General features: G+C 53.5%; 1 non-coding gene across 1 annotated transcript; it reads left to right on the top strand.

Moving 5' to 3' along the window:
• The first annotated feature begins 49,315 nt into the window (after positions 1–49,315).
• LOC127490034 (glia maturation factor beta) lies at positions 49,316–135,643 on the top strand. The gene is made up of 13 exons (XR_011383062.1): positions 49,316–51,605; positions 52,832–55,596; positions 62,531–62,639; positions 65,396–65,533; positions 66,376–74,327; positions 75,045–75,155; positions 75,837–75,941; positions 77,008–86,159; positions 98,890–102,487; positions 108,713–112,449; positions 112,664–112,801; positions 115,606–115,785; positions 118,684–135,643. It is a non-coding gene; the product is annotated as a glia maturation factor beta (transcript).
• The last annotated feature ends 5,407 nt before the right edge of the window (positions 135,644–141,050 follow it).

The raw sequence follows: 141,050 nt of genomic DNA, 5'->3' as shown, positions 1-141,050 counted from the left end.
AGTAGAACATCTGAGGCATTCGATCAGAAAATCTTCAGGGTGTGATCTGTTGGAGAAAGTCATAGCGTTCCTGACCCCTGTGCTCCCTGCTGTGCTGCCCTCTTGCTGGCCCACAGGCCCATAGGGTCCCAGAGTCAGGGCTCCCGTGGGGAGGGGATTCCTCTTCTGGGATCGGCACAGCCCTGACCTGGGCGGGGCCTCCCTCTCAGGGGGTTCCTCATCTGCCAATGGGAGTGAAGCCAGTGTCACCCCATGGCTGAGACAAGGTGCCTGGTGGACGTGGCCAGGGACCCGGAAATCCCAGGAGCTCGGGGAAGGAGCAGCCCCCGTCCTTGGGGACATGCTCTGTGTCTCCATCTTCCCAGCCGAGACCCACCCATGTGGCCTGCACAGCGGGCAGTCTGGGTCACGTGGGGTCCTGGACAAGGCACCCCTGTCTCCTGTGCAGTGAGCACATCCCTGCTGTGATCTGTCTGTCAGTGACCCGTTGTTGAGCACAGGGCCAGAGCCTGTGACAGGTGTTGTTTGTGTGTGTCCCTGGACGGATTGTGTTCCCTCCGTGGAAGCCCCCAACCCACTCCCTGTGCACCCCTCATCCTGGAAGCTGGGGGCTCCCATTGTGTGCAGGGAGGTGCAGAGCATCGCATTCCCTGATGCGGTGATGGCTGTGGCAGGGCTGCCTTCCCATTGCACAGATGAGGACACTGAGGCTGCGGTGACAGCACCCCCGGCAGGTGCGTTCTGTGACCTCAGAGTCTGCGTCCCTGAGCATGAGGAGGCGCTGCCCCAGCCATGCCAGCGTCTCCCTGTTCCTTGCTTCCCTTGGCCTTCCCAGCATGTGGTGCTCTTTGTCCAAACGGGGAACGTTGGCTCTGCCCCTGGGGAGGTGCCCGTGTCCTCTGCAGAGGATGCAGGTCCCGGGCATTGGAGCCATGGTGCAGGGAGAGTGGGGTGGGGAGGGCACGGCCTGGGGAGCTGGCACGGTGCAAATTGTACATTCCACAGTGGGTAACAACTTACATTTTATTGAGGTTCAGGGACAATAAGGTGGAGAAAAGGAAGAGAGTGGGGAGGAGTAAAGAGAAATACAGGACGACGGGGGCGGGGAAGGCCAGGTGTGGCACTGGGGCTGCAGCAGAAGGGACTTGCGGAGCTGGGGCTGAGGCCGGGGCCAGTGCTGCGTCTGGTGCCCCTGCAGCGTCCTCGGCTTCAGCTGCTGCGTACGGTCCTGGCTCCAGACCCTCCATCCCCAGAGCCTCTTCTCTCAGGGCCTCCCCTGAGCCCTGCTCGGCCCCCGGGGACACAGCTGTCCCCCGCGCATCCTTGTGGTGGCGCTGATCGATGGAGGACCAGCACTGCTCCAGCGGGGGTGTTGTTGTGAGATCAGGGCTCTGTGCCGCCCCAGCCGTGAGGTCAGGTGCCAGGCCCGGCCCTGACCCTGGGTCACGACTGACACAGGCGAAGTCAACGGGCCCTACTTCCTCCGCTGTGAGATGGGCATTTGCGGAGCCCCTGGGCTCTATCTGGGCTCTGACCAACAGTGTGTGACTGAGGGGGACGTCCAGTGGTTTCTGTGTGCCGGGGAACGCCCGGTACGGGGGCTTCGGAGCTGTGGGCTCGTTTGACCACTCCCCCACCACACACAGGTCATCAGTGAAAGGGGCCTGACACACGTCCTGCCTGCTGGCGATCCGCAGCCTTCTGTGCATTGCCAGGCGCGAGGCTGACCTGTCCTGGCCCTGGGAGACAAGAGCAGAGAATGGCAGGTAAGAGGCAGTCCCTGGATCCCTCCGCGGCCAGGAGCTCTGGGCCTCAGGCTGCCTCCACCTAGGACTTCCAGCCTCCCTCCTCTGAGAGGGAAGTGGCCCCTTGCCCCCCACACCCACACCCACACCCAGCCCCAGGGGCCTATGGGCTTCGGGTGGGTTCCCAGTGGTGTCCTGGCCCGCAGAGACCTGTCCTGCTTCCAGACTCACCATGGCCGTTTTCTGTTGGAAGCACCAGGAGCGTCGGGGGTGAGGGCTGGCCCAGCGTCCCCACCACTGGGCGAGGCACCCACCGCAGGGTTTCTTGGGGGCTGGGCTTGGGCATCGCGGGATACAACTCAGGAACATCTTCCTGCGAGACTCTATCCAGGTGAGCTGGTTCAGACTCAACTCTGGAATGTTGGGGTTGTTGCCGGGCCCCCCAGGTCTCCAGGTGAGGTCACTTCCTGTGGCTCCTCAACTGAGCCCCCTCCTCTCACACAAGATGGCTGCCGAGTCCCAGCGGGCGCTGCCTGCTGCACTTCTAAGCCATGCCCTGTGCACACTGTCCCCCGTCGCACCAACAGGGGGAAGCCTCCGCCTGCCACAGCAGGTGTGGGTCCAGCCTTTGTCACAGCTGGGCTAGACCTGTTCCCCCCTGCTTGAGGGCTTCTCACCCTGCATGGTCATTGTCCCTGTCAAGACGCCCCAGCCTCCCGTGTGGTCCCTGGGGATCGTGTCCCAGTGAAGCTGGTGCCCTCAGCTGCCCAGCTGTGGACCCTGAGGAGCAAGAGCTCCCATCACACCCTGAGACCGACCGGGAGCCGCTCCCTGTGCATTGGGAGCCCTGTCCCAGCCCCTGAAGTGTGGCTCCTCCCAGCCACAGGCACCTGGAGGGTGGTTCTTCTCTCTCAAAGCCCAAAACGAGGCTGCGACCACCCAGACTCAGTTGCCCCGTGTGCACCTGGGGCTGTCTGCTCTAGGGAGCTGATGGTCAGTGGAGAACTGAGTGCTCCTAGCTCTGGCCTGCACCCCGGAGGAGTCGTGGGGTGGTCCTTTGGGTCCTGCAGGATCTGGGGCTTTAGCAGTGCACAGTGGTTCTTGAAGCTCATTCAGACTCCCAGGGGCGTTGGTTGGGCTCAGGGCCGGCTCTCTGAGGACCAGGGTGATGACTACCGTGGCCCTGCACTTGCTGATTGTTCCCCAGGGCTGGTAGGGATCGTGGCAGCCATCTCTGGGGTCTGGGCCTGCCATGAGCCTGAGGGAGGTCAGTGTGAGGAGCCAGACGGGATAGGTGGCATGTGTGAGAGAGTGTTTCCATCCAGCGTCCTGAGGAGACCCTAGACACCGGGGCTGTTCCGTGTTGGGTTTGGACAGGGGCGTGGGGAGAGATCAGGAGTGGTGTTGGGCGTGGTTCAGTGAGGAATGTCTGGGGAGTAGATGGCCGTGGTGGGGACACATAGTGTGCGTGTCCTTCCTGTTAGCTAATGGCTAGTTCCCTGTTGTGGGAATGTCCTTCCCTGAAAGATGAGGGACAGGCTCATGTGCCGGGGTTGGTGCTGACGGTGGCAGCACTGGCGATGTCGAGTGGTTTAGATGGCAGTGGCCCGTGGCCCTTCCCTGTGGGGAGCTCTCCTGTCCCCCAACCAGAGCCTGAAAAGATGCTATTTGGGTGTACTCTCGATAGTAAAGACCTCCTGTGAAAAGTTTCTGGGAGGAGTTAAGCTGCTGCTGTGCTTTGAATACTCTTTTCCTTCTTTCTCTGAGAAGTAGAGTGAGACACAGAGAGGGAGAGACAGAGAGGTCTTCCATGTGCTGGTTCAATCCGCTACTGGCCACAGTGTCCTCAAATGGGCTAATCGGAGGCCAGGAGCTGAGAGCGTCTACAGGTCTCCGGCGGCATGGGTGCAGGGGTCCAAGGACTTGGGCCATCTTCATTGCTTTCGCAGGCCATCACCAGGGAGCTGGGTGGAAGTGGAGCAGCCAGCACACAAGCCAGTGCCCATATGGGATGCTGGCGCCGCAGGTGGAGGCTTAACCTACTGCTCTACACTGCCGACCCAGGAGTGCAGCCACTTTCATCTAAGTTTGGGCTCAGGGTTTTTTGTTGTTGTTGTTAAGATTGATTTATTTACTTCACTGGCAGAGTGACAGGAGAGAAAGAGGCAAGAGAGACAGAGAGAGAGGAGGGAGAGAGAGAGGGAGAAAGAGAGACAGAGAGGTCTTTGATCCAATGGGTCACTCCCCAAAGGGCCACAACAGCCGGTGCTGAGCTGATCCAAAGCCAGGAGCCAGGAGCTTCTTCTGGTCTACCACGTGGATAAGGGGGCCAAGTCCATGGCCCATGTTCCACTGCCTTCTCGTGTCTTAGCAGAGAGCTGCATTGGAAGTGGAGCAGCTGGGACTCCAACCGGTGCCCATATGGTATCTCGATGTCATAGGCAGATGTTCAACCTACTATGCCACAGCGCCGCCCCAGGATGTCGTCTTGTCCCTTCCCTTCCCTTCCCTTCCCTTCCCTTCCCTTCCCTTCCCTTCCCTTCCCTTCCCTTCCCTTCCCTTCCCTTCCCTTCCCTTCCCTTCCCTTCCCCTCCCCTCCCCTCCCCTCCCCTTCCCCTCCCCTCCCCTCCCCTCCCCTCTCTCTTCTCTTCTCTTCTCTTCTCTTCTCTTCTCTTCTCTTCTCTTCTCTTCTCTTCTCTTCTCTTCTCTCTCTTCTCTTCTCTTCTCTTCTCTTCTCTTCTCTTCTCTTCTCTTCTTCTTTTCAGTTGTTGACTTGAAAGGCAGAGTTGGAGGAAGGGACAGGGAGAGAGATCCAGAAGGATGACTCTGAATTGCTGATTTAATCTCCCAGAAGCCCATGCTGGCTGAGGCTGAGTGAGGCTGAAGCCAGGAGCCTGGAAGACCTTCTGGGCCTGGCACACAGGTGGCAGGGCCGGGGGCACTTGGGTCAACTTGTGCTGCTCTGCCAGGTGTGTGAGCAGGGAGCTGGAATGAAAGCAGGGCTCCAGGAGCAGAACCGGGGTTCTGATGTGGGATGCCAGCCCTGCAGGTGGGGCTTTAGCCTGTGGGCCACAGCGCCAGCCCCATGGGCCTAGGTGGCGGAAAACCTTCCAGGGGTTCCTGTGAAAGGATGTTCTGCCTCTCAGGACCCCTGAATCAGAGAAGGGGGAATCCACGTTGTAACAGGTGCCCGAGTCTACCTTCCCGACCTCCATCAGAGCTCAGGATCCCTGTTGGAGGTGGCTTTTTCATGCTGTAGGTGGAATTGAGCTGTCCTGAGGGCACGTGCAGGTAGGGAGGTGACACTCAGAAGGAGAGGATGTGCAGGACTCGGGCGATGGGGAAAAGCAGGCAGAAACAAGGAATGATGGGAACGAGCCAGGCTGGTACTGGAGAAGCCTGTCCTGTGTCATGGTTGGCATGTGACACTGGGAAGGTCTTGCGGGCATTTAGAAGTGCGGGGGCGGGTGAATACAGCAGAACATGAAGCCTGAGAGTGCAGATGACCCGGAGGGAGGGGCCTGAGCGGGTCTCCTAGTCAGCATGTGGGGCAGTAGGTGGGCACAGGGCAAGAATGCTCAGGATGAGAGATGACTCTGAACTTTCGGAAAGCACTTTTTGCATGCTGACCCAGGAGCACATGAATGTACCTGGGAAAAGCGACGCTGTCAACCTAGGCTTAGCACACCCAGGACGTACAGAGTGGGACGGGAAGCTAGCCGTGTGCTGTCACGTCCTGTGTGGCAGGTCGTTGGCAGGAAGAGCCTCCTGCATTCCCGAAAGCCCCAAGGGTGGTCGTGATCTGGCCTTGGGCTGTGGGCCTGCAAGGAGCCTGACCTCATGTCCTCTGCTGGTTCTGAATGTTGATGTCTCAGCTCAGCGCCCTGCCATGGGCCCCCTCCCTGCGGCAGGCCAGTGTGGGGAGCACAGATCTCTGGTCTTCTCCATGCCAGAGCTGTGCAATGGAACGCCCAGGGACGCTGCTGTCACGTGCACCTAAGACCATCACTAACTGCAGGTGGACTGCGCCTGGGTTGCACTGGACAGGTGTGCAGGGCGGAGCATGGTGGTGATCCTTGACATGTTGCAGAAGGACTGTGGGGGGACAGTGATGTCACTGGGTGTGATGCAGGCCATTCCCAGGAACACACACAGGTCAGCCCCCCAGGGCCCCGGCTTCCTCCTCCACAGGCACCCCTCAGCCCTAGTAGAACATCTGAGGCATTCGATCAGAAAATCTTCAGGGTGTGATCTGTTGGAGAAAGTCATAGCGTTCCTGACCCCTGAGCTCCCTGCTGTGCTGCCCTCTTGCTGGCCCCCACGCCCATAGGGTCCCAGAGTCCGGGCTCCCGTGGGGAGGGGAGTCCTCTTCTGGGATCGGCACAGCCCTGACCTGGGCGGGGCCTCCCTCTCAGGGGTTCCTCATCTGCCAATGGGAGTGAAGCCAGTGTCACCCCATGGCTGAGACAAGGTGCCTGGTGGATGTGGCCAGGGACCCGGAAATCCCAGGAGCTCGGGGAAGGAGCAGCCCCCGTCCTTGGGGACATGCTCTGTGTCTCCATCTTCCCAGCCGAGAACCCACCCATGTGGCCTGCACAGCGGGCAGTCTGGGTCACGTGGGGTCCTGGACAAGGCCCCCCTGTCTCCTGTGCAGGAGCACATCCCTGCTGTGATCCGTCTGTCAGTGACCCGTTGTTGAGCACAGGGCCAGAGCCTGTGACAGGTGTTGTTTGTGTGTGTCCCTGGACGGATTGTGTTCCCTCCGTGGAAGCCCCCAACCCACTCCCTGTGCACCCCTCATCCTGGAAGCTGGGGGCTCCCATTGTGTGCAGGGAGGTGCAGAGCATCGCATTCCCTGATGCGGTGATGGCTGTGGCAGGGCTGCCTTCCCATTGCACAGATGAGGACACTGAGGCTGCGGGGACAGCACCCCCGGCAGGTGCGTTCTGTGACCTCAGAGTCTGCGTCCCTGAGCATGAGGAGGCGCTGCCCCAGCCATGCCAGCGTCTCCCTGTTCCTTGCTTCCCTTGGCCTTCCCAGCATGTGGTGCTCTTTGTCCAAACGGGGAACGTTGGCTCTGCCCCTGGGGAGGTGCCCGTGTCCTCTGCAGAGGATGCAGGTCCCGGGCATTGGAGCCATGGTGCAGGGAGAGTGGGGTGGGGAGGGCACGGCCTGGGGAGCTGGCACGGTGCAAATTGTACATTCCACAGTGGGTAACAACTTACTTTTTATTGAGGTTCAGGGACAATAAGGTGGAGAAAAGGAAGAGAGTGGGGAGGAGTAAAGAGAAATACAGGACGACGGGGGCGGGGAAGGCCAGGTGTGGCACTGGGGCTGCAGCAGAAGGGACTTGCGGAGCTGGGGCTGAGGCCGGGGCCAGTGCTGCGTCTGGTGCCCCTGCAGCGTCCTCGGCTTCAGCTGCTGCGTACGGTCCTGGCTCCAGACCCTCCATCCCCAGAGCCTCTTCTCTCAGGGCCTCCCCTGAGCCCTGCTCGGCCCCCGGGGACACAGCTGTCCCCCGCGCATCCTTGTGGTGGCGCTGATCGATGGAGGACCAGCACTGCTCCAGCGGGGGTGTTGTTGGGAGATCAGGGCTCTGTGCCGCCCCAGCCGTGAGGTCAGGTGCCAGGCCCGGCCCTGACCCTGGGTCACGACTGACACAGGCGAAGTCAACGGGCCCTACTTCCTCCGCTGTGAGATGGGCATTTGCGGAGCCCCTGGGCTCTATCTGGGCTCTGACCAACAGTGTGTGACTGAGGGGGACGTCCAGTGGTTTCTGTGTGCCAGGGAACGCCCGGTACGGGGGCTTCGGAGCTGTGGGCTCGTTTGACCACTCCCCCACCACACACAGGTCATCAGTGAAAGGGGCCTGACACACGTCCTGCCTGCTGGCGATCCGCAGCCTTCTGTGCATTGCCAGGCGCGAGGCTGACCTGTCCTGGCCCTGGGAGACAAGAGCAGAGAATGGCAGGTAAGAGGCAGTCCCTGGATCCCTCCGCGGCCAGGAGCTCTGGGCCTCAGGCTGCCTCCACCTAGGACTTCCAGCCTCCCTCCTCTGAGAGGGAAGTGGCCCCTTGCCCCCCACACCCACACCCACACCCACACCCAGCCCCAGGGGCCTATGGGCTTCGGGTGGGTTCCCAGTGGTGTCCTGGCCCGCAGAGACCTGTCCTGCTTCCAGACTCACCATGGCCGTTTTCTGTTGGAAGCACCAGGAGCGTCGGGGGTGAGGGCTGGCCCAGCGTCCCCACCACTGGGCGAGGCACCCACCGCAGGGTTTCTTGGGGGCTGGGCTTGGGCATCGCGGGATACAACTCAGGAACATCTTCCTGCGAGACTCTATCCAGGTGAGCTGGTTCAGACTCAACTCTGGAATGTTGGGGTTGTTGCCGGGCCCCCCAGGTCTCCAGGTGAGGTCACTTCCTGTGGCTCCTCAACTGAGCCCCCTCCTCTCACACAAGATGGCTGCCGAGTCCCAGCGGGCGCTGCCTGCTGCACTTCTAAGCCATGCCCTGTGCACACTGTCCCCCGTCGCACCAACAGGGGGAAGCCTCCGCCTGCCACAGCAGGTGTGGGTCCAGCCTTTGTCACAGCTGGGCTAGACCTGTTCCCCCCTGCTTGAGGGCTTCTCACCCTGCATGGTCATTGTCCCTGTCAAGACGCCCCAGCCTCCCGTGTGGTCCCTGGGGATCGTGTCCCAGTGAAGCTGGCGCCCTCAGCTGCCCAGCTGTGGACCCTGAGGAGCAAGAGCTCCCATCACACCCTGAGACCGACCGGGAGCCGCTCCCTGTGCATTGGGAGCCCTGTCCCAGCCCCTGAAGTGTGGCTCCTCCCAGCCACAGGCACCTGGAGGGTGGTTCTTCTCTCTCAAAGCCCAAAACGAGGCTGCGACCACCCAGACTCAGTTGCCCCGTGTGCACCTGGGGCTGTCTGCTCTAGGGAGCTGATGGTCAGTGGAGAACTGAGTGCTCCTAGCTCTGGCCTGCACCCCGGAGGAGTCGTGGGGTGGTCCTTTGGGTCCTGCAGGATCTGGGGCTTTAGCAGTGCACGGTGGTTCTTGAAGCTCATTCAGACTCCCAGGGGAGTTGGTTGGGCTCAGGGCCGGCTCTCTGAGGACCAGGGTGATGACTACCGTGGCCCTGCACTTGCTGATTGTTCCCCAGGGCTGGTAGGGATCGTGCCAGGCATCTCTGGGGTCTGGGCCTGCCATGAGCCTGAGGGAGGTCAGTGTGAGGAGCCAGATGGGATAGGTGGCATGTGTGAGAGAGTGTTTCCATCCAGCGTCCTGAGGAGACCCTAGACACCGGGGCTGTTCCGTGTTGGGTTTGGACAGGGGCGTGGGGAGAGATCAGGAGTGGTGTTGGGCGTGGTTCAGTGAGGAATGTCTGGGGAGTAGATGGCCGTGGTGGGGACACACAGTGTGCGTGTCCTTCCTGTTAGCTAATGGCTAGTTCCCTGTTGTGGGAATGTCCTTCCCTGAAAGATGAGGGACAGGCTCATGTGCCGGGGTTGGTGCTGACGGTGGCAGCACTGGCGATGTCGAGTGGTTTAGATGGCAGTGGCCCGTGGCCCTTCCCTGTGGGGAGCTCTCCTGTCCCCCAACCAGAGCCTGAAAAGATGCTATTTGGGTGTACTCTCGATAGTAAAGACCTCCTGTGAAAAGTTTCTGGGAGGAGTTAAGCTGCTGCTGTGCTTTGAATACTCTTTTCCTTCTTTCTCTGAGAAGTAGAGTGAGACACAGAGAGGGAGAGACAGAGAGGTCTTCCATGTGCTGGTTCAATCCGCTACTGGCCACAGTGTCCTCAAATGGGCTAATCGGAGGCCAGGAGCTGAGAGCGTCTACAGGTCTCCGGCGGCATGGGTGCAGGGGTCCAAGGACTTGGGCCATCTTCATTGCTTTCGCAGGCCATCACCAGGGAGCTGGGTGGAAGTGGAGCAGCCAGCACACAAGCCAGTGCCCATATGGGATGCTGGCGCCGCAGGTGGAGGCTTAACCTACTGCTCTACACTGCCGACCCAGGAGTGCAGCCACTTTCATCTAAGTTTGGGCTCAGGGTTTTTTGTTGTTGTTGTTAAGATTGATTTATTTACTTCACTGGCAGAGTGACAGGAGAGAAAGAGGCAAGAGAGACAGAGAGAGAGAGGGAGAGAGAGAGGGAGAAAGAGAGACAGAGAGGTCTTTGATCCAATGGGTCACTCCCCAAAGGGCCACAACAGCCGGTGCTGAGCTGATCCAAAGCCAGGAGCCAGGAGCTTCTTCTGGGTCTACCACGTGGATAAGGGGGCCAAGTCCATGGCCCATGTTCCACTGCCTTCTCGTGTCTTAGCAGAGAGCTGCATTGGAAGTGGAGCAGCTGGGACTCCAACCGGTGCCCATATGGTATCTCGATGTCATAGGCAGATGTTCAACCTACTATGCCACAGCGCCGCCCCAGGATGTCGTCTTGTCCCTTCCCTTCCCTTCCCTTCCCTTCCCTTCCCTTCCCTTCCCTTCCCTTCCCTTCCCTTCCCTTCCCTTCCCTTCCCTTCCCTTCCCTTCCCTTCCCTTCCCTTCCCTTCCCTTCCCCTACCCTCCCCTCTCTTTTCTCTTCTCTTCTCTTCTCTTCTCTTCTCTTCTCTTCTCTTCTCTTCTCTTCTCTTCTCTTCTCTTCTCTTCTCTTCTCTTCTCTTCTCTTCTCTTCTCTTCTCTTCTCTTCTCTTCTCTTCTCTTCTTTTCTCTTCTTCTTTTCAGTTGTTGACTTGAAAGGCAGAGTTGGAGGAAGGGACAGGGAGAGAGATCCAGAAGGATGACTCTGAATTGCTGATTTAATCTCCCAGAAGCCCATGCTGGCTGAGGCTGAGTGAGGCTGAAGCCAGGAGCCTGGAAGACCTTCTGGGCCTGGCACACAGGTGGCAGGGCCGGGGGCACTTGGGTCAACTTGTGCTGCTCTGCCAGGTGTGTGAGCAGGGAGCTGGAATGAAAGCAGGGCTCCAGGAGCAGAACCGGGGTTCTGATGTGGGATGCCAGCCCTGCAGGTGGGGCTTTAGCCTGTGGGCCACAGCGCCAGCCCCATGGGCCTAGGTGGCGGAAAACCTTCCAGGGGTTCCTGTGAAAGGATGTTCTGCCTCTCAGGACCCCTGAATCAGAGAAGGGGGAATCCACGTTGTAACAGGTGCCCGAGTCTACCTTCCCGACCTCCATCAGAGCTCAGGATCCCTGTTGGAGGTGGCTTTTTCATGCTGTAGGTGGAATTGAGCTGTCCTGAGGGCACGAGCAGGTAGGGAGGTGACACTCAGAAGGAGAGGATGTGCAGGACTCGGGCGATGGGGAAAAGCAGGCAGAAACAAGGAATGATGGGAACGAGCCAGGCTGGTACTGGAGAAGCCTGTCCTGTGTCATGGTTGGCATGTGACACTGGGAAGGTCTTGCGGGCATTTAGAAGTGCGGGGCGGGTGAATACAGCAGAACATGAAGCCTGAGAGTGCAGATGACCCGGAGGGGAGGGGCCTGAGCGGGTCTCCTAGTCAGCATGTGGGGCAGTAGGTGGGCACAGGGCAAGAATGCTCAGGATGAGAGATGACTCTGAACTTTCGGAAAGCACTTTTGCATGCTGACCCAGGAGCACATGAATGTACCTGGGAAAAGCGACGCTGTCAACCTAGGCTTAGCACACCCAGGACGTACAGAGTGGGACGGGAAGCTAGCCGTGTGCTGTCACGTCCTGTGTGGCAGGTCGTTGGCAGGAAGAGCCTCCTGCATTCCCGAAAGCCCCAAGGGTGGTCGTGATCTGGCCTTGGGCTGTGGGCCTGCAAGGAGCCTGACCTCATGTCCTCTGCTGGTTCTGAATGTTGATGTCTCAGCTCAGCGCCCTGCCATGGGCCCCCTCCCTGCGGCAGGCCAGTGTGGGGAGCACAGATCTCTGGTCTTCTCCATGCCAGAGCTGTGCAATGGAACGCCCAGGGACGCTGCTGTCACGTGCACCTAAGACCATCACTAACTGCAGGTGGACTGCGCCTGGGTTCCACTGGACAGGTGTGCAGGGCGGAGCATGGTGGTGATCCTTGACATGTTGCAGAAGGACTGTGGGGGGACAGTGATGTCACTGGGTGTGATGCAGGCCATTCCCAGGAACACACACAGGTCAGCCCCCCAGGGCCCCGGCTTCCTCCTCCACAGGCACCCCTCAGCCCTAGTAGAACATCTGAGGCATTCGATCAGAAAATCTTCAGGGTGTGATCTGTTGGAGAAAGTCATAGCGTTCCTGACCCCTGTGCTCCCTGCTGTGCTGCCCTCTTGCTGGCCCCCACGCCCATAGGGTCCCAGAGTCCGGGCTCACGTGGGGAGGGGAGTCCTCTTCTGGGATCGGCACAGCCCTGACCTGGGCGGGGCCTCCCTCTCAGGGGGTTCCTCATCTGCCAATGGGAGTGAAGCCAGTGTCACCCCATGGCTGAGACAAGGTGCCTGGTGGACGTGGCCAGGGACCCGGAAATCCCAGGAGCTCGGGGAAGGAGCAGCCCCCGTCCTTGGGGACATGCTCTGTGTCTCCATCTTCCCAGCCGAGACCCACCCATGTGGCCTGCACAGCGGGCAGTCTGGGTCACGTGGGGTCCTGGACAAGGCCCCCCTGTCTCCTGTGCAGTGAGCACATCCCTGCTGTGATCCGTCTGTCAGTGACCCGTTGTTGAGCACAGGGCCAGAGCCTGTGACAGGTGTTGTTTGTGTGTGTCCCTGGACGGATTGTGTTCCCTCCGTGGAAGCCCCCAACCCACTCCCTGTGCACCCCTCATCCTGGAAGCTGGGGGCTCCCATTGTGTGCAGGGAGGTGCAGAGCATCGCATTCCCTGATGCGGTGATGGCTGTGGCAGGGCTGCCTTCCCATTGCACAGATGAGGACACTGAGGCTGCGGGGACAGCACCCCCGGCAGGTGCGTTCTGTGACCTCAGAGTCTGCGTCCCTGAGCATGAGGAGGCGCTGCCCCAGCCATGCCAGCGTCTCCCTGTTCCTTGCTTCCCTTGGCCTTCCCAGCATGTGGTGCTCTTTGTCCAAACGGGGAACGTTGGCTCTGCCCCTGGGGAGGTGCCCGTGTCCTCTGCAGAGGATGCAGGTCCCGGGCATTGGAGCCATGGTGCAGGGAGAGTGGGGTGGGGAGGGCACGGCCTGGGGAGCTGGCACGGTGCAAATTGTACATTCCACAGTGGGTAACAACTTACATTTTATTGAGGTTCAGGGACAATAAGGTGGAGAAAAGGAAGAGAGTGGGGAGGAGTAAAGAGAAATACAGGACGACGGGGGCGGGGAAGGCCAGGTGTGGCACTGGGGCTGCAGCAGAAGGGACTTGCGGAGCTGGGGCTGAGGCCGGGGCCAGTGCTGCGTCTGGTGCCCCTGCAGCGTCCTCGGCTTCAGCTGCTGCGTACAGTCCTGGCTCCAGGCCCTCCATCCCCAGAGCCTCTTCTCTCAGGGCCTCCCCTGAGCCCTGCTCGGCCCCCGGGGACACAGCTGTCCCCCGCGCATCCTTGTGGTGGCGCTGATCGATGGAGGACCAGCACTGCTCCAGCGGGGGTGTTGTTGGGAGATCAGGGCTCTGTGCCGCCCCAGCCGTGAGGTCAGGTGCCAGGCCCGGCCCTGACCCTGGGTCACGACTGACACAGGCGAAGTCAACGGGCCCTACTTCCTCCGCTGTGAGATGGGCATTTGCGGAGCCCCTGGGCTCTATCTGGGCTCTGACCAACAGTGTGTGACTGAGGGGGACGTCCAGTGGTTTCTGTGTGCCGGGGAACGCCCGGTACGGGGGCTTCGGAGCTGTGGGCTCGTTTGACCACTCCCCCACCACACACAGGTCATCAGTGAAAGGGGCCTGACACACGTCCTGCCTGCTGGTGATCCGCAGGCTTCTGTGCATTGCCAGGCGTGAGGCTGACCTGTCCTGGCCCTGGGAGACAAGAGCAGAGAATGGCAGGTAAGAGGCAGTCCCTGGATCCCTCCGCGGCCAGGAGCTCTGGGCCTCAGGCTGCCTCCACCTAGGACTTCCAGCCTCCCTCCTCTGAGAGGGAAGTGGCCCCTTGCCCCCCACACCCACACCCACACCCAGCCCCAGGGGCCTATGGGCTTCGGGTGGGTTCCCAGTGGTGTCCTGGCCCGCAGAGACCTGTCCTGCTTCCAGACTCACCATGGCCGTTTTCTGTTGGAAGCACCAGGAGCGTCGGGGGTGAGGGCTGGCCCAGCGTCCCCACCACTGGGCGAGGCACCCACCGCAGGGTTTCTTGGGGGCTGGGCTTGGGCATCGCGGGATACAACTCAGGAACATCTTCCTGCGAGACTCTATCCAGGTGAGCTGGTTCAGACTCAACTCTGGAATGTTGGGGTTGTTGCCGGGCCCCCCAGGTCTCCAGGTGAGGTCACTTCCTGTGGCTCCTCAACTGAGCCCCCTCCTCTCACACAAGATGGCTGCCGAGTCCCAGCGGGCGCTGCCTGCTGCACTTCTAAGCCATGCCCTGTGCACACTGTCCCCCGTCGCACCAACAGGGGGAAGCCTCCGCCTGCCACAGCAGGTGTGGGTCCAGCCTTTGTCACAGCTGGGCTAGACCTGTTCCCCCCTGCTTGAGGGCTTCTCACCCTGCATGGTCATTGTCCCTGTCAAGACGCCCCAGCCTCCCGTGTGGTCCCTGGGGATCGTGTCCCAGTGAAGCTGGCGCCCTCAGCTGCCCAGCTGTGGACCCTGAGGAGCAAGAGCTCCCATCACACCCTGAGACCGACCGGGAGCCGCTCCCTGTGCATTGGGAGCCCTGTCCTAGCCCCTGAAGTGTGGCTCCTCCCAGCCATAGGCACCTGGAGGGTGGATCTTCTCTCTCAAAGCCCAAAACGAGGCTGCGAGCACCCAGACTCAGTTGCCCCGTGTGCACCTGGGGCTGTCTGCTCTAGGGAGCTGATGGTCAGTGGAGAACTGAGTGCTCCTAGCTCTGGCCTGCACCCCGGAGGAGTCGTGGGGTGGTCCTTTGGGTCCTGCAGGATCTGGGGCTTTAGCAGTGCACGGTGGTTCTTGAAGCTCATTCAGACTCCCAGGGGAGTTGGTTGGGCTCAGGGCCGGCTCTCTGAGGACCAGGGTGATGACTACCGTGGCCCTGCACTTGCTGATTGTTCCCCAGGGCTGGTAGGGATCGTGCCAGGCATCTCTGGGGTCTGGGCCTGCCATGAGCCTGAGGGAGGTCAGTGTGAGGAGCCAGATGGGATAGGTGGCATGTGTGAGAGAGTGTTTCCATCCAGCGTCCTGAGGAGACCCTAGACACCGGGGCTGTTCCGTGTTGGGTTTGGACAGGGGCGTGGGGAGAGATCAGGAGTGGTGTTGGGCGTGGTTCAGTGAGGAATGTCTGGGGAGTAGATGGCCGTGGTGGGGACACACAGTGTGCGTGTCCTTCCTGTTAGCTAATGGCTAGTTCCCTGTTGTGGGAATGTCCTTCCCTGAAAGATGAGGGACAGGCTCATGTGCCGGGGTTGGTGCTGACGGTGGCAGCACTGGCGATGTCGAGTGGTTTAGATGGCAGTGGCCCGTGGCCCTTCCCTGTGGGGAGCTCTCCTGTCCCCCAACCAGAGCCTGAAAAGATGCTATTTGGGTGTACTCTCGATAGTAAAGACCTCCTGTGAAAAGTTTCTGGGAGGAGTTAAGCTGCTGCTGTGCTTTGAATACTCTTTTCCTTCTTTCTCTGAGAAGTAGAGTGAGACACAGAGAGGGAGAGACAGAGAGGTCTTCCATGTGCTGGTTCAATCCGCTACTGGCCACAGTGTCCTCAAATGGGCTAATCGGAGGCCAGGAGCTGAGAGCGTCTACAGGTCTCCGGCGGCATGGGTGCAGGGGTCCAAGGACTTGGGCCATCTTCATTGCTTTCGCAGGCCATCACCAGGGAGCTGGGTGGAAGTGGAGCAGCCAGCACACAAGCCAGTGCCCATATGGGATGCTGGCGCCGCAGGTGGAGGCTTAACCTACTGCTCTACACTGCCGACCCAGGAGTGCAGCCACTTTCATCTAAGTTTGGGCTCAGGGTTTTTTGTTGTTGTTGTTAAGATTGATTTATTTACTTCACTGGCAGAGTGACAGGAGAGAAAGAGGCAAGAGAGACAGAGAGAGAGAGGGAGAGAGAGAGGGAGAAAGAGAGACAGAGAGGTCTTTGATCCAATGGGTCACTCCCCAAAGGGCCACAACAGCCGGTGCTGAGCTGATCCAAAGCCAGGAGCCAGGAGCTTCTTCTGGGTCTACCACGTGGATAAGGGGGCCAAGTCCATGGCCCATGTTCCACTGCCTTCTCGTGTCTTAGCAGAGAGCTGCATTGGAAGTGGAGCAGCTGGGACTCCAACCGGTGCCCATATGGTATCTCGATGTCATAGGCAGATGTTCAACCTACTATGCCACAGCGCCGCCCCAGGATGTCGTCTTGTCCCTTCCCTTCCCTTCCCTTCCCTTCCCTTCCCTCCCCTTCCCTCCCCTTCCCTTCCCTTCCCTTCCCTTCCCTTCCCTTCCCTTCCCTTCCCCTACCCTCCCCTCTCTTTTCTCTTCTCTTCTCTTCTCTTCTCTTCTCTTCTCTTCTCTTCTCTTCTCTTCTCTTCTCTTCTCTTCTCTTCTCTTCTCTTCTCTTCTTTTCTTTTGTCTTCTTCTTTTCAGTTGTTGACTTGAAAGGCAGAGTTGGAGGAAGGGACAGGGAGAGAGATCCAGAAGGATGACTCTGAATTGCTGATTTAATCTCCCAGAAGCCCATGCTGGCTGAGGCTGAGTGAGGCTGAAGCCAGGAGCCTGGAAGACCTTCTGGGCCTGGCACACAGGTGGCAGGGCCGGGGGCACTTGGGTCAACTTGTGCTGCTCTGCCAGGTGTGTGAGCAGGGAGCTGGAATGAAAGCAGGGCTCCAGGAGCAGAACCGGGGTTCTGATGTGGGATGCCAGCCCTGCAGGTGGGGCTTTAGCCTGTGGGCCACAGCGCCAGCCCCATGGGCCTAGGTGGCGGAAAACCTTCCAGGGGTTCCTGTGAAAGGATGTTCTGCCTCTCAGGACCCCTGAATCAGAGAAGGGGGAATCCACGTTGTAACAGGTGCCCGAGTCTACCTTCCCGACCTCCATCAGAGCTCAGGATCCCTGTTGGAGGTGGCTTTTTCATGCTGTAGGTGGAATTGAGCTGTCCTGAGGGCACGAGCAGGTAGGGAGGTGACACTCAGAAGGAGAGGATGTGCAGGACTCGGGCGATGGGGAAAAGCAGGCAGAAACAAGGAATGATGGGAACGAGCCAGGCTGGTACTGGAGAAGCCTGTCCTGTGTCATGGTTGGCATGTGACACTGGGAAGGTCTTGCGGGCATTTAGAAGTGCGGGGCGGGTGAATACAGCAGAACATGAAGCCTGAGAGTGCAGATGACCCGGAGGGGAGGGGCCTGAGCGGGTCTCCTAGTCAGCATGTGGGGCAGTAGGTGGGCACAGGGCAAGAATGCTCAGGATGAGAGATGACTCTGAACTTTCGGAAAGCACTTTTGCATGCTGACCCAGGAGCACATGAATGTACCTGGGAAAAGTGACGCTGTCAACCTAGGCTTAGCACACCCAGGACGTACAGAGTGGGACGGGAAGCTAGCCGTGTGCTGTCACGTCCTGTGTGGCAGGTCGTTGGCAGGAAGAGCCTCCTGCATTCCCGAAAGCCCCAAGGGTGGTCGTGATCTGGCCTTGGGCTGTGGGCCTGCAAGGAGCCTGACCTCATGTCCTCTGCTGGTTCTGAATGTTGATGTCTCAGCTCAGCGCCCTGCCATGGGCCCCCTCCCTGCGGCAGGCCAGTGTGGGGAGCACAGATCTCTGGTCTTCTCCATGCCAGAGCTGTGCAATGGAACGCCCAGGGACGCTGCTGTCACGTGCACCTAAGACCATCACTAACTGCAGGTGGACTGCGCCTGGGTTCCACTGGACAGGTGTGCAGGGCGGAGCATGGTGGTGATCCTTGACATGTTGCAGAAGGACTGTGGGGGGACAGTGATGTCACTGGGTGTGATGCAGGCCATTCCCAGGAACACACACAGGTCAGCCCCCCAGGGCCCCGGCTTCCTCCTCCACAGGCACCCCTCAGCCCTAGTAGAACATCTGAGGCATTCGATCAGAAAATCTTCAGGGTGTGATCTGTTGGAGAAAGTCATAGCGTTCCTGACCCCTGTGCTCCCTGCTGTGCTGCCCTCTTGCTGGCCCCCACGCCCATAGGGTCCCAGAGTCCGGGCTCCCGTGGGGAGGGGAGTCCTCTTCTGGGATCGGCACAGCCCTGACCTGGGCGGGGCCTCCCTCTCAGGGGGTTCCTCATCTGCCAATGGGAGTGAAGCCAGTGTCACCCCATGGCTGAGACAAGGTGCCTGGTGGACGTGGCCAGGGACCCGGAAATCCCAGGAGCTCGGGGAAGGAGCAGCCCCCGTCCTTGGGGACATGCTCTGTGTCTCCATCTTCCCAGCCGAGACCCACCCATGTGGCCTGCACAGCGGGCAGTCTGGGTCACGTGGGGTCCTGGACAAGGCCCCCCTGTCTCCTGTGCAGTGAGCACATCCCTGCTGTGATCCGTCTGTCAGTGACCCGTTGTTGAGCACAGGGCCAGAGCCTGTGACAGGTGTTGTTTGTGTGTGTCCCTGGACGGATTGTGTTCCCTCCGTGGAAGCCCCCAACCCACTCCCTGTGCACCCCTCATCCTGGAAGCTGGGGGCTCCCATTGTGTGCAGGGAGGTGCAGAGCATCGCATTCCCTGATGCGGTGATGGCTGTGGCAGGGCTGCCTTCCCATTGCACAGATGAGGACACTGAGGCTGCGGGGACAGCACAACCAGCAGGTCCGTTCTGTGACCTCAGAGTCTGCGTCCCTGAGCATGAGGAGGCGCTGCCCCAGCCATGCCAGCGTCTCCCTGTTCCTTGCTTCCCTTGGCCTTCCCAGCATGTGGTGCTCTTTGTCCAAACGGGGAACGTTGGCTCTGCCCCTGGGGAGGTGCCCGTGTCCTCTGCAGAGGATGCAGGTCCTGGGCATTGGAGCCATGGTGCAGGGAGAGTGGGGTGGGGAGGGCACGGCCTGGGGAGCTGGCAGGGTGCAAATTGTACATTCCACAGTGGGTAACAACTTACATTTTATTGAGGTTCAGGGACAATAAGGTGGAGAAAAGGAAGAGAGTGGGGAGGAGTAAAGAGAAATACACGACGACGGGGGCGGGGAAGGCCAGGTGTGGCACTGGGGCTGCAGCAGAAGGGACTTGCGGAGCTGGGGCTGAGGCCGGGGCCAGTGCTGCGTCTGGTGCCCCTGCAGCGTCCTCGGCTTCAGCTGCTGCGTACAGTCCTGGCTCCAGACCCTCCATCCCCAGAGCCTCTTCTCTCAGGGCCTCCCCTGAGCCCTGCTCGGCCCCCGGGGACACAGCTGTCCCCCGCGCATCCTTGTGGTGGCGCTGATCGATGGAGGACCAGCACTGCTCCAGCGGGGGTGTTGTTGGGAGATCAGGGCTCTGTGCCGCCCCAGCCGTGAGGTCAGGTGCCAGGCCCGGCCCTGACCCTGGGTCACGACTGACACAGGCGAAGTCAACGGGCCCTACTTCCTCCGCTGTGAGATGGGCATTTGCGGAGCCCCTGGGCTCTATCTGGGCTCTGACCAACAGTGTGTGACTGAGGGGGACGTCCAGTGGTTTCTGTGTGCCGGGGAACGCCCGGTACGGGGGCTTCGGAGCTGTGGGCTCGTTTGACCACTCCCCCACCACACACAGGTCATCAGTGAAAGGGGCCTGACACACGTCCTGCCTGCTGGCGATCCGCAGCCTTCTGTGCATTGCCAGGCGCGAGGCTGACCTGTCCTGGCCCTGGGAGACAAGAGCAGAGAATGGCAGGTAAGAGGCAGTCCCTGGATCCCTCCGCGGCCAGGAGCTCTGGGCCTCAGGCTGCCTCCACCTAGGACTTCCAGCCTCCCTCCTCTGAGAGGGAAGTGGCCCCTTGCCCCCCACACCCACACCCACACCCAGCCCCAGGGGCCTATGGGCTTCGGGTGGGTTCCCAGTGGTGTCCTGGCCCGCAGAGACCTGTCCTGCTTCCAGACTCACCATGGCCGTTTTCTGTTGGAAGCACCAGGAGCGTCGGGGGTGAGGGCTGGCCCAGCGTCCCCACCACTGGGCGAGGCACCCACCGCAGGGTTTCTTGGGGGCTGGGCTTGGGCATCGCGGGATACAACTCAGGAACATCTTCCTGCGAGACTCTATCCAGGTGAGCTGGTTCAGACTCAACTCTGGAATGTTGGGGTTGTTGCCGGGCCCCCCAGGTCTCCAGGTGAGGTCACTTCCTGTGGCTCCTCAACTGAGCCCCCTCCTCTCACACAAGATGGCTGCCGAGTCCCAGCGGGCGCTGCCTGCTGCACTTCTAAGCCATGCCCTGTGCACACTGTCCCCCGTCGCACCAACAGGGGGAAGCCTCCGCCTGCCACAGCAGGTGTGGGTCCAGCCTTTGTCACAGCTGGGCTAGACCTGTTCCCCCCTGCTTGAGGGCTTCTCACCCTGCATGGTCATTGTCCCTGTCAAGACGCCCCAGCCTCCCGTGTGGTCCCTGGGGATCGTGTGCCAGTGAAGCTGGCGCCCTCAGCTGCCCAGCTGTGGACCCTGAGGAGCAAGAGCTCCCATCACACCCTGAGACCGACCGGGAGCCACTCCCTGTGCATTGGGAGCCCTGTCCCAGCCCCTGAAGTGTGGCTCCTCCCAGCCACAGGCACCTGGAGGGTGGTTCTTCTCTCTCAAAGCCCAAAACGAGGCTGCGACCACCCAGACTCAGTTGCCCCGTGTGCACCTGGGGCTGTCTGCTCTAGGGAGCTGATGGTCAGTGGAGAACTGAGTGCTCCTAGCTCTGGCCTGCACCCCGGAGGAGTCGTGGGGTGGTCCTTTGGGTCCTGCAGGATCTGGGGCTTTAGCAGTGCACAGTGGTTCTTGAAGCTCATTCAGACTCCCAGGGGAGTTGGTTGGGCTCAGGGCCGGCTCTCTGAGGACCAGGGTGATGACTACCGTGGCCCTGCACTTGCTGATTGTTCCCCAGGGCTGGTAGGGATCGTGCCAGGCATCTCTGGGGTCTGGGCCTGCCATGAGCCTGAGGGAGGTCAGTGTGAGGAGCCAGATGGGATAGGTGGCATGTGTGAGAGAGTGTTTCCATCCAGCGTCCTGAGGAGACCCTAGACACCGGGGCTGTTCCATGTTGGGTTTGGACAGGGACATGGGGAGAGATCAGGAGTGGTGTTGGGCGTGGTTCAGTGAGGAATGTCTGGGGAGTAGATGGCCGTGGTGGGGACACATAGTGTGCGTGTCCTTCCTGTTAGCTGATGGCTAGTTCCCTGTTGTGGGAATGTCCTTCCCTGAAAGATGAGGGACAGGCTCATGTGCCGGGGTTGGTGCTGACGGTGGCAGCACTGGCGATGTCGAGTGGTTTAGATGGCAGTGGCCCGTGGCCCTTCCCTGTGGGGAGCTCTCCTGTCCCCCAACCAGAGCCTGAAAAGATGCTATTTGGGTGTACTCTCGATAGTAAAGACCTCCTGTGAAAAGTTTCTGGGAGGAGTTAAGCTGCTGCTGTGCTTTGAATACTCTTTTCCTTCTTTCTCTGAGAAGTAGAGTGAGACACAGAGAGGGAGAGACAGAGAGGTCTTCCATGTGCTGGTTCAATCCGCTACTGGCCACAGTGTCCTCAAATGGGCTAATCGGAGGCCAGGAGCTGAGAGCGTCTACAGGTCTCCGGCAGCATGGGTGCAGGGTTCCAAGGACTTGGGCCATCTTCATTGCTTTCGCAGGCCATCACCAGGGAGCTGGATGGAAGTGGAGCAGCCAGCACACAAGCCAGTGCCCATATGGGATGCTGGTGCCGCAGGTGGAGGCTTAACCTACTGCTCTACACTGCCGACCCAGGAGTGCAGCCACTTTCATCTAAGTTTGGGCTCAGGGTTTTTTGCTGTTGTTGTTAAGATTGATTTATTTACTTCACTGGCAGAGTGACAGGAGAGAAAGAGGCAAGAGAGACAGAGAGAGAGAGGGAGAGAGAGAGGGAGAAAGAGAGACAGAGAGGTCTTTGATCCAATGGGTCACTCCCCAAAGGGCCACAACAGCCGGTGCTGAGCTGATCCAAAGCCAGGAGCCAGGAGCTTCTTCTGGGTCTACCACGTGGATAAGGGGGCCAAGTCCATGGCCCATGTTCCACTGCCTTCTCGTGTCTTAGCAGAGAGCTGCATTGGAAGTGGAGCAGCTGGGACTCCAACCGGTGCCCATATGGTATCTCGATGTCATAGGCAGATGTTCAACCTACTATGCCACAGCGCTGCCCCAGGATGTCGTCTTGTCCCTTCCCTTCCCTTCCCTTCCCTTCCCTTCCCTTCCCTTCCCTTCCCTTCCCTTCCCTTCCCTTCCCTTCCCTTCCCTTCCCTTCCCTTCCCCTACCCTCCCCTCTCTTTTCTCTTCTCTTCTCTTCTCTTCTCTTCTCTTCTCTTCTCTTCTCTTCTCTTCTCTTCTCTTCTCTTCTCTTCTCTTCTCTTCTCTTCTTTTCTTTTGTCTTCTTCTTTTCAGTTGTTGACTTGAAAGGCAGAGTTGGAGGAAGGGACAGGGAGAGAGATCCAGAAGGATGACTCTGAATTGCTGATTTAATCTCCCAGAAGCCCATGCTGGCTGAGGCTGAGTGAGGCTGAAGCCAGGAGCCTGGAAGACCTTCTGGGCCTGGCACACAGGTGGCAGGGCCGGGGGCACTTGGGTCAACTTGTGCTGCTCTGCCAGGTGTGTGAGCAGGGAGCTGGAATGAAAGCAGGGCTCCAGGAGCAGAACCGGGGTTCTGATGTGGGATGCCAGCCCTGCAGGTGGGGCTTTAGCCTGTGGGCCACAGCGCCAGCCCCATGGGCCTAGGTGGCGGAAAACCTTCCAGGGGTTCCTGTGAAAGGATGTTCTGCCTCTCAGGACCCCTGAATCAGAGAAGGGGGAATCCACGTTGTAACAGGTGCCCGAGTCTACCTTCCCGACCTCCATCAGAGCTCAGGATCCCTGTTGGAGGTGGCTTTTTCATGCTGTAGGTGGAATTGAGCTGTCCTGAGGGCACGTGCAGGTAGGGAGGTGACACTCAGAAGGAGAGGATGTGCAGGACTCGGGCGATGGGGAAAAGCAGGCAGAAACAAGGAATGATGGGAACGAGCCAGGCTGGTACTGGAGAAGCCTGTCCTGTGTCATGGTTGGCATGTGACACTGGGAAGGTCTTGCGGGCATTTAGAAGTGCGGGGCGGGTGAATACAGCAGAACATGAAGCCTGAGAGTGCAGATGACCCGGAGGGGAGGGGCCTGAGCGGGTCTCCTAGTCAGCATGTGGGGCAGTAGGTGGGCACAGGGCAAGAATGCTCAGGATGAGAGATGACTCTGAACTTTCGGAAAGCACTTTTGCATGCTGACCCAGGAGCACATGAATGTACCTGGGAAAAGCGACGCTGTCAACCTAGGCTTAGCACACCCAGGACGTACAGAGTGGGACGGGAAGCTAGCCGTGTGCTGTCACGTCCTGTGTGGCAGGTCGTTGGCAGGAAGAGCCTCCTGCATTCCCGAAAGCCCCAAGGGTGGTCGTGATCTGGCCTTGGGCTGTGGGCCTGCAAGGAGCCTGACCTCATGTCCTCTGCTGGTTCTGAATGTTGATGTCTCAGCTCAGCGCCCTGCCATGGGCCCCCTCCCTGCGGCAGGCCAGTGTGGGGAGCACAGATCTCTGGTCTTCTCCATGCCAGAGCTGTGCAATGGAACGCCCAGGGACGCTGCTGTCACGTGCACCTAAGACCATCACTAACTGCTGGTGGACTGCGCCTGGGTTGCACTGGACAGGTGTGCAGGGCGGAGCATGGTGGTGATCCTTGACATGTTGCAGAAGGACTGTGGGGGGACAGTGATGTCACTGGGTGTGATGCAGGCCATTCCCAGGAACACACACAGGTCAGCCCCCCAGGGCCCCGGCTTCCTCCTCCACAGGCACCCCTCAGCCCTAGTAGAACATCTGAGGCATTCGATCAGAAAATCTTCAGGGTGTGATCTGTTGGAGAAAGTCATAGCGTTCCTGACCCCTGTGCTCCCTGCTGTGCTGCCCTCTTGCTGGCCCCCACGCCCATAGGGTCCCAGAGTCCGGGCTCCCGTGGGGAGGGGAGTCCTCTTCTGGGATCGGCACAGCCCTGACCTGGGCGGGGCCTCCCTCTCAGGGGGTTCCTCATCTGCCAATGGGAGTGAAGCCAGTGTCACCCCATGGCTGAGACAAGGTGCCTGGTGGACGTGGCCAGGGACCCGGAAATCCCAGGAGCTCGGGGAAGGAGCAGCCCCCGTCCTTGGGGACATGCTCTGTGTCTCCATCTTCCCAGCCGAGACCCACCCATGTGGCCTGCACAGCGGGCAGTCTGGGTCACGTGGGGTCCTGGACAAGGCCCCCCTGTCTCCTGTGCAGTGAGCACATCCCTGCTGTGATCCGTCTGTCAGTGACCCGTTGTTGAGCACAGGGCCAGAGCCTGTGACAGGTGTTGTTTGTGTGTGTCCCTGGACGGATTGTGTTCCCTCCGTGGAAGCCCCCAACCCACTCCCTGTGCACCCCTCATCCTGGAAGCTGGGGGCTCCCATTGTGTGCAGGGAGGTGCAGAGCATCGCATTCCCTGATGCGGTGATGGCTGTGGCAGGGCTGCCTTCCCATTGCACAGATGAGGACACTGAGGCTGCGGGGACAGCACCCCCGGCAGGTGCGTTCTGTGACCTCAGAGTCTGCGTCCCTGAGCATGAGGAGGCGCTGCCCCAGCCATGCCAGCGTCTCCCTGTTCCTTGCTTCCCTTGGCCTTCCCAGCATGTGGTGCTCTTTGTCCAAACGGGGAACGTTGGCTCTGCCCCTGGGGAGGTGCCCGTGTCCTCTGCAGAGGATGCAGGTCCCGGGCATTGGAGCCATGGTGCAGGGAGAGTGGGGTGGGGAGGGCACGGCCTGGGGAGCTGGCAGGGTGCAAATTGTACATTCCACAGTGGGTAACAACTTACATTTTATTGAGGTTCAGGGACAATAAGGTGGAGAAAAGGAAGAGAGTGGGGAGGAGTAAAGAGAAATACAGGACGACGGGGGCGGGGAAGGCCAGGTGTGGCACTGGGGCTGCAGCAGAAGGGACTTGCGGAGCTGGGGCTGAGGCCGGGGCCAGTGCTGCGTCTGGTGCCCCTGCAGCGTCCTCGGCTTCAGCTGCTGCGTACAGTCCTGGCTCCAGGCCCTCCATCCCCAGAGCCTCTTCTCTCAGGGCCTCCCCTGAGCCCTGCTCGGCCCCCGGGGACACAGCTGTCCCCCGCGCATCCTTGTGGTGGCGCTGAACGATGGAGGACCAGCACTGCTCCAGCGGGGGTGTTGTTGGGAGATCAGGGCTCTGTGCCGCCCCAGCCGTGAGGTCAGGTGCCAGGCCCGGCCCTGACCCTGGGTCACGACTGACACAGGCGAAGTCAACGGGCCCTACTTCCTCCGCTGTGAGGTGGGCATTTGCGGAGCCCCTGGGCTCTATCTGGGCTCTGACCAACAGTGTGTGACTGAGGGGGACGTCCAGTGGTTTCTGTGTGCCGGGGAACGCCCGGTACGGGGGCTTCGGAGCTGTGGGCTCGTTTGACCACTCCCCCACCACACACAGGTCATCAGTGAAAGGGGCCTGACACACGTCCTGCCTGCTGGCGATCCGCAGCCTTCTGTGCATTGCCAGGCGCGAGGCTGACCTGTCCTGGCCCTGGGAGACAAGAGCAGAGAATGGCAGGTAAGAGGCAGTCCCTGGATCCCTCCGCGGCCAGGAGCTCTGGGCCTCAGGCTGCCTCCACCTAGGACTTCCAGCCTCCCTCCTCTGAGAGGGAAGTGGCCCCTTGCCCCCCACACCCACACCCACACCCACCCCCAGGGGCCTATGGGCTTCGGGTGGGTTCCCAGTGGTGTCCTGGCCCGCAGAGACCTGTCCTGCTTCCAGACTCACCATGGCCGTTTTCTTTTTTTTTTTTTTTTTTTTTTTTTTTTTTTTTTTTTTTTGGCAGGCAGAGTGGACAGTGAGAGAGAGAGACAGAGAGAGAAAGGTCTTCCTTTGCCGCTGGTTCACCCTCCAATGGCCGCCGCTGCAGCCGGCGCACCGAGCTGATCCTGGCAGGAGCCAGGAGCCAGGTGCTTTTCCTGGTCTCCCATGGGGTGCAGGGCCCAAGCACCTGGGCCATCCTCCACTGCACTCCCTGGCCATAGCAGAGAGCTGGCCTGGAAGAGGGGCAACCGGGACAGAATCCGGCGCCCCAACCGGGACTAGAACCCGGTGTGCCGGCGCCGCAAGGTGGAGGATTAGCCTATTGAGCCACGGCGCCGGCTCATCCATGGCCGTTTTCTGTTGGAAGCACCAGGAGCGTCGGGGGTGAGGGCTGGCCCAGCGTCCCCACCACTGGGCGAGGCACCCACCGCAGGGTTTCTTGGGGGCTGGGCTTGGGCATCGCGGGATACAACTCAGGAACATCTTCCTGCGAGACTCTATCCAGGTGAGCTGGTTCAGACTCAACTCTGGAATGTTGGGGTTGTTGCCGGGCCCCCCAGGTCTCCAGGTGAGGTCACTTCCTGTGGCTCCTCAACTGAGCCCCCTCCTCTCACACAAGATGGCTGCCGAGTCCCAGCGGGCGCTGCCTGCTGCACTTCTAAGCCATGCCCTGTGCACACTGTCCCCCGTCGTACCAACAGGGGGAAGCCTCCGCCTGCCACAGCAGGTGTGGGTCCAGCCTTTGTCACAGCTGGGCTAGACCTGTTCCCCCCTGCTTGAGGGCTTCTCACCCTGCATGGTCATTGTCCCTGTCAAGACGCCCCAGCCTCCCGTGTGGTCCCTGGGGATCGTGTCCCAGTGAAGCTGGCGCCCTCAGCTGCCCAGCTGTGGACCCTGAGGAGCAAGAGCTCCCATCACACCCTGAGACCGACCGGGAGCCGCTCCCTGTGCATTGGGAGCCCTGTCCCAGCCCCTGAAGTGTGGCTCCTCCCAGCCACAGGCACCTGGAGGGTGGTTCTTCTCTCTCAAAGCCCAAAACGAGGCTGCGACCACCCAGACTCAGTTGCCCCGTGTGCACCTGGGGCTGTCTGCTCTAGGGAGCTGATGGTCAGTGGAGAACTGAGTGCTCCTAGCTCTGGCCTGCACCCCGGAGGAGTCGTGGGGTGGTCCTTTGGGTCCTGCAGGATCTGGGGCTTTAGCAGTGCACAGTGGTTCTTGAAGCTCATTCAGACTCCCAGGGGAGTTGGTTGGGCTCAGGGCCGGCTCTCTGAGGACCAGGGTGATGACTACCGTGGCCCTGCACTTGCTGATTGTTCCCCAGGGCTGGTAGGGATCGTGCCAGGCATCTCTGGGGTCTGGGCCTGCCATGAGCCTGAGGGAGGTCAGTGTGAGGAGCCAGACGGGATAGGTGGCATGTGTGAGAGAGTGTTTCCATCCAGCGTCCTGAGGAGACCCTAGACACCGGGGCTGTTCCGTGTTGGGTTTGGACAGGGGCGTGGGGAGAGATCAGGAGTGGTGTTGGGCGTGGTTCAGTGAGGAATGTCTGGGGAGTAGATGGCCGTGGTGGGGACACATAGTGTGCGTGTCCTTCCTGTTAGCTAATGGCTAGTTCCCTGTTGTGGGAATGTCCTTCCCTGAAAGATGAGGGACAGGCTCATGTGCCGGGGTTGGTGCTGACGGTGGCAGCACTGGCGATGTCGAGTGGTTTAGATGGCAGTGGCCCGTGGCCCTTCCCTGTGGGGAGCTCTCCTGTCCCCCAACCAGAGCCTGAAAAGATGCTATTTGGGTGTACTCTCGATAGTAAAGACCTCCTGTGAAAAGTTTCTGGGAGGAGTTAAGCTGCTGCTGTGCTTTGAATACTCTTTTCCTTCTTTCTCTGAGAAGTAGAGTGAGACACAGAGAGGGAGAGACAGAGAGGTCTTCCATGTGCTGGTTCAATCCGCTACTGGCCACAGTGTCCTCAAATGGGCTAATCGGAGGCCAGGAGCTGAGAGCGTCTACAGGTCTCCGGCAGCATGGGTGCAGGGTTCCAAGGACTTGGGCCATCTTCATTGCTTTCGCAGGCCATCACCAGGGAGCTGGATGGAAGTGGAGCAGCCAGCACACAAGCCAGTGCCCATATGGGATGCTGGTGCCGCAGGTGGAGGCTTAACCTACTGCTCTACACTGCCGACCCAGGAGTGCAGCCACTTTCATCTAAGTTTGGGCTCAGGGTTTTTTGCTGTTGTTGTTAAGATTGATTTATTTACTTCACTGGCAGAGTGACAGGAGAGAAAGAGGCAAGAGAGACAGAGAGAGAGAGGGAGAGAGAGAGGGAGAAAGAGAGACAGAGAGGTCTTTGATCCAATGGGTCACTCCCCAAAGGGCCACAACAGCCGGTGCTGAGCTGATCCAAAGCCAGGAGCCAGGAGCTTCTTCTGGGTCTACCACGTGGATAAGGGGGCCAAGTCCATGGCCCATGTTCCACTGCCTTCTCGTGTCTTAGCAGAGAGCTGCATTGGAAGTGGAGCAGCTGGGACTCCAACCGGTGCCCATATGGTATCTCGATGTCATAGGCAGATGTTCAACCTACTATGCCACAGCGCTGCCCCAGGATGTCGTCTTGTCCCTTCCCTTCCCTTCCCTTCCCTTCCCTTCCCTTCCCTTCCCTTCCCTTCCCTTCCCTTCCCTTCCCTTCCCTTCCCTTCCCTTCCCTTCCCTTCCCTTCCCTTCTCCTACCCTCCCCTCTCTTTTCTCTTCTCTTCTCTTCTCTTCTCTTCTCTTCTCTTCTCTTCTCTTCTCTTCTCTTCTCTTCTCTTCTCTTCTCTTCTCTTCTTTTCTTTTGTCTTCTTCTTTTCAGTTGTTGACTTGAAAGGCAGAGTTGGAGGAAGGGACAGGGAGAGAGATCCAGAAGGATGACTCTGAATTGCTGATTTAATCTCCCAGAAGCCCATGCTGGCTGAGGCTGAGTGAGGCTGAAGCCAGGAGCCTGGAAGACCTTCTGGGCCTGGCACACAGGTGGCAGGGCCGGGGGCACTTGGGTCAACTTGTGCTGCTCTGCCAGGTGTGTGAGCAGGGAGCTGGAATGAAAGCAGGGCTCCAGGAGCAGAACCGGGGTTCTGATGTGGGATGCCAGCCCTGCAGGTGGGGCTTTAGCCTGTGGGCCACAGCGCCAGCCCCATGGGCCTAGGTGGCGGAAAACCTTCCAGGGGTTCCTGTGAAAGGATGTTCTGCCTCTCAGGACCCCTGAATCAGAGAAGGGGGAATCCACGTTGTAACAGGTGCCCGAGTCTACCTTCCCGACCTCCATCAGAGCTCAGGATCCCTGTTGGAGGTGGCTTTTTCATGCTGTAGGTGGAATTGAGCTGTCCTGAGGGCACGTGCAGGTAGGGAGGTGACACTCAGAAGGAGAGGATGTGCAGGACTCGGGCGATGGGGAAAAGCAGGCAGAAACAAGGAATGATGGGAACGAGCCAGGCTGGTACTGGAGAAGCCTGTCCTGTGTCATGGTTGGCATGTGACACTGGGAAGGTCTTGCGGGCATTTAGAAGTGCGGGGCGGGTGAATACAGCAGAACATGAAGCCTGAGAGTGCAGATGACCCGGAGGGGAGAGGCCTGAGCGGGTCTCCTAGTCAGCATGTGGGGCAGTAGGTGGGCACAGGGCAAGAATGCTCAGGATGAGAGATGACTCTGAACTTTCGGAAAGCACTTTTGCATGCTGACCCAGGAGCACATGAATGTACCTGGGAAAAGCGACGCTGTCAACCTAGGCTTAGCACACCCAGGACGTACAGAGTGGGACGGGAAGCTAGCCGTGTGCTGTCACGTCCTGTGTGGCAGGTCGTTGGCAGGAAGAGCCTCCTGCATTCCCGAAAGCCCCAAGGGTGGTCGTGATCTGGCCTTGGGCTGTGGGCCTGCAAGGAGCCTGACCTCATGTCCTCTGCTGGTTCTGAATGTTGATGTCTCAGCTCAGCGCCCTGCCATGGGCCCCCTCCCTGCGGCAGGCCAGTGTGGGGAGCACAGATCTCTGGTCTTCTCCATGCCAGAGCTGTGCAATGGAACGCCCAGGGACGCTGCTGTCACGTGCACCTAAGACCATCACTAACTGCTGGTGGACTGCGCCTGGGTTCCACTGGACAGGTGTGCAGGGCGGAGCATGGTGGTGATCCTTGACATGTTGCAGAAGGACTGTGGGGGGACAGTGATGTCACTGGGTGTGATGCAGGCCATTCCCAGGAACACACACAGGTCAGCCCCCCAGGGCCCCGGCTTCCTCCTCCACAGGCACCCCTCAGCCCTAGTAGAACATCTGAGGCATTCGATCAGAAAATCTTCAGGGTGTGATCTGTTGGAGAAAGTCATAGCGTTCCTGACCCCTGTGCTCCCTGCTGTGCTGCCCTCTTGCTGGCCCCCACGCCCATAGGGTCCCAGAGTCCGGGCTCCCGTGGGGAGGGGAGTCCTCTTCTGGGATCGGCACAGCCCTGACCTGGGCGGGGCCTCCCTCTCAGGGGGTTCCTCATCTGCCAATGGGAGTGAAGCCAGTGTCACCCCATGGCTGAGACAAGGTGCCTGGTGGACGTGGCCAGGGACCCGGAAATCCCAGGAGCTCGGGGAAGGAGCAGCCCCCGTCCTTGGGGACATGCTCTGTGTCTCCATCTTCCCAGCCGAGACCCACCCATGTGGCCTGCACAGCGGGCAGTCTGGGTCACGTGGGGTCCTGGACAAGGCCCCCCTGTCTCCTGTGCAGTGAGCACATCCCTGCTGTGATCCGTCTGTCAGTGACCCGTTGTTGAGCACAGGGCCAGAGCCTGTGACAGGTGTTGTTTGTGTGTGTCCCTGGACGGATTGTGTTCCCTCCGTGGAAGCCCCCAACCCACTCCCTGTGCACCCCTCATCCTGGAAGCTGGGGGCTCCCATTGTGTGCAGGGAGGTGCAGAGCATCGCATTCCCTGATGCGGTGATGGCTGTGGCAGGGCTGCCTTCCCATTGCACAGATGAGGACACTGAGGCTGCGGGGACAGCACCCCCGGCAGGTGCGTTCTGTGACCTCAGAGTCTGCGTCCCTGAGCATGAGGAGGCGCTGCCCCAGCCATGCCAGCGTCTCCCTGTTCCTTGCTTCCCTTGGCCTTCCCAGCATGTGGTGCTCTTTGTCCAAACGGGGAACGTTGGCTCTGCCCCTGGGGAGGTGCCCGTGTCCTCTGCAGAGGATGCAGGTCCCGGGCATTGGAGCCATGGTGCAGGGAGAGTGGGGTGGGGAGGGCACGGCCTGGGGAGCTGGCACGGTGCAAATTGTACATTCCACAGTGGGTAACAACTTACATTTTATTGAGGTTCAGGGACAATAAGGTGGAGAAAAGGAAGAGAGTGGGGAGGAGTAAAGAGAAATACAGGACGACGGGGGCGGGGAAGGCCAGGTGTGGCACTGGGGCTGCAGCAGAAGGGACTTGCGGAGCTGGGGCTGAGGCCGGGGCCAGTGCTGCGTCTGGTGCCCCTGCAGCGTCCTCGGCTTCAGCTGCTGCGTACAGTCCTGGCTCCAGGCCCTCCATCCCCAGAGCCTCTTCTCTCAGGGCCTCCCCTGAGCCCTGCTCGGCCCCCGGGGACACAGCTGTCCCCCGCGCATCCTTGTGGTGGCGCTGAACGATGGAGGACCAGCACTGCTCCAGCGGGGGTGTTGTTGGGAGATCAGGGCTCTGTGCCGCCCCAGCCGTGAGGTCAGGTGCCAGGCCCGGCCCTGACCCTGGGTCACGACTGACACAGGCGAAGTCAACGGGCCCTACTTCCTCCGCTGTGAGGTGGGCATTTGCGGAGCCCCTGGGCTCTATCTGGGCTCTGACCAACAGTGTGTGACTGAGGGGGACGTCCAGTGGTTTCTGTGTGCCGGGGAACGCCCGGTACGGGGGCTTCGGAGCTGTGGGCTCGTTTGACCACTCCCCCACCACACACAGGTCATCAGTGAAAGGGGCCTGACACACGTCCTGCCTGCTGGCGATCCGCAGCCTTCTGTGCATTGCCAGGCGCGAGGCTGACCTGTCCTGGCCCTGGGAGACAAGAGCAGAGAATGGCAGGTAAGAGGCAGTCCCTGGATCCCTCCGCGGCCAGGAGCTCTGGGCCTCAGGCTGCCTCCACCTAGGACTTCCAGCCTCCCTCCTCTGAGAGGGAAGTGGCCCCTTGCCCCCCACACCCACACCCACACCCACCCCCAGGGGCCTATGGGCTTCGGGTGGGTTCCCAGTGGTGTCCTGGCCCGCAGAGACCTGTCCTGCTTCCAGACTCACCATGGCCGTTTCCTTTTTTTTTTTTTTTTTTTTTTTTTTTTTTTTTTTTTTTTGACAGGCAGAGTGGACAGTGAGAGAGAGAGACAGAGAGAGAAAGGTCTTCCTTTGCCGCTGGTTCACCCTCCAATGGCCGCCGCTGCAGCCGGCGCACCGAGCTGATCCTGGCAGGAGCCAGGAGCCAGGTGCTTTTCCTGGTCTCCCATGGGGTGCAGGGCCCAAGCACCTGGGCCATCCTCCACTGCACTCCCTGGCCATAGCAGAGAGCTGGCCTGGAAGAGGGGCAACCGGGACAGAATCCGGCGCCCCAACCGGGACTAGAACCCGGTGTGCCGGCGCCGCAAGGTGGAGGATTAGCCTATTGAGCCACGGCGCCGGCTCATCCATGGCCGTTTTCTGTTGGAAGCACCAGGAGCGTCGGGGGTGAGGGCTGGCCCAGCGTCCCCACCACTGGGCGAGGCACCCACCGCAGGGTTTCTTGGGGGCTGGGCTTGGGCATCGCGGGATACAACTCAGGAACATCTTCCTGCGAGACTCTATCCAGGTGAGCTGGTTCAGACTCAACTCTGGAATGTTGGGGTTGTTGCCGGGCCCCCCAGGTCTCCAGGTGAGGTCACTTCCTGTGGCTCCTCAACTGAGCCCCCTCCTCTCACACAAGATGGCTGCCGAGTCCCAGCGGGCGCTGCCTGCTGCACTTCTAAGCCATGCCCTGTGCACACTGTCCCCCGTCGCACCAACAGGGGGAAGCCTCCGCCTGCCACAGCAGGTGTGGGTCCAGCCTTTGTCACAGCTGGGCTAGACCTGTTCCCCCCTGCTTGAGGGCTTCTCACCCTGCATGGTCATTGTCCCTGTCAAGACGCCCCAGCCTCCCGTGTGGTCCCTGGGGATCGTGTCCCAGTGAAGCTGGCGCCCTCAGCTGCCCAGCTGTGGACCCTGAGGAGCAAGAGCTCCCATCACACCCTGAGACCGACCGGGAGCCGCTCCCTGTGCATTGGGAGCCCTGTCCCAGCCCCTGAAGTGTGGCTCCTCCCAGCCACAGGCACCTGGAGGGTGGTTCTTCTCTCTCAAAGCCCAAAACGAGGCTGCGACCACCCAGACTCAGTTGCCCCGTGTGCACCTGGGGCTGTCTGCTCTAGGGAGCTGATGGTCAGTGGAGAACTGAGTGCTCCTAGCTCTGGCCTGCACCCCGGAGGAGTCGTGGGGTGGTCCTTTGGGTCCTGCAGGATCTGGGGCTTTAGCAGTGCACAGTGGTTCTTGAAGCTCATTCAGACTCCCAGGGGAGTTGGTTGGGCTCAGGGCCGGCTCTCTGAGGACCAGGGTGATGACTACCGTGGCCCTGCACTTGCTGATTGTTCCCCAGGGCTGGTAGGGATCGTGCCAGGCATCTCTGGGGTCTGGGCCTGCCATGAGCCTGAGGGAGGTCAGTGTGAGGAGCCAGACGGGATAGGTGGCATGTGTGAGAGAGTGTTTCCATCCAGCGTCCTGAGGAGACCCTAGACACCGGGGCTGTTCCGTATTGGGTTTGGACAGGGGCGTGGGGAGAGATCAGGAGTGGTGTTGGGCGTGGTTCAGTGAGGAATGTCTGGGGAGTAGATGGCCTTGGTGGGGACACATAGTGTGCGTGTCCTTCCTGTTAGCTAATGGCTAGTTCCCTGTTGTGGGAATGTCCTTCCCTGAAAGATGAGGGACAGGCTCATGTGCCGGGGTTGGTGCTGACGGTGGCAGCACTGGCGATGTCGAGTGGTTTAGATGGCAGTGGCCCGTGGCCCTTCCCTGTGGGGAGCTCTCCTGTCCCCCAACCAGAGCCTGAAAAGATGCTATTTGGGTGTACTCTCGATAGTAAAGACCTCCTGTGAAAAGTTTCTGGGAGGAGTTAAGCTGCTGCTGTGCTTTGAATACTCTTTTCCTTCTTTCTCTGAGAAGTAGAGTGAGACACAGAGAGGGAGAGACAGAGAGGTCTTCCATGTGCTGGTTCAATCCGCTACTGGCCACAGTGTCCTCAAATGGGCTAATCGGAGGCCAGGAGCTGAGAGCGTCTACAGGTCTCCGGCGGCATGGGTGCAGGGGTCCAAGGACTTGGGCCATCTTCATTGCTTTCGCAGGCCATCACCAGGGAGCTGGATGGAAGTGGAGCAGCCAGCACACAAGCCAGTGCCCATATGGGATGCTGGCGCCGCAGGTGGAGGCTTAACCTACTGCTCTACACTGCCGACCCAGGAGTGCAGCCACTTTCATCTAAGTTTGGGCTCAGGGTTTTTTGTTGTTGTTGTTAAGATTGATTTATTTACTTCACTGGCAGAGTGACAGGAGAGAAAGAGGCAAGAGAGACAGAGAGAGAGAGGGAGAGAGAGAGGGAGAAAGAGAGACAGAGAGGTCTTTGATCCAATGGGTCACTCCCCAAAGGGCCACAACAGCCGGTGCTGAGCTGATCCAAAGCCAGGAGCCAGGAGCTTCTTCTGGGTCTACCACGTGGATAAGGGGGCCAAGTCCATGGCCCATGTTCCACTGCCTTCTCGTGTCTTAGCAGAGAGCTGCATTGGAAGTGGAGCAGCTGGGACTCCAACCGGTGCCCATATGGTATCTCGATGTCATAGGCAGATGTTCAACCTACTATGCCACAGCGCCGCCCCAGGATGTCGTCTTGTCCCTTCCCTTCCCTTCCCTTCCCTTCCCTTCCCTTCCCTTCCCTTCCCTTCCCTTCCCTTCCCTTCCCTTCCCTTCCCTTCCCTTCCCTTCCCTTCCCTCTCTTTTCTCTTCTCTTCTCTTCTCTTCTCTTCTCTTCTCTTCTCTTCTCTTCTCTTCTCTTCTCTTCTCTTCTCTTCTCTTCTCTTCTCTTCTCTTCTCTTCTCTTCTCTTCTCTTCTCTTCTCTTCTTTTCTCTTCTTTTCTCTTCTTCTTTTCAGTTGTTGACTTGAAAGGCAGAGTTGGAGGAAGGGACAGGGAGAGAGATCCAGAAGGATGACTCTGAATTGCTGATTTAATCTCCCAGAAGCCCATGCTGGCTGAGGCTGAGTGAGGCTGAAGCCAGGAGCCTGGAAGACCTTCTGGGCCTGGCACACAGGTGGCAGGGCCGGGGGCACTTGGGTCAACTTGTGCTGCTCTGCCAGGTGTGTGAGCAGGGAGCTGGAATGAAAGCAGGGCTCCAGGAGCAGAACCGGGGTTCTGATGTGGGATGCCAGCCCTGCAGGTGGGGCTTTAGCCTGTGGGCCACAGCGCCAGCCCCATGGGCCTAGGTGGTGGAAAACCTTCCAGGGGTTCCTGTGAAAGGATGTTCTGCCTCTCAGGACCCCTGAATCAGAGAAGGGGAATCCACGTTGTAATAGGTGCCCAAGTCTACCTTCCCGACCTCCATCAGAGCTCAGGATCCCTGTTGGAGGTGGCTTTTTCATGCTGTAGGTGGAATTGAGCTGTCCTGAGGGCACGTGCAGGTAGGGAGGTGACACTCAGAAGGAGAGGATGTGCAGGACTCGGGCGATGGGGAAAAGCAGGCAGAAACAAGGAATGATGGGAACGAGCCAGGCTGGTACTGGAGAAGCCTGTCCTGTGTCATGGTTGGCATGTGACACTGGGAAGGTCTTGCGGGCATTTAGAAGTGCGGGGCGGGTGAATACAGCAGAACATGAAGCCTGAGAGTGCAGATGACCCGGAGGGGAGGGGCCTGAGCGGGTCCCCTAGTCAGCATGTGGGGCAGTAGCTGGGCACAGGGCAAGAATGCTCAGGATGAGAGATGACTCTGAACTTTCGGAAAGCACTTTTGCATGCTGACCCAGGAGCACATGAATGTACCTGGGAAAAGCGACGCTGTCAACCTAGGCTTAGCACACCCAGGACGTACAGAGTGGGACGGGAAGCTAGCTGTGTGCTGTCACGTCCTGTGTGGCAGGTCGTTGGCAGGAAGAGCCTCCTGCATTCCCGAAAGCCCCAAGGGTGGTCGTGATCTGGCCTTGGGCTGTGGGCCTGCAAGGAGCCTGACCTCATGTCCTCTGCTGGTTCTGAATGTTGATGTCTCAGCTCAGCGCCCTGCCATGGGCCCCCTCCCTGCGGCAGGCCAGTGTGGGGAGCACAGATCTCTGGTCTTCTCCATGCCAGAGCTGTGCAATGGAACGCCCAGGGACGCTGCTGTCACGTGCACCTAAGACCATCACTAACTGCAGGTGGACTGCGCCTGGGTTGCACTGGACAGGTGTGCAGGGCGGAGCATGGTGGTGATCCTTGACATGTTGCAGAAGGACTGTGGGGGGACAGTGATGTCACTGGGTGTGATGCAGGCCATTCCCAGGAACACACACAGGTCAGCCCCCCAGGGCCCCGGCTTCCTCCTCCACAGGCACCCCTCAGCCCTAGTAGAACATCTGAGGCATTCGATCAGAAAATCTTCAGGGTGTGATCTGTTGGAGAAAGTCATAGCGTTCCTGACCCCTGTGCTCCCTGCTGTGCTGCCCTCTTGCTGGCCCCCACGCCCATAGGGTCCCAGAGTCCGGGCTCCCGTGGGGAGGGGAGTCCTCTTCTGGGATCGGCACAGCCCTGACCTGGGCGGGGCCTCCCTCTCAGGGGGTTCCTCATCTGCCAATGGGAGTGAAGCCAGTGTCACCCCATGGCTGAGACAAGGTGCCTGGTGGACGTGGCCAGGGACCCGGAAATCCCAGGAGCTCGGGGAAGGAGCAGCCCCCGTCCTTGGGGACATGCTCTGTGTCTCCATCTTCCCAGCCGAGACCCACCCATGTGGCCTGCACAGCGGGCAGTCTGGGTCACGTGGGGTCCTGGACAAGGCCCCCCTGTCTCCTGTGCAGTGAGCACATCCCTGCTGTGATCCGTCTGTCAGTGACCCGTTGTTGAGCACAGGGCCAGAGCCTGTGACAGGTGTTGTTTGTGTGTGTCCCTGGACGGATTGTGTTCCCTCCGTGGAAGCCCCCAACCCACTCCCTGTGCACCCCTCATCCTGGAAGCTGGGGGCTCCCATTGTGTGCAGGGAGGTGCAGAGCATCGCATTCCCTGATGCGGTGATGGCTGTGGCAGGGCTGCCTTCCCATTGCACAGATGAGGACACTGAGGCTGCGGGGACAGCACCCCCGGCAGGTCCGTTCTGTGACCTCAGAGTCTGCGTCCCTGAGCATGAGGAGGCGCTGCCCCAGCCATGCCAGCGTCTCCCTGTTCCTTGCTTCCCTTGGCCTTCCCAGCGTGTGGTGCTCTTTGTCCAAACGGGGAACGTTGGCTCTGCCCCTGGGGAGGTGCCCGTGTCCTCTGCAGAGGATGCAGGTCCCGGGCATTGGAGCCATGGTGCAGGGAGAGTGGGGTGGGGAGGGCACGGCCTGGGGAGCTGGCACGGTGCAAATTGTACATTCCACAGTGGGTAACAACTTACATTTTATTGAGGTTCAGGGACAATAAGGTGGAGAAAAGGAAGAGAGTGGGGAGGAGTAAAGAGAAATACAGGACGACGGGGGCGGGGAAGGCCAGGTGTGGCACTGGGGCTGCAGCAGAAGGGACTTGCGGAGCTGGGGCTGAGGCCGGGGCCAGTGCTGCGTCTGGTGCCCCTGCAGCGTCCTCGGCTTCAGCTGCTGCGTACAGTCCTGGCTCCAGACCCTCCATCCCCAGAGCCTCTTCTCTCAGGGCCTCCCCTGAGCCCTGCTCGGCCCCCGGGGACACAGCTGTCCCCCGCGCATCCTTGTGGTGGCGCTGATCGATGGAGGACCAGCACTGCTCCAGCGGGGGTGTTGTTGGGAGATCAGGGCTCTGTGCCGCCCCAGCCGTGAGGTCAGGTGCCAGGCCCGGCCCTGACCCTGGGTCACGACTGACACAGGCGAAGTCAACGGGCCCTACTTCCTCCGCTGTGAGATGGGCATTTGCGGAGCCCCTGGGCTCTATCTGGGCTCTGACCAACAGTGTGTGACTGAGGGGGACGTCCAGTGGTTTCTGTGTGCCGGGGAACGCCCGGTACGGGGGCTTCGGAGCTGTGGGCTCATTTGACCACTCCCCCACCACACACAGGTCATCAGTGAAAGGGGCCTGACACACGTCCTGCCTGCTGGCGATCCGCAGCCTTCTGTGCATTGCCAGGCGCGAGGCTGACCTGTCCTGGCCCTGGGAGACAAGAGCAGAGAATGGCAGGTAAGAGGCAGTCCCTGGATCCCTCCGCAGCCAGGAGCTCTGGGCCTCAGGCTGCCTCCACCTAGGACTTCCAGCCTCCCTCCTCTGAGAGGGAAGTGGCCCCTTGCCCCCCACACCCACACCCACACCCACCCCCAGGGGCCTATGGGCTTCGGGTGGGTTCCCAGTGGTGTCCTGGCCCGCAGAGACCTGTCCTGCTTCCAGACTCACCATGGCCGTTTTCTGTTGGAAGCACCAGGAGCGTCGGGGGTGAGGGCTGGCCCAGCGTCCCCACCACTGGGCGAGGCACCCACCGCAGGGTTTCTTGGGGGCTGGGCTTGGGCATCGCGGGATACAACTCAGGAACATCTTCCTGCGAGACTCTATCCAGGTGAGCTGGTTCAGACTCAACTCTGGAATGTTGGGGTTGTTGCCGGGCCCCCCAGGTCTCCAGGTGAGGTCACTTCCTGTGGCTCCTCAACTGAGCCCCCTCCTCTCACACAAGATGGCTGCCGAGTCCCAGCGGGCGCTGCCTGCTGCACTTCTAAGCCATGCCCTGTGCACACTGTCCCCCGTCGCACCAACAGGGGGAAGCCTCCGCCTGCCACAGCAGGTGTGGGTCCAGCCTTTGTCACAGCTGGGCTAGACCTGTTCCCCCCTGCTTGAGGGCTTCTCACCCTGCATGGTCATTGTCCCTGTCAAGACGCCCCAGCCTCCCGTGTGGTCCCTGGGGATCGTGTCCCAGTGAAGCTGGCGCCCTCAGCTGCCCAGCTGTGGACCCTGAGGAGCAAGAGCTCCCATCACACCCTGAGACCGACCGGGAGCCGCTCCCTGTGCATTGGGAGCCCTGTCCCAGCCCCTGAAGTGTGGCTCCTCCCAGCCACAGGCACCTGGAGGGTGGTTCTTCTCTCTCAAAGCCCAAAACGAGGCTGCGACCACCCAGACTCAGTTGCCCCGTGTGCACCTGGGGCTGTCTGCTCTAGGGAGCTGATGGTCAGTGGAGAACTGAGTGCTCCTAGCTCTGGCCTGCACCCCGGAGGAGTCGTGGGGTGGTCCTTTGGGTCCTGCAGGATCTGGGGCTTTAGCAGTGCACAGTGGTTCTTGAAGCTCATTCAGACTCCCAGGGGAGTTGGTTGGGCTCAGGGCCGGCTCTCTGAGGACCAGGGTGATGACTACCGTGGCCCTGCACTTGCTGATTGTTCCCCAGGGCTGGTAGGGATCGTGCCAGGCATCTCTGGGGTCTGGGCCTGCCATGAGCCTGAGGGAGGTCAGTGTGAGGAGCCAGACGGGATAGGTGGCATGTGTGAGAGAGTGTTTCCATCCAGCGTCCTGAGGAGACCCTAGACACCGGGGCTGTTCCGTGTTGGGTTTGGACAGGGGCGTGGGGAGAGATCAGGAGTGGTGTTGGGCGTGGTTCAGTGAGGAATATCTGGGGAGTAGATGGCCATGGTGGGGACACATAGTGTGCGTGTCCTTCCTGTTAGCTAATGGCTAGTTCCCTGTTGTGGGAATGTCCTTCCCTGAAAGATGAGGGACAGGCTCATGTGCCGGGGTTGGTGCTGACGGTGGCAGCACTGGCGATGTCGAGTGGTTTAGATGGCAGTGGCCCGTGGCCCTTCCCTGTGGGGAGCTCTCCTGTCCCCCAACCAGAGCCTGAAAAGATGCTATTTGGGTGTACTCTCGGTAGTAAAGACCTCCTGTGAAAAGTTTCTGGGAGGAGTTAAGCTGCTGCTGTGCTTTGAATACTCTTTTCCTTCTTTCTCTGAGAAGTAGAGTGAGACACAGAGAGGGAGAGACAGAGAGGTCTTCCATGTGCTGGTTCAATCCGCTACTGGCCACAGTGTCCTCAAATGGGCTAATCGGAGGCCAGGAGCTGAGAGCGTCTACAGGTCTCCGGCGGCATGGGTGCAGGGGTCCAAGGACTTGGGCCATCTTCATTGCTTTCGCAGGCCATCACCAGGGAGCTGGATGGAAGTGGAGCAGCCAGCACACAAGCCAGTGCCCATATGGGATGCTGGCGCCGCAGGTGGAGGCTTAACCTACTGCTCTACACTGCCGACCCAGGAGTGCAGCCACTTTCATCTAAGTTTGGGCTCAGGGTTTTTTGTTGTTGTTGTTAAGATTGATTTATTTACTTCACTGGCAGAGTGACAGGAGAGAAAGAGGCAAGAGAGACAGAGAGAGAGAGGGAGAGAGAGAGGGAGAAAGAGAGACAGAGAGGTCTTTGATCCAATGGGTCACTCCCCAAAGGGCCACAACAGCCGGTGCTGAGCTGATCCAAAGCCAGGAGCCAGGAGCTTCTTCTGGGTCTACCACGTGGATAAGGGGGCCAAGTCCATGGCCCATGTTCCACTGCCTTCTCGTGTCTTAGCAGAGAGCTGCATTGGAAGTGGAGCAGCTGGGACTCCAACCGGTGCCCATATGGTATCTCGATGTCATAGGCAGATGTTCAACCTACTATGCCACAGCGCCGTCCCAGGATGTCGTCTTGTCCCTTCCCTTCCCTTCCCTTCCCTTCCCTTCCCTTCCCTTCCCTTCCCTTCCCTCTCTTTTCTCTTCTCTTCTCTTCTCTTCTCTTCTCTTCTCTTCTCTTCTCTTCTCTTCTCTTCTCTTCTCTTCTCTTCTCTTCTCTTCTCTTCTTTTCTTTTCTCTTCTTCTTTTCAGTTGTTGACTTGAAAGGCAGAGTTGGAGGAAGGGACAGGGAGAGAGATCCAGAAGGATGACTCTGAATTGCTGATTTAATCTCCCAGAAGCCCATGCTGGCTGAGGCTGAGTGAGGCTGAAGCCAGGAGCCTGGAAGACCTTCTGGGCCTGGCACACAGGTGGCAGGGCCGGGGGCACTTGGGTCAACTTGTGCTGCTCTGCCAGGTGTGTGAGCAGGGAGCTGGAATGAAAGCAGGGCTCCAGGAGCAGAACCGGGGTTCTGATGTGGGATGCCAGCCCTGCAGGTGGGGCTTTAGCCTGTGGGCCACAGCGCCAGTCCCATGGGCCTAGGTGGCGGAAAACCTTCCAGGGGTTCCTGTGAAAGGATGTTCTGCCTCTCAGGACCCCTGAATCAGAGAAGGGGGAATCCACGTTGTAACAGGTGCCCGAGTCTACCTTCCCGACCTCCATCAGAGCTCAGGATCCCTGTTGGAGGTGGCTTTTTCATGCTGTAGGTGGAATTGAGCTGTCCTGAGGGCACGTGCAGGTAGGGAGGTGACACTCAGAAGGAGAGGATGTGCAGGACTCGGGCGATGGGGAAAAGCAGGCAGAAACAAGGAATGATGGGAACGAGCCAGGCTGGTACTGGAGAAGCCTGTCCTGTGTCATGGTTGGCATGTGACACTGGGAAGGTCTTGCGGGCATTTAGAAGTGCGGGGCGGGTGAATACAGCAGAACATGAAGCCTGAGAGTGCAGATGACCCGGAGGGGAGGGGCCTGAGCGGGTCCCCTAGTCAGCATGTGGGGCAGTAGCTGGGCACAGGGCAAGAATGCTCAGGATGAGAGATGACTCTGAACTTTCGGAAAGCACTTTTGCATGCTGACCCAGGAGCACATGAATGTACCTGGGAAAAGCGACGCTGTCAACCTAGGCTTAGCACACCCAGGACGTACAGAGTGGGACGGGAAGCTAGCCGTGTGCTGTCACGTCCTGTGTGGCAGGTCGTTGGCAGGAAGAGCCTCCTGCATTCCCGAAAGCCCCAAGGGTGGTCGTGATCTGGCCTTGGGCTGTGGGCCTGCAAGGAGCCTGACCTCATGTCCTCTGCTGGTTCTGAATGTTGATGTCTCAGCTCAGCGCCCTGCCATGGGCCCCCTCCCTGCGGCAGGCCAGTGTGGGGAGCACAGATCTCTGGTCTTCTCCATGCCAGAGCTGTGCAATGGAACGCCCAGGGACGCTGCTGTCACGTGCACCTAAGACCATCACTAACTGCAGGTGGACTGCGCCTGGGTTCCACTGGACAGGTGTGCAGGGCGGAGCATGGTGGTGATCCTTGACATGTTGCAGAAGGACTGTGGGGGGACAGTGATGTCACTGGGTGTGATGCAGGCCATTCCCAGGAACACACACAGGTCAGCCCCCCAGGGCCCCGGCTTCCTCCTCCACAGGCACCCCTCAGCCCTAGTAGAACATCTGAGGCATTCGATCAGAAAATCTTCAGGGTGTGATCTGTTGGAGAAAGTCATAGCGTCCCTGACCCCTGTGCTCCCTGCTGTGCTGCCCTCTTGCTGGCCCCCACGCCCATAGGGTCCCAGAGTCCGGGCTCCCGTGGGGAGGGGAGTCCTCTTCTGGGATCGGCACAGCCCTGACCTGGGCGGGGCCTCCCTCTCAGGGGGTTCCTCATCTGCCAATGGGAGTGAAGCCAGTGTCACCCCATGGCTGAGACAAGGTGCCTGGTGGACGTGGCCAGGGACCCGGAAATCCCAGGAGCGCGGGGAAGGAGCAGCCCCCGTCCTTGCGGACATGCTCTGTGTCTCCATCTTCCCAGCCGAGACCCACCCATGTGGCCTGCACAGCGGGCAGTCTGGGTCACGTGGGGTCCTGGACAAGGCCCCCCTGTCTCCTGTGCAGTGAGCACATCCCTGCTGTGATCCGTCTGTCAGTGACCCGTTGTTGAGCACAGGGCCAGAGCCTGTGACAGGTGTTGTTTGTGTGTGTCCCTGGACGGATTGTGTTCCCTCCGTGGAAGCCCCCAACCCACTCCCTGTGCACCCCTCATCCCGGAAGCTGGGGGCTCCCATTGTGTGCAGGGAGGTGCAGAGCATCGCATTCCCTGATGCGGTGATGGCTGTGGCAGGGCTGCCTTCCCATTGCACAGATGAGGACACTGAGGCTGCGGGGACAGCACCCCCAGCAGGTGCGTTCTGTGACCTCAGAGTCTGCGTCCCTGAGCATGAGGAGGCGCTGCCCCAGCCATGCCAGTGTCTCCCTGTTCCTTGCTTCCCTTGGCCTTCCCAGCATGTGGTGCTCTTTGTCCAAACGGGGAACGTTGGTTCTGCCCCTGGGGAGGTGCCCGTGTCCTCTGCAGAGGATGCAGGTCCCGGGCATTGGAGCCATGGTGCAGGGAGAGTGGGGTGGGGAGGGCACGGCCTGGGGAGCTGGCACGGTGCAAATTGTACATTCCACAGTGGGTAACAACTTACATTTTATTGAGGTTCAGGGACAATAAGGTGGAGAAAAGGAAGAGAGTGGGGAGGAGTAAAGAGAAATACAGGACGACGGGGGCGGGGAAGGCCAGGTGTGGCACTGGGGCTGCAGCAGAAGGGACTTGCGGAGCTGGGGCTGAGGCCGGGGCCAGTGCTGCGTCTGGTGCCCCTGCAGCGTCCTCGGCTTCAGCTGCTGCGTACAGTCCTGGCTCCAGACCCTCCATCCCCAGAGCCTCTTCTCTCAGGGCCTCCCCTGAGCCCTGCTCGGCCCCCGGGGACACAGCTGTCCCCCGCGCATCCTTGTGGTGGCGCTGATCGATGGAGGACCAGCACTGCTCCAGCGGGGGTGTTGTTGGGAGATCAGGGCTCTGTGCCGCCCCAGCCGTGAGGTCAGGTGCCAGGCCCGGCCCTGACCCTGGGTCACGACTGACACAGGCGAAGTCAACGGGCCCTACTTCCTCCGCTGTGAGGTGGGCATTTGCGGAGCCCCTGGGCTCTATCTGGGCTCTGACCAACAGTGTGTGACTGAGGGGGACGTCCAGTGGTTTCTGTGTGCCGGGGAACGCCCGGTACGGGGGCTTCGGAGCTGTGGGCTCGTTTGACCACTCCCCCACCACACACAGGTCATCAGTGAAAGGGGCCTGACACACGTCCTGCCTGCTGGCGATCCGCAGCCTTCTGTGCATTGCCAGGCGCGAGGCTGACCTGTCCTGGCCCTGGGAGACAAGAGCAGAGAATGGCAGGTAAGAGGCAGTCCCTGGATCCCTCCGCGGCCAGGAGCTCTGGGCCTCAGGCTGCCTCCACCTAGGACTTCCAGCCTCCCTCCTCTGAGAGGGAAGTGGCCCCTTGCCCCCCACACCCACACCCACACCCACCCCCAGGGGCCTATGGGCTTCGGGTGGGTTCCCAGTGGTGTCCTGGCCCGCAGAGACCTGTCCTGCTTCCAGACTCACCATGGCCGTTTTCTGTTGGAAGCACCAGGAGCGTCGGGGGTGAGGGCTGGCCCAGCGTCCCCACCACTGGGCGAGGCACCCACCGCAGGGTTTCTTGGGGTCTGGGCTTGGGCATCGCGGGATACAACTCAGGAACATCTTCCTGCGAGACTCTATCCAGGTGAGCTGGTTCAGACTCAACTCTGGAATGTTGGGGTTGTTGCCGGGCCCCCCAGGTCTCCAGGTGAGGTCACTTCCTGTGGCTCCTCAACTGAGCCCCCTCCTCTCACACAAGATGGCTGCCGAGTCCCAGCGGGCGCTGCCTGCTGCACTTCTAAGCCATGCCCTGTGCACACTGTCCCCCGTCGCACCAACAGGGGGAAGCCTCCGCCTGCCACAGCAGGTGTGGGTCCAGCCTTTGTCACAGCTGGGCTAGACCTGTTCCCCCCTGCTTGAGGGCTTCTCACCCTGCATGGTCATTGTCCCTGTCAAGACGCCCCAGCCTCCCGTGTGGTCCCTGGGGATCGTGTCCCAGTGAAGCTGGCGCCCTCAGCTGCCCAGCTGTGGACCCTGAGGAGCAAGAGCTCCCATCACACCCTGAGACCGACCGGGAGCCGCTCCCTGTGCATTGGGAGCCCTGTCCCAGCCCCTGAAGTGTGGCTCCTCCCAGCCACAGGCACCTGGAGGGTGGTTCTTCTCTCTCAAAGCCCAAAACGAGGCTGCGACCACCCAGACTCAGTTGCCCCGTGTGCACCTGGGGCTGTCTGCTCTAGGGAGCTGATGGTCAGTGGAGAACTGAGTGCTCCTAGCTCTGGCCTGTACCCCGGAGGAGTCGTGGGGTGGTCCTTTGGGTCCTGCAGGATCTGGGGCTTTAGCAGTGCACAGTGGTTCTTGAAGCTCATTCAGACTCCCAGGGGAGTTGGTTGGGCTCAGGGCCGGCTCTCTGAGGACCAGGGTGATAACTGCCGTAGCCCTGCACTTGCTGATTGTTCCCCAGGGCTGGTAGGGATCGTGCCAGCCATCTCTGGGGTCTGGGCCTGCCATGAGCCTGAGGGAGGTCAGTGTGAGGAGCCAGACGGGATAGGTGGCATGTGTGAGAGAGTGTTTCCATCCAGCGTCCTGAGGAGACCCTAGACACCGGGGCTGTTCCGTGTTGGGTTTGGACAGGGGCGTGGGGAGAGATCAGGAGTGGTGTTGGGCGTGGTTCAGTGAGGAATGTCTGGGGAGTAGATGGCCTTGGTGGGGACACATAGTGTGCGTGTCCTTCCTGTTAGCTAATGGCTAGTTCCCTGTTGTGGGAATGTCCTTCCCTGAAAGATGAGGGACAGGCTCATGTGCCGGGGTTGGTGCTGACGGTGGCAGCACTGGCGATGTCGAGTGGTTTAGATGGCAGTGGCCCGTGGCCCTTCCCTGTGGGGAGCTCTCCTGTCCCCCAACCAGAGCCTGAAAAGATGCTATTTGGGTGTACTCTCGATAGTAAAGACCTCCTGTGAAAAGTTTCTGGGAGGAGTTAAGCTGCTGCTGTGCTTTGAATACTCTTTTCCTTCTTTCTCTGAGAAGTAGAGTGAGACACAGAGAGGGAGAGACAGAGAGGTCTTCCATGTGCTGGTTCAATCCGCTACTGGCCACAGTGTCCTCAAATGGGCTAATCGGAGGCCAGGAGCTGAGAGCGTCTACAGGTCTCCGGCGGCATGGGTGCAGGGGTCCAAGGACTTGGGCCATCTTCATTGCTTTCGCAGGCCATCACCAGGGAGCTGGGTGGAAGTGGAGCAGCCAGCACACAAGCCAGTGCCCATATGGGATGCTGGCGCCGCAGGTGGAGGCTTAACCTACTGCTCTACACTGCCGACCCAGGAGTGCAGCCACTTTCATCTAAGTTTGGGCTCAGGGTTTTTTGTTGTTGTTGTTAAGATTGATTTATTTACTTCACTGGCAGAGTGACAGGAGAGAAAGAGGCAAGAGAGACAGAGAGAGAGAGGGAGAGAGAGAGGGAGAAAGAGAGACAGAGAGGTCTTTGATCCAATGGGTCACTCCCCAAAGGGCCACAACAGCCGGTGCTGAGCTGATCCAAAGCCAGGAGCCAGGAGCTTCTTCTGGGTCTACCACGTGGATAAGGGGGCCAAGTCCATGGCCCATGTTCCACTGCCTTCTCGTGTCTTAGCAGAGAGCTGCATTGGAAGTGGAGCAGCTGGGACTCCAACCGGTGCCCATATGGTATCTCGATGTCATAGGCAGATGTTCAACCTACTATGCCACAGCGCCGCCCCAGGATGTCGTCTTGTCCCTTCCCTTCCCTTCCCTTCCCTTCCCTTCCCTTCCCTTCCCTTCCCTTCCCTTCCCTTCCCTTCCCTTCCCTTCCCTTCCCCTCCCCTCCCCTCCCCTCCCCTCTCTTTTCTCTTCTCTTCTCTTCTCTTCTCTTCTCTTCTCTTCTCTTCTCTTCTCTTCTCTTCTCTTCTCTTCTCTTCTCTTCTCTTCTTTTCTCTTCTTCTTTTCAATTGTTGACTTGAAAGGCAGAGTTGGAGGAAGGGACAGGGAGAGAGATCCAGAAGGATGACTCTGAATTGCTGATTTAATCTCCCAGAAGCCCATGCTGGCTGAGGCTGAGTGAGGCTGAAGCCAGGAGCCTGGAAGACCTTCTGGGCCTGGCACACAGGTGGCAGGGCCGGGGGCACTTGGGTCAACTTGTGCTGCTCTGCCAGGTGTGTGAGCAGGGAGCTGGAATGAAAGCAGGGCTCCAGGAGCAGAACCGGGGTTCTGATGTGGGATGCTAGCCCTGCAGGTGGGGCTTTAGCCTGTGGGCCCCAGCACCAGCCCCATGGGCCTAGGTGGCGGAAAACCTTCCAGGGGTTCCTGTGAAAGGATGTTCTGCCTCTCAGGACCCCTGAATCAGAGAAGGGGGAATCCACGTTGTAACAGGTACCCGAGTCTACCTTCCCGACCTCCATCAGAGCTCAGGATCCCTGTTGGAGGTGGCTTTTTCATGCTGTAGGTGGAATTGAGCTGTCCTGAGGGCACGTGCAGGTAGGGAGGTGACACTCAGAAGGAGAGGATGTGCAGGACTCGGGCGATGGGGAAAAGCAGGCAGAAACAAGGAATGATGGGAACGAGCCAGGCTGGTACTGGAGAAGCCTGTCCTGTGTCATGGTTGGCATGTGACACTGGGAAGGTCTTGCGGGCATTTAGAAGTGCGGGGCAGGTGAATACAGCAGAACATGAACCCTGAGATCGCAGATGACCCGGAGGGGAGGGGCCTGAGTGGGTCCCCTAGTCAGCATGTGGGGCAGTAGCTGGGCACAGGGCAAGAATGCTCAGGATGAGAGATGACTCTGAACTTTCGGAAAGCACTTTTGCATGCTGACCCAGGAGCACATGAATGTACCTGGGAAAAGCGACGCTGTCAACCTAGGCTTAGCACACCCAGGACGTACAGAGTGGGACGGGAAGCTAGCCGTGTGCTGTCATGTCCTGTGTGGCAGGTCGTTGGCAGGAAGAGCCTCCTGCATTCCCGAAAGCCCCAAGGGTGGTCGTGATCTGGCCTTGGGCTGTGGGCCTGCAAGGAGCCTGACCTCATGTCCTCTGCTGGTTCTGAATGTTGATGTCTCAGCTCAGCGCCCTGCCATGGGCCCCCTCCCTGCGGCAGGCCAGTGTGGGGAGCACAGATCTCTGGTCTTCTCCATGCCAGAGCTGTGCAATGGAACGCCCAGGGACGCTCCTGTCACGTGCACCTAAGACCATCACTAACTGCAGGTGGACTGCGCCTGGGTTCCACTGGACAGGTGTGCAGGGCGGAGCATGGTGGTGATCCTTGACATGTTGCAGAAGGACTGTGGGGGGACAGTGATGTCACTGGGTGTGATGCAGGCCATTCCCAGGAACACACACAGGTCAGCCCCCCAGGGCCCCAGCTTCCTCCTCCACAGGCACCCCTCAGCCCTAGTAGAACATCTGAGGCATTCGATCAGAAAATCTTCAGGGTGTGATCTGTTGGAGAAAGTCATAGCGTTCCTGACCCCTGTGCTCCCTGCTGTGCTGCCCTCTTGCTGGCCCCCACGCCCATAGGGTCCCAGAGTCCGGGCTCCCGTGGGGAGGGGAGTCCTCTTCTGGGATCGGCACAGCCCTGACCTGGGCGGGGCCTCCCTCTCAGGGGGTTCCTCATCTGCCAATGGGAGTGAAGCCAGTGTCACCCCATGGCTGAGACAAGGTGCCTGGTGGACGTGGCCAGGGACCCGGAAATCCCAGGAGCTCGGGGAAGGAGCAGCCCCCGTCCTTGGGGACATGCTCTGTGTCTCCATCTTCCCAGCCGAGACCCACCCATGTGGCCTGCACAGCGGGCAGTCTGGGTCACGTGGGGTCCTGGACAAGGCCCCCCTGTCTCCTGTGCAGTGAGCACATCCCTGCTGTGATCCGTCTGTCAGTGACCCGTTGTTGAGCACAGGGCCAGAGCCTGTGACAGGTGTTGTTTGTGTGTGTCCCTGGACGGATTGTGTTCCCTCCGTGGAAGCCCCCAACCCACTCCCTGTGCACCCCTCATCCTGGAAGCTGGGGGCTCCCATTGTGTGCAGGGAGGTGCAGAGCATCGCATTCCCTGATGCGGTGATGGCTGTGGCAGGGCTGCCTTCCCATTGCACAGATGAGGACACTGAGGCTGCGGGGACAGCACCCCCGGCAGGTCCGTTCTGTGACCTCAGAGTCTGCGTCCCTGAGCATGAGGAGGCGCTGCCCCAGCCATGCCAGCGTCTCCCTGTTCCTTGCTTCCCTTGGCCTTCCCAGCGTGTGGTGCTCTTTGTCCAAACGGGGAACGTTGGCTCTGCCCCTGGGGAGGTGCCCGTGTCCTCTGCAGAGGATGCAGGTCCCGGGCATTGGAGCCATGGTGCAGGGAGAGTGGGGTGGGGAGGGCACGGCCTGGGGAGCTGGCACGGTGCAAATTGTACATTCCACAGTGGGTAACAACTTACATTTTATTGAGGTTCAGGGACAATAAGGTGGAGAAAAGGAAGAGAGTGGGGAGGAGTAAAGAGAAATACAGGACGACGGGGGCGGGGAAGGCCAGGTGTGGCACTGGGGCTGCAGCAGAAGGGACTTGCGGAGCTGGGGCTGAGGCCGGGGCCAGTGCTGCGTCTGGTGCCCCTGCAGCGTCCTCGGCTTCAGCTGCTGCGTACAGTCCTGGCTCCAGACCCTCCATCCCCAGAGCCTCTTCTCTCAGGGCCTCCCCTGAGCCCTGCTCGGCCCCCGGGGACACAGCTGTCCCCCGCGCATCCTTGTGGTGGCGCTGATCGATGGAGGACCAGCACTGCTCCAGCGGGGGTGTTGTTGGGAGATCAGGGCTCTGTGCCGCCCCAGCCGTGAGGTCAGGTTCCATAGTCAGAGTTTGGGGTCAGCTTTGAATTTCGGGCGAAGGGGTTGGTATCCTTGGTTGAAGTGGTAGAGTAGCATCATGTTCTTAAAATGGTCTTGAGTGATGGCTTTGATGTGATTCTGTAAAAAAATTTGGAACCAATTAAATAGGGATGGGTCTCAATAGCAGGGCCATAAGAATGACTGTGACTGGCCAGAGAAAAGGAGCTAACCATGACCCTGTCTCAGTGCAGTCCAGCCCTTGTTTCATTGGTTTCAGCCCTCTGCTGGAGGCAGTAGCCTGTTGTTGATTTTATCTAGGGAGTTGGTTACCACTTTGGATTGATTAGCGTAATAACCGCGCTCTTCTCCCAGGAAAAGACAGGTTCTGACCTATTGTGCTGTCAGGAGATCTAGTGCTTTGGTGTTTTGCAGGACTAGGATGCCAGGGAGTTTGTTCTTGTAAGGTGGATGCAGCCTGGTGGAGGCTTCCAAGTCAGTGTCTGTTAGGCCAGTTGGTTTAGGGAGTGTGGAGATGGAACCTAGGGCTGCACTTCCCACCCCCAACAGGGCTAGGAGAGTGAGGACAACAGCAGGGGCCTTCCTGAAGCTGAAACTGGAGTTGAGTTTATTTGGGATCTAAGTGCTGTTTCCTGGGTGTAGATAAAAATAGGAATGAGTATTACTGGGCACAGGGAGGATGGGCAGGGGTGATGGTTTTTAGAAGACTGTTGTGGCACACGAAATGGGTGCTATTGGAATGTCTGGTGCTGGGGCAGGAAGGGAGGCGGCCGCCGTGCCATTCTTAAAGGGACCTAGAGAAGGCTATGGGCTGCTGATGGCTGGAAGGAAAGTGAGTGAGTCTTTGGTGGTTTGTGATGTGGCTGAAGATTTACTGGAAAAGCTGAGGAAGTTTCATTTTCACAAAGAAACAATTGATGCTGCCATTATAATGAAGATTGAGAAAGATAAACACTTGGTGGTACTGGATGAGGAACTTGAGGGCATTTCTCCGGATGAACTTAAGGATGAGCTACCTGAGCGACAGCCTCGCTTCATTGTGTATAGTTCCAAATATCAACATGATGATGAAGAGTGTCGCATCCTCCGTGCTTTATTTTCTCCGGTCTTGTTGGATGTAAGCCTGAGCAGCAGGTGATGTATGCTGGAAGTAGGAATAAGCTAGTGCAGACAGCTGAGCTGCCCAAGGTATTTGAAATAAGAAATACTGAAGACCTACCTGAAGAGTGGTTACGTGGAATTTTTCCGCTAATGTGAACTTCTGTGTTTCCAAAGTATTTATATATTAACCTGACCATACTGGAACCAGACATAAATACTTATTTATGCCTAAAAATGCATTGTTACTTACAGTATGTTTCCTGCAGTAAAGAAAACGTCTTCATGTGTGCGAAGTTTGAACAACAAAGAGGAAATCATCTTCATCGTAATGAAACTTCCTAAAGCAGTTCCTTAACAATTTGTAATTGTTAGGTGGACTACTTTCCTCCAGGGGCTTTTTACACTCTTGTGATTAATTTCTATAACTTATGGTTTAGGATTTGTTACTATTTACAGAGAGCATTGGAAAGTAGGTTCTTGGACTGTGATAGACAACAGTTGCCTCCTTTTGACAAATCCTGGAAATGAGCAGTTTATAAGTGAAAATAGCATATTATCACTTGTTAAATCATTTCCGTGAATTTGGAGTGAAAGCTTTGAGAGACCCAAATTTTGAGCCATGAATAATAATTTCCTGTAGCATAATCTGTGTTACAAGGACACTTTTTTCTCAATTCCATACCTCCTTTGGTTTCCTGCTTGTTTTCACTCAGCTCTGGAAACTCTGTTCATCAGTCATTCCTTTGTTGTTTTAGATTTATTTATTTATTTGAAAGTCAAAGTTACAGAGAGAGAGAAGAGGCAGATATATATGAGCCAGGAGCTTCTTCCAGGTCTCCCACATGAATGCAGGGGCCCAAGGACTTGGGCCATCTTCTACTGCTTTCCCAGGCCCTAGCAGAGAGCTGGATGGGAAGAGGAGCAGCTGGGGCTCGAACCGGTGCCCATATGGGATGCCGATGCTTTAGGCGAGGACGTCAACCTGCTGCACCACAGTGGCAGCCCCTCATCAGTCATTCTTAAGGTTTGGAAGTTAGATTTTATGATAGAATTACATGAGTATTGGGTTTTCTTGTATAAAATAGATCTTAGTTTTAGCAACTGGTGGGTTGTACTAATCAAGGGCTCCATTCCTGACTATGTTACTTCTAGAGAGTTTCAAACCTAGGTTCGTAGCACTTTATTTATAAGCGTCTCCTAATGTCCTGTGAACACCAGTGATTTTAAGTGTGTTAATACTGTGCCTTTGATTTGTTAGCTTTGAAGTTAGTTTAAGACTTCTACACTGCCATTATTCCAAATTTGCTGAAATTAATACGTTTTTAAAGGGTCCAAGTAAAACAATGTTCTAATATGTGTATCTAAAATTTGTAGTAACATCAACTTCATATTTTTAAAATTCCAACTATCTGCTTGCATTAGTGAGTATATAGTTGTTGAGAGTTACGATTTGGGGTATATTTGTGAATAGTTTTGTGCCATAAGAAAAGAATACTTATAAAATTTTGGCTGTAGTGAGTAAAGTTATTAACGTATCAGTAGAAAACACTTCTTATATCCTGAATGTCAGAAGATAATCTAAACTGGATGCATGAGTAGTTAACTAACCAGTCTTGTTAGATGATGGTATCCTTGGCATAAATCAAGGATGCTAATGTATAGCACACTTTATTTTTTATTTTTATTTTTATTTTTGACAGGTAGAGTGGACAGTAAGAGACAGAGACAGAGGGAAATGTCTTCCTTTTCCATTGGTTCACCCCCCACTGGCTGCTGTGGCCGGTGCACCGCGCTGATCGGAAACCAGGAGCCAGGTGCTTCCTCCTGGTCTCCCATGTGGGTGCAGGGCCCAAGGACTTGGGCCATCCTCCACTGCACTCCTGGGCCATAGCAGAGAGCTGGACTGGAAGAGGAGCAACCGGGACAGAATCTGGCACCCTGACCGGGACTAGAACCCGGGGTGCCGGTGTAGCCTGTATAGCACACTTTAAAAACAAACCTATAAGCAATTGTTTAATGCTAACTTAATACAAGATCTGGAGAGCTAGAGACCAACCATATTTGGTGAGTGAATTCTTATATTAAGACTATCTTAGTCATTTCAGAACTAGCCAAGGCATTCTTATGTTGTCATATTTCCCACTTACATATTCTTTGCATTTCATTTTTGAGGTTTCTGCACAAACTTTAATAAAATGGTAACGATAGTAGAGAATTTGCCGATACTGAATAGAACATCTTCTCTTCCAGACAGGCTGGCTTCCCTAATCTGGGATTCAGGAAGCAATCCAGGTCAGTTGGAGATGAGGAAGTGCTAGAGTAGGTATTTGGTTAATGAATGGAAAGGATTCTTCATTCCAATTTTGAGAGAGAAAAATCTTCACCCAGGAAGTTGAGGAATTCTTGAAAGAGGTATTTTGATGTTGGAGAATAACTTGTTTATCATTCTGCAGAAATGCAAATGTAACCAATTGAGCTGAGAGTATTTGTTTTTGAAGGAAGGAAATGAGACTTTGTTTCATTTGGTTCACATCAATAAGACAAACTAATGCTGCAAGAATATATTTTTAAAATGAGGTTCCTTCATTGGTCTTGTGTTAAGGTTTTTAATTTGGTTTTTCCAATTTGGAAGCCCTCCTTGATGTCAGATGACACTGACCGCCACACACACAACTCTTGGTTTCTGTTGTCCAACAGGAGCAGAGAGCTGTGTGAAATCCGCCCCCCCTTTTTTTTGCCTTGTTTGACTTCTCATCAATGACATGTATTCTGCAACACGTCACATTGAGGTTAGGGGATCGGTATAGCTTTTTATTCCATCTGTCCTATGGCAAGAGTTTATAAATCCTGTGCTCTAAAATATCCTCATTTATGTAAACTTTCTTCTATCTAAGTATATTTTACATTATCCTTTTCAAGTTAATTTGCTATTTAGTATTTTTTCCCTTGAATCAGGAGTAACTTCGTATTGCTTTTTTTTTTTTTTCTGGAAGGAATTTTTTTTAACTTTAATTTAGTAAATATAATTTTCCAAAGTACAGTTTATGGATTACAATGCCCCCCCCATAACTTCCCTCCCATCCACACCCCTCCCATCTCCCGCTCCCTCTCCCATTCCATTCACATCAAGATTCATTTTCAATTATCTTTATATACAGAAGATCGATTTAGTATATATTAAGTAAAGATTTCATCAGTTTGTACCCACACAGAACATAAAGTGTAAAATTCCTTCCACATTGGACAACACATTAAGGACAGAGAGGAACTTCAGATTTCATAATTCCAGTTTTTACATTCCATATTTTCTGGCACAACCATTGCCATTCAGCCCTAAATCCTAATCGTTCCTTTTGCGCAGCAGCTTTTTCCCTGGGCACCTCCTTCATGGTCTTTGAAGTCAGTGTTAGTATTGAGATTGTTGGTCTTGAAGTTCTGTGTAGCATCTAATGTCAAAATAGAGCCAATCAGTAATCCCAGTATGCATTTAGTGTGGTTTTTGTGGCAACATAAATGACATATGAAGAAAACTGTTCTCAGGTCACTATGCTGAAATCCCAAAATGTCTGAGTTTTGAATAGTAATCACTTTGCTCTGGTACTGAAGCAATTATGTTAGGAAAAAAGTTGGTTGACTGACTTTTGATTGCTTATCTTCTAAAGTAAAGGTTTGAATTCTCTTTCTGAAAAGATGGCTAGATGCCTAGTGCAGTTATACATACTGCACTAGGTGTTCCTAAAATTTGTATGGTCATCATCCAATAGGAGGGTGTTCCTAAAATTTGTATTGCCATCATCAAATAATCTGTGTGGCAAAAACATCAGCACTTTCACCTCGCTTTAGCTCCTATTTTTAGGAGTCAGTTGTAGCCATAAACTGTACCATGGTCTGACACTTTGAAAAGTTCATGGTTAGAGGAGTTTATTGCCAAATTAAATTTGGCTGTTTTCCCCCCACCCATTATAGATATTAAGGAAGGTGTACTTTAAAAATGGTTGGACTGCTTTTAAACTCCAAGTAATGTCATTAATCCGTATGTGGACTAGTGATGAATAATATTTTCATCAGCATTTAAATGCTGATATTTGGGAGTAGAGGGTAACTTGTATTCTACCAAGTGAAGCATTCTTAGAGTGGTTGCTTTCCCTGTTTGTTCAATAGACTGATAATGCTGGAATCTACAGAGTTTGAGCCTTTACAGTTTATGTGAAAAAGTGTTTCAAACACTTCAGGTCAAATATTATTTTGTATTTGTGGAAATATGTAAATAATCTTCTAAGCCACTTTAAAACCCATGGTTCCAAGTTGGAAATTGGTGAGAAATTTGTTTTCCTCTTACACCATTTGACATTTCAAATCAGTGATCGTGTTCCTGCCATGTTTCAAACAACTCCATTAAGCTTGTGATATAAACTGTGTTTTCCCACTCTTTGGAATAAGATTCATACACATGCGCTTACTTGAGTATTGTTTAAGGTCACTGACATGGCAGGCCAGTTCCTCTCGATATATATGGTCCAATATCATCTCATCCAGGAGGCTTGAAACTAGAATGGTTTAGTCTTATGGATTTTAACAGTTCTCTGTCATTGTTTAAGAAAACCAACAACTGGCACAACTTGTTAAGCTGTGGCTCCAGTCTCTGCTAGTTCATATTGCATGTTTATTTTGGACAGTCTTTTGTTAAGCATGGTGCCTGTACTGGTTTAAATAAAGTGTTAACATAAAAGAAAAAAAAATGGGTGCTGTGGGGAGCTCTTATGGCTTTTGTGGTTCGGTTGATAGTGATGGTGTTATTACAGTCCTAGGGTAAGGCTGCTTAGGCAGTGTTGAAGGTTATACAGGTGGTGGGCCCTATAACATGGGATGCAGTGTAGTCATAGGGTACAGAACTGGTGTCTGTGCTGTGTGGTGTGGCAATGTGGCCCAGTGCAGAAAATTCCCATTCTCTCATTGGCAGGCAGAGTGGGCAGTCCTGGCCCAAGGATGATCCCAAGGATTGGAGGAAGGCCTGGGTAAGACTTGCTAGTTGTAGAGCATGGAGTCGGGGTAAAAGAATGATGGAGTTTGCTTGGGCTAATCCTGTTTGGCCAGGGATTGAATTGGGGCAGAGTCCTGACTTGCCTGCAGGGGTTGTGGTTTTCTACAAGGATTTGTATTATGTGAATTATGCCCCCAGGATCCTTTGGCATCGATATGAATACTGGCCCTCTGTCCTCGAACCCACTTAGGATCTTTGGGACTGGTAATGGTGTATATTACTGAGTTGGGTTCCCCAGGACTGCAAGGAGGTGAAGCAGGGACCACTTTTAAGTTTTAAATCCTGACCTCAGCTTTTAGGGGAACATTAGAGGGTAAGGGTCATCCATGCATATCCATGAAGGGCAATAGTACTGGGGAGGAGGGGGAGAGTCTGGGGTTGGGCAGCCCCATTTCTGTCTATCCTTGGCTAGATTGCCTTCTTGGAAACACATGTGTTTGTATTCCTGGGTATAAGACCATTCCCAGCCTATTCCCCTGCATTGTATTTGTCCTTTGTTTGCATCCTCACAAATATTGAACCGAATAATAGCTGGGGAGGGACCTGGTTTTGTGATGTTGTAGACCTCTAGGATTATACCATATTTGTCCCTTACCTGAAACTGTCAGAAATGAGTCTGGTATCAATGTCATTGGCTAATGAACTGGACTTGAAGATACAGAGTCCCAGCCAGGGTACTCACATCATCAGGGCCGTGAGTAATTTTGTTGTCATGGTTGACACAGGTATGAGCATTGTTGTGCGCACCTTCCAGGAGACAGATGAACATATGATGAAGTCTCTGAGCACCCAAATCTCCAGGCTGATACGTCCAGTTTGGCTGTGTGCCCGGGAGAGTGTGTACGCCACCTGATAGTGTGAGGGGTCTTGTTGATGCAGGTAGTCTGTATGAGTCCAGGCTGAGTGCCAGATGCGCTCATTTTCATCAGCAGGGAGCCTGGAGGTTAGGTATTTTAGACATCTCACCAGGGTAAAAGTGAGGCAGAGGAACTCCGTTTTGTATTTAGATGGGCTTTCTGAAAGGGAGCCTAATTTTTCCTCAGGCTGTCTCATATCAGACAATGAGAAGGGGACATGACCCAAAGGGACAAATACCATATGTTCTCTCTATCTGTGATAACTAATAGAGCACCTAAAAGGAAATCTGTAGAGGTGAAATTGAGAAGCAATGGAAAGTGCTTGTCTAGACTGTTGAGGAGCAGTTTTTTTTTTTTTTTTCCCCTTAATGGAGAATGTGACTGAGAATGGAGATGGAGGAGGAGGTGGGTGGGAAGGCGGGTATGGTGGGCAGAATCACTATATTCCTAAAGTTGTACTTATGAAATTTGTACTCGTTAAATAAAAGGTAATTTGTGGGGGAAAAAAAGAGAGAGAAGGGAACATGAACACAGTGGGACACTCTGGGCTTGCCACCTCCATTGTGGGCAACATGTTTCTCTGTGCTCTGAGATTGAGTTGGGGGATGGGTTCTAGTGATGCAGCTGCGTGGGGGAAGGAGCCAATCAATGTGGTTGGTATGGGGAGGCATGAGAAGAAAGGGAGGAGATGGATGAGTCTGCCTGACCTGAGGGGTTGCTGCGGGGATCCTGTGGGATCTCTATGATTGTGGAAGTGTTAGAGTTTTTGAGGGAGTTTCCAAGAGGGGCTGGGAGGTCAAGGCTGGGGCTGGGTTGTTATGGGGGGAGTTGAGTGGTTTGGGCAGAGCAGAGGGTAGGGGTCAGTAAGGAGGGGCTCATTAGCTGGATTGAAAATAGGTGGATCGAAGGGTGAGGCCTCAGCTGCAGATTCTGTGGTGGGCTTGGGAGGGAAAGAGGGGAAGAGAGAAGGACGTCATAGGAGGAACAGTCCTTACACACAGACTGTTGGTTGTGAAGAGTTCTTGCAAGTAGGTACTTCAGACCACTTGCCATTTCATTTGAGGAAGTTGTATAGGTCCACAAGGACGTTCTGATCAAAGGTGCCAAATTCTGGCCAGTGGTTGTGGTTGACTGATTCATATTGAGACCAAACTTGCAGACAAAAGTGCTTCTTTGTAGGGTTTGAATGTCTGTTCTCTCACTTCTGGGTGCAGGGCACGAGGAAGCCCCTTCATCTCTCTGCATCAGTTGACTACATGCTGCAGTGAGGAGTCTCACAAGGGGCCCCCAAAGGGCTGCTGTGGGCAGTTCAGGAGTTCCCGTGTGCAGTGCTTGGCCATGTCCAGGCCGTGCTAAGGGCTGTGCTGGGGTTTGCTGTGGATGGTTTGGCTAAGTGAGACAGCAAGCCCGGTGTTGGGGAGAGGAAGAGGAGGGGTCTCTATTGAAGGTGGGAGCACTCATGGGGGAAGCAGTCAGGCTGGGTAGGAATACTGGGCTGGAGAGTGGTGGTCTTGGGAGCTGGCTGAGGGTCCACCCAGCATGCTGGGAGTCTGAGCAGGGGTCAGCTGGCAGTGAGACCAGTAGGACACTGGTCAGGTGTGTGTGAGTGGGGAGCAGGGCTTCACTTGGGATCTTTGGCTCAGAATCTTCCTCCTTCAGAACTCAGACTCTTTCCAGTCTCACCAGGACAGTCACTCCCCAGTCTCCACTGTGGTGTGTGTCTGCAGCCCACAGCAGGAGATTTGGGGGTCACCACCGAATAACTTGTGGGCCCTGGGTCACCAGGCTCAGTTCCTGTAGAGAGCAAGCCCCCAGCAGATCAGGAGCTGCGTCTCAAGTGCACAATTGTCCTGTGGGCCATTTGGCATCTGTAGCCTGGGCGTGGAGACACAGGAATGACCTGAATGTGCAGGGTTTGTGGAGAGTTGATTGGAGGAACAGACTCCAGTTTTTGCTCTTTGTCCACCTGCTGCGTTATTCAGGGAAGGACAGGTGTTGATGTTAACCAAAGGACAGGGTGCACTTGGAGGAGCTAGGCCACGGAGGCAGCTGGCTGAGGAGGCAGGGCTGGGCATGTAGGAGGGGCAGGGGTGAGTGCCCGGTGTGTATCCTGTTGGCGATGCATGACTTCCTCCTGTAGGGTCTCCCTGAATGGGACAAGAACATGGCTGCGCTGCCCCTGCGCTCTGTGATTCTTCCATATCCTTTTGTTGTGCTGAGAACCCCGCATGGGAGATCTGCTCTCAGGCTTCTCTGTGTCTCTAGAATTTCTAATTCTTTAAAAAAAGATTTATTTATTCTTTTTGAAAGTCACAGTTACAAAAAGAGGGAGAGAAACAGAGATATCTTCCATCTATTGGTTCACTCCCCAGATGGTGGCAGTGGCCTCCCTGGGCCAGACCTACGCCAGCAGCTTCTACCCAGTAACTTGTGGGTTGCAGCAGCCCAAGGGACTTGGGCACTCTTTCTCTACTTTTTTTCAGATCATTTGCAAGTAGCTGGACTGGAATTGGAGTAGCCAGGACAGGAACCAGTGCCCACATGGGATGTGAGGGTTTGCAGGCTGTGGCTTTATTCTCTAGAACTTCTTCATCTCCCAGCCTCCTGCTTTTACTGGATCCTGGAAGGAAGTCTTTGTTATGCAAGACAACTGCATCAGTCACCTGAGCACTGGTGTTGGTTGAGTGTCCCCAGTGTGCTTTCCGTGGTTGTTCTGACAGCACGAGAGGACGGATTGCATTTTTGATTCACTGGGAAGATTATCCAGGGTGATCTCATACCTGTTCATAAAACCGTTTATAAAGGGGACATGTATTTTTATATAAATAATATCAATAGATTTGAAGGTGCCCAAGTTAAGCATTGTGTATTTGTATGCAATTAATATTTACAATATATCTGTTGCAACTTATGTGGTTAAGATTATCCATAGATGAGGCCAGCACAATGGTGCAGAGGGTTAAATCCCCAGCCTGCAGCGCCTGCATCCCATATGAGTGCTCCACTTCGAGTCCAGCTCCCTGCTAACGTGCCTGGGACAGGCAGCAGAGGATGGCAGAAGTCTTTGGTCCCCTGCACCCATGTGGGAAACCTGGAAGGAGCTCCTGGCTTCTGGCTTCATGTTGGCTCAGCTCTGGCTTTTGCAGGCATTTACAGAGTGACCCAGTGGGAAGACCGCTCTATCTTGGCCTCTGCCTCTCTTTGTAACTCTTTCAAATAAAGAAATCTTTAAAATAATATTACCCATAGGAAAATAGAAAAGTGGAAGCTCATTTCACCAGTGCCCTAGTAGTTTTGCATTCTTGGTCAGCCTACAAAGTAAATTGGAGAGTCTCAAGGTACAGAGGGTTAAGCCTCCCCTTGGGGCAACCCCATTTCTTATCTGGGTGCCAGGTGAAGACCTGGCTGCCCTGCTTCTGATCCAGCTCCCCTTGGATGCACTGAGAGGAAGCATTCAGTGACCTGAGTCCCTGGGCCTCTGATACCCACATGGGAGATGCAGATGGAGTTTCTGGCTCCTGGCTTCACCTGGTCCTGTCTTGGTGGTTGTGTGCATTTGGGAAGTGCACCAGTTAATGGGAGACTTCTCTCTGTGTGTGTCTCTCTCTACCTTTCAAGTAGGTGAAATTAAGTAGACATTTCTTTGACTGTATTTTATCTTATTATTTGGAGGTTTGCAGTATTATTAAGAAAAAGAAGGAGGCAAGCTAAACAGAAAGGCTGCTTCTCCATTCCAGTGGTGCCTGAGTGTACTGGACATCCTAAATGGCATGTAGGGTTGCGAGTGGGCTCCGTGCTGTCCTGCCGGCAGATGAGCACCCTGACGCCCAGGCCCAGCTGCCTGTTTCCTCCCTCAGCTGTACGGCTCATTGGGATCGGGGGAGCAGACAGCGGGCTGAGTAGTGCACAGGCCAAGGAAGGCGGGCTGGGACCCTGACTTGAGACAGGATGAAGAGGGTTGTCCAGCCATGGGAATGTTCTAAATGTAGCTGAGGTGTGTGCTCCAAATTTCCATGTTTTGTGGACTTTGCTCACTTAAAGGAAGCCAGCAGGTGCTGTACCAGGCCTGGCCCACAGGTGCTAGGATAGTGACATTTGGGGCTGTCTCAGCACCTGCCATAAGCCTGGCAAGCATCAGGGAGACTCCTGGCCAGGTCCTGGGCCTTGCGGATCCTTTGCCACTGTCACTTCTGCTCCAGCCTTGTTTCTCTGCCCCCGAAGCCTTGCTGTCTCACGTTGTGGTTCCCTGACCGGAGGGCACAGCTTTGAATCTTCCTGGTGACAGCCTGCGAGGGGCTGAGCTGTCTTGCATCCTGGGAGACGTCTCCGTCCAGGCTCCCTGCTCCCTGGCTGCACTATCTGCCTGCCTGGGTGCTCACTGCTGCTGCTCCCTGGACAGCCTGCTCTGCCCTTTGTTTGGCTCTCACTGCCTATCTTCCAACCCCAGGATGTCTGCCCATGCCCCACAGGTGCCACCTGCTCCTGGGTCTCACCCCACGTTGTTGTTCTCCTGTGGTGCCCCATCTTGGGACAGACTCTGCAGCTGTGGTGGAGGGCCCTGAATCAGCCACTGCATCAGTGTAAAGAGAGATGATGTGGGTGGCACTGCGTGAGTCAGCCAATATCTGAGGGGACCCGAGAGTCCTCCTGGACCTGACCGAGAACCTGACCATACATCAGCTCAGCCCACACGAGCATCCGAGCTAACCACCCAGGCCAGGCAGAAAATGGGGATGCAGCCCTACAGCCACAAGGAACTGAGATGGCAGGGTACCAGATGGCCCCATGTAACCTCAGGAGAGACCTTGAGCCTGCAGCTCCTGGGCTCCTGACCTGCAGATGTGGCGAGATGATACATCTGTGTCATAGAACCAGCTGTGCAGGGCAGGCACCTTCAGGATGGAGAGTCGCGCCTCATGCAGCGTGGAGTGGGACGAGCAAGCGTCACCTCTTCCTGCGCTGCCGGGCACCCAGATTTCCCAGCTCTCTATTCTTGGCAATTCTGATGTCCACACAACTGGGACTTTTTTTTTTTTTTTTTTTTTGGCCATCTTTGGAAAAACAAACAATCAAAGAGGCTGCTGAGTATCTGAACTCCTGGGGAGCCGCATCAAGTACTGTGTAACCCTTCCATTCTCTGTGTGATGATGTGGAGTGAGCCCATTTGATAAGTGAGGAAATGGCGGCTCAGAGCGGGGCAGGGTGTGCTTGCTCCGCGGTGCCTGCCCAACGAGTGGAAGGGCCAGGGCTCTAACCCAAGATGGTTAGAACTGAAGCCAGGCTCTTAGCAGCAGACATGGGCACAGCAGCTCTCGTTCCCACCCCTCCTTAAAAGCACATGGCAGACTGTGACAGGAGCTCCAGGGGACTTGATGATAGAGGACTGGAGCTGATGTGGGGGGGGGTTTGGGAGCTTGTGCCTCTGGGAGTTCTCTGGGAGTAACATTGCGGGCATAGGGGGAACAGGTGCCTGGCAGCTTTGGGGCAACCTGGAGCTCCAGGCCTTATTCAGAGGGAGTGGTTCTGGGTTTTAACCTGGAGCCAGGGAGAGCCAGTGTGGGTCTCTGCAAACATTTTTTCTCCCCAGGAGAGAGGGAGAGGAGATACAGAGGGAAATCTTCCATTTAATGGTTCACTGCCCAGATGGCATGAATGGCTGGGGCTGGGCTAGGCTGAAGTGAGAAGCTGGGACATCCAAGTACTTGGGCCATTTTCTGCTGCCTACAGACACATATGCAAGGAGCCAGCTCAGAAATGGAGCATTAGGGACCTGAACTTTTGCACATTTAGGATGCTTGCCTGGCAGGTGGTGGCTTGACCAGCCATGTCACAACATTGGTTCCTTGATTTTTCTTTTTTAAGTGAATGTGTTAGGTGTTTTTTTTTAAGTTTTTTTTAAGATTTATTTATTTATTTGAAAGGCAGAGTTACAGAGAGGCAGAGGCAGAGAGGTCTTCCATCCTCTTGTTCAGTCCTCAGATAGCTCCAAGAGCTGGAGCTGGGTCATTTTGAAGCCAGGAACCAGGAGCTTCCTCTGTGTCTCCCATGCAGGTGCAGGGGCACAAAGACTTGAGCCATCTTCTGCTTTCCCAGAGAGCTGGATCAGAAGTGGAGCAGCCAGGACTTCAACCGGTGCCCATAAGGGATGGTGGCACTGCAGGTAATGGTGCCAGCCGCTGGATTTGTTTTTAAAAGCTTTGTTGCAGGAGGGGTTTGTGGCCCAGGAGGTCAAATTGCCAGCTTGGATGCCTGTATCCCCCATGAGGGTGCTGGGTTTGGCTGCCAGTATTCTGCTTCCAATCCAGCTTCCCACTGACGTGTCTCTGGGGGGGCACAGGCAGTGGCTCGAGCACTTGGGTCCCTGCCACCAATGAGAGCTCCGCCTGTCTTTCTGCTTTTCAAGTCAAATGAAAATTGATGAAAAAATTTAAAAAACAGTTTCTTTGTCCACTGAGTAAAGATTGTCCATGGGGTCCTGGTTCCTAGCTGTGGAGATTGTGACTCCTTAAGGGACACTGTGGTTGGTACTTCTGGGAGGTGCTCCTGGCTTGGGTCAGGTGGTTGCCAGAGATGCTGCCCCACACCCTACAGTGCCCAGGGTGCCCCGGGCCAATATCGATCTGATCTCTATCCGGTGTCCACGGTGCCTAGAGGAGAGCTTCTGGGGCTGGGGTACAGGAGTGGAACCAGGAGATTGATGAGGAGCTGGAGAGACAGGGCATGATCTGGACTCTGCTGTGAGAAGTGACGTGGCTTTATGTGGATTCCCTGTCCCGTGCCTCAATTTCCCTGCTACAAAATGGGCATAGTAGTCCCCTCCTCGAGTTTTCAGGATTGCAGAAGGCGTTCCTTGTCAAGCCCTGAAACCCGAGCCTTTGCACCTGCACCCTTACAGCTGCGGCGGCCGCCATTGCTGTGTGTCACTGTGTGAGGAGAGGGTACTGGGGCGGGATCTGCCTTCCCAGCATCCCTGGAACTTCACCCAGATCATCTTACCCAGGTTCTTGGTTTGTAGGGCTTAGGATTGCATGAGTTCAGACCTGAGTGTAACCTGAGCTTGTGGGGAATTACAGGGTCAGGACTGCGTGCGTCCATGGTTTGATCGCCATGGACTTTCACCTTCGTAGGTTGACCTGCAGGAAGTGAGCAGAAGGGTGGAAAGCCCTTGCTCCCCACCTCCTCCTCCTCTGTCCCCCGAGTTCACTGGGCTTGTTCCTGTGGGGAAGCAAACGCCACACTGCAGGGCTGTATCTGCATTCCTAGGGAGATACACAGGGCATCAGCCTTGTCCTCTCCTCCCCAGTCCCATCCTGTGCAGCAGAAGCACCGAGACTCCTGCTCCGTCAGCTGTGACTCACACTAGTCTGTCCCTGCCCACTGCCCTTGTCCCTGCCTCCCGGCCTCTGACAACTGCCGTTGTGCCCTGAGCCCTCAGGATATCACCACTTTGCAGATTCCACATGTGAGTGAGGTCATGTGGTGTTTGTCTTTCTGTGCTTGGTTGATTTCACTTAACCCAGTGATTTCCAGATCCTCCCATGGTACCACAAATGACAAGATTTCAACCTTTTTTATAGCCGAGTAGTATTCCTATGTGTACATGTACCCCTTTTTTTCTTTTTCCATCCATGGTGGATGGATGTGTAGGTTGTTTGCATTCCTTAGCTACTGGGAACAGGATTGCAGTAAAATTGGGGGCACAGATCTTTCTTCCACAGACTTAACTTCCTTTCCCTTCGATGTACACCAGGTAGTGGGATTGCTGGACTGGATGGTGGCTGTAGTTTCTGTTTATTGAGCAACTTCCTTGCTGCTTTGCTAGATCTTCATTCCCACCCACAGAGTGCCAAGTGTTCCCTCCCCTCCACAGACATCCTCACTTGTTATCTTTCATCTCTTGGTATCCCATTGTGGTCTTGCTTTGTATCTCTCTGAGTTTAGTGATCAGCACTTTTGTCCAGTATTTCACAGTATCTGTAGTTCCTCCCTGTGCTGTGAAATAGAACCACTGACATGTCTTCCTTTACCAAATGTCTATTTCTATCTATGGCCATTTTTAATCTGACTTACTTATTGTTGGTTTTTTGCTTTTGCTGTTAGTTGTGTTTTATATTGACTTTACTAACTGCTATGTCAGATGTTGGCTGGCACATATTGTTTCCTTTGGTGTGCAGAAGCTCACCTAATTTGGTGAAATCCCATTTGTCCACTAGTTGGCTTGGTATGCTGTGCTCTTGGGATCTGATCTAAGAAATCCTTGCCCGTAGCACTGTCCGGAAGCAGTTCCCCTGTGTTTTCTTCTAATTGTTTCAAAGGCTCAGGTCTTAGATTTCAGTCTTTCTTCTGTTTTGATTTCTTTTTTAATACCAATATGAATCACCCACAGCATTGATGAGTATGTTGTGTGCTCGTTATGACCAGGTTTTCTTCCATGTTCTTTTCATTTAATCAATTTGTTCTTCCCAAAAGTGATAGAGTTAGGTTCTGTGGTTAAGCACTGTCTTGCAGTTGAGGATCCAGAGGCAGCGTTCCACAAATGATGAGTCCGTTTGGTTTGTAGCACTTCGTAAGTCTAGTGCTTCTAGACTGCCTAGATAACCTGATGGTGAAGTCCCCAGCACCTATTGTTGTGGGGTCTCTACCTCCCTTTAGAACCAATATTGTTTACATTACATGCTTAGGTGGTGTCGTTTTCAGGTCATGTATGTATTGACAGTTGTTATATCCTCTTTCTGACAGATTCTTTTATCATGATGTAATGTGTGTCTGAAATGGGTTTCTTCCAGGCAGTATCTTGAGTGTTGGTCTTTATCCACTCAGCCAATCGGTATCCTTTAGTGGAGAATTCAACCCATTTACATCCTAGGTTCTTATTAACAGATACCAACTTATGTCTACCTGGGTACTTTTTTCTAGGTACAAGTATTTTCAGTCATCTTGAGTATGAGCTAGGAATGGAGTAGCTGAGTCCGACAGCAACTCTTCATATCTCCATTTGGACAACTGCTTGAACACTACAGTGGCTGCACCATTTCACACTCTCACCATCAATGGGTGAGGTCTGTTTGTCCATATCCTTTATAACTCTGGTTCCTCCCCATTGTTTAAACTCCTGCCACTCAAGTAGGGGAGAGTTGGTTCACACTGTGGCTTTCCTTTGCTTTTCCCTGGGTCCAGATGATGTTGAGCAACTTTTTCTGGGCTTATCTTAGAAGAGATGCACATTTGAATATTTGACTCCTGGTTGGTTGAGTTGTTCATTTTCCTATTATTCTGTTGTAAGTGTACCTTATATTTTGTGGACAGATGCATGATTTTAAAATATTTTGTCTGAATCTGTGTGATGTTTTTTCACATTGAAAATGTGTTTTGGCCAATGCTGCAGCTTAATAGGCTAATCCTCCATCTGCTGCGTCGGCTCCCCGGGTTCTAGTCCCGGTCGGGGTGCCGGATTCTGTCCCAGTTGCCCCTCTTCCAGTCCAGTTCTCTGCTGTGGCCCGGGAGTGCAGTGGAGGATGGCCAAAGTGCTTGGGCCCTGCACCCCATGGGAGACCAGGAGAAGGACCTGGCTCCTGGCTTTGGATCAGCACGTTACGCCGGCTGCAGCGCTGGCAGCAGCGGCCATTGGAGAGTGAACAAATGGTAAAGGAAGACCTTTCTCTCTGTCTCTCTCTCTCTCACTGTCCAGTCTGCATGTCAGAAAAAAAAGAAAATGTGTTTTTTGAATCACAAATGTTTGAAATTTGGAGAAATTACCTTATATCTTTTTATTATCTATCATAGTTGTGATGCACTCATAATCTGCGAGTCACTCCAAGTTAGAAACATTTTGTAAATTGTCTTCCACGTGATTTATATTTTGACTCAACATTTATGTTTTTGATGCTTTATTTTAGGTTTCAGTTTAGAATTCATGAGGTGCAATACTAAATGAGAGGCGTGGAGGCTTATTTTCTGCCATGGCCATTGGATGTTTAGAGCATCATTTGCTGTGTTTGTCGTCTGCCCAGGATGTTCCCACCACCAGGGAAATACAGAAGACTTTCCAGGTCCGGATGTCTGTCTGCCTGTCCTGCTATGTGAACTTGAGGGTAGCACACTGGGGAGGGCGCAATCCTGGGTGGCAGAGCACTTTCTGGTGCACACATGTCTGTTGGGCCTACTTAAGTTTACCTGTAGGCAGGGCAGCTGGTCCCCAGAGGCATCTGGGTGCAGCCTCATTTTCAAGGGAGTCCCAGGGTTTCTGGCTTCTCCTTGTGTTAAACCTGGCTCTGCTGTTGAGTAGACTGCAGAGAGCAGGGCCTCTAGCCTCAGTGGGGATCTCATACTCCCATGTCACTGAGTGGTCAGGACACAGTGAGAGACCCACGCAAAGACAGAGGCCTGCAGGGGCTCACCCCTCAGCTGTTCATACTCACCTCTCCCCACAACAGCCCAGGGCTTGCATCTCTTTCCTCTGCCCTCTCTGTCCCCTGTGCTGGGGCAGCCTGCCTCTCTAGGACCCTACAGTTCATCAGGGCATCAGGCTGCACCACTAGACATGGTGAGAATACCCTCAGCTCAGCTTCCTGGGGGTGGGCTCTAGCCATTAGACCCCAGGACCTGGAACTAGACATGACCATGAGCTCATGACCTTGAGATGGGGACATCGGCTGTCCTGAGTGGTGGACACTCCACTCTGTGCCCTCCCAGTGCTGGGGAGCACAGAATCCCTGGGGCCCTCCCTGCCAAGGCAGCCAAACTGAGCTGCCTGGCATTCTGCAGGACAGGTGCACCCAGTGCCACCCATTCCCTCCAGTTGGCCTGACCTGGGCCCCAGGCTGGCAGGTGTGCAGGGTGCACAGGCAGCAGGTGATCTGGGACAATATCCAGAGGGACAGTCATGGGGCCAGTGCTGTCAGTGGGTGTGATCCAGGCCATTCCCAGGAACACACACAGGTCAGCATTCCAGTGCCCCAGCTTCCTCCTCCACAGGCATCCCTCAGCCCCAGTGGATCAGCTGAGAAGCCCGTTGTCGCTCCCCGTCTTTGTGGAGGAACGACACAGGACCCTGCGCTGTTCTTTCGTCTGCTCGGCCCTCCCCGGGTTTGCTGCTGGTTCTTCCCGGGTTGGCTACCGACCCTTCCACCTCCGTGGAAGGGCGGTTCCCCCTGCCACATTCCCCACTTACGCGGGGGAGTGGCACACCGCCGGCCAGCTCTCTCGGGGGCTGCACAGGTGTTCCTTCAGATAGATGTTCCCCTTAGATGTTCCTGGTGCATGTTGTCTCTCTCCTCCTTTATAGTCCTCTTCCACCAATCCCAACTCTGCTACCCACACGCTGAGTACGCTGCTCTCCTCCAATCAGGAGTAGGTCCTACAGTTTATTGGTCGAACTGGAGGCAGCTGTGTAGAAGCTGTTTCTCCCTTCTCAGCGCAATATTGTGGGAGAGCAGATGCATAGAATACGTCTTAATTCCAGTAACTTATTCTAGTCCAAGTTGCTCCCCACACCCGTTAAGTAAATCCCTGTGACTATGATCTCTTGGAGATAGTCCTACCCTTCCCACTCCTTCCTGGCCTGCTGTGCTGCCCTCTTGTTTGCCCACAGGGTCCTCGGGCCCCGACAGTCTGGGCTTACAGTGGGGAGGGGAGTCCTCATGTGGGATCAGCACAGCCGTGACCTGGGTGGGGCCCCCCCAAGGGGTTCCTCATCTGCAAATGGGGAGTGATAGCAGTGCCTCCCCATGGCTGAGACATGGTCACCCGTGTGCCTGGCCAGGGGCTGGGAAATCCCAGGAGCTCGGGGAAAGAGCAGTCACTGTGCTTGGGGATATCCTCTGTGTCTCCATGTTCCCAGCCAAGACCCACCCATGTCACCTGCACACCAGGCAGTCTGGGGCACATGGGGTCCCAGACAAGGCCCCCCTGTCTCCTGAGCAGTGAGCAAAACCCTGCTCGGATCCTTCTGCCAGTGACCCATTGTTGAGTGCAGGGACAGAGACTGTGACAGCTTCTGTGTGTATGTGTGGCCCCAGGACCCAAACTGTGCCTTCAGTGTAAGAACCCTTTCCCTTTCTTGTGTACTCCTCATACTGGAAGCAGGGGGCCCAATGTGTGCAGGGAGGTGTAGAGCATCGCATTCCCTGTGCCGGTGATAGCTGTGGGCAGGGCTGCCTTCCCATCTCACAGATGAGGACACTGAGGCTGCAGGGAGAACACCCACTGCAGGTCAGATCTGTGACCTCAGAGTCCGCGTCCCTGACCATGAGGAGGCGCCGCCACAGCCCTGCAAGCATCTCCCTGTTCTTTGCTTTCCTTGGCCATCCCAGCACTTGGTGCTCTTTGTCCAAATGGGGAACCCTGGCTCTGCCCCTGGGGAAGTGCCAGTGTCCTCTGCAGGGGATCCAGGTCCCTGGCATTGGGGCCATGGTGCAGGGAGAGTGGGGTGGGGAGGGCACAGTATGGGGAGTTTGCATGGTGTGAATTGCACACTTCGCAGTGGGTAATCAATTAAATTTTATTTTGGTAAAGCAACAATAAGGTGGAGACAAGGAACACAATGGGGAGGATTAAAGAGAAATACAGGAACACCGGGGTGGGGAAGGGCAGGTGTGGCACTGGGGCTGAAGCAAAAGGGACTTGCAGAGCTGGGGCTGAGGCCTGGGCCAGTGCTGTCTCTGGTGCTCCTGCAGCTTTCTTGGCTGCAGCTGGGGACACAGCTGTCCCCCACTCATCTTTGGAGGGCCATGACTGCTCCAGTGGGGGTGTTGCTTGAAGGTCATGGCTCTGCTTCGCCCCAGCTGTCAGGTCAGGTTCCAAGCCCAGCCCTGAGCTTGCTTCCCATCTGGAACTGGTGAAGCCGTCGTGCCCCAGTGCCTCCACTGTGAAATGGGCATTTGCGGACCCCCTGGGCTCTATCTGGGCCTTTACCAAGATTAAGTGACTGAGGGGGGCCTCAGGTGGCTTGTGTGCCCGGTGGAACGCCCGATACATGAGCGTTGGAGTTGTGGGTGAGTTTGACCACTCCCCCACTACACACAGCTCATCAGTTTTAGTTGGCCTACGGTTGTCTGGGCTGCTTGCGATCCCCAGCCCGCTGTGTTGTGCCAGGCGCGAGGGTGCCCTGTCCTGGACCTGGGAGACAAGAGCAGAGAATGGCAGGTAAGAGGCAGTCCCTGGATCCCTCCGCAGCCAGCAGCTCTGGGCTGCCCTGCCTCTGAACTCCAGCCTCCCTCCTCCAAGAGTGAAGTAGACCATGTCCCCCCCACAGAGGCCTATGGGCTCCCATGGGGTCTCAGTGGTGTCCTGGTCAGCAGAGAGCTGCCCTGGCTGCCAGACTCACCTTGGCCTTTTTCTGCTTGAAGCTCCAGGAGCATCGGGGGTGAGGGCTGGCCCAGCGTCCCCACCACTGGGCGAGGCGCCCACAGCAGGGTTTCTTGGGGCCTGGGCTTGGGCATCGCGGGATACAACTCAGGAACATCTTCCTGCGAGACTCTATCCAGGTGAGCTGGCTTAGACTCAACTCTGGAATGTTGGGGTGGTTGCTGGGGCACCCAGTTCTCTAGGTCATCACCAACGTAGTGAGGTCACTTCCTGTGGCTCCTCAACTGAGCCCCCTCCTCACACAAGATATCCTCAGATTCTACTTGGACTCTTCCTATTCTACTTCTACCCCTATGCCATGTGCCCGCTGTCCACAGTTGCAACAACCCAGGCAGCACCTGCCATAGGGCTGGCTTGGGCCCAGACAGTGCCACAGCTGGGCTCGGACCTGCTCTCACATCCTTGTACAAGTGTGAGCCTGCACAGTTCATCGTCCCTCTCTGGACATTCTCAGTCTCTCTTGTGGTTTCTGGGGATCATTCTAGCATGTGCTTGCAAGGGATGCCATCAGTTGTGTAGTGCCAAGGAACCCCTAGGCCTGGCATCACCTGTACTGATGCACAAACACTCTAGATGTGAGATGGTTCCTAACCTGGGGTAGGGGTTTCTGGGAACTGGGAGTTAAGCAGTTGGCAGTATCAGATTGAAGAGTGCCAGGCAGCTTGTGGGTAACACTTGCTGCATCCTGGGTCAAGTTGTCCATCACCAAGATCTGAGCAATGGTGGCAGCAGCACATCTAGGAGCACTTAGTCTTGGGGACACTTACTCCACCTTATGGCACTCAGGTGTGGCTTGGGACCTGGCCATGCTGAGCTGCTGATGCAGAGAGCTGAGAGGTACACGGTCACCTGCACTCCTGTTTGTCCAGCATCTCACAGGATTCAGGGCTGAGTCATTTAGGCAGTTTGATAAGTGTCTTAATTAACGTAGACAGGATTGCCAGGACCGGAAGTTCAGCATCAGTTCAGAATTGTGGAGGAGAAAGGCACAGCCTTTACCAGGACGCCAGAATGCTGGGGTGAGGCTCTCCCCTGGGAGACAGAGGAGTGCAAAGGGAGAGGTCTGAGAAACCCCGAGCCTGGTCTCTGGGTTGCTGGGTCTGACCTTCCCTGCTTCACAGCATGGGGCCACTTTATTCAGGGTTAGAGACCTCTGCCTTCTATAGGTAGAAATGGAGAGGGAATTTCATGCTTCTCAATGGATGACTGTGATGTTGGCTTTGCCTTCCCAGCACTTGAGGTACATCTGGGATTTTATTCTTTTTGCTCCCCCATCCCTAGTGACTTTCATGTTTCACCAATTTTGTGCACCTGTCCATAGGGGGAGGGGGTGGCAGACTCTTTTCCAAGCTGGAATCTGGACTTAAACCATCCCCCAACTGACTCTTGTAACTCGACATTCCCAAAGAGGATAGGATAGAAAGCAGGCTTCCTGGGACCCTAATGCCCAGAGAAGTCGGGTGGGTCTAACAGGTGCTGCCTATCTCAGAGTGTCCAGAAAACCTAAACACCATCAGTGCTAAGGCTATTCCTCTTTATTGGTGGACACTGGCTACTGTGTTTCTTGAGCCATAATATGGAGAACATCAGCATGGGAACTGAAAGATGTGGAGGCAGGCTGCTGGCTTGCTGCCGGATCTCCTGTCTATTCCAGGGACCCCAATAGGATGAGGGACACTGACATGGGGGTGAGCCTGAAACCACAAAGCGCCCATCCATGTCAGTGGTTAAGTTAGAGCCTCGCCCATGTGCCTACAGCAAGCAGGAAGGACACTGGTGAGGAGTGGCCCAGGTGTCCCCAGATGGGAAGGGCTCAGCTCCCCTCAACAGAAGAAGTCCAATGGGTTACTGGCTCTGCAGATGGCCTCTGGATAAAATCCAAATCCCATGTGAAGCCCTTGGTTACCCTAGAGATAGGAGAAGCTGGAGAGATAGAGGATGGACACTGGAGTCACAAAATGAGCTGTTAAAGGAGTTTCCGTGAGAGCAGACAGAGAGAGGAGTGGAACCTCTGCCCTGTGGCCTGGTTTAAAAGTTCTGACTCCCACATTTCCTGAGCTCTGCATCCCACCTGGGAAGAGACTGGCTATGAAATCAGACGTTTCTGTGTCTAAGTCAGGATGGAGCAGCAGTGCATGTCTAAGGCATTGAAAGCTTCTCAGGGTGGGATTTGAAGCAGGAGGTTGGACACTGTGGGGTTACACACATCCCACATGGTGATGCTAAGGTTCCAGGCCTACCTCCACTCTGAGTCTAGCTTCTTGTGTATGTAGTCCTGGGGAGGCAGCACATGCTGTCTCAACTGGTTGGGTCCCTGCCACCCATGTGTCAGACCTCAATTGAGTGCCCAGCCCCAGTAGTGGCATTTCAGGGGTGAATCAGCACATGTGTGATATCTGTGTCTATTTCCCAGAAATAATATTGTATAAAAGTCTGTAGAGGGAAATTGGAGATGTGGGCTGCTTATCATTGACAAAGTGGTAATGGATAGGTTTTGGTTTCCAAGATGGCTGGAGTCCCTAGGTTGTAGGCATAAGATACAAATGACTTGGTGCCTGGAGACCCCAATTGTCTGGAAACCATCCAGTGAGACCCTACATATGAATCAGTTAGCCTTTGCCAAGAAATTCATGAGAAGTGCTTAAAGGTCTGTTCCAAGTGCCTTAGCCTGTGTTAGAGCAGCCACAAAAAGGAATTAGGATTCAGCCCCTTTGAATTATCTATGGAAGGCTCTTTCCCAATTGGGCTGGCCCCTTGACCTGCCAAAGGTTGGAAATGAGAACAAGACAATACAATGAGGGCAGGTAGTGGCTGCTCTCATCTGATGTGCACCTCAGACCTATTCTCACCTACACAGGTAGGCAGCCCACCCCCTTGATTGTAAACTGAGCTCTCTTCAGGAGCAGTTTAAACCCTTCTGGGCAGGACCACACTTGGCGCTGTTTACCACTGATTGTTCTCCTAAGCTTCTCCATGGGACTCCTTGCAGTCACCACAGCTGAGAGCAGGGAAGTTCCTTGTCTCTCCTGAACCCCGGATGGCTCCTTGGAGAGCCCCTGTCAGACCTCAGACTGCTGCTCTACAGGGCGACACATTGAATGTCAGGTGAGGATGCCTCTAGATGCCTGCCCTGTTGCCCACAGCCTGTAGGGGCTACAACCAGTGTCTGAAGTCCTTTGTTGATGTTGAGTAGGAGAGTGTCTCTCCACCAGCCTGGGCCATGTCCAGGATCAACAAGAAGTAGTTACAAAAGCATGACTTCGTGCTTTACCCCCCAGAGTGGGAGTGAAATGTCTCAGGGGGCACCTTGTAGCCTAATGTGTAGGATTTGGGCGAAGTGGGGAGGGGAGATGTGGAAAAGGGGCAGGGATTGTAAACTGCCTAGAGCTTGTTTTCCTGATGTGCCCGGGGAGCAGAATTTTTTACACTGAACTCAGAGTGGCTGGACTGCCACAAACCACCACCGAAGCAGCAAGAAGCCAGTTTGAGTCAGATCATGCAGACCTGAGCTAGGCTTTCCTCACAGCGCGGTGCAGTTCTCCGCCAGGGGAGTAGACGGCCGCCATTTGCTGAACTGAGGAAGTATGAAGATTGGCCGGGCGGAAGCAGGAGGGGCCCTCTGGTCTGTGGCTGGCCTTGGCCATGCCCTTCCCCCTGCTGCAGAAGCCCAGGCAGATGATGGGGGTAGTTTCTTTGGGGGAACCCTTCTTCCCATGGCCTACTTTTCACTAGGTTATGTGGGGACGCCTGAAGCCAGTGGACCCTGACTGTGGACACCCGGATGTGCGGCCTCCCAGCGTCCCTGGCGAGTCCCGAATGGGCCACAGCAGCGGGTAACGGAAAGAGGAGGCCGCCATGACGATGGCGTCCTTTCCTCCCTCCAGGACGCCATTTTGGAAACATTTTCTTTATCAGGCGTCCTTGGAGGTATCCGAAGCTTTCCCCCTAAATACTTTATTAGAAGTTTCTAACAGAGTAGTCGGCATTTACAGCCCACACGCAGGCCCCCAAGCTGGGGCACTCCCCGCACCCCTCCCCGAATGGCGCTCGCAGATGAGGGGCTGGGATGCCAGCTCCAGGTGGCTTCCTGGGCCGAGTCCCGCGGCTGCTGCTTGCATTGCTTTACCCTCAGCACCGCGGTCGATGGGGGACTTTACACCCCAACCCGGCTTTGGGGACTGAGGTCAGGGTTCTGGATTCCTGAAACCTCTGCTGCCTTGCGGGGTCCCTGTAAATGTCAGTTGCCAGTGGCCTGCACTGATGCTGAAGCAGACGCCCCCTGGCGGTCGAAAGCTGGTGGCGGACTCTGGGCTCAGGACCTTTATGTTGTGTGCCCAGGGAGCATGGAGTTGCTCTCTCCTGTGCTCCTGGGCGCTGGAAGCCTCTTTTGGCATCCCAGACGCCGAAACTGCCATAGCGCCTTTGTGTCTGCAGTGCCCACGCCTGGCACCTGTCCCCGGCCTGTGCCGCCCCCGGACCACTGGTAAGTGCTGGCCGACCTGCTGGGCTCTTCCTGCACAGTTGCGGTGGGGCAGAGCAGGCAGCCACTTCCCTTCAGGGATTGCAGGACCTTCCTCTCTGCAGGCAGGTGTAGACCTCTGCTCACTGGGAGAGAGGTGGGGTTTTCAGGTGCTGACTGGAGGCCTGTCTCTCCGTGGCCAGGTGTGCAGGGAGGATTAAATGCCAGGCTGGCTGTCTGAGGAGGGGGCTGGGTCTAGAATGAGGCCCTGGGAGAGGGTGGGGCAAGGGCTCAGCCTGGATTCCAGAAAAGCTCTGGTGCCTCTCAGCAGTAAGTGGGATTGGGTGGGCGTTGTCTACTTTAAGGGAGGATCTGCTCTTCCCAGAGATGTGGGGACATGCAAGCAAAATGGCCACAGACATTTAGAGTGGCAAGGAGGCCAATGCGTAGTCTCCATCAGACCTTAATATTACAGAGGGTAAAGCAAGGCTGTGGGATGGAGGTGCTCTGTATGGGTGAGAGCAGAAAGAGGCCTGCACCTGGTGGGCATCTGGATAAACACCCCCCCCCCCCCCAGCAGAGCCTGGTTGGAAGGCCTCACTCCCCTCCTCTCTGGGCAGTGAGCTCTTCTTGGGAAGGGGCTGAATTAGAGCCTCTGAGGCCCACGTGCTCTGGGGCTGCTCCCTGGGAGGGTGGGGACGAGGGGAGGGGACTGCAGTTGGCTCTTTGTTTTTCTTAAAGCAATGGTAGACTGGACATTGAGTGCTGGGCCTATTTTGAATGAAGAGACACAATGAAGTGTATTTCCCTGTAGACATGGGACACTATGAAATTGGTGATGAGCACTAACAGGTGAGCTGACCGCCCTGATCTGCGGTCAGGCAATTTCATTTCTTGGTGGCTCCTGACTCCCAGGGGAGGTCATGGTGTTGATGGTGGGCTTGGTGGAGGCCCTGGCTGCCCCTCAAGGGTGCGTGTCTGGATCACAGCTACCTCTTCCACAGCGCCTTAGATTGAGCCCTCCACCTCCCCATTATGGTACTAAGGGAGGGCCTCCTCAGTTTGGATCCTACATACAAAAAGGAACCCTCTTTTTTTTTTTTTTCCAAGTAGCCTGGAGCAGTTTAGGGGACAGTGTGCCACAGCACAGCAAGTGGACTTGATTTTGGAGCCCCCTTGCTGATCATTTCTCAGCCCTGGCATTGCCCTACTTTCACTTTAGGGGTCCCCTTTCCTTTATAAGCCATGGAAGAGGGGGAGCAGGAAGCATCTTTATTGTCTGTGTCAGGGCTGTGGTTGAACAGCTTGTGACAGGCAGAGGACTGGTTGCCAACAGGGCCCAGCCCTTACAAGCTTTCATTTCTAAGTGAGGCCCTTTTGGTCTTATGGCTGAGGTCACGGTGGACTCAGTAGAGAATCCCAAAGTTTGTGTTGCTAGCAGCAGACATCTTTCTCTTTGTCATCTGGTAGGTGTGAATTGGTTCTTAGGTTCTCCAAGGCCTGTTCAAACACGAGGGTGTTTTCCTCCTATAGGTTCCCAGTTACAACTTGCGGTTTCAGTCTCATCTGAGTTGAAGTCTTGGCCCAGACGTGTGCTGGCTGAGGTGTTGTTGGCAGGACATTTTAGTATCCGTCCAGGTGAGTGGTGTTTTATTTGGGAATAAAAGTGGGGTGTGAGCATTGTGTTTTGTGGTTGGGACATCAGAGTATCAGAGTGCCTGGGTTTCATGTGCATCACCTTCCTGCTAAAGAGATCCTGGGGGGTTAAGGCTCAAATGCTTGGGTTACTGCCACCTGTCAGGGAGATCTGGGGTGACTTCCTGGTCTTAGCTAGCCCCTGGTGCCATTGCATGTGTGTGGGGAGTGGATCAGTGGATGAATAAGCAACTGAACTCAAACACACGGAATGTTCCTTTACTGGGAATCCATCTAATGGTTTCCCCTGACCGAGGACTGAATGCTGGTGTTGTCTGGTTTGCTCATTTCCCTGATGGTGTGTTTTAGACAATATGCACAAGACACAGGGAAGACAGACTACAAACTACGAACTCAGTAGCTAGAGCCTGTTTATTCAGAGACAGACCTGAGGGCCCACTACTAGCGAGGGTTGGGACACGTTCTGGTAGAGACTGGGGCTTATCTAGCCTGGGTACTTTTGGTTCAGGCTGGGCAGGGATTAGACAGAGCTGAGCTGTTTTGCCTTGGCTTTTTCAACCTTCCAGAGGGCTGGGGCTAATGGTTGAACTCTAGAGGCAGTGATGTGGCTGTAACACGGCATCTCTTCTGCCCATGATGTTGCTCAAGGTCCTGTATTCCTACTCCCAGGACAGAGAGAGATGGGTGCTGGTGTCCTATTGGCCACTTCCTGCTGATGCAGGGCTGTAGTCCAGAGTGACTGGAGAAGAAGAGCAGTCTTGTGATGTTCCTGCGGGATGTCTTGGTATTTAGCAATCACTGGTTCCTGTGAGCACTTTTGAAATGTGTAATTATATATCATAAGAATAAAGCACTGTGATTATGAGGGAAAAAGAAAGCAGTAGAAAAGTTACCCAGAGTGGCAAAGATGGCTAAAATGTGGCAAGGGTATTGTAATGCATTCTTACATTTTATTAGCATGCTTTTCAATGTGCTCAATAGCATCTCTCACAGCACCTGACTGACTGGTGTACAAGCCACACTCTTTTTTTTTTTTTTTTTTTGACAGGCACAGTGGACAGAGAGAGAAAGAGAGAAAGGTCTTCGTTTTCTGTTGGTTCACCCCCCAATGGCCGCTGTGGCTGGCACACCACGCTGATCTGAAACCCGGAGCCAGGTGGTTCCTCCTGGTCTCCCATGTGGGTGCAGGGCCAAAGCACTAGAGCCATCCTCCACTGCACTTCTGGGCCACAGCAGAGAGCTGGAATGAAGGGGAGCAACTGGGACAGAATCCGGCGCCCCAACCGGGACCAGAACCTGGTGTGCCGGCGAGCAGGTGGAGGATTATCCTATTGAGCTATGGTGGCACTGACCACAAGCCACACTCTTTACCCAGAGGCAAAGTCCTCCTTTTATGGAGCTGAGGACGTCTAAATCCTCAGTGATTTTGCAGGACCACTGCTGACAGGAATCTACCTGTTCTTGGAAGTGAGACAGGTGTGGTGCTGGGTCATTTATGTTTTCTTTGAGAGTGAGACATAATTCTTTGTATTTCTTTGTCTTGTCTCCTGAAATTGCCAGTCTGGCTGCTCCTGGCCCAATCCCTGGCAACAAACACCCAACGAGAAAGAAGGGTTGCTAAGTCCAAGTCACTCTTGACACAGGGTGTTCGAGGTATGGGACATCAAGTCTGGTTGAGAGTATAGGAGAAAGGGTGAAATAGGAACCTAAGAGGACACGTGCCTCTCCAGTTCATGGGAAGACAGTTGTACACCTGGATGCCACAGAGCAAGAATGCTTCTATTTATGGTCCCCCGCATGCTCACCAATGCATCCTTGGGCTGGGTCCTGACAGTGATGGTTCAGGTAGAGTGGGAGTATTTGCCTTTGTGGCTAATTTTTCTAACCTGTGGGAGTAGGGGAAGGAAATGGAGGAAACAGGGAAGGCTGGGAGAGTAATCGTCCAATTAAAGAGTTTGTGGGACAGTGATCCTACTTCATGGAAAAAGGGAAGGGAGCACGTAGGATGCATTTAAGGGCTTGACCTGTCAGCAAAGCACAGAACATGCCTTTGATAGGTAAATAAGGTTGGTTGAATTCTTCCTGTTTTGGGGAAAGTACAGGGTATCCCTTCAGTCCTGTGGCCTTTGTCCAGATTGGCTGGGAAGTGGGAAGAGTGTGTACAGATCCCGCATGAAGCGATAGTGGGGTTATGTTCAGAGAAGAGATGAGAGGAAGCATTGATGAGAGCTGTGTAGAGGCTTTGGGAGGATGTGAGAGATATATAGATTTGGGGACCACAAAAAGGGCAGCAGGTTAGAAGCAGCAGACCGTAGTAAAGCATGCAACCCAGAAGAGATAAGAGAGTGCCGAGAGAAGTCTTCTGCTATGGGTCCATTCGGTTTGGCTGGTTTCTGACAAAGTCTAGGGCTAATATCACAACAAAAGATAGCAACGGGGTACAGTGCTTTAAAGTGAGAGATGTGAACAGAGGATAAAAAAGGGTATCTGAGTAGGGTGAATTCCTAGAGATTGCCCTGGAGCTGAGGGTCCAGGAGTTGGAAGAGTGGTCTGGCAGAGTTGGATAGCACTGCCTTACTTTTAGAGTTACTTGGAGGAATCTGTAGAAGTGGCAGTGGCTTGTGGAGATGGTTTTTGCAGTAGTGGGGGAGCCGTGTCCACCTGAGAGTTGTGGGACCTGTGGGGTAGGGTGTGCTGTAGAGGTGTTACTAATTGTAATGGAGTGAATGTACAGTGTGGGTGTCTCCCGAGTTTAGCAGTGGTGGTGGTACGTTGTGAGTGTTTGCTGTCACGCATTTCGACAGGGCTCAAGGGTGCATTGTCGGAGCATAGGGAAGAAGGAACACACGGAGACGACACTGTCTTCCCAATGAAAGGCTTTTTATTGCTCACTCCAATTCACACTAGGGCTTTCCCACTGCAAACCAATCTCTGTAGTTATGTTCATTACTCCACACATCATAACACACACCTGGCATCAAAGCAATCTCAAAGGCAGTCCAACTGTAATAATGTAAGTACAGCGAAGCAGAAGACATTCTTAATCATAGGGTCGAGGCACATTCCTTCCTATTACATATGGCTAATATCATTATAAATGCTGCGTTCTTAAGGTTCCTATCACATTCCCAAAAAGTGAAAGTTCAAAGTCCAGAGTCCAGAGTCTCATTACCACTCGGAGAGATGGATCTCAGAACAGTCACTTACAGGCATGCAGTAGTGGGATGGCTGTCACTCTGAGCAGAAGCCCGGAGTTCCCAGGGGAATGACAAGGTAAGGAGTTGGAGAGGTCCCCTGCTGAGAGGTCTGGTCCAGCTGTGTGGTCAGGCCAGGCAACAGGCTGATAAGGGGTCCAGGTGAGGGAGTGGCTCCACTGGAGTTTGGTCCTGTAGTCACCGTGTGTTGCTTAGCAAGGGGGCTAGTGAGCTGCCTCTTAAGCTCCATGTGTAAGGAGATCCAGAGGTTCACCAGCACTGGGCCCTTGATCGGTTGTCATCTTGTGCCATTACAGATCCATGTGTAACAGGCTGCCTCTTCAGCTCTGAATGTGTGAAGATCCAGAGGTTCACAGACACCGGGACCATGATCCTTTTATCCTTGTCATTTTGAAGGGAGAGTCTCCAGGAGCGGTAGGGTGTCACCAATCAGTTGTGCTCCCTCTGGGAGTTTCCCGGGGTGCCACCAATCTGTTGTTTAGGACAGGGTGTATCTGCAGTATTCCTGGGGTGCAGCCAATCCCTGTGCGAGTAGGAAGGTAACTTGAGTTTGTCGTCTGTAGCATACATGTTATCAGACTGCCCAGGGATGTCTGTTCAGTCTGATGAGGAGCATCTTTCTGGCAAGCGCTGAGCTTGACATAAGTGATGTCATCAGCTTCTGGCTTAGCATAAGTGACTCCATTTTTATTTCCTATTTTTGCTTGTTTGTGGGCAGCAGTGAGCTATAACTCTCTATTGGGGCTACCAGTGGCTTTCTCCACAGTCCAGAGCCTTTTAATCATTGGGTGGGCAGTGATCTGTGACTCATTTTTGGGAGTCCTGTGGGATTCTCCTCAGTGGTATCCATAGCACTTCATTAGAGTCTGTTGCATTTCTGGGTGAGTGCTTGCCTCAGGGCCAGGCCATGCTAAGGGCTGTGCTGGTGTTTGCTGTGGGTGTTTTGCCCGAGTGAGGCAGAGGAGGTGGCAGGGCCTCTGGGGACAGCAAGCCCGGTGTTGGGGAGAGGAAGAGGAGGGATCTCTGCTGAAGGGTGGGAGCACTCATGGGGGAAGCAGTCAGGCTGGGTAGGAACACTGGGCCAGAGAGTGGTGGTCTTGGGAGCTGAGCTGAAGGGAGTCCACCCAGCATGCTGGGAGTCTGAGCAGGGGTCAGCTGGCTGTGAGTGCATTAGGACGCTGGTCAGGTGTGTGTGAGTGGGGAGCAGGGCTTCACTTGGGAGCCTTGGCTCAGAATCTTCCTCCTTCAGACCTCAGACTCTTTCCAGTCTCACCAGGACAGTCACTCCCCAGTCTCCACTGCGGTCTGTGTCTGCAGCCCACGGCAGGAGATTTGGGGGTCACCACCGAATAACTTGTGGGCCCTGGGCCACCAGGCTCAGTTCCTGTAGAGAGCAAGCCCCCAGCGGATCAGGAGCTGTGTCTCATGTGTGGACACTCAGGGCTGCTGCCTCCTGAGTCTCTTGCTGTTGTCCTGTGGGCCATTTGGCATCTGTAGTCTGGACATGGAGGCATGAGAATGACCTGAATGTGCAGAGTTTGTGGAGAGAATGACGGGAGGAACAGACTCAAGTTTTTGGTCTTCGTCCACCTGCTGTATTACTTAGGGAAGGACAAGTGTCGATATTAACCAAAGTACAGGGTACACTTGGAGGAGCTAGGCCATGGAGGGAGCTGGCTGAGGAGCAGGGCTGGGTGTGTAGGAGGGACAGGGGGTGAGTGCCGGGTGTGCATCCTGTTGGCGATGCGTGACTTCCTCTCATAGGGTTCTCCCTGAAGGGCTGACAAGAACATGGCTGCGCTGCCCTTGCGCTCTGTGATTCTTCCATATGCTTTTGTTGTGTTGAGAACCCTGCATGGGAAATCTGCCATCTGAGGCTTATCTGCTTCTCTAGAATTTCTAAATCTTTAAAATAACAAGATTTATTTATGATTTTGAAAGTCGCAGTTCCAGAAAAGACAGAGACAGAGAGAATATCTTCCATCTGTTGGTTCACTCCCAAGATGGTGGCAGTGGCTTCCCTGGTCCAAGCTGAAGCCAGATACTTCTGCCCAGTACCCTGTGTGTGTTGCAGGGGCACAGGTACTTGGGCCATCTTCCTCTGCTTTTTGCAGACCACTTGCAGGGATCTGGATTGGAATTGGAGTAGCCAGGACAGGAACCGGTGCCCACATGGGATGTGAGGGTTTGCAGGCTGTGGCTTTATCCAGTGCACCACAACACGGGCCCCGTTTCCAGAACTTCTTCATCTCCCCGCCTCCTGCTTTTACTGGATCCTGGATGGAAGTCTTTCTTTGTTGTCCAAGACGACTGCCTCAGTCACGTGAGCACTGGTGTTGGTTGAGTGTCCCCAGTGTGCTTTCCACGGTTGTTCTGATAGCACGAGAGGACAGATTGCATTTTTGATTCCCTGGGAAGATTATCCAGGGTGATCTCATACCTGTGAAGGAGGGCAGTGAACCAAGGGTTAAGTCAGCAGGCATGTAGTGAATCCTCTTTTGTCCTGTGGACATCTTTAGAACATTTTTGGGGAAAAAAAATGACCTGATCCTCAGCAGTATTCTTAAACTGCTTACATATATAGAAATGAAGTGAGTTTTCATCTCTGTAATGGGGAACCTGTTTATAAAGGGGGCATGTATTTTTATAGAAATAGATTTGAAAGTGCCCAAGTTAAGCATTGTGTATTTGTATGCAGTTAATATTTAGAATCTATGTTGCAACTTATATGGTTAACATTCTCATAGATGGGGCCTGCACTGTGGCTCAAAGGGTTAAATCCCTGGGCTGCAGTGCCTGCATCCCATATGGGTGCTGCACTTCGAGTCCAGCTCCCTGCTAATGTGCCTGTGACAGGCAGCCGAGGATGGCAGAAGTCGTTGGGCCCCTGCACCCATGAGGGAAATCTGGAAGCAGCTCCTGGATCCTGGCTTCATGTTGGCTCAGCTCTGGCTTTTGCAGTCATTTAGGGAGCGACCTAGTGGGATGACCTCTCTCTCTTGGCCTCTGCATCTCTTCATAACTCTATGAAATAAACCAAATAAATCTTTAAAAGAAATAGTACCCATAGGAAAAAAGTAAAGTGGAAGCTCATTTGACCAGTGCACCTAATAGTTTCTAATTCTTGGTCAGAATACGAACTAAATTGGAGGCTGTCAAGGAACAGAGGGTTAAGCCTCCCCTTGGGGCAACCCCATTTCTTATCTGGGTGCCAGGTGAAGACCTGGCTGCCCTGCTTCTGATCCAGCTCCTCTTGGATGCACTGAGAGGGAGCATTCGGTGACTTGAGTCCCTGGGCCTCTGATACCCACATGGGAGACGCAGATGGAGTTTCTGGCTCCTGGCTTCACCTGGTCCTGTCTTGGTGGTTGTGTGCATTTGGGAAGTGCACCAGTTAATGGGAGACTTCTCTCCGTGTGTCTCTCTCTCTACCTTTCAAGTAGGTGAAAATAAGTAGACATTTCTTTGACTGTATTTTTTCTTATTATTTGGAGGTTTGCAGTTTTATTAAGAAAAAGGCAAAGACAAACCAAACTGAAAGGCGGAGTCTCCATTCAGCAGCGCCTGAGTGTACCGGACATCCAGAGTGGCACATAGGGTTGCGAGCGGGCTCCGTGCTGTCCTGTTGACATACGAATGCCCTGACACCCAGGCCCAGCTGCCTGTGTCCTGCCTCAGCTTGTACGGCTCATCGGGATCAGTGGGAGCAGACAGCAGGCTGAGTAGTGCACAGGCCAAGGAAGGCAGTCTGGGACCCTGATTGAGACAGGATGGTGAGGGTTGTCCAGCCATGGGAATGTTGTTAATGTAGCTGAGCTGCATGCTCTAAAATTCTGTGTTTTGTGGACTCTGCTCGATTAAAGGAAGCAAACAGGTGTTGTATCAGGTCTGGCCCGCAGGTGCTGGGATAGTGACATCTGGGGACATCTCCTCGCTGGCATGGGTCTGCCGTGCATCCTGGAGACTCCTGTCCAGGCCTTGGGTCTGCGGATCTTTCGCCACTGTCACTTCTGCTCCAGCCTCATTTCTCTGCCTACTGAGCCTTGAGGTCCCACGTTGTGGCTCCCTGACTGGAGGGCACACCTTTGGATCTTCTTGATGGCAGTCTGAGAGGGGCTGAGCTATTTTGCATCCTGGGAGGTGTCTCTGTCCAGGCTCCCTGCTCCTTGGCAGCACAGCCTGCCTGCTGGGGGCCCCCTTCTGCTTCTCCCTGGACAGCCTGACCTGCTCTCCTCCTGGCTCTTACTGCCCAGCCCCCTACCCTAGGATACCTTCCCATGCCGCACGGGTGACACCTGATCCTGGGTCTCACCCCACAGTGTCATTCTCCTGTGGTATCCCATCGTGGGACAGACTCTGCAGCTGTGGTGGAGGGCCCTGAATCAGCGACTGTGTCAGTGTAAAGGGAGACGATGTGTGTGACACTGAGTGAGGCAGGCAGGACCTGAGGGGACCTGACACTCCCCTGGACTTGATTAAGAACCTGACCGTACATGAGCTCACCCCACAGGAGCATCCGAGCAAACCACCCAGGCCAGGCATAAAACAGGGATGCAGCCCTACAGCCAGAAGGAACTGAGACGGCAGCACACCAGATGGCACCATGTAACCTCAGGAGAGACCTTGAGCCTGTAGCTCCTGACCTGCCCTTGCTCCCCACCTCTACCTCCTCTGTCCCCCTGAGTTCACTGGGCTTGTTCCTGCGGGGAAACAAACGCCACACTGCAGGGCTGTATCTGCATTCCTAGGGAGATACACAGGGCATCAGCCTTGTCCTCTCCCGCGCAGCAGAAGCACAGAGACTCATGCTCCATCAGCTGTGACTCACACTAGCCCATCTCTGTCCACTGCCCTCATCCCTTCCTCCTGGCCTCTGACAACTGCCGTTGTGCCCTGAGCCTCCAGGGCATCACCACTTTGCAGATTCCACATGTGAGTGAGGTCATGTGGTGTTTGTCTTTCTGTGCTTGGTTGATTTCACTTAACCCAGTGATTTCCAGATCCTCCCATGGTACCACAAATGACAAGATTTCAACCTTTTTTATAGCCGAGTAGTATTCCTATGTGTACACGTACCCCTTTTTTTCTTTTTCCATCCATGGTGGATGGATGTGTAGGTTGTTTGCATTCCTTAGCTACTGGGAACAGGACTGCAGTAAAACTGGGGGCACAGATCTCTCTTCCCCAGACTGACTGCCTTCCCCTTTATTGTACACTGGCAGTAGGGTTGCTGGAGTGGATGGTAGGTCTAGTTTCTGTTTATTGAGCAACTTCCTTACTCTTTACCACATCTACATTCCCACCCACAGAGTGCCAAGTGTTCCCTCCCCTCCACACACATCCTCACTAGTTATCGTTCATTCCTTTGGTATCCTATTGTGGTTTTGCTTTGTATCTCTCTGAGATCAGTGAAGAGCACTTTTGTCCCGTATTTCACATTATCTGTAGTTCCCTTGAGTGCTGTGGAACAGGAGAACCACTGACATGTCTTACTTTAAGGAATGTCTATTTCCGAGGCCAGCACTGTGGCGCAGCGAGTTGATATCCTGGCCTAAAGTGCTGGCATCCCATGTGGGCGCTGGTTCGAGACCTGGCTTTCCATTTCTGATCCAGCTATATGCTATGGTGTGGGAAAGCTGTAGAGGATGGCCTAGTTCCTTGGGTTCCTGCACCCACATAGGGGACCCAGAGGAAGCTCCTAGCTCCTGGCTTCGGATCGGCGCAGCCCCGGCTGTCGCTACCAACTGGGGAGTGAACCATCGGATGGGAGTCCTTTCTTTCTCTGCCTCTCCCCTCTCTGTGTAACTCTGATTTGCAAGTAAATATATAGATCTTTTTTTTTTTTAAAAAAAGAAATGTCTATTTCTAACTGAGACTCTTAAGTCTGACTTATTTGTTGTTTCTTGTTTTTGCTGTTTAGTTGTTTTTATGTTGACTTTACTAACAGCTATGTCAGATGGATGGCTTGTAGACATTGTTTCTTTGCTGTACAAAAGCTGTTTAATTTGGTGAAATCCCATTTGTCTGCTGGTTGGCTTTGTTTCCTATGCTCTTGGGGTCTGATCTAAGAAATCCTTGCCCATGGCACTGTCCGGAAGCAGTTCCCCTGTGTTTTCTTCTAATTGTTTCAAAGGCTCAGATCTTACATTTCAGTTTGTCTTCTGTTTTCTTTACTTTTCACAGATTTATTTATTTATTTTAAAGTCAGAAGTACACAGAGAAGGTTAGGCAGAGAGAAAGTAGTTGTCCATCCACTGGTTCACTCCCCAGATGGCCACAATGGCCATGGCTGTGCTGATCCAAAGCCAAGATCCAGGAGCTTCCTCCAGGTCAGCCACAAGGGTGCAGGAGCCCAAGGACTTGTGCCATCTTTTACTGCTTTCCTGGACCACAGGTGAGAGCTAGATTGGTAGAGGAGCAGCTGGGACTACACCAGCACTCATCTGGGAAGCTGGTATTGCTGACGGAGGCTTTACCCGCTATGCCACAGCACCGGTCCCTTCATTTCTTTTTTGAAACCAGTATGAATAACCCACAGCATTGATGAGTATGTTCTGTGCTGATTGGTACCATGTTTTCTTCTAGGTGCATTTCATTTAATAAATTTGTTCTTCCCAATAGTGGTATAGGTTCTGTGTTGCAGTTGAGGCTCCCCAGGCACAAAGCCTAAGCAGTGAAGAGGCTAGTGTCCCAGAGCAGGATTTGGCCTCTGGGCTGTAAGTCAGGGACTGTCACTGAATCCAGACCTCATGTTAACTGCCCTGGATGGTGAAGATACTGCTCTGTCTCTCCCCTCTGCCAGGCTCTGTGCTGTGAGATCCTCTTCCAGTCTCCAAGAAGACCTTGACCTCAGCATCAGCATCCTTCTGGCCCTAGGGTGGTCAACTGGCATGGTGCCCACACAAGTGAAGGAACAGTCGCTTCTGGATCACTCTGATCACTTTCTGTGGACAGGTTTCTTGACCTACAATTGACAGAACATGATGTATGTCCTCTTGTGTCCATGTCAGTGACTTTAATATATGTATAGGCTGTGTAGCCATCAGCACAGTGTAGCTGTGGAACATTCCCCAAACACTTAAAGAACCTCCTGCCTATTGGCACTCAGTTCTCAGTCCCGCCTCCAGGCCCTTGAGACACGTGTCTGCTCACTTTCACAAATGTCCCATGTGTGTTGATGGTGTCATGCTATATGAGGCCTTTGCCTCTCTCTACCTTCCCAGAGCCACATGTCTTCAGGGCTCCGGAGTTGGATAGGGAGTGTTAGAACAGTATGCCCTTCTGTGGGGTGGAGAGTTGTCTATATTGAGGAGAGACCATATGTTTATTCGTACATCAGTTGCTGGCCACTTGATGGCTTCTGCTTGCTGGTTATTATGAATGATGCAGTTAGGAGCATCTAGACTCATTTTTGAAAAAGAATATCTGTATGGTTATTCATAATTGACACATATAATTGTACATGTTTATGGGGTACAGTGTGGTATTTCAATGTAAATATATGGTATATAATGATCTGATCAGGTTAATTAAGATATCTGTCACCTGAAACATACTCATCATTTGTGTTGGGAACATCCAGAATCTCCTCTACTAGCTATTGTGAGGCACATAATTAATTACCTTTCCATTGGTTACCTTACGGTGTGGCAGAACATTTGACATTGCTCTTCACAGTGAACTGTGCTCTGTACCCATCCACCATCCTCCCTCCACTCCCCCCTCCCCTTTCCAACCTCTGGTAAACTCTGTTCTATTTGCCTACTTCTGTGAGATCAACTTTTTAGGATTTCATACGTAAATGGGAACATGCAGTAGTTTTCCTCCTGCGATTGACTTGTTTAACCAATACAGTGTCCTCCCTGGAGCCAGCACTGTGATGTAGTGGGCTAACCCTCCCCATGTGGTGCTGGCATGCCAAATGGGTGCTGGTTCATGCCCCAGCTGTTCTTCTTCCAATCCAGCTCTCTGCTGCAAAAGCAGTGGAGAATGGCCCAAGTGTTTGGACTCCTGCACCCACCTGGGAGACACGAAAGAGGCTTCTGTCTCCTGGCTTTAGATCGGCTCAGCTCTGGCTTTGTACCCATTTAAGGAGTGAACCAGTGTATGGGAGACCATTGTCTGTCTTTCCCTCTGTCTGGAACTCAACTTCTCAAATAAATAAAATCCTTCTCCCTCCGAAAAAAACCATACACAAACAGAAAAACCCACAATACCTTCCAGGCTCATGGATGTTGCTGCAGATGACATGGCTATGTTCTTTTTTATGGCTGAGTATTATTCCATTATGCATATGTAACCAGGTGTTCTTTATCAATTCATCTACCAATAGAGTGTCTAGGTTGACTCCATACCTTGGCTTTCATGAACAGTGCTGCAGTAAACGTGGCGTGCAACTATGTTGTCAACATTTGGTTTCCTTTCCTTTGGATGTATACGCACAGACAGATTGCTGGATCATATGGCAGTTCTATTTCTAGTGTTTTGGGGAAACACCATACTGTTTGCCACAAGGGCTGCATTGATGGACATTCCTGTCCAGAGTGTGTGAGAATTCCCCTTTCTCCATGTCCTTGAATTTGTTCATTGTCTTTTTTTCCGGTCAGACCTGGGAGAGAGAATCTTTCATTGAGGTTTTGAGTTCCAATTCCCTGATGATTAATATGATTGAGCATTATTTCATGTAGTTTTTGGCCATTTGTATATCTTCTTCTGACATGTATCTACTGAGATAATTAGCTCATTTTTAATTGCATTTTTGTGGGGGGACCTTTGGGTTGAGTTCCTTAATCTCATCAGGGGAACAACTTGCAAATACTTTCTCTTATTCTTTGAAGAATGTCATTGGTATTGTGAGAGGAATTGCATTGTGTCTGTAGCAGTTGGACATTTAAACATTCTAGTTCTTCAAATGCATGACCATGGGATGACTTTGCACTTTTTAGTCATCTCTTCAATTTCTATCAACTCCTTGTTCTACCACTGGGTTGCCTTCTTGATCTCTTTTCATCTGATTTGTTCCTAGGGTATTGAAATGCTGTTGGTTTTTGTAAGCTGATCCTGTATCCTGCATTTTTATTGAATTCTTTTAACTCTTTGATGAAGTTTTAAATTTTCCTATATATAAGATCATATAGATTGCAAGTAAGGACTATTTGACTTTGTTGTTTCCAAATTGATGCTGTTATTTTTTTTTTTTTTCTCTTGCTAAATTGTACTGGGTAGCACTCCCAGTTGTGTGTTGAGGAGAGTGGTAAAAGGGATCCATTGATTGGACAGGAACATGGTGTTTGATTTCCATGCATTTGGCTGATATCTACAATTCCTCTGGTTGATTACTAATATTTTATTCCATTATGGCCTGCGAAAAGGTGATTTTGATTTTTTAAAATGAGTTGAGGCTTGTTTTGTGGGCGAATGTAGGGTCTCTTCTGGAGAATGTTCCACGTGCTGAGGGGAAGAATGCATATTCTGCAGCGTTCCACAAATGTTAAGTCCATTTGGTGTGTAGTGCTTCTTAAGTCTAGTGCTTCTTTGCTGGTTGTCTGTCTAGATGATCTGTCCATTGACAGGTGGGATGTGGAAGTCCCCAGCTCCTATTGTTGTGGGGTCTCTACCTCCCTTTAGAACCAATATTGTTTGTATTCCATGCTTAGGTGGTGTTGTTTTCAGGTGCATGTATGTATTTCCAGTTGTTAGATGCTCTTTCTGACAGATTCTTTTATCCTGATGTAATGTGTGTCTGAAATGAGTTTCTTCCAGGCAGTATATTGAGTGTTGGTCTTTATCCACTCAGCCGGTCTTTATCCTTTAAGTGGGGAATTTAACCAATTTACATTCAAAGTTGTTATTAACAGATAACAACCTATGTCTACCTTGACACTTTTTTTAGGGACAAGTATTTTCATTTATCTTGAGTATGAGCTAGGTGCTGAGTCCAACAGCAACTCTTCATATCTCCATTTGGACAACTGCTTGATTTGTACAGTGGCTGCACCATTTCACATTCTCAGCATCAATGGGTGAGGTCTGTTTGTCCATATCCTTTACAACTCTGGTTCCTCCCCATTGTTTAAACTCCTGCCACTCAAGTGGGGGAGAGTTGGTGTCACATTGTGGCTTTCATTTGCTTTTGTCTGGGGCCCGAAGATGTTGGGCAACTTTTACTGTGCTTATCTTAGAAGAAATGCATATTCAAATATTTGACGCATGGTGGTTTGGGTTGTTCATTTTCGTATTGTTCAATTGTAAGTGTTCCTTATATTTTGTGGACAGAGGATCTTATCAGATACATGCTTTTAAAATATTTTGTCTGAATCTGTGTGATCTTTTTTTTACTTTGATAATGTGTTTCTTGAATCAGAAGTGTTTGCGATTTGGAGAAATTAGTGTTTATCTTTTTATTATGTATCATAGTTGTGATAATGTATCAAAAATCTGCGGGTCACTCAAAATTGTCAAGATTTTGTAAGTTTTCTTCTAAGTGATTTATATTTTTGACTTTTAACATTTATGCTTAGATGCTTTATTTTGAGTTATGTTTTGGAGTGGATGAGGTGAACATGTAAATGAGAGGCCTGGAAGCTCATTTTCTGCTGGGCCATTAGGTATTTAGAGCATCATTTGCTGTGTTTGTAAGTCTGCCCAGGATGCTCCCTTCTCTGGGCCTTCTCATGTCTCCTGCGCAGATGCGCAAGTCTTCACACCTGATCAGGGGTGAGTAGACAGAAAGGAACTTCTCTTTGTTTACTGATGTAGCCCAGGCCCCCATGTGCACAACAACCTCTAGATCACCACGGAAATACAGAAGACTTTCCAGGTCCAGATGTCGGTCTTCCTGGTTCTGCTATGTGAACTTGAGGCTGGCGCACTGGGGAGAGGGAAATCCTGGGTGACAGAGCTCTTGCTGGTGCACACATGTCTGTTAGACCCATTTCAGTCCACCTGTAGGCAGGGCAGCTGGTCCCCAGAGGTCAACAGTGTCCCTCAGTTCATCGGTATCACTGCGTTCTACCTGTGGGCTCTCAGGGACTGCGAGGTTCTTCATCTGTAAGCCAGAACCACACGGCAGTGGAAGATTATGAAAGCCTGGGGTGCACTTCCCTATGGAAACACAGCCTGTTCCAGTGGAACATGGTCACTCTCCTTGGGACATCCTCTGTGTCTCCATCTTCTCAGCCAAGACCACCCATGTCTCCTGCACACCAGGCAGTCTGGGTTACATGGGGTCCTGGACAAGGCCCCACAGTCTCCTGTGCAGTAGGCAAATCCTTGCTCTACTTTAGTTACCAGTGACCCATTGTTGAGCACAGGGCCAGAGCCTGTGACTGCTTCTGTGTGTTTATGATGCTGGACCTGATCTTGTGCCCTCAGTTAAGAATCTCTCACCCACTCCCTGTGCACACTTCAAACTGAAGCTGTGAGCTCCCATTGTGTGCAGGGAGGTGCAGAACATCGCATTCCCTGATGTGGTGATGGCTGTGGCAGGGCTGCCTTCCCATTGCACAGATGAGGACACTGAGGCTGCGGGGACAGCACCCCCGGCAGGTCCGTTCTGTGACCTCAGAGTCTGCATCCCTGAGCATGAGGAGGCACTGCCCCAGCCATGCAGCGTCGCCCTGTTATTTGCTTACCTTGGCCTTCCCAGCGTGTGGTGCTGTTTGTCCAAACGGGGAACGTTGGCTCTGCCCCTGGGGAGGTGCCCGTGTCCTCTGCAGAGGATGCAGGTCCCGGGCATTGGAGCCATGGTGCAGGGAGAGTGGGGTGGGGAGGGCACGGCCTGGGGAGCTGGCACGGTGCAAATTGTACATTCCACAGTGGGTAATAACTTACATTTTATTGAGGTTCAGGGACAATAAGGTGGAGAAAAGGAAGAGAGTGGGGAGGAATAAAGAGAAATACAGGACGACGGGGGCGGGGAAGGCCAGGTGTGGCACTGGGGCTGCAGCAGAAGGGACTTGCGGAGCTGGGGCTGAGGCCGGGGCCAGTGCTGCATCTGGTGCCCCTGCAGCGTCCTCAGCTTCAGCTGCTGCGTACAGTCCTGGCTCCAGACCCTCCATCCCCAGAGCCTCTTCTCTCAGGGCCTCCCCTGAGCCCTGCTCGGCCCCCGGGGACACAGCTGTCCCCCGCGCATCCTTGTGGTGGCGCTGATTGATGGAGGACCAGCACTGCTCCAGCGGGGGTGTTGTTGTGAGATCAGGGCTCTGTGCCGCCCCAGCCGTGAGGTCAGGTGCCAGGCCCGGCCCTGACCCTGGGTCACGACTGACACAGGCGAAGTCAACGGGCCCTACTTCCTCCGCTGTGAGATGGGCATTTGCGGAGCCCCTGGGCTCTATCTGGGCTCTGACCAACAGTGTGTGACTGAGGGGGACGTCCAGTGGTTTCTGTGTGCCGGGGAATGCCCGGTACGGGGGCTTCAGAGCTGTGGGCTCATTTGACCACTCCCCCACCACACACAGGTCATCAGTGAAAGGGGCCTGACACACGTCCTGCCTGCTGGCGATCCGCAGCCTTCTGTGCATTGCCAGGCGCGAGGCTGACCTGTCCTGGCCCTGGGAGACAAGAGCAGAGAATGGCAGGTAAGAGGCAGTCCCTGGATCCCTCCGCAGCCAGGAGCTCTGGGCCTCAGGCTGCCTCCACCTAGGACTTCCAGCCTCCCTCCTCTGAGGGGGAAGTGGCCCCTTGCCCCCCACACCCACACCCACACCCAGCCCCAGGGGCCTATGGGCTTCGGGTGGGTTCCCAGTGGTGTCCTGGCCCGCAGAGACCTGTCCTGCTTCCAGACTCACCATGGCCGTTTTCTGTTGGAAGCACCAGGAGCGTCGGGGGTGAGGGCTGGCCCAGCGTCCCCACCACTGGGCGAGGCATCCACAGCAGGGTTTCTTGGGGGCTGGGCTTGGGCATCGCGGGATACAACTCAGGAACATCTTCCTGCGAGACTCTATCCAGGTGAGCTGGTTCAGACTCAACTCTGGAATGTTGGGGTTGTTGCCGGGCCCCCCAGGTCTCCAGGTGAGGTCACTTCCTGTGGCTCCTCAACTGAGCCCCCTCCTCTCACACAAGATGGCTGCCGAGTCCCAGCGGGCGCTGCCTGCTGCACTTCTAAGCCATGCCCTGTGCACACTGTCCCCCGTCGCACCAACAGGGGGAAGCCTCCGCCTGCCACAGCAGGTGTGGGTCCAGCCTTTGTCACAGCTGGGCTAGACCTGTTCCCCCCTGCTTGAGGGCTTCTCACCCTGCATGGTCATTGTCCCTGTCAAGACGCCCCAGCCTCCCGTGTGGTCCCTGGGGATCGTGTGCCAGTGAAGCTGGTGCCCTCAGCTGCCCAGCTGTGGACCCTGAGGAGCAAGAGCTCCCATCACACCCTGAGACCGACCGGGAGCCGCTCCCTGTGCATTGGGAGCCCTGTCCCAGCCCCTGAAGTGTGGCTCCTCCCAGCCACAGGCACCTGGAGGGTGGTTCCTCTCTCTCAAAGCCCAAAACGAGGCTGCGACCACCCAGACTCAGTTGCCCCGTGTGCACCTGGGGCTGTCTGCTCTAGGGAGCTGATGGTCAGTGGAGAACCGAGTGCTCCTAGCTCTGGCCTGCACCCCGGAGGAGTCGTGGGGTGGTCCTTTGGGTCCTGCAGGATCTGGGGCTTTAGCAGTGCACAGTGGTTCTTGAAGCTCATTCAGACTCCCAGGGGAGTTGGTTGGGCTCAGGGCCAGCTCTCTGAGGACCAGGGTGATGACTACCGTGGCCCTGCACTTGCTGATTGTTCCCCAGGGCTGGTAGGGATCGTGCCAGGCATCTCTGGGGTCTGGGCCTGCCATGAGCCTGAGGGAGGTCAGTGTGAGGAGCCAGACGGGATAGGTTTCATGTGTGAGAGAGTGTTTCCATCCAGCATCCTGAGGAGACCCTAGACACCAGGGCTGTTGCGTGTTGGGTTTGGACAGGGGCGTGGGGAGAGATCAGGAGTGGTGTTGGGCGTGGTTCAGTGATGAATGTCTGGGGAGTAGATGGCCGTGGTGGGGACACATAGTGTGCGTGTCCTTCCTGTTAGCTAATGGCTAGTTCCCTGTTGTGGGAATGTCCTTCCCTGAAAGATGAGGGACAGGCTCATGTGCCGGGGTTGGTGCTGACGGTGGCAGCACTGGCGATGTCGAGCAGTTTAGATGGCAGTGGCCCGTGGCCCTTCCCTGTGGGGAGCTCTCCTGTCCCCCAACCAGAGCCTGAAAAGATGCTATTTGGGTGTACTCTCGATAGTAAAGACCTCCTGTGAAAAGTTTCTGGGAGGAGTTAAGCTGCTGCTGTGCTTTGAATACTCTTTTCCTTCTTTCTCTGAGAAGTAGAGTGAGACACAGAGAGGGAGAGACAGAGAGGTCTTCCATGTGCTGGTTCAATCCGCTACTGGCCACAGTGTCCTCAAATGGGCTAATTGGAGGCCAGGAGCTAAGAGCATCTACAGGTCTCCGGCGGCATGGGTGCAGGGGTCCAAGGACTTGGGCCATCTTCATTGTTTCGCAGGCCATCACCAGGGAGCTGGATGGAAGTGGAGCAGCCAGCACACAAGCCAGTGCTCATATGGGATGCTGGCGCCGCAGGTGGAGGCTTAACCTACTACTCTACACTGCCGATCCAGGAGTGCAGCCACTTTCATCTAAGCTTGGGCTCAGGGTTTTTTGTTGTTGTTGTTAAGATTGATTTATTTACTTCACTGGCAGAGTGACAGGAGAGAAAGAGGCAAGAGAGACAGAGAGAGAGAGGGAGAGAGAGAGGGAGAAAGAGAGACAGAGAGGTCTTGAAACCAGTGGTTCACTCCCCAAAGGGCCACAACAGCCGGTGCTGAGCTGATCCAAAGCCAGGAGCCAGGAGCTTCTTCTGGGTCTACCACGTGGATAAGGGGGCCAAGTCCATGGCCCATGTTCCACTGCCTTCTCGTGTCTTAGCAGAGAGCTGCATTGGGAGTGGAGCAGCTGGGACTCCAACCGGTGCCCATATGGTATCTCGATGTCATAGGCAGATGTTCAACCTACTATGCCACAGCGCCGCCCCAGGATGTCGTCTTGTCCCTTCCCTTCCCTTCCCTTCCCTTCCCTTCCCTTCCCTTCCCTTCCCTTCCCTTCCCTTCCCTTCCCTTCCCTTCCCTTCCCTTCCCTTCCCTTCCCTTCCCTTCCCTTCCCTTCCCCTCCCTTCCCCTCCCCTCCGCTCTCCTCCCCTCCCCTCCCCTCCCCTCCCCTCTCTTTTCTCTTCTCTTCTCTTCTCTTCTCTTCTCTTCTCTTCTCTTCTCTTCTCTTCTCTTCTCTTCTCTTCTCTTCTCTTCTCTTCTCTTCTCTTTTCTTCTTTTCAGTTGTGGACTTGAAAGGCAGAGTTGGAGGAAGGGACAGGGAGAGAGATCCAGAAGGATGACTCTGATGAGCTGATTTAATCTCCCACAAGCCCATGCTGGCTGAGGCTGAGTCAGGCTGAAGCCAGGAGCCTGGAACACCTTCTGGGCCTGGCACACAGGTGGCAGGGCCGGGGGCACTTGGGTCAACTTGTGCTGCTCTGCCAGGTGTGTGAGCAGGGAGCTGGAATGAAAGCAGGGCTCCAGGAGCAGAACCGGGGTTCTGATGTGGGATGCCAGCCCTGCAGGTGGGGCTTTAGCCTGTGGGCCACAGCGCCAGCCCCATGGGCCTAGGTGGCAGAAAACCTTCCAGGGGTTCCTGTGAAAGGATGTTCTGCCTCTCAGGACCCCTGAATCAGAGAAGGGGGAATCCACGTTGTAACAGGTGCCCGAGTCTACCTTCCCGACCTCCATCAGAGCTCAGGATCCCTGTTGGAGGTGGCTTTTTCATGCTGTAGGTGGAATTGAGCTGTCCTGAGGGCACGTGCAGGTAGGGAGGTGACACTCAGAAGGAGAGGATGTGCAGGACTCGGGCGATGGGGAAAAGCAGGCAGAAACAAGGAATGATGGGAACGAGCCAGGCTGGTACTGGAGAAGCCTGTCCTGTGTCATGGTTGGCATGTGACACTGGGAAGGTCTTGCGGGCATTTAGAAGTGCGGGGCGGGTGAATACAGCAGAACATGAACCCTGAGAGTGCAGATGACCCGGAGGGGAGGGGCCTGAGCGGGTCTCCTAGTCGGCATGTGGGGCAGTAGCTGGGCACAGGGCAAGAATGCTCAGGATGAGAGATGACTCTGAACTTTCGGAAAGCACTTTTGCATGCTGACCCAGGAGCACATGAATGTATTTGGAGTATATTTGTGATTAGTTTTGTGCCATAAGAAAAGAATACTTATAAAATTTTGGCTGTAGTGAGTAAAGTTAGTAACATATCAGTAGAAAACACATCTTATATCCTGAATGTCAGAAGATATTTTAAACTGGATGCATGAGTAGTTAACTAACCAGTCTTGTTAGATGATGGTCTCCTTGGCATAAAGCAAGGATGCTAATGTATAGCACACTTTATTTTTTATTTTTATTTTTATTTTTGACAGGCAGAGTGGACAGTAAGAGAGAGAGACAGAGGGAAATGTCTTCCTTTTCCATTGGTTCACCCCCCACTGGCTGCTGTGGCCGGTGCACCGCGCTGATCGGAAACCAGGAGCCAGGTGCTTCCTCCTGGTCTCCCATGTGGGTGCAGGGCCCAAGGACTTGGGCCATCCTCCACTGCACTCCTGGGCCATAGCAGAGAGCTGGACTGGAAGAGGAGCAACCGGGACAGAATCTGGCACCCTGACTGGGACTAGAACCCGGGGTGCTGGTGCCAGTTTAAAAACAAACCTATAAGTAATTGTTTAATGCTAACTTAATACAAGATCTGGAGAGCTAGAGACCAACCATATTTGGTGAGTGAATTCTTATATTAAGACTATCTTAGTCATTTCAGAACTAGCCAAGGCATTCTTATGTTGTCATATTTCCCACTTACATATTCTTTGCATTTCATTTTTGAGGTTTCTGCATAAACTTTAATAAAATGGTAACGATAGTAGAGAATTTGCCGATACTGAATAGAACATCTTCTCTTCTGGACAGGCTGGCTTCCCTAATCTGGGATTCAGGAAGCAATCCAAGTCAGTTGGAGATGAGGAAGTGCTAGAGTAGGTATTTGGTTAATGAATGGAAAGGGTTCTTCATTCCAATTTTGAGAGAGAAAAATCTTCACCCAGGAAGTTGAAGAATTCTTGAAAGAGGTATTTTGATGTTGGAGAATAACTTGTTTATCATTCTGCAGAAATGCAGATGTAAGCAATTGAGCTGAGAGTATTTGTTTTTGAAGGAAGGAAATGAGATTTGTTTCATTTGGTTCACATCAATAAGACAAACTAATGCTGCAAGAATATATTTTTAAAATGAGGTTCCTTCATTGGTCTTGTGTTAAGGTTTTTAATTTGGTTTTTCCAATTTGGAAGCCCTCCTTGATGTCAGATGACACTGACCACCACACACACAACTCTTGGTTTCTGTTGTCCAACAGGAGCAGAGAGCTGTGTGAAATCCCCTCGCATTTTTTTTTTTTTTTGCCTTGTTTGACTTCTCATCAATGACATGTATTCTGCAACATGTCACATTGAGGTTAGAGAATCGGTATAGCTTTATATTCCATCTGTCCTATGGCAAGAGTTTATAAATCCTGTGCTCTAAAATATCCTCATCTATGGAAACTTTCTTCTATCTAAGTATATTTTTATATTATCCTTTTCACGTTAATTTGCTATTTATTATTTTTTTCCCTTGAATCAGGAGTAACTTCAGATTTCTTTTTTTTTTTTTTCTGGAAGGAATGTTTTTTTTAACTTTTAATTAGTAAATATAACTTTCCAAAGTACAATTTATGGATTACAATGCCCCCCTCCCATAACTTCCCTCCCATCCACACCCCTCCCATCTCCCGCTCCCTCTCCCATTCCATTCACATCAAGATTCATTTTCAATTATCTTTATATACAGAAAATCAATTTAGTATATATTAAGTAAAGATTTCATCAGTTTGTACCCACACAGAACATAAAGTGTAAAATTCCTTCCACATTGGACAACACATTAAGGACAGAGAGGAACTTCAGATTTCATAATTCCAGTTTTTACATTCCATATTTTCTGGCACAACCATTGCCATTCAGCCCTAAATCCTAATCGTTCCTTTTGCGCAGCAGCTTTTTCCCTGGGCACCTCCTTCATGGTCTTTGAAGTCAGTGTTAGTATTGAGATTGTTGGTCTTGAAGTTCTGTGTAGCATCTAATGTCAAAATAGAGCCAATCAGTAATCCCAGTATGCATTTAGTGTGGTTTTTGTGGCAACATAAATGACATATGAAGAAAACTGTTCTCAGGTCACTATGCTGAAATCCCAAAATGTCTGAGTTTTGAATAGTAATCACTTTGCTCTGGTACTGAAGCAATTATGTTAGGAAAAAAGTTGGTTGACTGACTTTTGATTGCTTATCTTCTAAAGTAAAGGTTTGAATTCTCTTTCTGAAAAGATGGCTAGATGCCTAGTGCAGTTATACATACTGCACTAGGTGTTCCTAAAATTTGTATGGTCATCATCCAATAGGAGGGTGTTCCTAAAATTTGTATTGCCATCATCAAATAATCTGTGTGGCAAAAACATCAGCACTTTCACCTCGCTTTAGCTCCTATTTTTAGGAGTCAGTTGTAGCCATAAACTGTACCATGGTCTGACACTTTGAAAAGTTCATGGTTAGAGGAGTTTATTGCCAAATTAAATTTGGCTGTTTTCCCCCCCACCCATTATAGATATTAAGGAAGGTGTACTTTAAAAATGGTTGGACTGCTTTTTAACTCCAAGTAATGTCATTAATCCGTATGTGGACTAGTGATGAATAATATTTTCATCAGCATTTAAATGCTGATATTTGGGAGTAGAGGGTAACTTGTATTCTACCAAGTGAAGCATTCTTAGAGTGGTTGCTTTCCCTGTTTGTTCAATAGACTGATTATACTGGAATCCACAGAGTTTGAGCCTTTACAGTTGATGTGAAAAAGTGTTTCAAACACTTCAGGTCAAATATTATTTTGTATTTGTGGAAATATGTAAATAATCTTCTAAGCCACTTTAAAACCCATGGTTCCAAGTTGGAAATTGGTGAGAAATTTGTTTTCCTCTTACACCATTTGACATTTCAAATCAGTGATCGTGTTCCTGCCATGTTTCAAACAACTCCATTAAGCTTGTGATATAAACTGTGTTTTCCCACTCTTTGGAATAAGATTCATACACATGCGCTTACTTGAGTATTGTTTAAGGTCACTGACATGGCAGGCCAGTTCCTCTCGATATATATGGTCCAATATCATCTCATCCAGGAGGCTTGAAACTAGAATGGTTTAGTCTTATGGATTTTAACAGTTCTCTGTCATTGTTTAAGAAAACCAACAATTGGCACAACTTATTAAGCTGGGGTTCCAGTCTCTGCTAGTTCATATTGCATGTTTATTTTGGACAGTCTTTTGTTAAGCATGGTGCCTGTACTGGTTTAAATAAAGTGTTAACATAAAAGAAAAAAAATGGGTGCTGTGGGGAGCTCTTATGGCTTTTGTGGTTCGGTTGATAGTGATGGTGTTATTACAGTCCTAGGGTAAGGCCGCTTAGGCAGTGTTGAAGGTGATACAGGTGGTGGGCCCTATAACATGGGATGCAGTGTAGTCATAGGGTACAGAACTGTGTGTGAAGTGGTGTGGCAATGTGGCCCAGTGCAGAAAATTCCCATTCTCTCATTGGCAGGCAGAGCGGGCAGTCCTGGCCCAAGGATGATCCCGAGGATTGGAGGAAGGCCTGGGTAAGACTTGCTAGTTGTAGAGCATGGAGTCGGGGTAAAAGAATGATGAAGTTTGCTTGGGCTAATCCTGTTTGGCCAGGGATTGAATTGGGGCAGAGTCCTGACTTGCCTGCAGGGGTTGTGGTTTTCTACAAGGATTTGTATTATGTGAATTATGCCCCCAGGAACCTTTGGCATTGATATGAATACTGGCCCTCTGTCCTCGAACCCACTTAGGATCTTTGGGACTGGTAATGGTGTATATTACTGAGTTGGGTTCCCCAGGACTGCAAGGAGGTGAAGCAGGGACCACTTTTAAGTTTTAAATCCTGACCTCAGCTTTTAGGGGAACATTAGAGGGTAAGGGTCATCCATGCATATCCATGAAGGGCAATAGTACTGGTGAGGAGGGGGAGAGTCTGGGGTTGGGCAGCCCCATTTCTGTCTATCCTTGGCTAGATTGCCTTCTTGGAAACACATGTGTTTGTATTCCTGGGTATAAGACCATTCCCAGCCTATTCCCCTGCATTGTATTTGTCCTTTGTTTGCAACCTCACAAATATTGAACTGAATAATAGCTGGGGAGGGACCTGGTTTTATGATGTTGTAGACCTCTAGGATTATACCATATTTGTCCCTTACCTGAAACTGTCAGAAATGAGTCTGGTATCAATGTCATTGGCTAATGAACTGGACTTGAAGATACGGAGTCCCAGCCAGGGTACTCACATCATCAGGGCCGTGAGTAATTTTGTTGTCATAGTTGACACAGGTATGAGCATTGTTGTGCGCACCTTCCAGGAGACAGATGAACATATGATGAAGTCTCTGAGCACCCAAATCTCCAGGCTGATACGTCCAGTTTGGCTGTGTGCCCGGGAGAGTGTGTACGCCACCTGATAGTGTGAGGGGTCTTGTTGATGCAGGTAGTCTGTATGAGTCCAGGCTGAGTGCCAGATGCGCTCATTTTCATCAGCAGGGAGCCTGGAGGTTAGGTATTTTAGACATCTCACCAGGGTAAAAGTGAGGCAGAGGAACTCCGTTTTGTATTTAGATGGGCTTTCTGAAAGGGAGCCTAATTTTTCCTCAGGCTGTCTCATATCAGACAATGAGAAGGGGACATGACCCAAAGGGACAAATACCATATGTTCTCTCTATCTGTGATAACTAATAGCGCACCTAAAAGGAAATCTGTAGAGGTGAAATTGAGAAGCAATGGAAAGTGCTTGTCTAGACTGTTGAGGAGCAGTTTTTTTTTTTTTTTTCCCCTTAATGGAGAATGTGACTGAGAATGGAGATGGAGGAGGAGGTGGGTGGGAAGGCGGGTATGGTGGGCAGAATCACTATATTCCTAAAGTTGTACTTATGAAATTTGTACTCGTTAAATAAAAGGTAATTTGTGGGGGAAAAAAAGAGAGAGAAGGGAACATGAACACAGTGGGACACTCTGGGCTTGCCACCTCCATTGTGGGCAACATGTTTCTCTGTGCTCTGAGATTGAGTTGGGGGATGGGTTCTAGTGATGCAGCTGCGTGGGGGAAGGAGCCAATCAATGTGGTTGGTATGGGGAGGCATGAGAAGAAAGGGAGGAGATGGATGAGTCTGCCTGACCTGAGGGGTTGCTGCGGGGATCCTGTGGGATCTCTATGATTGTGGAAGTGTTAGTGTTTTTGAGGGAGTTTCCAAGAGGGGCTGGGAGGTCAAGGCTGGGGCTGGGTTGTTAGGGGGGAGTTGAGTGGTTTGGGCAGAGCAGAGAGTGGGGGTCAGTAAGGAGGGTCTCATTAGCTGGATTGAAAACAGGTGGATCGAAGGGTGAGGCCTCAGATTCTGTGGTGGGCTTGGGAGGGAAAGAGGGGAAGAGAGAAGGACGTCATAGGAGGAACAGTCCTTACACACAGACTGTTGGTTGTAAAGAGTTCTTGCAAGTAGGTACTTCAGACCACTTGCCATTTCATTTGAGGAAGTTGTATAGGTCCACAAGGACGTTCTGATCAAAGGTGCCAAATTCTGGCCAGTGGTTGTGGTTGTCTGATTTGTATTGAGACCAAACTTGCAGACAAAAGCGCTTCATTGGTAGGTTTGAATGTGTGTTCTCTCACTTCTGGGTGCAGGACACGAGGAAGCCCCTTCATCTCTCTGCATCAGTTGCCTAAATGCTGCAGTGAGGAGTCTCACAAGGGGCCCCCAAAGGGCTGCTGTGGGCAGTTCAGGAGTTCCCGTGTGCAATGCTTGGCCATGTCCAGGCCATGCTAAGGGCTGTGCTGGTGTTTGCTGTGGATGGTTTGGCTAAGTGAGACAGCAGGCCCGGTGTTGGGGAGAGGAAGAGGAGGGGTCTCTATTGAAGGTGGGAGCACTCATGGGGGAAGCAGTCAGGCTGGGTAGGAATACTGGGCTGGAGAGTGGTGGTCTTGGGAGCTGGCTGAAGAGGGTCCACCAAGCATGCTGGGAGTCAGCAGGGGCCAGCTGGCAGTGAGTCCAGTAGGACACTGGTCAGGTGTGTGTGAGTGGGGAGCAGGGCTTCACTTGGGATCTTTGGCTCAGAATCTTCCTCCTTCAGACCTCAGACTCTTTCCAGTCTCACCAGGACAGTCACTCCCCAGTCTCCACTGTGGTGTGTGTCTGCAGCCCACAGCAGGAGATTTGGGGGTCACCACCGAATAACTTGTGGGCCCTGGGTCACCAGGCTCAGTTCCTGTAGACAGCAAGCCCCCAGTAGATCAGGAGCTGCGTCTCAAGTGTAAAATTGTCCTTTGGGCCATTTGGCATCTGTGGCCTGGGCGTGGAGACACAGGAATGACCTGAATGTGCAGGGTTTGTGGAGAGTTGATTGGAGGAACAGACTCCAGTTTTTGCTCTTTGTCCACCTGCTGCGTTATTCAGGGAAGGACAGGTGTTGATGTTAACCAAAGGACAGGGTGCACTTGGAGGAGCTAGGCCATGGAGGCAGCTGGCTGAGGAGGCAGGGCTGGACATGTAGGAGGGGCAGGGGGTGAGTGCCGGGTGTGTATCCTGTTGGCGATGCATGACTTCCTCCTGTAGGGTTCTCCCTGAATGGCTGACAAGAACATGGCTGCGCTGCCCCTGCACTCTGTGATTCTTCCATATCCTTTTGTTGTGCTGAGAATCCCGCATGGGAGATCTGCCCTCAGGCTTCTCTGTGTCTCTAGAATTTCTAATTCTTTAAAAAAAATTTATTTATTCTTTTTGAAAGTCACAGTTACAAAAAGAGGGAGAGAAACAGAGATATCTTCCATCTATTGATTCACTCCCCAGATGGTGGCAGTGGCCTCCCGGGGCCAGACCTATGCCAACAGCTTGTGCCCAGTAACTTGTGGGTTGCAGCAGCCCAAGGGACTTGGGCACTCTTTCTCTACTTTTTTTCAGATCATTTGCAAGTAGCTGGACTGGAATTGGAGTAGCCAGGACAGGAACCAGTGCCCACATGGGATGTGAGGGTTTGCAGGCTGTGGCTTTATTCTCTAGAACTTCTTCATCTCCCAGCCTCCTGCTTTTACTGGATCCTGGAAGGAAGTCTTTGTTGTGCAAGATGACTGCCTCAGTCACGTGAGCACTGGTGTTGGTTGAGTGTCCCCAGTGTGCTTTCCGCGGTTGTTCTGACAACACAGGAGGACGGATTACATTTTTGATTCACTGGGAAGATTATCCAGGGTGATCTCATACCTGTTCATAAAACCGTTTATAAAGGGGACATGTATTTTTATATAAATAATATCAATAGATTTGAAGGTGCCCAAGTTAAGCATTGTGTATTTGTATGCAATTAATATTTACAATATATCTGTTGCAACTTATGTGGTTAAGATTATCCATAGATGAGGCCAGCACAATGGTGCAGAGGGTTAAATCCCCAGCCTGCAGTGCCTGCATCCTATATGAGTGCTCCACTTTGAGTCCAGCTCCCTGCTATTGTGCCTGGGACAGGCAGCAGAGGATGGCAGAAGTCTTTGGGCCCCTGCACCCATGTGGGTAACCTGGAAGGAGCTCCTGGCTTCTGGCTTCATGTTGGCTCAGCTCTGGCGGTTGCTGCCATTTGGGGAGTGACCCAGTGGGAAGACCTCTCTCTCTTGGCCTCTGCCTCTCTTTGTAACTCTTTCAAATAAAGAAATCTTTAAAATAATATTACCCATAGGAAAATAGAAAAGTGGAAGCTCATTTCACCAGTGCCCTAGTAGTTTTGCATTCTTGGTCAGCCTACAAAGTAAATTGGAGAGTCTCAAGGTACAGAGGGTTAAGCCTCCCCTTGGGGCAACCCCATTTCTTATCTGGGTGCCAGGTGAAGACCTGGCTGCCCTGCTTCTGATCCAGCTCCCCTTGGATGCACTGAGGGGAAGCATTCAGTGACCTGAGTCCCTGGGCCTCTGATACCCACATGGGAGAAGCAGATGTAGTTTCTGGCTCCTGGCTTCTGCCTGGTACTATCTTGGTGGTTGTGTGCATTTGGGAAGTGCACCAGTTAATGGGAGACTTCTCTCTGTGTGTGTCTCTCTCTACCTTTCAAGTAGGTGAAATTAAGTAGACATTTCTTTGACTGTATTTTATCTTATTATTTGGAGGTTTGCAGTATTATTAAGAAAAAGAAGGAGGCAAGCTAAGCAGAAAGGTGGCTTCTCCATTCCAGTGGCGCCTGAGTGTACTGGGCATCCTAAATGGCATGTAGGGTTGCGGGTGGGCTCTGTGCTGTCCTGCGGGCAGATGAGCGCCCTGACGCCCAGGCCCAGCTGCCTGTGTCCTCCCTCAGCCTGTATGGCTCATCGGGATCAGGGGGAGCGGACAGCAGGCTGAGTAGTGCACAGGCCAAGGAAGGTGGGCTGGGACCCTGACTTGAGACAGGATGAAGAGGGTTGTCCAACCATGGGAATGTTCTAAATGTAGCTGAGGTGTGTGCTCCAAATTTCCATGTTTTGTGGACTTTGCTCACTTAAAGGAAGCCAGCAGGTGCTGTACCAGGCCTGGCCCACAGGTGCTAGGATAGTGACATTTGGGGCTGTCTCAGCACCTGCCATAGGCCTGGCAAGCATCAGGGAGACTCCTAACCAGGTCCTGGGCCTTGCGGATCCTTCGCCACTGTCACTTCTGCTCCAGCCTTGTTTCTCTGCCCCCGAAGCCTTGCTGTGTCACATTGTGGTTCCCTGACCGGAGGGCACAGCTTTGGATCTTCCTGGTGACAGCCTGTGAGGGGCTGAGCTATCTTGCATCCTGGGAGACATCTCCGTCCAGGCTCCCTGCTCCCTGGCTGCACTGTCTGCCTGCCTGGGTGCTCACTGCTGCTGCTCCCTGGACAGCCTACCCTCCCTTTGTTTGGCTCTCACTGCCTATCCTCCAACCCCAGGATGTCTGCCCATGCCCCACAGGTGCCACCTGCTCCTGGGTCTCACCCCACGTTGTTGTTCTCCTGTGGTGCCCCATCTTGGGACAGACTCTGCAGCTGTGGTGGAGGGCCCTGAATCAGCCACTGCATCAGTGTAAAGAGAGATGATGTGGGTGGCACTGCGTGAGTCAGCCAATGCCTGAGGGGACCCGAGAGTCCTCCTGGACCTGACCGAGAACCTGACCATACATCAGCTCAGCCCACACGAGCATCCGAGCTAACCACCCAGGCCAGGCAGAAAATGGGGATGCAGCCCTACAGCCACAAGGAACCGAGATGGCAGGGTACCAGATGGGCCCATATAACCTCAGGAGAGACCTTGAGCCTGCAGCTCCTGGGCTCCTGACCTGCAGGTGTGGTGAGATGATACATCTGTGTCATAGAACCAGCTGTGCAGGGCAGGCACCTCTGCAGGCACCTTCAGGATGGAGAGTCGCACCTCACGCAGCGTGGAGTGGGGTGAGCAAGCATCACCTGTTCCCTCTCTGCCGGGCACCCAGATTTCCCAGCTCTCTGTTCTTGGCAATTCTGATGTCACCCAACTGGGACATCTTTTTTTTTTTTTTTTTTTTTTTTTTTTTTTTTTTTTTTTGGCCATCTTTGGAAAAAGAAATGATCAAAGAGGCTGCTGAGTATCCGAACTCCCAGGGAGCCACATCAAGTACTGTGTTACCCTTCCATTCTCTGTGTGATGATGTGGAGTGAGCCCATTTGATAAGTGAGGAAATGGCGGCTCAGAGCGGGGCAGGGTGTGCTTGCTCCGCGGTGCCTGCCCAACGAGTGGAAGGGCCAGGGCTCTAACCCAAGATGGTTAGAACTGAAGCCAGGCTCTTAGCAGCAGACATGGGCACAGCAGCTCTTGTTCCCACCCCTCCTTAAATGCACATGGCAGACTGTGATGGGAGCTCCAGGGAACTTGATGATAGAGGACTGGATCTGATGTGGGGGGTTTGGGAGCTTGTGCCTCTGGGAGTTCTCTGGGAGTAACATTGCGGGCATAGGGGGAACAGGTGCCTGGCAGCTTTGGGGCAACCTGGAGCTCCAGGCCTTATTCAGAGGGAGTGGTTCTGGGTTTTAACCTGGAGCCAGGGAGAGCTAGTGTGGGTCTCGGCAAACATTTTTTCTCCCCAGGAGAGAGGGAGAGGAGATACAGAGGGAAATCTTCCATTTAATGGTTCACTCCCCAGATGGCATGAATGGCTGGGGCTGGGCTAGGCTGAAGTGAGAAGCTGGGACATCCAAGTACTTGGGCCATTTTCTGCTGCCTACAGACACATATGCAAGGAGCCAGCTCAGAAATGGAGCATTAGGGACCTGAACTTTTGCACATTTAGGATGCTTGCCTGGCAGGTGGTGGCTTGACCTGCCATGTCACAACATTGGTTCTTTGATTTTTATTTTTTAAGTGCATGTGTTAGGTCTTTTTGTTTTTTAAAGTTTTTTTTTTATGATCTATTTATTTATTTGAAAGGCAGAGTTACAGAGAGGCAGAGGCAGAGAGGTCTTCCATCCTCTCGTTCAGATCTCAGGTAGCTCCAAGAGCTGGAGCTGGGTTGATTGGAAGCCAGGAACCAGGAGCTTCCTCTGTGTCTCCCATGCAGGTCAGGGGTGCAAAGAATTGAGCCATCTTCTGCTTTCCCAGAGAGCTGTATCTGAAGTGGAGCAGCCAGGACTTGAACTGGTGCCCATAAGGGATGGTTGCACTGCAGGTAATGGTGCCAGCCGCTGGATTTGTTTTTAAAAGCTTTGTTGCAGGAGGGTTTTGTGGCACAGGAGGTCAACTTGCCAGCTTGGATGCCTGTATCCCCCATGAGGGTGCTGGGTTTGGCTGCCAGTATTCTGCTTCCAATCCAGCTTCCCACTGACGTGTCTCTGGGGGGCACAGGCAGTGTCTCGAGCAGTTGGGTCCCTGCCACCGGATGGGAGCTCTGCTTCTCTTTGTGCTTTTCAAGTCAAATGAAAATTGATGAAAAATATTAAAAAACAGTTTCTTTGTCCACTGAGTAAAGATTGTCCATGGGGCCCTGGTTCCTAGCTGTGGAGATTGTGTCTCCTTAAGGAACGCTGTGGTTGGCACTTCTGGGAGGAGCTCCTGGCTTGGGTCAGGTGGTTGCCAGAGATGCTGCCCCACACCCTACAGTGCCCAGGGTGCCCTGGGCCAATATCGATCTGATCTGTGTCCGGTGTCCACGGTGCCTAGAGGAGAGCTCCTGGGGCAGGGATACAGGAGTGGAACCAGATTAATGAGGAGCTGGAGAGACAGGACTCTGCTGTGAGAAGTGACGTGGCTTTATGTGGATTCCCTGTCCTGTGCCTCAATTTCCCTGCTACAAAATGGGCATAGGAGTCCCCTCCTCGAGTTTTCAGGATTGCAGAAGGCGTTCCTTGTAAAGCCCTGAAACCTGAGCCTCTACACCTGCACACTTACAGCTGCGGTGGCCGCCATTGCTGTGTGTCACTGTGTGAGGAGAGGGAACTGGGGCAGGATCTCCCTTCCCAGCATCCCTGGAACTTCACCCAGATCATCTTATCTGGGTTCTTGGTTTGTAGGGCTTAGGATTGCATGAGTTCAGACCTGAGTGTAACCTGAGCTTGTGGGGAATCACAGGGTCAGGACTGTGTGCGTCCATGCTTTGATCGCCCTGGACTTTCACCTTTGTAGGTTGACCTGCAAGAAGTAAGCAGAGGGGCAGAAGCCCTTGCTCCCCACCTCCACCTCCTCTGTCCCCCGAGTTCACTGGGCTTGTTCCTGTGGGGAAGCAAACGCCACACTGCAGGGCTGTGTCTGCCTTCCTAGGGAGATACACAGGGCATCAGCCTTGTCCTCTCCCGTGCAGCAGAAGCACAGAGACTCCTGCTCTGTCAGCTGTGACTCACACTAGTCCGTCCCTGCCTACTGCCCTCGTACCTGCCTCCCGGCCTCTGACAACTGCCGGATTCCACGTGTGAGTGAGGTCATGTGGTGTTTGTCTTTCTGTGCTTGGTTGATTTCACTTAACCCAGTGATTTCCAGATCCTCCCATGGTACCACAAATGACAAGATTTCAACCTTTTTTATAGCCGAGTAGTATTCCTATGTGTACACGTACCCCTTTTTTTCTTTTTCCATCCATGGTGGATGGATGTGTAGGTTGTTTGCATTCCTTAGCTACTGGGAACAGGACTGCAGTAAAATTGGGGGCACAGATCTTTCTTCCACAGACTTAACTTCCTTTCCCTTCGATGTACACCAGGTAGTGGGATTGCTGGACTGGATGGTGGCTGTAGTTTCTGTTTATTGAGCAACTTCCTTGCTGCTTTGCTAGATCTTCATTCCCACCCACAGAGTGCCAAGTGTTCCCTCCCCTCCACAGACATCCTCACTTGTTATCTTTCGTCTCTTTGGTATCCTATTGTGGTTTTGCTTTGTATCTCTCTGAGATCAGTGATGAGCACTTTTGTCCAGTATTTCACAGTATCTGTAGTTCCTCCCTGTGCTGTGGAATAGAACCACTGACATGTCTTCCTTTACCAAATGTCTATTTCTATCTATGGCCATTTTTAATCTGACTTACTTATTGTTGGTTTTTTGCTTTTGCTGTTAGTTGTGTTTTATATTGACTTTACTAACTGCTATGCCAGATGTTGGCTGGCACATATTGTTCCCTTTGGTGTGCAGAAGCTCTTTAATTTGTTGAAATCCCATTTGTCCGCTAGTTGGCTTGGTATGCTGTGCTCTTGGGATCTGATCTAAGAAATCCTTGCCCGTAGCACTGTCCGGAAGCAGTTCCCCTGTGTTTTCTTCTAATTGTTTCAAAGGCTCAGGTCTTAGATTTCAGTCTTTCTTCTGTTTTGATTTCTTTTTTAATACCAATATGAATCACCCACAGCATTGATGAGTATGTTGTGTGCTCGTTATGACCAGGTTTTCTTCCATGTTCTTTTCATTTAATCAATTTGTTCTTCCCAAAAGTGATAGAGTTAGGTTCTGTGGTTAAGCACTGTCTTGCAGTTGAGGATCCAGAGGCAGCGTTCCACAAATGATGAGTCCGTTTGGTTTGTAGCACTTCATAAGTCTAGTGCTTCTGGACTGCCTAGATAACCTGATGGTGAAGTCCCCAGCTCCTATTGTTGTGGGGTCTCTACCTCCCTTTAGAACCAATATTGTTTGTATTCCATGCTTAGGTGGTGTTGTTTTCAGGTGCATGTATGTATTTCCAGTTGTTAGATGCTCTTTCTGACAGATTCTTTTATCCTGATGTAATGTGTGTCTGAAATGAGTTTCTTCCAGGCAGTATCTTGAGTGTTGGTCTTTATCCATTCAGCCAGTCGGTATCCTTTAGTGGAGAATTTAACCCATTTATATCCTAGGTTCTTATTAACAGATACCAACTTATGTCTACCTGGGTACTTTTGTCTAGGTACAAGTATTTTCAGTCATCTTGAGTATGAGCTAGGAATGGAGTAGCTGAGTCCGACAGTAACTCTTCATATCTCCATTTGGGGACAACTGCTTGAACACTACAGTGGCTGCACCATTTCACACTCTCACCATCAATGGGTGAGGTCTGTTTGTCCATATCCTTTATAACTCTGGTTCCTCCCCATTGTTTAAACTCCTGCCACTCAAGTAGGGGAGAGTTGGTTCACACTGTGGCTTTCCTTTGCTTTTCCCTGGGTCCAGATGATGTTGAGCAACTTTTTCTGGGCTTATCTTAGAAGAGATGCACATTTGAATATTTGACTCCTGGTTGGTTGAGTTGTTCATTTTCCTATTATTCAGTTGTAAGTGTTCCTTATATTTTGTGGACAGAGGATCTTGTTAGATACATGATTTTAAAATATTTTTTCTGAATCTGTTTTTTCACATTGAAAATGTGTTTTGGCCAATGCTGCAGCTTAATAGGCTAATCTCCATCTGCTGCATCGGCACCCCGGGTTCTAGTCCCGGTCGGGGTGCCGGATTCTGTCCCAGTTGCCCCTCTTCCAGTCCAGTTCTCTGCTGTGGCCCGGGAGTGCAGTGGAGGATGGCCAAAGTGCTTGGGTCCTGCACCTACATGGGAGACCAGGAGAAGCACCTGGCTCCTGGCTTCAGATCAGCATGTTATGCTGGCCACAGCGGCCATTGGAGGGTGAACCAATGGTAAAGGAAGACCTTTCTCTCTGTCTCTCTCACTCTCACTGTCCAGTCTGCATGTCAGAAAAAAAAGAAAATGTATTTTTTGAATCACAAATGTTTGAAATTTGGAGAAATTACCTTATATCTTTTTATTATCTATCATAGTTGTGATGCACTCATAATCTGCGAGTCACTCCAAGTTAGAAACATTTTGTAAATTGTCTTCCATGTGATTTATATTTTGACTCAACATTTATGTTTTTGATGCTTTATTTTAGGTTTCATTTTAGAATTCATGAGGTGAAAAACTAAATGAGAGGTGTGGAGGCTCATTTTCTGTCATGGTCATTGGATGTTTAGAGCATCATTTGCTGTGTTTGTCGTCTGCCCAGGATGTTCCCACCACCAGGGAAATACAGAAGACTTTCCAGGTCCAGATGTCTGTCTGCCTGTCCTGCTATGTGAACTTGAGGCTAGCACACTGGGGAGGGTGCAATCCTGGGTGGCAGAGCACTTTCTGGTGCACACATGTCTGTTGGGCCTACTTAAGTTTACCTGTAGGCAGGGCAGCTGGTCCCCAGAGGCATCTGGGTGAAGCTTCATTTTCAAGGGAGTCCCAGGGTTTCTGGCTTCTCCTTGTGTTAAACCTGGCTCTGCTGCTGAGTAGACTGCAGAGAGCAGGGCCTCTAGCCTCAGTGGGGACCTCACATGCCCATGTCACTGAGTGGTCAGGACACAGTGAGAGACACGTGCAAAGATAGAGGCCTGCAGGGGCTCACCCCTCAGCTGTTCATACTCACCTCTCCCCACAACAGCCCAGGGCTTGCATCTCTGGCCTCTGCCCGCTCTGTCCACTGTCCTGGGGCAGCCTGTCTCTCTAGGACCCTACAGTTCATCAGGGCATCAGGCTGCACCACTGGACATGGTGAGATGACACTTAGCTCAGCCTCCTGGGGGTGGGCTCCAGCTATTAGACCCCAGGACCTGGAACTAACATGACCATGAGCTCATGACCTTGAGATGGGGATATCGTCTGTCCTGAGTGGTGGACACCCCACTCTGTGCCCTCCCAGTGCTGGGGAGCACAGAATCCCTGGGGCCCTCCCTGCCAAGGCAGCCAAACTGAGCTGCCTGGCACTCTGCAGGACAGGTGCACCCAGTGCCACCCACTCCCTCCAGTTGGCCTGACCTGGGTTCCAGGTTCCAGGTGTGCAGGGTGCACAGGCAGCAGGTGATCTGGGACATTATCCAGAGGGACAGTCATAGGGCCAGTGCTGTCAGTGGGTGTGATCCAGGCCATTCCTAGGAACACACACAGGTCAGCATTCCAGTGCCCCAGCTTCCTCCTCCACAGGCATCCCTCAGCCCTAGTGGATCAGCTGAGAAGCCTGTTAAGTAAATCCCTGTGGCTATGATGTCTTGGAGAAAGTCCTACCCTTCCCACTCCTTCCTGGCCTGCTGTACCGCCCTCTTGTTTGCCCACAGGGTCATCGGGGCCTGACAGTCTGGGCTTACGGTGGGGAGGGGAGTCCTCATGTGGGATCAGCACAGCCGTGACCTGGGTGGGGCCTCGCTCTCTGGGGGTTCCTCATCTGCAAATGGGGAGTGACAGCAGTGCCTCCCCATGGCTGAGACGTGGTCACCCGTGTGCTTGGCCAGGGGCTGGGAAATCCCAGGAGCTCAGGAAAGAGCAGTTACTGTGCTTGGGGACATCCTCTGTGTCTCCATGTTCCCAGCCAAGACCCACCCATGTCACCTGCACACCAGGCAGTCTGGGGCACATGGGGTCCCAGACAAGGCCCCCCTGTCTCCTGAGCAGTGAGCAAATCCCTGCTCGGATCCTTCTGCCAGTGACCCATTGTTGAGTGCAGGGACAGAGACTGTGATGGCTTCTGTGTGTGTGTGTGGCCCCAGGACCCAAACTGTGCCTTCAGTGTAAGGACCCTTTCCCTTTCTTGTGTACTCCTCATACTGGAAGCAGGGGTCCCAATGTGTGCAGGGAGGTGCAGAGCATCGCATTCCCTGTGCCGGTGATGGCTGTGGCAGGGCTGCCTTCCCATCTCACAGATGAGGACACTGAGGCTGCAGGGAGAACACCCACTGCAGGTCAGATCTGTGACCTCAGAGTCCATGTCCCTGAGCATGAGGAGGCACTGCCACAGCCGTGCAAGCGTCTCCCTGTTCTTTGCTTTCCTTGGCTGTCCCAGCACTTGGTGCTCTTTATCCAAGCGGGGAACCCTGGCTCTGCCCCTGGGGAGGTGCCCATGTCCTCTCCAGAGGCTCCAGGTCCCTGGCATTGGGGCCATGGTGCAGGGAGAGTGGGGTGGGGAGGGCACAGTATGGGGAGTTCGCATGGTGTGAATTGCACATTTCGCAGTGGGTAATCAATTAAATTTTATTTTGGTAAAGCGACAATAAGGTGGAGACAAGGAACACAATGGGGAGGATTAAAGAGAAATACAGGAACACCGGGGCGGGAAAGGACAGGTGTGGCACTGGGGCTGCAGCAGAAGGGACTTGCGGAGCTGGGGCTGAGGCCGGGGCCAGTGCTGTGTCTGGTGCTCCTGCAGCTTTCTTGGCTGCAGCTGGGGACACAGCTGTCCCCCACTCATCTTTGGAGGGCCATGACTGCTCCAGTGGGGGTGTTGCTTGAAGGTCATGGCTCTGCTCTGCCCCAGCTGTCAGGTCAGGTTCCAGGCCCAGCCTTGAGCTTGCTTCCCATCTGGAACAGGCGAAGTCGTTGAGCCCCAGTGCCTCCACTGTGAGATGGGCATTTGCGGACCCCCTGGGCTCTATCTGGGCCTTTACCAAGATTAAGTGACTGAGGGGGCCCTCAGGTGGCTTGTGCGCCTGGAGGAATGCCCGATACATGAGCTTTGGAGTTGTGGGTGAGTTTGACCACTCCCCCACTACACACAGGTCATCAGTTTTAGTTGGCCTACGGTTGTCTGGGCTGCTTGAGATCCCCAGCCCGCTGTGCTGTGCCAGGTGCGAGGCTGCCCTGTCCTGGACCTGGGAGACAAGAGCAGAGAATGGCAGGTAAGAGGCAGTCCCTGGATCCCTCCACAGCCAGCAGCTCTGGGCCTCAGGCTGCCCCCGCCTCTTAACTCAGGCTCCCTCCTCCAAGGGTGAAGTGGACCATGTCCACCCACACCCACGGGCCTGTGGGCTACCAATGGGGTCTCAGTGGTGTCCTGGTCAGCAGAGAGCTGCCCTGGCTGCCAGACTCACCTTGGCCTTTTTCTGCTTGAAGCTCCAGGAGCATCGGGGGTGAGGGCTGGCCCAGCGTCCCCACCACTGGGCGAGGCGCCCACAGCAGGGTTTCTTGGGGCCTGGGCTTCGGCATCGCGGGATACAACTCAGGAACATCTTGCTACGAGACTCTATCCAGGTGAGCTGGCTTAGACTCAACTCTGGAATGTTGGGGTGGTTGCTGGGGCACCCAGTTCTCTAGGTCATCACCAACGTAGTGAGGTCACTTCCTGTGGCTCCTAAGCTGAGCCCCCTCCTCACACAAGATATCCTCAGATTCTACTTGGGCACTGCCTATGCTACTTTTACCCCTACGCCATGTACCCACTGTCCACAGTTGCACCAATACAGGCAGCACCTGCCACAGGGCTGGCTTGGGCCCAGACAGTGCCACAGCTGGGCTTGGACCTGCTCTCTCATCTTTGTACGAGTTTGAGCCTGCACAGTTCATCGTCCCTCTCTGGACATTCTCAGTCTCTCTTGTGGTTTCTGGGGATCATTCTAGCATGTGCTTGCAACAGATGCCATCAGTTGTGTAGTGCCAAGGAACCCCTAGGCCTGGCGTCACCTGTACTGATGCACAAACACTCTAGATGTGAGATGGTTCCTAACCTGGGGTAGGGGTTTCTGGGAACTGGGAGTTAAGCAGTTGGTATTGTCAGATTGAAGAGTGCCAGGCAGCTTGTGGGTAACACTTGCTGCATCCTGGGTCAAGTTGTCCATCACCAAGATCTGAGCAATGGTGGCAGCAGCACATCTAGGAGCACTTAGTCTTGGGGACACTTACTCCACCTTATGGCACTCAGGTGTGGCTTGGGGCCTGGCCATGCTGAGCTGCTGATGCAGAGAGCTGAGAGGTGCACGTTCACCTGCACTCCTGTTTGTCCAGCATCTCATGGGAATCAGGGCTGAGTCATTTGGGCAGTTTGATAAGTGTCTTCCTTATCGTAGACAGGATTGCCCGGACCGGAAGTTCAGCATCAGTTCAGAATTGTGGAGGAGAAAGGGACAGCCTTTGCCAGGACGCCAGAATGCTGGGGTCAGGTTCTCCCCTGGGAGACAGAGGAGTGCAAAGGGAGAGGTCTGCGAAACCCTGAGCCTGGTCTGTGCGTTGCTGGGTCTGACCTTCCCTGCTTCACAGCATGGGGCCACTTTATTCAGGGTTAGAGACCTCTGCCTTCTATAGGTAGAAATGGAGAGGGAATTTCATGCTTCTCAATGGATGACTGTGATGTTGGCTTTGCCTTCCCAGCACTTGAGGTACATCTGGGATTTTATTCTTCTTGCTCCCCCATCCCTAGAGGCTTTCATGTTTCACCAGTTTTGTGCACCTGTCCATAGGGGGAGGGGGAGGCAGACTCTTTTCCAAGCTGGAATTTGGACTTAAACCATCCCCCAACTGACTCTTGTAACTCGACATCCCAAAGAGGATAGGATAGACAGCAGGCTTCCTGGGACCCTGATGCCCAGGGAAGTCGGGTGGTTCTAGCAGATGCTTCCTATCTCAGAGTGTCCAGAAAACCTAAACACCATCAATGCTAAGGCTATTCTTCTTTATTGGTGGACACTGCCTACTGTGTTTCGTGAGCCATAACATGGAGAACATCTGCATGGGTACAGAAAGATGTGGAGGCAGGCTGCTGGCTTGCTGCTGGCTTTCCTGTCTATTCCAGGGACCCCAATAGGATGAGGGACACTGACATGGGGGTGAGCGTGAAACCACAAAACGCCCATCCATACGTCAGCGGCTAATTTAGAGCCTCGCCCATGTGCCTACAGCAAGCTGGAAGGACACTGGTGAGGAGTGGCCCAGGTGTCCCCAGATGGGAAGGGCTCAGCTCCCCTCAACAGAAGAAGTCCAATGGGTTACTGGCTCTGCAGACGGCCTCTGGATAAAATCCAAATCCGGTGTGAAGCCCTTGTCTACCCTAGAGATAGGACAAGTTGGAGAGATAGAGGATGGACACTGGAGTCACAAAATGAGCTGTTAAAGGAGTTTCAGTGAGAGCAGACAGAGAGAGGAGTGGAACCTCTGCCCTGTGGCCTGGTTTAAAAGTTCTGACTCCCACATTTCCTGAGCTCTGCATCCCACCTGGGAAGAGACTGGCTATGAAATCAGACGTTTCTGTGTCTAAGTCAGGATGGAGCAGCAGTGCATGTCTAAGGCATTGAAAGCTTCTCAGGGTGGGATTTGAAGCAGGAGGTTGGACACTGTGGGGTTACACACATCCCACATGGTGATGCTAAGGTTCCAGGCCTACCTCCACTCTGAGTCTAGCTTCTTGTGTATGTAGTCCTGGGGAGGCAGCACATGCTGTCTCAACTGGTTGGGTCCCTGCCACCCATGTGTCAGACCTCAGTTGAGTGCCCAGCCCCAGTAGTGGCATTTCAGGGGTGAATCAGCACATGTGTGATATCTGTGTCTATTTCCCAGAAATAATATTGTATAAAAGTCTGTAGAGGGAAATTGGAGATGTGGGCTGCTTATCATTGACAAAGTGGTAATGGATAGGTTTTGGTTTCCAAGATGGCTGGAGTCCCTAGGTTTTAAGCATAAGGTACAAATGACTTACTGCCTGGAGACCCCAAATGTCTGGAACCATCTAGTGAGACCCTAAATATGAATCAGTTAGCCTTTGCCAAGAAATTCATGAGAAGTGCTTAAAGGTCTGTTCCAAGTGCCTTAGCCTGTGTTAGAGCAGCCACAAAAAGGAATTAGGATTCAGCCCCTTTGAATTATCTATGGAAGGCTCTTTCCCAATTGGGCTGGCCCCTTAACCTGCCAAAGGTTGGAAATGAGAACAAGATAACACAATGAGGACAGGTAGTGGCTGCTCTCATCTGATGTGCACCTCAGACCTAGTCTCACCAACACACTAGGCAGCCCACCCCCTTGATTGTAAACTGAGCTCTCTTCAGGAGCAGTTTAAACCCTTCTGGCAGGACCACACTTGGCGCTGTTTACCACTGATTGTTCTCCTAAACTTCTCCATGGGACTCCTTGCAGTCACCACAGCTGAGAGCAGAGAAGTTCCTTGTCTCTCCTGCACCCCGGATGGCTCCTTGGAGAGCCCCTGTCAGACCTCAGACTGCTGCTCAACAGGGCGCCACGTTGAATGTCAGGTGAGGATGCCTCTAGACGCCTGCCCTGTTGCCCACAGCCTCTGGGGGCTACACCCGGTTTCTGAAGTCCTTTGTTGATGTTGAGTAGGAGAGTGTCTCTCCACCAGCCTGGGCCATGTCCAGGATCAACAAGAAGTAGTTACAAAAGCATGACTTCGTGCTTTACCCCCCAGAGTGGGAGTGAAATGTCTCAGGGGGCACCTTGTAGCCTAATGTGTAGGATTTGGGCGAAATGGGGAGGGGAGATGTGGAACAGGGGCAGGGATTGTAAACTGCCTAGAGCTTGTTTTCCTGATGTGCCCGGGGAGCAGAATTTTTTACACTGAACTCAGAGTGGCTGGACCGCCACAAACCACCACCGAAGCAGCAAGAAGCCAGTTTGAGTCAGATCTTGCAGACCTGAGCTAGGCTTTCCTCACAGCGCGGTGCAGTTCTCCGCCAGGGGAGTAGACGGCCGCCATTTGCTGAACTGAGGAAGTATGAAGATTGGCCCGGGCGGAAGCAGGAGGGGCCCTCTGGTCTGTGGCTGGCCTTGGCCATGCCCTTCGCCCTGCTGCAGAAGCCCAGGCAGACGATGGGGGTAGTTTCTTTGGGGGAACCCTTCTTCCCATGGCCTACTTTTCACTTCGTTATGTGGGGACGCCTGAAGCTAGTGGGCCCTGACTGCGGACACCCGGATGTGCGGCCTCCCAGCGTCCCTGGCGAGTCCCGAATGGGCCACAGCAGCGGGTAACGGAAAGAGGAGGCCGCCATGACGATGGCGTCCTTTCCTCCCGCCGGGACACCATTTTGGAAACATTTTCTTTATCAGGCGTCCTTGGAGGTATCCGATGCTTTCCCCATAAATACTTTATTAGAAGTTTCTAACAGAGTAGACTGCATTTACAGCCCACACGCAGGCCCCCATGCTGGGGCACTCCCCGCACCCCTCCCCGCATGGCTCCCGCAGATGAGAGGCTGGGATGCCAGCTCCAGGTGGCTTCCTGGGCGGAGTCCCGCGGCTGCTGCTTGCATTGCTTTACCCTCAGCACCGCGGACGATGGGGGCCTTTACACCCCAACCCGGCTTTGGGGACTGAGGTCACGGTTCTGGATTCTTGAAACCGCTGCTGCCTGCGGGGTCCCTGGAAATGTCAGTAGCCAGCTGCCTGTGCTGATTCAGAAGTGGACGCCGAGGCAGACGCCCCCTGGCGGTCGAAAGCTGGTGGCGGACTCTGGGCTCAGGACCTTTATGTTGTGTGCCCAGGGAGCATGGGGTTGCTCTCTCCTGTGCTCCTGGGCGCTGGAAGCCTCTTTTGGCATCCCAGACGCCGAAACCGCCATAGCACCTTTGTGTCTGCAGTGCCCACGCCTGGCACCTGTCCCCGGCCTGCGCTGTCCCCGGACCACCGGTAAGTGCTGGCCGATCTGCTGGGCTCTTCCTGCACAGTTGCGGTGGGGCAGAGCAGGCAGCCACTTCCCTTCAGGGATTGCAGGGCCTTCCTCTCTGCAGGCAGGTGTAGACCCCTGCTGGCTGGGAGAGAGGTGGGGTTTTCAGGTGCTGACCCCAGGCGCTGTCTCTCCTGTGGCCAGGTGTGCAGGGAGGATTAAATGCCAGGCTGGCTGTCTGAGGAGGGGGCTGGGTCTAGAATGAGGCCCTGGGAGAGGGTGGGGCAAGGGCTCAGCCTGGATTCCAGAAAAACTCTGGCGCCTCTCAGCAGCAAGCGGGATTGGATGGGCGTTGTCTACTTTAAGGGAAGAGCTGCTGTCCCCAGAGATGCGGGGACATGCAAGCGCAATGGGCACAGACGTTTAGAGTGGCAAGGAGGCTAATGGGTGATCTTCCATATTACAGAGGGTAAAACAAGGCTGTGGGACGGAGGTGCTGTGTCTGGGTGAGAGCAGAAAGAGGCCTGCACCTGGTGGGCGTCTGGCTCCCCCCACTGCAGAGCTGGGCATATGGGGCCTGGTTGGAAGGCCTCACTCCCCTCCTCTCTGGGCAGTGAGCTCTTCTTGGGAAGGGGCTGAATTGGAGCCTCTGAGTCCCACCTGCTCTGGGGCTTCTCCCTGGGAGGGTGGGGACTAGGGGAGGGGACTGCAGTTGGCTCTTTGTTTTTCTTAAAGCAATGGTAGACTTGACATTGAGTGCTGGGCCTGTTTTGAATGAATAGACACAATGAAGTGTATTTCCCTGTAGACATGGGACACTATGAAGTTGGTGATGAGCACTGACAGGGTGAGCTGACTGCCCTGATCTGGGGTCAGGCCATTTCATTCCCTTGGTGGCTCCTGACTCCCGGGGGAGGTCATGGTGTTGATGGTGGGCTTGGTGGAGGCCCTGGCTGCCCCTCAAGGGTGCGTGTCTGGATCACAGCTACCTCTTCCACAGCGCCTTAGATTGAGCCCTCCACCTCCCGGTTATGGTACTAAGGGAGGGCCTTCTCAGTTTGGATCCTACATACAAAAAGGAACCCTCTTTTTTTTTTTTTTTCCCAAGTAGCCTGGAGCAGTTTAGGGGACAGTGTGCCACAGCACAGCAAGTGGACTTGACTTTGGAGCCCCCTTGCTGATCTTTTCTCAGCCCTGGCATTGCCCTACTTTCACTTTAGGGGTCCCCTTTCCTTTATAAGCCATGGAAGAGGGGGAGCAGGAAGCATCTTTATTGTCTGTGTCAGGGCTGTGGTTGAACAGCTCGTGACAGGCAGAGGACTGGTTGCCAACAGGGCCCAGCCCTTTCAAGCTTTCATTTCTAAGTGAGGCCCTTTTGGTCTTATGGCTGAGGTCACGGTGGACTCAGTAGAGAATCCCAAAGTTTGTGTTGCTAGCAGCAGACATCTTTCTCTTTGTCATCTGGTAGGTGTGAATTGGTTCTTAGGTTCTCCAAGGCCTGTTCAAACACAAGGGTGTTTTCCTCCTATAGGTTCCCGGTTCCAACTTGCGGTTTCAGTCTCATCTGAGTTGAAGTCTTGGCCCAGACGTGTGCTGGCTGAGGTGTTGTTGGCGGGACATTTTACTATCCGTCCAGGTGAGTGGTGTTTTATTTGGGAATAAAAGTGGGGTGTGAGCATTGTGTTTTGTGGTTGGGACATCAGAGTATCAGAGTGCCTGGGTTTCATGTGTATCACCTTCCTGCTAAAGAGATCCTCGGGGGTTAAGGCTGAAATGCTTGGGTTACTGCCACCTGTCAGGGAGATCTGGGGTGACTTCCTGGTTCTTGGCTCGCCCCTGGTGCCATTGCATGTGTGTGGGGAGTGGTTCAGTGGATGAATAAGCAACTGAACTCAAACACACGGAATGTTCCTTTGCCGGGAATCCATCTAATGGTTTCCACTGACCGAGGACTGAATGCTGGTGTTGTCTGGTTTGCTCTTTCCCTGATGGTGTTTTAGACAATATGCACAGGAGTCAGGGAAGACAGACTACAAACTACGAACTCAGTAGCTAGAGCCTGTTTATTCAGAGACAGACCTGAGGGCCCACTACTAGCGAGGGTCAGGACAAGTTCTGATAGAGACTGGGGCTTATCTAGCCTGAGTACTTTTGGATCAGGCTGGGCAGGGATTAGGCAGAGCTGAGCTGTTTTGCCTTGGCTTTTGCAACCTTCCGGAGGGCTGGGGCTAATGGTTGAATTCTTGAGGCAGTGATGTGGCTGTGGCTAATGGTTGAATTCTTGAGGCAGTGATGTGGCTGTAAGATGGCATCACTTCTGCCCATGATGTTGCTCAAGGTCCTGTATTCCTACTCCCAGGACAGAGAGAGAGACGGGTGCTGGTGTTCTATTGGCCACTTGCTGCTGATGCAGGGCTGTAGTCCAGAGTGACTGGAGAAGAAGAGCAGTCTTGTGATGTTCCTGCGGGATGTCTTGGGATCTAGCAGTCACTGGTTCCTGTGAGCACTTTTGAAATGTGCAATTATATATCATAAGAATAAAGCACCGTGATTATGAGGAAAAAAGAAAGTAGTAGAAAAGTTACCCAGAGTGGCAAAGATGGCTAAGATGTGGCAAGGGTATTGTAATGCATTCTTACATTTTATTAGCATGCTTTTCAATGTGCTCAATAGCATCTCTCACAGCACCTGACTGACTGGTGTACAAGCCACACTCTTTTTTTTTTTTTTTTGACAGAGTGGACAGTGAGAGAGAGAGAAACACAGAGAGAAAGGTCTTCCTTTTCTATTGGTTCACCCACCAATGGCCGCTGTGGCTGGCACACCACGCTGATCTGAAAACGGGAGCCAGGTGGTTCCTCCTGGTCTACCATGCAGGTGCAGGGCCAAAGCACTTGAGCCATCCTCCACTGCACTTCTGGGCCACAGCAGAGAGCTGGAATGAAGGGGAGCAACCGGGACAGAATCCGGCGCCCTGACCAGGACCAGAACCTGGTGTGCGGGCGACGCAGGTGGAGGATTATCCTATTGAGCTATGGCGGCACTCGCCACAAGCCACACTCTTTACCCAGAGGCAAAGTCCTCCTTTTTTTGGAGGTGAGGACTCTAAATCCTCAGTGATTTTGCAGGACCACTGCTGACAAGAATCTACCTGGTCTTGGAAGTGAGACAGGTGTGGTGCTGGGTCATTTATGTTTTCTTTGAGAGTGAGACATAATTCTTTGTATTTCTTTGTCTTGTCTCCTGAAATTGCCAGTCTGGCTGCTCCTGGCCCAATCCCTGGCAAAAAACACCCAACGAGAAAGAAGGGTTGCTAAGTCCAAGTCACTCTTGACATGGGGTGTTCGAGGTCTGGGACATCAAGTCTGGTTGAGAGTATAGGAGAAAGGGTGAAATAGGAACGTGAGCGGACACGTGCCTGTCCAGTTCATGGGAAGACACTTGCACACCTGGATGCCACAGAGCAAGAACGCTTCTATGTATGGTCCCCCGCATGCTCACCAATGCATCCTTGGGCTGGGTCCTGACAGTGATGGTTCAGTTAGAGTGGGAGTATTTGCCTTTGTAGCTAATTTCGCTAACCTGTGGGAGTAGGGGAAGGAAATGGAGGAAACAGGGGAGGCTGGGAGAGTAATCGTCCAGTTGTAGAGTTTGTGGGACAGTGATCCTGCTTCATGGGAAAAGGGAAGGGAACACGTAGGATGCGTTTAAGGCTTGACCTCTCAGCGAAGCACAGAGAAAATGCCTTTGATAGGTATATAAGGTCGGTTGAATTCTTCCTGTTTTGGGGAAAGTACAGGGTATCCCTTCAGTCCTGTGGCCTTTGTCCAGATTGGCTGGGAAGTGGGAGAAGCGTGTACAGATCCACCTTGAAGTGATAGTGGGGTTATGTTCAGAGAAGAGACGAGAGGAAGCATTGATGAGAGCTGTGTAGAGGCTTTGGGAAGATGTGAGAGATATATAGATTTGGGGACCACAAAAAGGGCAGCAGGTTAGAAGCAGCAGACCGTAGTAAAGCATGCAACCCAGAAGAGATAAGAGAGTGCCGAGAGAAGTCTTCTGCTATGGGTCCATTCGGTTTGGCTGGTTTCTGACAAAGTCTAGGGCTAATATCACAACAAAAGATAGCAACGCGGTACAGTGCTTTAAAGTGAGAGATGTGAACAGAGGATAAAAAAGGGTATCTGAGTAGAGTGAATTCCTAGAGATTGCCCTGGAGCTGAGGGTCCAGGAGTTGGAAGAGTGGTCTGGCAGAGTTGGATAGCACTGCCTTACTTTTAGAATTACTTGGAGGAATCTGTCAAAGTGGCAGTGGCTTGTGGAGATGGTTTTTGCAGTAGTGGGGGAGCCGCGTCCACCTGAGAGTTGTGGGACCTGTGGGGTAGGGTGTGCTGTAGAGGTGTTACTAATTGTAATGGAGTGAATGTACAGTGTGGGTGTCTCCCGAGTTTAGCAGTGGTGGTGGTACGTTGTGAGTGTTTGCTGTCACGCATTTCGACAGGGCTCAAGGGTGCCTTGTCGGAGCATAGGGAAGAAGGAACACACGGAGACGACACTGTCTTCCCAATGAAAGGCTTTTTATTGCTCACTCCAATTCACACTAGGGCTTTCCCACTGCAAACCAATCTCTGTAGTTATGTTCATTACTCCACACATCATAACACACACCTGGCATCAAAGCAATCTCAAAGGCAGTCCAACTGTAATAATGTAAGTACAGCGAAGCAGAAGACATTCTTAATCATAGGGTCAAGGCACATTCCTTCCTATTACGTATGGCTAATATCATTATAAATGCTGCGTTCTTAAGGTTCCTATCACATTCCCAAGAAGTGAAAGTTCAAAGTCCAGAGTCCAGAGTCTCATTACCACTCGGAGAAATGGATCTCAGAACAGTCACTTACAGGCATGAAGTAGTGGGATGGCTGTCACTCTGAGCAGAAGCCCGGAGTTCCCAGGGGAATGACAAGGTAAGGAGTTGGAGAGGTCCCCTGCTGAGAGGTCTGGTCCAGCTGTGTGGTCAGGTCAGGCAGCAGGCTGATAAGGGGTCCAGGCGAGGCGGTGGCTCCACTGGTGTTTGGTCCTGTAGTCGCCGTGTGTTGCTTAGCAAGGGGGCTAGTGAGCTGGCTCTTAAGCTCCATGTGCGAGGAGATCCAGAGGTTCACATGTACTGGGCCCTTGATCGGTTGTCATCTTGTGCCATTACAGATCCATGTGTAACGGGCTGCCTCTTCAGCTCTGAATGTGTGAAGATCCAGAGGTTCACAGACACCGGGACCATGATCCTTTTATCCTTGTCATTTTGAAGGGAGAGTCTCCAGGAGCGGTAGGGTGTCACCAATCAGTTGTGCTCCCTCTGGGAGTTTCCCGGGGTACCACCAATCTGTTGTTTAGGACAGGGTGTATCTGCAGTATTCCTGGGGTGCAGCCAATCCCTGTGCGAGTAGGAAGGTAACTTGAGTTTGTCGTCTGTAGCATACATGTTATCAGACTGCCCAGGGATGTCTGTTCAGTCTGATGAGGAGCATCTTTGTGGCAAGCGCTGAGCTTGACATAAGTGATGTCATCAGCTTCTGGCTTAGCATAAGTGACTCCATTTTTATTTCCTATTTTTGCTTGTTTGTGGGCAGCAGTGAGCTATAACTCTTTTTTGGGGCTACCAGTGGCTTTCTCCACAGTCCAGAGCCTTTTAATCATTGGGTGGGCAGTTATCTGTGACCCATTTTTGGGAGTCCTGTGGGATTCTCCTCAGTGGGAGTCCATAGCACTTCATTAGAGTCTGTTGCATTTCTGGGTGAGTGCTTACCTCAGGGCCAGGCCGTGCTAAGGGCTGTGCTGGTGTTTGCTGTGGGTGTTTTGCCCGAGTGAGGCAGAGGAGGTGGCAGGGCCTCTGGGGACAGCAAGCCCGGTGTTGGGGAGAGGAAGAGGAGGGATCTCTGCTGAAGGGTGGGAGCACTTATGGAGGAAGCAGTCAGGCTGGGTAGGAACACTGGGCCAGAGAGTGGTGGTCTTGGGCGCTGGGCTGAAGGGAGTCCACCCAGCATGCTGGGAGTCTGAGCAGGGGTCAGCTGGCATTGAGTGCAATAGGACACTGGTCAGGTGTGTGTGAGTGGGGAGCAGGGCTTCACTTGGGAACCTTGGCTCAGAATCTTCCTCCTTCAGACCTCAGACTCTTTCCAGTCTCACCAGGACAGTCACTCCCCAGTCTCCACTGCGGTCTGTGTCTGCAGCCCACGGCAGGAGATTTGGGGGTCACCACCGAATAACTTGTGGGCCCTGGGTCACTAGGCTCAGTTCCTGTAGAGAGCAAGCCCCCAGCGGATCAGGAGCTGTGTCTCATGTGTGGACACTCAGGGCTGCTGCCTCCTGAGTATCTTGCTGTTGTCCTGTGGGCCATTTGGCATCTGTAGCCTGGATGTGGAGACATGGGAATGACCTGAATGTGCAGGGTTTGTGGAGAGAATGACGGGAGGAACAGACTCAAGTTTTTGGTCTTCGTCCACCTGCTGTATTACTTAGGGAAGGACAAGTGTCGATATTAACCAAAGTACAGGGTGCACTTGGAGGAGCTAGGCCATGGAGGGAGCTGGCTGAGGAGGCAGGGCTGGGTGTGTAGGAGTGGCAGGGGGTGAATGCCGGGTGTGCATCCTGTTGGCGATGCGTGACTTCCTCTCATAGGGTTCTCCCTGAAGGGCTGACAAGAACATGGCTGCGCTGCCCTTGCACTCTGTGATTCTTCCATATCCTTTTGTTGTGTTGAGAACCCTGCATGGGAAATCTGCTGTCTGAGGCTTATCTGCATCTCTAGAATTTCTGAATCTTTTAAAAAAAGATTTATTTATTATTTTGAAAGTCACAGTTCCAGAAAAGGGAGAGACAGAGAGAGCTATCTTCCATCTGTTGGTTCACTCCCAAGATGGTGGCAGTGGCTTCCCTGGTCCAAGCTGAAGCCAGGTACTTCTGCCCAGTACCCTGTGTGTGTTGCAGGGGCACAGGTACTTGGGCCATCTTCCTCTGCTTTTTGCAGACCACTTGCAGGGATCTGGATTGGAATTGGAGTAGCCAGGACAGGAACCGGTGCCCACATGGGATGTGAGGGTTTGCAGGCTGTGGCTTTATCCAGTGCACCACAACACGGGCCCCGTTTCCAGAACTTCTTCATCTCCCCGCCTCCTGCTTTTACTGGATCCTGGATGGAAGTCTTTCTTTGTTGTCCAAGACGACTGCCTCAGTCACGTGAGCACTGGTGTTGGTTGAGTGTCCCCAGTGTGCTTTCTGCGGTTGTTCTGACAGCACGAGAGGACGGATTGCATTTTTGATTCTCTGGGAAGATTATCCAGGGTGATCTCGTACCTGTGAAGGAGTGCAGTGAACCAAGGGTTAAGTCAGCAGGCATGTAGTGAATCCTCTTTTGTGCTATGGTCATCTTTAGAACGTTTTGGGGGAAAAATGCCTGATCCTCGGCAGGATCCAGTATTCTTAAACTGCTTACATATATAGAAATGAAGTGAGTTTTCATCTCTGTAATGGGGGGCATCTCTGTTTATAAAGGGGGCATGTATTTTTATATAAATAGATTTGAAAGTGCCCAAGTTAAGCATTGTGTATTTGTGTGCAGTTAATTTTAGAATATATGTTGCAACTTATATGGTTAACATTCCCATAGATGGGGCCTGCACTGTGGCTCAGAGGGTTAAAGCCCTGGGCTGCAGTGCCTGCATCCCATATGGGTGCTGCACTTCGAGTCCAGCTCCCTGCTAACGTGCCTGGGACAGGCAGCCGAGGATGGCAGAAGTCGTTGGGCCCCTGCAACCGTGTGGGAAAGGAAGCAAACAGGTGTTGTATCAGGTGTGGCCTGCAGGTGCTGGGATAGTGACATCTGGGGACATTTCCGTGCTGGCATGGGTCTTCCGTGCATCCTGGAGACTCCTGTCCAGGCCTTGGGGCCTGCGGATCATTCGCCACTGTCACTTCTGCTCCAGCCTCATTTCTCTGCCTACTGAGCCTTGATGTCTCACGGTGTGGCTCCCTGACTGGAGGGCACACCTTTGGATCTTCCTGATGGCAGCCTGAGAGGGGCTGAGCTATTTTGCATCCTGGGAGGCATCTCTGTCCAGGCTCCCTGCTCCTTGGCTGCACAGCCTGCCTGCTGGGGGCCCCCTTCTGCTTCTCCCTGGACAGCTTGACCTGCTCTCCTCCTGGCTCTTACTGCCCAGCCCCCTACCCCAGGATACCTTCCCATGCCCCACGGGTGCCACCTGATCCTGGGTCTCACCCCACAGTGTGGTTCTCCTGTGGTATCCCATCGTGGGACAGACTCTGCAGCTGTGGTGGAGGGCCCTGAATCAGTGACTGTGGCAGTGTAAAGGGAGATGATGTGTGTGACACTGAGTGAGGCAGAATCCAGTGCATAGTTATAGAGAGGCAGAGGCAGAGAGAGAGAAGTCTTCCAACCACTGGTTCAGTCCTCAGATAGCTCCAACAACTGGAGCTGGGTCGATTGGAAGCCAGGAACCAGGAGCTTCCTCTGTGTCTCCCATGCAGGTGCAGGGGCACAAGGACTTGAGCCATCTTCTGCTTTCCCAGAGAGCTGGATCGGAGTGGAGCAGCTAGGGCTTGAACTGGTGCCCATAAGGGATGGTGGCACGGCAGGCAGTGGTGCAGGTTGCTGGATTTGTTTTTAAAAGCTTTGTTGCAGGAGGGGTTTGTGGCACAGGAGGTCAAATGGCTAGCTTGGATGCCTGTATCCCCCATGAGGGTGCTGGGTTTGGCTGCCAGTATTCTGCTTCCAATCCAGCTTCCCACTGACGTGTCTCTGGGGGGCATAGGCAGTGGCTCGAGCACTTGGGTCCCTGCCACCAATGAGAGCTCTGCCTCTCTTTCTGCTTTTCAAGTCAAATGAAAATTGATGAAAAAAATTTAAAAAACAGTTTCTTTGTCCACTGGGTGGAGATTGTCCATGGGGTCCTGGTTCCTAGCTGTGGAGATTGTGTCTCCTTAAGGGACACTGTGGTTGGCCCAACCGGGAGGTGCTCCTGGCTTGGGTCAGGTGGTTGCCAGAGATGCTGCCCCACACCCTGCAGTGCCCATAGTGCCCTAGAGCAAGAGCAATCTGGGTCCAGTGCCTAGGGGAGAGCCTCTAGGTCTGGGGTACAGGACAGGATCCAGGAGATTAATGAGGAGCTGGAGAGACAGGGTTTGATCTGGACTCTGCTGTGAGAAGTGACGTGGCTTTATGTGGATTCCCTGTCCCATGCCTCAATTTCCCTGCTACAAAATGGGCATAGTAGCCCCCTTCTCGTTTTTTTCAGGATTGCAGAAGGTGATTCTGTCATATCCCGATACCTGCGCCTCTGCACCTGCATCCTATAGTTGCCGCGGCCACCGTTACAGAGTGTCAGTGCATGAGGACAGGGAACTGGGGCGGGATCTCCCTTCCCAGCATCCCTGGAACTTCACCAAGGTCATCTTATCTGGGTACTTGGTTTTTAGGGCTTAGAATTGCATGATTTCAGACCTGAGTGTAACCTGAGCTTGTGGGGAATCACAGGGTTAGGACTGGTCCTGTCCATGGTGTGATCACCCTGGACTTTCATCTTTGTTGGTTGGCCCTGCAGGAAGTGAGCAGAGGGGTGGAAAGCCCTTGCTCCCCACCTCTACCTCCTCTGTCCCCCGAGTTCACTGGGCTTGTTCCTGTGGGGAAGCAAACGCCACACTGCAGGGCTATGTCTGCCTTCCTAGGGAGATACACAGGGCATCAGCCTTGTCCTCTCCCACGCAGCAGAAGCACAGAGACTCCTGCTCCATCAGCTGTGACTCACACTAGTCCATCCCTGCCCACTGCCCTCGTCCCTGCCTCCCGGCCTCTGACAACTGCCGTTGTGCCCTGAGCCTCCAGGGCATCACCACTTTGCAGATTCCACGCGTGAGTGAGGTCATGTGGTGTTTGTCTTTCTGTGCTTGGTTGATTTCACTTAACCCAGTGATTTCCAGATCCTCCCATGGTACCACAAATGACAAGATTTCAACCTTTTTTATAGCCGAGTAGTATTCCTATGTGTACACGTACCCCTTTTTTTCTTTTTCCATCCATGGTGGATGGATGTGTAGGTTGTTTGCATTCCTTAGCTACTGGGAACAGGATTGCAGTAAAATTAATTAATTAATTACCTTTCCATTGGTTACCTCACGGTGTGGCAGAACATTTGACATTGCTCTTCACAGTGAACTGTGCTCTGTACCGGTCCACCATCCTCCCTCCACTCCCCCCTCCCCTTTCCAACCTTTGGTAAACTCTGTTCTTTTTGCCTACTTCTGTGAGATCAACGTTTTAGGATTTCATACGTAAATGGGAACATGCAGTAGTTTTCCTCCTGCGATTGACTTGTTTAACTAATACGGTGTCCTCCCTGGGGCCGGCACTGTGATGTAGTGGGCTAACCCTCCCCATGTGGTGCTGGCATGCCAAATGGGTGCTGGTTCATGCCCCAGCTGTTCTTCTTCCAATCCAGCTCTCTGCTGCAAAAGCAGTGGAGAATGGTCCAAGTGTTTGGACTCCTGCACCCACCTGGGAGACATGAAAGAGGCTTCTGTCTCCTGGCTTTAGATCGGCTCAGCTCTGGCCTTTGTACCCATTTAGGGAGTGAACCAGTGTATGGGATACCTTTGTTTCCCTCTGTCTGTAACTCAACTTCTCAAATAAATAAAATCCTTCCCCCACCGAAAAAAACCATACACAAACAGAAAAACCCACAATACCTTCCAGGCTCATGGATGTTGCTGCAGATGACATGGCTATGTTCTTTTTTATGGCTGAGTATTATTCCATTATGCATATGTAACCAGGTGTTCTTTATCAATTCGTCTACCAGTAGAGTGTCTAGGTTGACTCCATACCTTGGCTTTCATGAACAGTGCTGCAGTAAACGTGGCGTGCAACTATGTTGTCCACATTTGGTTTCCTTTCCTTTGGATGTATACGCACAGACAGATTGCTGGATCATATGGCAGTTCTATTTCTAGTGTTTTGGGGAAACACCATACTGTTTGCCACAAGGACTGCATTGATGGACATTCCTGTCCAGAGTGTGTGAGAATTCCCCTTTCTCCATGTCCTTGAATTTGTTCATTGTGTTTTTTTCTGGTCAGACCTGGGAGAGAGAATCTTTGATTGAGGTTTTGAGTTTCAAGTCCCTGATGATTAATATGATTGAGCATTATTTCATGTAGTTTTTGGCCATTTGTATATCTTCTTCTGACATGTATCTACTCAGATAATTAGCTCATTTTTAATTGCATTTTTGTGGGGGGACTTTTGGGTTGAGTTCCTTAATCTCATCAGGGGAACAACTTGCAAATACTTTCTCTTATTCTTTGAAGAATGTCATTGGTATTGTGAGAGGAATTGCATTGTGTCTATAGTAGTTGGACATTTGAAAGTTCTAGTTCTTCAAATGCATGACCATGAGATGACTTTGCAGTTTTTAGTCATCTCTTCAATTTCTATCAACTCCTTGTTCTACCACTGGGTTGCCTTCTTGATCTCTTTTCATCTGATTTGTTCCTAGGGTATTGAAATGTTGGTTTTTGTAAGCTGATCCTGTATCCTACACTTTTATTGAATTATTTTAATTCTTTTGATGAAGTTTTAAATTTTCCTATATATAAGATCATATAGATTGCAAGTAAGGACTATTAATTGATGCTGTTATTTTTTTGCTCTTGCTAAATTGTGCTGGGTAGCACTCCCAGTTGTGTGTTGAGGAGAGTGATATAAGGGATCCATTGATTGGACAGGAACATGGTGTTTGATTTCCATGCATTTGGCTGATATCTACAATTCCTCTGGTTGATTACTAATATTTTATTCCATTATGGCCTGTGAAAAGGTGATTTTGATTTTTTAAAATGAGTTGAGGCTTGTTTTGTGGGCGAATGTAGGGTCTCTTCTGGAGAATGTTCCACGTGCTGAGGGGAAGAATGCATATTCTGCAGTGCTCCACAAATGTTAAGTCCATTTGGTGTGTAGTGCTTCTTAAGTCTAGTGCTTCTTTGCTGGTTGTCTGTCTAGATGATCTGTCCATTGACAGGTGGGATGTGGAAGTCCCCAGCTCCTATTGTTGTGGGGTCTCTACCTCCCTTTAGAACCAATATTGTTTGTATTCCATGCTTAGGTGGTGTTGTTTTCAGGTGCATGTATGTATTTCCAGTTGTTAGATGCTCTTTCTGACAGATTCTTTTATCCTGATGTAATGTGTGTCTGAAATGAGTTTCTTCCAGGCAGTATCTTGAGTGTTGGTCTTTATCCACTCAGCCGGTCTTTATCCTTTAAGTGGGGAATTTAACCAATTTACATTCAAAGTTGTTATTAACAGATAACAACCTATGTCTACCTTGACACTTTTTTTAGGGACAAGTATTTTCATTTATCTTGAGTATGAGCTAGGTGCTGAGTCTGACAGTAACTCTTCATATCTCCATTTGGACAACCACTTGATTTGTACAGTGGCTGCACCATTTCACATTCTCAGCATCAATGGGTGAGGTCTGTTTGTCCATATCCTTTACAACTCTGGTTCCTCCCCATTGTTTAAATTCCTGCCACTCAAGTGGGGGAGAGTTGGTGTCACATTGTGGCTTCCATTTGCTTTTCTCTGGGGCCTGAAGATGTTGGGCAACTTTTACTGTGCTTATCTTAGAAGAAATGCATATTCAGATATTTGAGACATGGTGGTTTGGGTTGTTCATTTTCGTATTGTTCAATTGTAAGTGTTCCTTATATTTTGTGGACAGAGGATCTTATCGTATACATGCTTTTAAAATATTTTGTCTGAATCTGTGTGATCTTTTTTTCACTTTGATAATGTGTTTCTTGAATCAGAAGTGTTTGAGATTTGGAGAAATTAGTGTTTATCTTTTTATTATGTATCATAGTTGTGATAATGTATCAAAAATCTGCGGGTCACTCAAAATTGTCAAGATTTTGTAAGTTTTCTTCTAAGTGATTTATATTTTTGACTTTTAACATTTATGCTTAGATGCTTTATTTTGAGTTATGTTTTGGAGTGGATGAGGTGAACATGTAAATGAGAGGCCTGGAAGCTCATTTTCTGCTGGGCCATTAGGTATTTAGAGCATCATTTGCTGTGTTTGTAAGTCTGCCCAGGATGCTCCCTTCTCTGGGCCTTCTCATGTCTCCTGCGCAGATGCGCAAGTCTTCACACCTGATCAGGGGTGAGTAGGCAGAAGGGACCTTCTCTTTGTTTACTGATGTAGCCCAGGCCCCCATGTGCACAACAACCTCTAGATCACCAGGGAAACACAGAAGACTTTCCAGGTCCAGATGTCGGTCTTCCTGGTTCTGCTCTGTGAACTTGAGTCTGGCGCACTGGGGAGAGGGAAATCCTGGGTGACAGAGCTCTTGCTGGTGCACACATGTCTGTTGGACCCATTTCAGTCCACCTGTAGGCAGGGCAGCTGGTCCCCAGAGGTCAACAGTGTCCCTCAGTTCATTGGTATCACTGTGTTCTACCTGTGGGCTCTCAGGGACTGCGAGGTTCTTCGTCTGTAAGCCAGAACCACACGGCAGTGGAAGATTATGAAAGCCTGGGGTGCACTTCCCTATGGAAACACAGCCTGTTCCAGAGGAACATGGTCACTATCCTTGGGACATCCTCTGTGTCTCCATCTTCTCAGCCAAGACCACCCATGTCACCTGCATACCAGGCAGTCTGGGTTACATGGGGTCCTGGACAAGGCCCCTCAGTCTCCTGTGCAGTAGGCAAATCCTTCCTCTAATTTAGGTACCAGTGACTCATTGTTGAGCACAGGGACAGAGACTGTGACTCCTTCTGTGTGTGTATGACCCCTGGACCTGATCGTGTGCCCTCAGTTAAGAATCCCTTACCTACACCCTGTTAACACTTCATACTGGAGCTGAGGACTCCCAGTGTGTGCAGGGAGGTGCAGAGCATCGCATTTCCTGACGCGGTGATGGCTGCAGCAGGGCTGCCTTCCCATTGCACAGATGAGGACACTGAGGCTGCGGGGACAGCTTTGTCCATTGAGAAAAGATTGTCCATGGGGCCCTGGTTCCTAGCTGTGCAGATTGTGACTCCTTAAGGGACACTGTGGTTGGCCCAACTGGGAGGTGCTCCTGGCTTGGGTAAGGTGGTTGGTTGCCAGAGATGCTGCCCCACACTCTATAGTGCCCAGGGTGCCCCGGGCCAATATCGATCTGATCTGTGTCCGGTGTCCATGGTGCCTAGAGGTGAGCTCCTGGGGCTGGGGTACAGGAGTGGAACCAGGAGATTGATGAGGAACTGGAGAGACAGGGCATGATCTGGACTCTGCTGTGAGAAGTGACGTGGCTTTATGTGGATTCCCTGTCCCGTGCCTCAATTTCCCTGCTACAAAATGGGCATAGTAGTCCCCTCCTCGAGTTTTCAGGATTGCAGAAGGCGTTCCTTGTAAAGCCCTGAAACCTGAGCCTCTACACCTGTACCCTTATAGCTGCGGCGGCGGCCATTGCTGTGTGTCACTGTGTGAGGAGAGGGAACTGGGGCAGGATCTCCCTTTCCAGCATCCCTGGAACTTCACCCAGATCATCTTATCCAGGTTCTTGGGTTTTAGGGCTTAGGATTGCATGAGTTCAGACCTGAGTGTAACCTGAGCTTGTGGGGAATCACAGGGTCAGGACTGTGTGCGTCCATGGTTTGATCGCCATGGACTTTCACCTTCGTAGGTTGACCTGCAGGAAGTGAGCAGAAGGGTGGAAAGCCCTTGCTCCCCACCTCCACCTCCTCTGTCCCCTGAGTTCACTGGGCTTGTTCCTGCGGGGAAGCTAACGCCACACTGCAGGGCTGTGTCTGCCTTCTTAGGGAGATACACAGGGCATCAGCCTTGTCCTCTCCCGTGCAGCAGAAGCACAGAGACTCCTGCTCCGTCAGCTGTGACTCACACTAGTCCGTCGCTGCCCACTGCCCTCGTCCCTGCCTCCCGGCCTCTGACAACTGCCGTTGTGCCCTGAGCCTCCAGGGCATCACCACTTTGCAGATTCCACGCGTGAGTGAGGTCATGTGGTATTTGTCTTTCTGTGCTTGGTTGATTTCACTTAACCCAGTGATTTCCAGATCCTCCCATGGTACCACAAATGACAAGATTTCAACCTGTTTATAGCCGAGTAGTATTCCTATGTGTACACGTACCCCTTTTTTTCTTTTTCCATCCATGGTGGATGGATGTGTAGGTTGTTTGCATTCCTTAGCTACTGGGAACAGGACTGCAGTAAAATTAGGGGCACAGATCTCTCTTCCACAGACTTAACTTCCTTTCCCTTCGATGTACACCAGGTAGTGGGATTGCTGGACTGGATGGTGGCTGTAGTTTCTGTTTATTGAGCAACTTCCTTGCTGCTTTGCAATTCTTCATTCGCACCCACAGAGTGCCAAGTGTTCCCTCCCCTCCACAGACATCCTCACTTGTTATCTTTCATCTCTTGGTATCCCATTGTGGTTTTGCTTTGTATCTCTCTGAGTTTAGTGTTCAGCACTTTTGTACAGTATTTCACAGTATCTGTAGTCCCCCCCTGTGCTGTGGAATAGAACCAGTGAGATGTCTTCCTTTAAGAAATGTCAATTTCTATCTATGGCCATTTTTAATCTGACTTACTTATTGTTGTTTTTTTGCTTTTGCTGTTAGTTGTGTTTTATATTGACTTTACTAACTGCTATGCCAGATGTTGACTGGCACATATTGTTCCCTTTGGTGTGCCGAAGCTGTTTAATTTTGTGAAATCCCATTTGTCCGCTAGTTGGCTTGGTATGCTGTGCTCTTGGGATCTGATCTAAGAAATCCTTGCCCGTAGCACTGTCCGGAAGCAGTTCCCCTGTGTTTTCTTCTAATTGTTTCAAAGGCTCAGGTCTTAGATTTCAGTCTTTCTTCTGTTTTGATTTCTTTTTTAATACCAATATGAATCACCCACAGCATTGATGAGTATGTTGTGTGCTCGTTATGACCAGGTTTTCTTCCATGTTCTTTTCATTTAATCAATTTGTTCTTCCCAAAAGTGATAGAGTTAGGTTCTGTGGTTAAGCACTGTCTTGCAGTTGAGGATCCAGAGGCAGCGTTCCACAAATGATGAGTCCGTTTGGTTTGTAGCACTTCGTAAGTCTAGTGCTTCTAGACTGCCTAGATAACCTGATGGTGAAGTCCCCAGCACCTATTGTTGTGGGGTCTCTACCTCCCTTTAGAACCAATATTGTTTGTATTCCATGCTTAGGTGGTGTTGTTTTCAGGTGCATGTATGTATTTCCAGTTGTTAGATGCTCTTTCTGACAGATTCTTTTATCCTGATGTAATGTGTGTCTGAAATGGGCTTCTTCCAGGCAGTATCTTGAGTGTTGGTCTTTATCCATTCAGCCAGTCGGTATCCTTTAGTGGAGAATTTAACCCATTTATATCCTAGGTTCTTATTAACAGATACCAACTTATGTCTACCTGGGTACTTTTGTCTAGGTACAAGTATTTTCAGTCATCTTGAGTATGAGCTAGGAATGGAGTAGCTGAGTCCGACAGTAACTCTTCATATCTCCATTTGGGGACAACTGCTTGAACACTACAGTGGCTGCACCATTTCACACTCTCACCATCAATGGGTGAGGTCTGTTTGTCCATATCCTTTATAACTCTGGTTCCTCCCCATTGTTTAAACTCCTGCCACTCAAGTAGGGGAGAGTTGGTTCACACTGTGGCTTCCATTTGCTTTTCCCTGGGTCCAGATGATGTTGAGCAACTTTTTCTGGGCTTATCTTAGAAGAGATGCACATTTGAATATTTGACTCCTGGTTGGTTGAGTTGTTCATTTTCCTATTATTCAGTTGTAAGTGTTCCTTATATTTTGTGGACAGAAGATCTTGTTAGATACATGATTTTAAAATATTTTTTCTGAATCTGTGTGATGTTTTTTCACATTGAAAATGTGTTTTGGCCAATGCTGCAGCTTAATAGGCTAACCTCCATCTGCTGCGTCGGCACCCCGGGTTCTAGTCCCAGTCGGGGTGCTGGATTCTGTATCGGTTGCCCCTCTTCCAGTCCAGTTCTCTGCTGTGGCCCGGGAGTGCAGTGGAGGATGACCCAAGTGCTTGGGTCCTGCACCTACATGGGAGACCAGGAGAAGCACCTGGCTCCTGGCTTCAGATCAGCACGTTACGCTGGCCGCAGCGGCCATTGGAGGGTGAACCAATGGTAAAGGAAGACCTTTCTCTCTGTCTCTCTCACTCTCACTGTCCAGTCTGCATGTCAGAAAAAAAAGAAAATGTGTTTTTTGAATCACAAATGTTTGAAATTTGGAGAAATTACCTTATATCTTTTTATTATCTATCATAGTTGTGATGCACTCATAATCTGCGAGTCACTCCAAGTTAGAAACATTTTGTAAATTGTCTTCCATGTGATTTATATTTTGACTCAACATTTATGTTTTTGATGCTTTATTTTAGGTTTCATTTTAGAATTCATGAGGTGCAAAACTAAATGAGAGGTGTGGAGGCTCATTTTCTGTCATGGTCATTGGATGTTTAGAGCATCATTTGCTGTGTTTGTCGTCTGCCCAGATGTTCCCACCACCAGGGAAATACAGAAGACTTTCCAGGTCCAGATGTCTGTCTGCCTGTCCTGCTATGTGAACTTGAGGCTAGCACACTGGGGAGGGCGCAATCCTGGGTGGCAGAGCGCTTTCTGGTGCACACATGTCTGTTGGGCCTACTTAAGTTTACCTGTAGGCAGGGCAGCTGGTCCCCAGAGGCATCTGGGTGCAGCTTCATTTTCAAGGGAGTCCCAGGGTTTCTGGCTTCTCCTTGTGTTAAACCTGGCTCTGCTGCTGAGTAGACTGCAGAGAGCAGGGCCTCTAGCCTCAGTGGGGACCTCACATGCCCATGTCACTGAGTGGTCAGGACACAGTGAGAGACGCGTGCAAAGATAGAGGCCTGCAGGGGCTCAGCCCCTCAGCTGTTCATACTCACCTCTCCCCACAACAGCCCAGGGCTTGCATCTCTGGCCTCTGCCCGCTCTGTCCACTGTCCTGGGGCAGCCTGTCTCTCTAGGACCCTACAGTTCATCAGGGCATCAGGCTGCACCACTGGACATGGTGAGATGACCCTCAGCTCAGCCTCCTGGGGGTGGGCTCCAGCTATTAGACCCCAGGACCTGGAACTAACATGACCATGAGCTCATGACCTTGAGATGGGGACATCGTCTGTCCTGAGTGGTGGACACCCCACTCTGTGCCCTCCCAGTGCTGGGGAGCACAGAATCCCTGGGGCCCTCCCTGCCAAGGCAGCCAAACTGAGCTGCCTGGCACTCTGCAGGACAGGTGCACCCAGTGCCACCCACTCCCTCCAGTTGGCCTGACCTGGATTCCAGGTTCCAGGTGTGCAGGGTGCACAGGCAGCAGGTGATCTGGGACATTATCCAGAGGGACAGTCATGGGGCCAGTGCTGTCAGTGGGTGTGATCCAGGCCATTCCCAGGAACACACACAGGTCAGCATTCCAGTGCCCCAGCTTCCTCCTCCACAGGCATCCCTCAGCCCTAGTGGATCAGCTGAGAAGCCTGTTAAGTAAATCCCTGTGGCTATGATGTCTTGGAGAAAGTCCTACCCTTCCCACTCCTTCCTGGCCTGCTGTACTGCCCTCTTGTTTGCCCACAGGGTCATCGGGGCCTGACAGTCTGGGCTTACGGTGGGGAGGGGAGTCCTCATGTGGGATCAGCACAGCCGTGACCTGGGTGGGGCCTCGCTCTCTGGGGGTTCCTCATCTGCAAATTGGGAATGACAGCAGTGCCTCCCCATGGCTGAGACGTGGTCACCCGTGTGCTTGGCCAGGGGCTGGGAAATCCCAGGAGCTCAGGAAAGAGCAGTTACTGTGCTTGGGGACATCCTCTGTGTCTCCATGTTCCCAGCCAAGACCCACCCATGTCACCTGCACACCAGGCAGTCTGGGGCACATGGGGTCCCAGACAAGGCCCCCCTGTCTCCTGAGCAGTGAGCAAATCCCTGCTCGGATCCTTCTGCCAGTGACCCATTGTTGAGTGCAGGGACAGAGACTGTGATGGCTTCTGTGTGTGTGTGTGGCCCCAGGACCCAAACTGTGCCTTCAGTGTAAGGACCCTTTCCCTTTCTTGTGTACTCCTCATACTGGAAGCAGGGGTCCCAATGTGTGCAGGGAGGTGCAGAGCATCGCATTCCCTGTGCCGGTGATGGCTGTGGCAGGGCTGCCTTCCCATCTCACAGATGAGGACACTGAGGCTGCAGGGAGAACACCCACTGCAGGTCAGATCTGTGACCTCAGAGTCCATGTCCCTGAGCATGAGGAGGCACTGCCACAGCCGCGCAAGCGTCTCCCTGTTCTTTGCTTTCCTTGGCTGTCCCAGCACTTGGTGCTCTTTATCCAAGCGGGGAACCCTGGCTCTGCCCCTGGGGAGGTGCCCATGTCCTCTCCAGAGGCTCCAGGTCCCTGGCATTGGGGCCATGGTGCAGGGAGAGTGGGGTGGGGAGGGCACAGTATGGGGAGTTCGCATGGTGTGAATTGCACATTTCGCAGTGGGTAATCAATTAAATTTTATTTTGGTAAAGCGACAATAAGGTGGAGACAAGGAACACAATGGGGAGGATTAAAGAGAAATACAGGAACACCGGGGCGGGAAAGGACAGGTGTGGCACTGGGGCTGCAGCAGAAGGGACTTGCGGAGCTGGGGCTGAGGCCGGGGCCAGTGCTGTGTCTGGTGCTCCTGCAGCTTTCTTGGCTGCAGCTGGGGACACAGCTGTCCCCCACTCATCTTTGGAGGGCCATGACTGCTCCAGTGGGGGTGTTGCTTGAAGGTCATGGCTCTGCTCTGCCCCAGCTGTCAGGTCAGGTTCCAGGCCCAGCCTTGAGCTTGCTTCCCATCTGGAACAGGCGAAGTCGTTGAGCCCCAGTGCCTCCACTGTGAGATGGGCATTTGCGGACCCCCTGGGCTCTATCTGGGCCTTTACCAAGATTAAGTGACTGAGGGGGCCCTCAGGTGGCTTGTGCGCCTGGGGGAATGCCCGATACATGAGCTTTGGAGTTGTGGGTGAGTTTGACCACTCCCCCACTACACACAGGTCATCAGTTTTAGTTGGCCTACGGTTGTCTGGGCTGCTTGAGATCCCCAGCCCGCTGTGCTGTGCCAGGTGCGAGGCTGCCCTGTCCTGGACCTGGGAGACAAGAGCAGAGAATGGCAGGTAAGAGGCAGTCCCTGGATCCCTCCACAGCCAGCAGCTCTGGGCCTCAGGCTGCCCCCGCCTCTTAACTCAGGCTCCCTCCTCCAAGGGTGAAGTGGACCATGTCCACCCACACCCACGGGCCTGTGGGCTACCAATGGGGTCTCAGTGGTGTCCTGGTCAGCAGAGAGCTGCCCTGGCTGCCAGACTCACCTTGGCCTTTTTCTGCTTGAAGCTCCAGGAGCATCGGGGGTGAGGGCTGGCCCAGCGTCCCCACCACTGGGCGAGGCGCCCACAGCAGGGTTTCTTGGGGCCTGGGCTTCGGCATCGCGGGATACAACTCAGGAACATCTTGCTACGAGACTCTATCCAGGTGAGCTGGCTTAGACTCAACTCTGGAATGTTGGGGTGGTTGCTGGGGCACCCAGTTCTCTAGGTCATCACCAACGTAGTGAGGTCACTTCCTGTGGCTCCTAAGCTGAGCCCCCTCCTCACACAAGATATCCTCAGATTCTACTTGGGCACTGCCTATGCTACTTTTACCCCTACGCCATGTACCCACTGTCCACAGTTGCACCAATACAGGCAGCACCTGCCACAGGGCTGGCTTGGGCCCAGACAGTGCCACAGCTGGGCTTGGACCTGCTCTCTCATCTTTGTACGAGTTTGAGCCTGCACAGTTCATCGTCCCTCTCTGGACATTCTCAGTCTCTCTTGTGGTTTCTGGGGATCATTCTAGCATGTGCTTGCAACAGATGCCATCAGTTGTGTAGTGCCAAGGAACCCCTAGGCCTGGCGTCACCTGTACTGATGCCCAAACACTCTAGATGTGAGATGGTTCCTAACCTGGGGTAGGGGTTTCTGGGAACTGGGAGTAAAGCAGTTGGTATTGTCAGATTGAAGAGTGCCAGGCAGCTTGTGGGTAACACTTGCTGCATCCTGGGTCAAGTTGTCCATCACCAAGATCTGAGCAATGGTGGCAGCAGCACATCCAGGAGCACTTAGTCTTGGGGACACTTACTCCACCTTATGGCACTCAGGTGTGGCTTGGGACCTGGCCATGCTGAGCTGCTGATGCAGAGAGCTGAGAGGTGCACGTTCACCTGCACTCCTGTTTGTCCAGCATCTCACGGGAATCAGGGCTGAGTCATTTGGGCAGTTTGATAAGTGTCTTCCTTATCGTAGACATGATTGCCAGGACCGGAAGTTCAGCATCAGTTCAGAATTGTGGAGGAGAAAGGGACAGCCATTGCCAGGACATCAGAATGCTGGTGTCAGGTTCTCCCCTGGGAGACAGAGGAGTGCAAAGGGAGAGGTCTGAGAACCCCTGAGCCTGGTCTGTGGGTTGCTGGGTCTGACCTTCCCTGCTTCACAGCATGGGGCCACTTTATTCAGGGTTAGAGACCTCTGCCTTCTATAAGTAGAAATATAGAGGGAATTTCATGCTTCTCAATGGATGACTGTGATGTTGGCTTTGCCTTCCCAGCACTTGAGGTACATCTGGGATTTTATTCTTCTTGCTCCCCCATCCCTAGAGGCTTTCATGTTTCACCAGTTTTGTGTACCTGTCCATAGGGGGAGGGGGAGACAGACACTTTTCTAAGCTGGAATCTGGACTTAAGCCATCCCCCAACTGACTCTTGTAACTTGACATCCCAAAGAGGATAGGATAGAAAGCAGGCTTCCTGGGACCCTGATGCCCAGGGAAGTTGGGTGGTTCTAACAGGTGCTGCCTATCTCAGAGTGTCCAGAAAACCTAAACACAATCAGTGCTAAGGCTATTCCTCTTTATTGGTGGACACTGCCTACTGTGTTTCGTAAGTCATAACATGGAGAATATCAACATGGAGAATATCTACATGGGTAGAAAGATGTGGAGGCAGGCTGCTGGCTTGCTGCTGGCTCTCCTGTATATTCCAGGGACCCCAGTAGGATGAGGGACACTGACATGGGGGTGAGCGTGAAACCACAAAGCGCCCATCCATATGTCAGCGGCTAATTTAGAGCCTCGCCCATGTGCCTACAGCAAGCTGGAAGGACACTGGTGAGGAGTGGCCCAGGTGTCCCCAGATGGGAAGGGCTCAGCTCCCCTCAACAGAAGAAGTCCAATGGGTTACTGGCTCTGCAGATGGCCTCTGGATAAAATCCAAATCCGGTGTGAAGCCCTTGGCTACCCTAGAGATAGGACGAGTTGGAGAGATAGAGGATGGACACTGGAGTCACAAAATGAGCTGTTAAAGGAGTTTCAGTGAGAGCAGACAGAGAGAGGAGTGGAACCTCTGCCCTGTGGCCTGGTTTAAAAGTTCTGACTCCCACATTTCCTGAGCTCTGCATCCCACCTGGGAAGAGACTGGCTATGAAATCAGACGTTCCTGGTCTAAGTCAGGATGGAGCAGCAGTGCATGTCTAAGGCATTGAAAGCTTCTCAGGGTGGGATTTGAAGCAGGAGGTTGGACACTGTGGGGTTACACACATCCCACATGGTGATGCTAAGGTTCCAGGCCTACCTCCACTCTGAGTCTAGCTTCTTGTGTATGTAGTCCTGGGGAGGCAGCACATGCTGTCTCAACTGGTTGGGTCCCTGCCACCCATGTGTCAGACCTCAGTTGAGTGCCCAGCCCCAGTAGTGGCATTTCAGGGGTGAATCAGCACATGTGTGATATCTGTGTCTATTTCCCAGAAATAATATTGTATAAAAGTCTGTAGAGGGAAATTGGAGATGTGGGCTGCATATCATTGACAAAGTGGTAATGGATAGGTTTTGGTTTCCAAGATGGCTGGAGTCCCTAGGTTTTAGGCATAAGGTACAAATGACTTGCTGCCTGGAGACCCCAATTGTCTGGAAACCATCCAGTGAGACCCTACATATAAATCAGTTAGCCTTTGCCAAGAAATTCATGAGAAGTGCTTAAAGGTCTGTTCCAAGTGCCTTAGCCTGTGTTAGAGCAGCCACAAAAAGGAATTAGGATTCAGCCCCTTTGAATTATCTATGGAAGGCCCTTTCCCAATTGGGCTGGCCCCTTAACCTGCCAAAGGTGGGAAATGAGAACAAGACAACACAATGAGGACAGGTAGTGGCTGCTCTCATCTGATGTGCACCTCAGACCTAGTCTCACCAACACACTAGGCAGCCCACCCCCTTGATTGTAAACTGAGCTCTCTTCAGGAGCAGTTTAACTCCTTCTGGGCAGGACCACACTTGGCGCTGTTTACCACTGATTGTTCTCCTAAACTTCTCCATGGGACTCCTTGCAGTCACCACAGCTGAGAGCAGGGAAGTTCCTTGTCTCTCCTGCACCCCGGATGGCTCCTTGGAGAGCCCCTGTCAGACCTCAGACTGCTGCTCAACAGGGCGCCACGTTGAATGTCAGGTGAGGATGCCTCTAGACGCCTGCCCTGTTGCCCACAGCCTCTGGGGGCTACACCCGGTGTCTGAAGTCCTTTGTTGATGTTGAGTAGGAGAGTGTCTCTCCACCAGCCTGGGCCATGTCCAGGATCAACAAGAAGTAGTTACAAAAGCATGACTTCGTGCTTTACCCCCCAGAGTGGGAGTGAAATGTCTCAGGGGGCACCTTGTAGCCTAATGTGTAGGATTTGGGCGAAATGGGGAGGGGAGATGTGGAACAGGGGCAGGGATTGTAAACTGCCTAGAGCTTGTTT

Source organism: Oryctolagus cuniculus, chromosome 16 (genome assembly GCF_964237555.1).
Source record: "Oryctolagus cuniculus chromosome 16, mOryCun1.1, whole genome shotgun sequence".
Taxonomy (NCBI): domain Eukaryota; kingdom Metazoa; phylum Chordata; class Mammalia; order Lagomorpha; family Leporidae; genus Oryctolagus; species Oryctolagus cuniculus.
This window is presented reverse-complemented; position numbering and strand designations above follow the sequence as displayed.